At 38.7% G+C, this 122344-nt stretch overlaps 2 protein-coding genes across 4 annotated transcripts; one reads left to right on the top strand and one right to left on the bottom strand.

Annotated features, from left to right (window-relative positions):
* Nucleotides 1-1940: 1940 nt before the first annotated feature.
* Nucleotides 1941-65908, bottom strand: MOB1B (MOB kinase activator 1B). Its single transcript, XM_060113292.1, has 7 exons — nt 65851-65908; nt 65427-65605; nt 20925-21091; nt 15167-15260; nt 8761-8894; nt 6462-6625; nt 1941-3408 (listed from the first exon to the last, which is right to left on the bottom strand). The coding sequence occupies exons 2-7, from the start codon at nt 65438-65440 to the stop codon at nt 3331-3333; spliced, it is 651 nt and encodes a 216-aa protein (XP_059969275.1). The 5' UTR covers nt 65441-65605; nt 65851-65908; the 3' UTR covers nt 1941-3330.
* Nucleotides 65909-66022: 114 nt separating this feature from the next.
* GRSF1 (G-rich RNA sequence binding factor 1) lies at nt 66023-120535 on the top strand. 3 transcript variants are annotated; one of them, XM_060113266.1, is made up of 10 exons: nt 104606-105116; nt 107653-107809; nt 108840-108995; nt 109390-109533; nt 110318-110453; nt 114456-114640; nt 115596-115717; nt 117308-117443; nt 118103-118178; nt 119158-120535. In XM_060113266.1, the coding sequence occupies exons 1-9, from the start codon at nt 104763-104765 to the stop codon at nt 118150-118152; spliced, it is 1440 nt and encodes a 479-aa protein (XP_059969249.1). In that variant the 5' UTR covers nt 104606-104762; the 3' UTR covers nt 118153-118178; nt 119158-120535. The 3 variants fall into 3 exon arrangements, with proteins under 3 accessions (XP_059969259.1, XP_059969249.1, XP_059969263.1); XM_060113280.1 differs by lacking the exon at nt 104606-105116 and adding an exon at nt 105397-105414; XM_060113276.1 differs by lacking the exons at nt 117308-117443; nt 118103-118178; nt 119158-120535 and adding exons at nt 66023-66051; nt 70902-70958 and having other exon boundaries at nt 104388-105116; nt 115596-115768.
* The last annotated feature ends 1809 nt before the right edge of the window (nt 120536-122344 follow it).

Below are 122344 nucleotides of genomic sequence, written 5' to 3'. Positions count from 1 at the left end.
GGCATCGCTGAAAGTGTTCCAGAAACATTACACCTTTGCAGCATAGCTGGAATAAGTAGTACTCCCAAAGAAACCACTCTAAAGATCAACTCTCATTTGAGATGTTCAAGGTATAACTTATTTATCTTAAAAGGAAGTCCTACAACTTAATAATTTTATCTCACATATTTTACCATTTCAGTGGTTATCAAAAACTCTCTCAGAGAGGGTGTACACAAAGGTATAAAAGAAATCTGTCATTTTGCTATTTTCCCCTAAGCAAGGAAAATGCTAATACATAAAATGCAGTGTGGTGATTACATGTAAAATATAAATATCCACATTATCTGTAATTCCTGAATATAAGAGATTGTAGTGCTTTATCTTTCCTGATAAGCCAGGCAGTAACTCAGTCTGTGACATATTATACACTAAACATATCTTTTCCTACTTAATTTTATGCTGACCATTTAGCATTTAAAAATGACAAAGGTAGGAAGAGGTAGCAATCTAAAATCTTTCAATTTAAGGTAAACTGACCTCCAAAGCCTCTACCAGCTAACACATACTTAATGTTTTAGTGCAACCTAGTGCCATGGTTTTTATGGGAAACAGAATAATCAAGCCAGTAAATGAAAGCCAGTAGCACCACCTACAGCTAATGGAAAGATTTTCACTGTGTTATTAATTTCTCTCCATCTCCATTACACCGTCATTTAAAAGAATTACTAAAACTTGCTTCCTATCAACACTTAACCAAAGCTTTGTGACAATACTATGTTAACTTACTACTTTATATTTTATGCTTTCATCAGCAGATGAGAAAACCAACTTCTGCTTTATATCTCTGTATGAAGAGCAGGGGGGAAATCATTATCCTGGTTATTTACAAATTAAGAAATCTGGAAAGAATCCAATAGACATTTATAAGCAAACTATGTTGTAAAACCAAGATTTGATCCTTATTTTGTAAAAGGCATCTTACTATAATGCTCCTGGGAACCAAATGAATCAAAGCACCTTTTTATTAAGTCAGTTATTTCTCACATGCTCTCGTGTTTCCCTATTTGCAGCCATGTAACACCACGCACAATGCCAGGACTCTCCCTGGGAGAATGTCTCTACTTTGTTACCATATATATACACATACATATTTCCTTACTTCCCAATACCTCTGTTTAAAGGAATACTCAGAAGCAGGCACCTGAGATTCTGGCACAGTGATAAGAAACTCCTATCTACATAGAGTGGAAAAGTAAGTCCGACTACTAAACATTAATTTATAATAACATTTGTACAGTGTACTACTGTATAAGGCTTAAATGAGCAAAAACAATGTTTCACTTGTCTCTCCACACTTGGCTATTGCAACCCCTTTATTACTAGGTTGATATGAAGTCAAATGCAGTATTGGAAGACTATTTGAATAATCATATGTTTCATCTGCCTAAATAGATAGGACCCCAAATCACTAGATGCCAGATTTTGTTTCTGAATCAACCCACAGTGGCTGATATTATATATTTGTTTTAAGGAAATCAGCTAGTTCTCATTGCAGTTTATATGACCAATGAATGTCCAATATATTTGCCTCTGCCAGGCTCTCCTGTTACTTTCTACTGTTGGTACTTGGAGAATGATTGCTAGAAATGAGAAAAAGGCAGTTTCTACTGATCATAATTGTAATGGCATTAAATTGTATCACTATTCTACTTGTTAATGGCAAAAACAAACTGATTTCATTTTAGATTCTTTTCTACTGTTTTTAGTCTATACAATTTCAGACTAAGATTTCTATTCTACAAGGAAAAAGGTATATACTCCTAACAAAGGAAGAATATATATTTCTAACTGAAGGAAACAGATTTACCAGAAATGACAAAATTAAAACTAGAAGTCTAAAAAGGATATTTCGCAAGAGTAAAACTGCAGTGAAAAATGTTAACATTTATTTTAAAAACTAAGTTTCTGAACTTTTTACTTATGGGAATAGTTGACTAGAAAGTCATAGCAAAAAAAATGTAAAAGTTAATAACTACTACTTTAGCACTTTCATTATCTGATATCACTGCAAAGAAAGATTTCCTTTCACAGTGGAAAAATCAGAAGTCAGAATGCTTCAAGTTGGGCCTATAACAAGTAAAGAAGGTACTGTATCATTTTAAAATGACAAACACCAGCTCCATTCACTGAATGGAAATGCTGTAAAGTGATCAATTTCCCCAAACAGTCCTTAAATTCCATGTTTATGTCTATATCTAAAATTAGTCATTTATGTTTAACTTCTCATGGAAGTTGATTCCTAAAAGGAAGTCTCTAAGACTTTGCTTACAAGATATTGATTAAAATATTCATGCCATTCTATTCAAGAGTTTTGAGAAAGGACTTTCTTGAACTTGACTCCCTGTACTTAATCCCATCTATAACGCACCATTCAAACTAACCCCCTGCAAACAAACACACACTCCTATCACCTCCTCTTCAAAGTAGAAGGGGATTCTGCAGATTTATGGCTCATTTGGCAATTGCTAAGAAACCTCACAGTTCAGCATCATCTCTGAAGATGGCAAACCTATATATAACCTGAATTTTTACACCTACAGTGCAGTTAACATGTAGAAAGAAGCCAAAATGTAATCGGTATTACATTTCAACATCTTCAAGTTTCAATATCACAGATATCAAGAGATGGAAAAGACCTGCTTGTAGAACTTTAATCATCTGTTGAACAGAATTACTATCAATATCAAAAATAATTAAGAAATACTAATTTTTTATGCTCTACATGCACACCTTTACAAACTGTGTTTCTTTAATGTAGTAAAAGCTGGAGATCACCAATTTAGGTAAACTATGGCTTTTATCAATAGGTATTTTGAAACATGCATCAGTAAGTGCCCTGGGTAGTAATCCTAATATTGTTTCAAGCCCTGTTCAGTTCTATGTCTGTGCTTTGCACCTCAGAAATGAGCCTGCCAAGGCACTTGAAAACATAAGACTTTTGGGGACTTCAAAGATCAACCACAATTTACACAATGGAGAACCCCCATCCATCAGCAGTCCAATCAATAAGCATTTCTTTCAACATATATTATCAAAAATTCCCCAAGTAAAAAAAATACTGTATGCCACTAAGACAAAATTTACCCCTATCAACTGAATACAGAATGGTTTTTGCCTTCCTCTAGCCATAGTATATGGTTTCATTTATTCAGGATAAAGAAAAAGGAACCCAAACAAGCCCCCCAAACCTAACATAAAAACAACCAAGATAAAAATAAAATAAAACAAAATCCAAATTCACTCCACACAGCTTCATTTGAGGAATAATTTGCACACATCTGCATCCTTTTATCTGTCCTTTGAGGTGAGTTTTTCAATCAGTTCCTGGAGTGGTGCAAGTTCTCTTCTGTCAATAAGGTTGAATTCCTATGTATGACAAAGGCAGAAGAAATAGCAGAAACATTATTTACATCTCATTCCAAAACAGATTTCCATTAACATTTGTTGGATATTAGCTTTTAAAGTAAATAAAAGTCAAATATTTTTTTCAAGAAAATGTTTTCTATTCCCTACCTCTGTGTCTTAGGTAAATCACTTAACCACTTCTGATATTATATTTTACATCTGTAATAATATTAGGGTAAATTACCTCATAAGGCTATTATGGGGACTAAATGTGATACTGTATGTTAACCACTTCATGTAATCCCTGGCACAAAGTAAACGCTCAATAAATGGGAGTTGCTGCTTCCTGTTAAAAAGAATAACCAGGGCACCATTTAGATATAGTCAACCAAGCAGGGATCAAAAAAAATCTCAGGCAAATTTCAGCATTATATGAAGAGTAAAAAAGTTAGTTTATGTTATTAACTAACGTATCTGCAAGCTACCATATAATGTGGTATGAGAATAACATGAATAATGTGGACTCCACAAATGATAAATAAATCCTGTAAAGAACAAGTAAGAAAGCCTGGATTTAAATTGTGCTTCTTTAGAAGTTCTACCACTGTCATTCTGAACTTCAGTTATGAACAGATTTCCCCTGAACTATAAATTATAAAGCTAATAAAAAGTGGCTGTTCGCGGAGCGGCTAGGCCCGTGAGCCATGGCCACTGAGCCTGCGCGTCCGGAGCCTGTGATCCACAACGGGAGAGGCCACAACAGTGAGAGGCCCGCGTACCGCAAAAAAAAAAAAAAAAAAGTGGCTGTTGATACTTCTGATCTTTTGATATTCTGCCACAGTGGGGCAGTCTGAGCTCACAATTTCACTCATTTATTAGCATCCATCACATGCCAAGCACTGCAGTAAGTAATAGGAAGGCATTAAGGGGCACTCAGTAGCAAGTCTACCACTAAGACTTGTGGGGTCTGGACCAAGAGCACAAATGGATATATATCACATGACTAAATTACTGTATTTTACATTAAGTTAATATATCGTTATATATGTTCGATTCTCCTACCTTAACAAACACACCATAGTAGCCAGGAAAGCAGATTCAAATTTAGAATTCTTAAGACTCCTCAGTCTACACTGGAAAGTCGTGGCATGAGGAGAGCCAGTCCCTGGCCCTCAGCAAACCTCCCTGATCTACCAAACCGCAGCTCCATCCTGTACTTCCATGGGTCTCACATGCAGGAGTGTGGACACCCTGACAGGCTTATAAAGGAAATGTCCACACACACTCACCAACAGCTGCCATCTGGCTATCCCTTAGGTCTGGCTATCAGAGATATGGCCTTCCCTTAAAAGAACGGACCAAAGGAAAAGATCCATGCAAACCCTGGCAATACACTTGAGACCAAAGGAAAAGATCCATGCAAACCCTGGCAATACACTTGAGACCATGTGGGCAGGGAATTCTGAATCTCAGGTATCCAAACACATACCAGAAGGGAGCTATGTAGGTATGTTCTTGGCCCTATGGACTTCTCACTCCATGTGGGGAGGAGTATGGGGAAGGGCCAGAGCAGAACTTCTAAATCGTGAGGCCCAGGGCAGAGGCCACTCTCACTCAAAGAAGCGGTGATACTGTATAACTAATGGACCCACCTTTAAGAAGGTCACAGTGTCCTGAGATGTAACTAGGCTCAGATGTGGTAAATGCAACATATCAATCCCTTACTATTTTGCTAGGAGTTAGGAGATACAGTGTACTTTAAGATCATATAATAAGGTAAAACTAAACCTTCTGGCGGGAGAATATCCTCTCCCAAACCACTAAAACCTCAAGCAATCATGTTCTACCTAAACCAAAGTACAGATGCAAATTTTAGGATAACATTTTGTTTCTATTGGTGTCTACAGATGGGATACCATAGTAAAATAATTGCTCAGGGCAACAGTTTTGGCAAGTTACTATCTCCTAAAATTTGTTTATATAGGTGAAATTAAGATACAAAATGTGTGTCCTCATTATGAGGAGTGTGTATAGAGGGAAAATAAACACATTTTTCTTTGTGGAGATGGGGCATGGGAAAGGTATTTATAAGTTTACGCCCACAGATATACAAAAACAACACAGATTCAAGCTTTGGACCTCTCCTGCCTACCAACTCACTTCTCCAAACTCCACCGAAAAACAGCTGCTCAGCTTCTGCATTTCTACCTCTTTTTCACTCCTACCTTTTAGCTCTCTAATTATTATAGCAGGACAAGAATAGCCTCACTCCTTTTAGTCTACACCTCTAAGGCCCATTCTCTGAGAAATAAAGAGAGAAGGAGGAGGAGGTCAACTAAGGATTCAGATCAAAAATTAATGGACCTCTGGAACTTCAACACTCTTTGGGACATTTTTTCCCCCTTTGGAATAATGGGACAGTACCTAATTCAAAAATTACTCAGAATATGGTTTTAAACAGGAGGAAAAAAGGTATGATATTTAGAGTCCATTTCCATGCCGAAGTATGCTAAAAAAAGATCCAGAGCAGACAGGAATTGAGGGTTAACAGCAGTAGGAGTGCTCAAGACCAAGTTCATCTACATGTTTACCAAACTAGCCAGGTTCTTTATTCAGCAGCTCCATTATGGCCTGTTAACTGAAGCAAATCCAAGGTAAGACCTCTCAGATTCACTGTAGATTTGCAATGGAATTCAGAAACTGAAGGCCAATCTTTATCATCATGGCAAGTATTAAAGAGGATGAAGACTAGGGCTTCCCTGGTGGCGCAGTGGTTGAGGGTCCGCCTGCCGATGCAGGGGACATGGGTTCGTGCCCCGGTCCAGGAAGATCCCACATGCCACAGAGCAGCTGGGCCCGTGAGCCATGGCCGCTGAGCCTGTGTGTCTGGAGCCTGTGCTCCGCAGCGGGAGAGGCCACAATAGTGAGAGGCCCGCGTACCACAGAAAAAAAAGAGGATGAAGACTAGAGAGATATAGCAAATTTTATCCTGACAGTATGGATGTAGTATTCACCTCATAACTCTGTAGATAACTGCTTTTTCTAAGCAAAAAAGATCTCCTAATCCAACTTACCTGGACAAAAAAAATAAAGTGCTTGAAAGATGTATTGAGATGTGCTTCCTCCTGCAGCTGGATCACAGGGTCAAAATGCTGATGATAAATGTGGGCATAAACCCTAAAGAGGCGTTTGAGTATAGTTTTTGCCACAGACATGAAATTCTTCGGAAACGGGACACCTAGTAAATAGATAAACAACCCCCTCTATTAACAAGAAGAGAACAAGGCATTATAAGCAATTGGCAATATAAATGACCAAGACAAGGCTGAAAATAAGAACTATTTATGAATGACTACTTAAAATACCCATTGTACTTTTCAAAAGTTCTCAACATATAATGAATGAAAATAAACTTCAATGCTTCTATGGAATAAGAATTTGTCTTCAGTTTAGCCCTTTAGGCCTCTAATATACCACCACTTTACCAAAATGAAACAAATGAATGTCTAAGATGGTAATGGAGCCAAAATGCATATTCAGATCCTCAGATTTCTTATGCTGAACACAAATAATGTATTACTATGTTTAGTTTTGTTTAAAATGCCTGCAATACATTTTCATATTTTTTTCTATAGAAATTATTTCATTACTACACCAGGTCTACATTTACCCTGAAATTAGCTGCAGTCTCTGCTCAATTAGAGAGACTTGTTTTATGAATTAGAGCATTTTTACAGCATTAAACAAATACAAAACTAGAAAAATACAAAAGTCTACATCCTTTGTTAAAGTGGCTAAATGATCCAGATTGGCAAAACACAAGGTAAATACTGGTACTACTGGGTTCAATGTCATCACATTGCCTACTGCCCATTTAAAAATATTATAGATCACAAGAAAACATAAGACATTTTGGGGTACATAAGTGTCTCCCAAAATGAAGGGACACTATATAAAATAGTATGCTTACACTCTTCAAAAATGTCAGTGTCGTGAAAAGACCAAAAAAGCCTGAGAAATACACATATTCCACATTAAAGGGGGCTAAAGAGACATGACACTGAATGAAAATAAATATCAAACATTTTCTTTTGCTCTAAAGGATATTATTGGAAATTTTTGAAAAATCTGAGTAAGATTTGTAAATTAGACAGTAGTATTGTACTGGTGTTAATTTCCTGATTCTGACAGTTATACTGTGATTTTTCTATGGAAATACAATTGAAGCACATACAGATAAAGGTGCATCATAATTGCAACTTACTCTCAAACAGTTCAGGAAAAAGAAAAGAATGTGGAATGGGGAAGGAGGGAGAGAGAGAGAGAGGGAGAGGGAGAGAGAGGGAGAGAGAGAGAGAGAGAGAGAGAGAGAAAGCAAATGCGTTAAAATGTTGGCAACTAAAAAATCTGGAAGAAGGATGCATAGGGACAATTCTTATTACTGCACAATAATAAATCATATTGCACAATTCTTACAAATTTTCTAGAAGCCTGAAATTGGGTTAAAATTAAAAGTTAAAAATTATATTATGAAGATAAAAGATAAGATGAGGGCACTTATCCCAAACCATTACTATGTATACAAGTAATGCAGTCTTGAAAAATAGACCTTTTATTACAAAGGCTCCAAAGTAGTTAAAGCATTCAATGAATGTGTTTAAAACAAGCCATAACAACAACTATTTACACATTGCTGTCTCCTCCACTATATCCTTCTCCCCAAAACTAAAAAAGCATAAAATACAGTCAAAAAGTTGAAAAAGAGCAAATTCTTAATTTTTTCAGAAAACACAGTTGTAAGGAGTTTGACACAGTAAAGTCATATGAACTGTCTAAATGTAAATAATTTCCACTTGAAAGGTCAGCCCTTTAAAAGGTCAGCATATATAAAAGTCACTCAGTTGATGACAGGCCAACCTGTCAAATCTTCTTGTTTTCTTCTCACCTAGCCTGATTTCACAGCCTCCAAGGTTCACACCATGGGTCATGAATACAAATGCCCTCTTTGCCACAAATATAACGTAAAACTGTTTTGAAGTCATATAAACTCCCTTCCTAAACAAGAAATGGGTATGACTATAGCAGATGATATTGGCTGCTTACCCAATGACAGTTTCTTTTTTCCCTAGCACAGGCCAGGTTTGTTACTATCCAAGATATACCGATCTTCTTACTGTTTAAAATTATAGGGAGGTTTACCTAATGTTCATGATAAACTTGGTATGAAAAAGATAGACACTTTCAAGTACGTAAGATTAGCAATATTTTGATAGGTATGGTAATCTAACATGGGTCCTGGAATAGAGAGGCAATAAGCCCTAGAAACACATGAAATTAGATAAATCATGATGGATCCCAGTTAAACAATTATACCAATTTTTGATGGAAATAATGTCTCATCATCCAACTGGTCCTGAACCCAAGTCATCAGGTAATCAATGTACTTTGGTGCAGAGCACTTAATAGGCTTCTTTATGTTTGTTCCATCTGCCCAATGATATTCATATCTGTATTGGAAAGATAAAAAGTACACAGAATATCAGTGTATACCTATATATAATGTGTATATTTTTATATTACATATATATGTTTATTAGGAATGTATTCAGGATGTATTTTAATCTCTTCCTCCAAATAAAGATTTTTTGCATTTGGCACTTAAATTTAGCATTTTTAAATTGCTATTGGACTATTTTGCATTTATCAGGATACAAACTAAGCAGATCCCACCAAACCCATTTTTTGTGAGCTTTCCTTCATACATAGCAGTTATATTTTAGAATCACACATAGTATAAACTGCCATAGTAGAAACCCTAAGTTTACTTCCCACTTCTATGATGACCATCTTTAATCTTTATGATTATTGTTTTCTTCCTCAAAAAACATTTCTCCTTACGCAGTACAATTCTTTTTAACTTGGGGCTTTAAATCTTGGGTTAAGACTAGAGAATGACATGGAAGCGCCTAAGTAAGATTAATGAAAAAGAGAATGATTCAATATTTGAGTACATTTGGTTGAGGAGCTAAACATGCCTTTGAGGAAAATTGACAATCCAAATAAAGATGCCTATAGTATCTGGGTATTAACCAGACACTATCCTTTGGTATAATAAACATTTCTCACCTACCATGTGAGAACTACTGTGTCGAGGAATACTGTTCTTGAACAACGGACACTAAAATGAAAGACACTTACTCTGTTCTCAAGGAAAAAGACTAGTAGAGAAGACGGGCTTGTAAATGAGTATGTAAAAACAGTACAACAGAATGCTAGTGGAGTTAATTAAACAAACACACACACATACAACCACAACCTGATTTTTAAGACAAGGAATAAGCATGCAGCTGAAACTCCATGTACAAAACTATCTAAACTGAACTGGCATTTAGTTTTTTAGTTTCTGAAGGTTACCTCTGCCACTTAGCTTCTCTCTTTGAATCAACTGTGTTTTTATAATCTTGTCCCAGAGTTTGGACTGACGTAATGATAGGTGATTAAGCCTAGCAAAGGAGCTGGAAGAAAATATAATGGAAAAATACTACAGGGTATTTTAAACAATGAAAAGTATCTTGAGATAGGATAACAAGGATGCTTTCTATTTAATCGTAGTTACATACCTTGAACAGTAAATCTTAAACAGGATACACCTGAATAAATATTCTGACAGCACACTAACCCTGGGAAACAGGGATGAATGTCAAGTCTACTTCGAAGGTCTCCAAGAGGAGATTCCCCAACATTTCTTGGCATCCTGTTCCACTATTTAATCACTTTCACAGTCAAGAGATTCTTCCTAACATAAAACAAAAGTCTCAAGTGTGACTTAAGCCTCTTCTTGTTTGAGCCTCTTAGGAGACAGAGAACGTGAATGGTAGGACTTCTGGCCATCATTACTTAGTCTTCATTTAAAGACAGGAACTCATCCATGTTTTTTCCCTTATGTTATGAAGTCTCAACATTTTTGCATTTGTCTCACAATCATGTTCATTTTGTTAATGATTCTAAGGTGTTCCCTATTCATTTTTAAATGCAGAAGTCAAAAGCAGGCACAGTAAACCAAAAAATCATTTTCAATATCCTGAAGCTTTATGAACAATACTAATATTCAATGTCCTAAGGTTTTTTGAAAAATAAAACAACTGCATATTGCTTATACTTCTAGAGTTTATAACTATGATTCCCTGATTCTTTCCTTTTCTTTTGTCACGTTTATACTTAACAATGACTTCATCTTCTAAATCTATTTTGCACCCATTGCTTTTTTTATTCCACCTTTGACAGACCATTGTCTTTGAAATTTATTTCTGTCATCATGGTGTGAACTTATAAACTACAAATTCCAAAATGTTCATTTCTTGGTTAATAATGATAATAAATAATAACTGAGAAACCACTTCAAGAAAAAAAGTACAAAAAATACTAACAGGTGGGGTCTAAACAACATGCTACCCAATAACCAATGGGTCCCTGAAGAAATCAAAGAGGAAATCAAAAAATACCTGGAGACAAATGAAGACAAAAACATAACGACCCAAAATATATGGGATGCAGCAAAAGCAGTTCTAAGAGGGAATTGTATAGTAATACAAGCCTACCTCAGGAAATAAGAAAAATCCCAAATAAACAATCTAAGCTTATACCTAAAGTAACTAGAAAAATGGAACAAACAAAACCCAAAGTTAGAAGGGAAGAAATCATGAGGAATAGAGCATAATTAAATGAAATAGAAACTAATAATAATAATAATACAATAAATAGAAAAGACCAATGAAACTAAGAGCTGGTTCCTGGAAAAAATAAACAAAATTGATAAGCCCAAACAAATAAAATCAGAAGTGAAAGAAGAGAAGTTACAAACAATACCAGAGAAGTACAAATGATCATACGAGATTACTATGAACAATTATAGCCAGTCAAATGGACAACCTCGAGGAAATGGATAAATTCCTAGAAACATGCAATCTCCCAAAACTGAATCAGGAAAAAATTGAAAATATGAACAGATGGATTACCAATAATGAAACTGAATCAGTAATTTAAAAAAAAACCCAAAACTCATAACAAACAAAAGTCAAGGACCAAACAGCTTCACAGGTGAATTCTACCAAACATTTAAAGAGTTATATTACCTTCTACCAAACATTTAAAGAGTTATATTACCTATGTTTCTCAAACGATCCCAAAAAAATTGAAGAGGAAGGAAAACTTCTCAACTCATTCTATGAGGCCAGCATCACTTTGACCAAAATCAGACAAATCATCACATAAAAAGAAAATTTCAGGCCAATATCGCCAATGAACACAGGTGCAAAAAGCCTCAACAGAATATTAGCAAACCGAATCCAACAATACTTTAAAAGGATCATAAACTGTGATCAAGCAGGACTTATGCCAGGGATGCAAGGATGGTCAATATCTACAAGTCAATCAACGTGATACACCACATTAACAAACTGAAAAATAAAAATCATATTATCATCTCAACAGATACAGGAAAAAGCCTTTGACAAAATTCAACATCCATTTATGATTAACAAAAACTCTCAAAACAGTGGGCTTAGAGGGAACATACTCAACATAATAAGGCCATATATGACAAACCCACAGCCAACATTATACTCAATGGTGAAAAGCTGAAAGCATTTCCTCTAAGATCAGGAACAAGACAAAGATGCCCACTCTCACCATTTTTATTCAACATAGTTTTGGAAGTCCTAGCCAAAACAGACAAAAAAAGGAAATAAAATGAATCCAGATTGGAAAGGAAGAAGTAAAACTGTCACTGTCATTGCAGATAACATGATACTATACATAGAAAATCCTAAGGATGCTACCAGAAAACTACTAGAGATCATCAATGAATTCAATAAAGTTGCAGGATACAAAATTAATACACAAAAACCTGTTGCATTTCAACACACTAATAGTGAACTATCAGAAAGATAAATTTAAACAATCCCATTTACAACTGCATCAAAAAGAATAAAATACCTAGGAATAAATCTAACCAAAAAAGTACAAGACTTGTACTCTGAAAACTTTAAGATATTTATGAGAGAAATGGAAAAACAAGCAAATATATGGAAAGATATAACATGCTCACAGAATGGAAGAATTATTATTTTTAAAATGACCATCCTACCCATGGCCATCTACAGATTCAAGGCAATCTTTATCAAAAGAACAGTGGCATTTCTCACAGAACTAGAACAAGTTAATTCTGAAATTTGTACAGAAACATAAAAGACTCCAAATAGCCAAAGCAATCTTGAGAAAGAAGAACAAAGGTGAAGGTGTCACACTGCCTATTTCAAACATACATACATAGAGTATACTATAGCTATACTACAAAGCTATAATAATCAAAACAGTATGGTACAAGCACAAAAGGAGAAACACAGATTAATGGAATAGGATATAGAGAGTCCAGAAACAAACTTACACTTAAACGGTCAATTAATCTGCAAAGGAGGCAAAAATATACAACAGGGGAAAAGAGACAGCCCCTTCAATAAATGACGTTGGGAAAACTGGAGAGCTACATGCAAAAGAATAAAACTGGACTACTTTCTCACACCATGTACAAACATAAACTAAAATAAAAATGAGGGGGCTTCCCTGGTGGTGCAGTGGTTGAGAGTCTGCCTGCTGATGCAGGGGACACGGGTTCGTGACCCGGTCCGGGAAGATCCCACATGCCGCGGAGTGGCTGGGCCCGTGAGCCATGGCTGCTGAGCCTGTGCATCCAGAGCCTGTGCTCCACAATGGGAGAGGCCACAGCAGTGAGACGCCCGCATACCGAAAAAAAAGAGGGACTTCCCTGGTGGTCCAGTGGTTAAGACTCCACACTCCCAATGCAGGGGGCCCGGGTTCAAGCCCTGGTCAGGGAACTAGATCCTGCATGCCACAATGAAGAGCCCACATGCCACAAGTAAAAGATTCCACATGCCGCAACTAAAGATCCTGCATGCTGCAACAAAGATCCCGCATGCCAAAACTAAGACCTGGAGCAGCCAAATAAACAAATATTTTTTTAAATAAATAAATAAAATAAAATAAAAATAAATTAAAGATTTAAATGTAAGACCTGAAACCATAAAATTTCTAGGAGAAAACTCTTTGAAATCAGTCTTAGCAATATTTTTTGGATCTGTCTTCTCAGGCAAGGGAAATAAAAGCAAAAATAAATAAATGGTACCACATTAAACTAAAAAGGTTTTTGCACAGTAAAGAAACTATCAACAAAATGAAAAGGTAGCCTACTGAATGGGAGAAGATATTTGCAAGTGATATATCCAATAAGGGGTTAATATACAAAATATACAAAGAACTCATACAACTCAACATCAAAAATAAATAAATAAACAACCCAATTAAAAAACGGGCAGAGGACCTGAATAGACATTTTTCCCAAAGACATACACATGGCCAAGAGACAAATGAAAAGATGCTCAACCTCACCAATCATGAGGGAAATGCAAATTAAAACCACAATGAGATACTTCTCACACCTGTTAGAATGGCTATTATCAAAAAGACAACAAATAACAAGTATTGGCAAGGATGTGACAAAAAGGGAATCCTTATGCACTGTTGGTGGAATTGCAAATTGGTGCACCCAGTATGGAGAAAAGTACAGAGGTTCTTCAAAATATTTAAAATAGAACTGCCATAAGATCCAGCAATTTCTTTTCTGGGTATTTACCCAAAGGAAACAAAAACATTAATTTGAAAAGATATATGCAACCCGTTTTTCATTGCAGCATTATTTTCAGTACCTAAAATATTAAAGTAATTTAAGTGTCCATCAACAGATGAATGAAGAAGATGTGGGGTGTGTGTGTATACACACACACACACACACACACACACACACACAAAATGGAATATTACTTAGCCATAAAAAGGGGGGGGCTTCCCTGGTGGCGCAGTGGTTGAGAGTTCGCCTGCCAATGCAGGGGACGTGGGTTCGTGCCCCGGTCCGGGAAGATCTCACATGCCGCGGAGCAGCTAGGCCTGTGAGCCATGGCCGCTGAGCCTGTGCGTCCGGAGCCTGTGCTCCGCAACGGGAGAGGCCACAACAGTGAGAGGCCTGCGTACCACAAAAGAAAAAAAAAAAAAAAAAGGGAAAGAAATCTTGCCCTTTGGGACAACACGGATGGATCTAGAGGGTATTACACTAAGTAAAATAAGTCAGGCAGAATAAAACAAACACCATATGATCTCATTTACATGTGAAATCTAGAAAACAAACTCACAGATACAGCACACAGAAGGGTGGTTGCCAGAGGGGAGCGGGGTGGGAATAGAGCAAAATAGGTGAAAGGGATTTAAAGATACAAACCTCCAATTATAAAATAAATAAGTCATGGGAATATAATATTCAACATAAGGAGTATGGTCAATAACACTGTAATAACTTTGTATGGGAACAGATGGTTAGTAAACTTATCATGATGATCATTTCATAATGTACGGAAATGTCAAATCACTATGCAATACACCTGAAACATAATATTGTATATCAACTATATTTCGATTTTAAAAAATATTTGGATAGAGAGGTATAAGCAAACAGAAGAAAGGCAGGATGGAGGACAATACAACAGGGAGGCCTATAAAGCTCAGGCTAAGGAATCTGGACTCAAAGTATTAGTCATTGGTAAATCACTGAAGAAGATGCTAAATACAGAAATTATAAGGTCAGAAATTTTCTTCTTATCTAAGAACTGTATGATAAAGTAAAAATGAGAACTGATCATGAATCATGTCTTACTTTGGGCCAGCTGACATCACTGGACAACTTTCTTCTGTACAAAAATCTGTGATTGTTCCATAAAGCATGTTGATCTGATTGAAGAAATCTACAGCTGCAAAGCAAATATCAGTTATAAGTAAAAGGTTAAATGTTAATTTTACTCAAACAACCTTTTATTCCAGCAGAATCTCAGCTCTATCAGTGTTCCTTCCTCAACAACGAACAGGTGAAAAGAATACAAACAAACAATATTTGCCTCACTGAATTTAGGAGCTTCTGTTTATTAAGTGACTCCCTTAAGAGAATAAAAAGGCAAGCAAGAGTGGGAGAAATTATTTGCAACACATATAATCAATAAAAATCTTATATTCAGAATATACAAAGAACTTCTATAGATCACTAAGAAAAAGACAACATCGTAAAAAAATGTGAGATGGTTTCTGAGTCTATTGGTTATCTCTATGGAAAAGAATAAAACTTGACTCTTTACTCACACAATACCTGAAAAGCAATTCCAAGTAGATCATACATCTAAATGTGAAAGGCAAGACAATAAAGTTTAAAAGAGCATAGAAAAATATGTCCATGAACTTTGGCATGCAAATATTTCTTAAGAAGAGCACAGAAAGCACCAATCATAAAGGAATAGTTTTCCATGTTTCACTGGAAAACTCTTATTCCTTGTTTTTTTATAATTTTTATTCTACTCATAATTTTTTTATATAGACCTCAAAGCCAACAAGTTTATTAAATTTACCTATTCATAATAATAGTGATGGTGTAGTAATAAAATCATGGTCTTTTGGTTTGTCAACATTCATTCATGTTGGCTATGAACATAAATGTTGTTTCTTCCTTTCCAGTTATTATTATCTTTTATTCTTTTTCCTGCCTTATGGCATTGGCTAAAACTCCAGGAAAGTGGTGATGGTGGCTAACCTTAACTCATTCCTAATCTGAGAAAAAACTTCAACATTTCATTATCAAATATGATGTTTGCTGTATCTTTATTGTAGATATGCTTTATCAGAAAAAAGTTCTCAACTTTTATTTCATAAGTTTATTACAAATTGATTTTAAATTTTACCAAATGTTTTTTCTGCTTATACTGAGATAATCATATGATTTCTTCCTCTTCCTTTATTTTGGCTAATGCAGTGAATTACAACTGATTTGCAAGTGTTGGCCAACCTTGTATTCTAGGAATAAGAACAATTTGGTCATGATGTGTTATAATTTTTAAGTATTGCTAGATTCAATCTGCTAATATTTTTATTAGGATTTTTACATCTAAGTTCATAAGTTAGATAACCTGGTTTCCTTTCTTACATGTCCACATAGAACTCATAACACTAGTATTTTCTCCTTTCCACATAAAAGCTTTAGAAAGACTGGTGTTCTTTCTTTCTTTTCTTTTCTTTTTAAAATTGAAGTATAATTGATTTACAATATTTTATCAGTTTTGGGTGTACATAGTGATTCAATATTTTTATAGATTACACTCCATTTAAAGTTATTATAAAATATTGGCTATAGTCCCTGTCCTGTACAATATACCTTTGTAACTGATTTCTTTTATACATAGAGGTTTGTACCTCTTAATTCCTTACCCCTATCTTACCCCTCCCACCTACCCTCTCCCTACTGGTAACTACTAGTTTATTCTGTATCTGTGAGTCTCTTTCTGTTTTGTTATATTCATTCTTCTTTTTTTATTTTTTAGATTCCATATATAAGTGATAACATAAAATATTTGTCTTTCTCTGATTTATTTCCCTAAGCATAATACCCTCCAGGTCTATCCATGTTGTTGCAAATGGCAGATTTCATCCTTTTTTATGGCTCAGTAATATTCCATTGTGTGTGTGTGCATGTGTGTGTGTGTGTGTGTCTATACACCACATCTTCTTTATCCATTCATCTGCTGATATACAATTAGGTTGCTTCCATATCTTGGCTATTGGCTTCCATATGCTGCTATGAACACTGGGGTACATATATCTTTTCAAATTAATGTTTTCATTTTCTTAAAATATACATCCAGCAGTAGAATTGCTGGATCATATGGTATTTCTAGTTTTAATTTTAGAGAAAACTCCATATTGTTTTCCATAGTGGCTGCACCAATTTACATCCCCACCAAGAGTGCACTGTAGGGTTTCCTTTTCTCCACATCCTTACCAACATTTGTTATTTGTGATCTTTTTGATGAGAGCCATTCTGACAGGTGTAAGGTGATATCTCATTGTGGTTCTGATTTGTATTCCTCTGATGAATAGTGATGCTGAGCATCTTTTCATGTGCCTGTTGGCCATCTGTATGTCTTCTTTGGGAAAATGTCTATTTAGGTCTTCTGCCCATTTTTAATCGGGTTGTCCTCCACATGAACAGTGGGTAACCTACGGCTTTGAATCCCAACTCTATACTTAATAGTTGAGTTACTTAACTTCCCTGAATCTCAGTTTCCTACCTTTAAAATTCAGTTTACTGCAGAGTGCTAAAAAACAAAATACGTGTCTACCATAAAGTAGACATCTAGTAATTGTTAGTTTTCTTCCACAAATGAAGATATGGCCTCAAGATTCTGTGCCACAAAAATTAACAATAAGCCATCCACCCACTTTTTCCAAAACTCTGAACCTTGTATCTTCTTTAAGCGATCACTCTTTCTAGCAGCAGAACCAGCCTCTGGTTTCTGGCTATGAGACTAGTTGTTGAATTTGTAAAATTTCCCATCTTCTACCATTTATCTTCATCTGGCAAGTAAACTGAAGGAAAAAGGCCATTAAGATGCCAATCTTATCAACAAATCCCCTTCACTCTTTTATGTACCCGAAATGTTTACTTAATCACTGTCAGTGAATGGAAATTATCTATCTAGCCTCAAATCCTATTCACTTCATCAAGTGTCACTTGGAAAGATTACTATAAATAAGAAAAAAATTGTAATCCAATATTTCAGTCAACTGCTGTATTTTAAAGGCAGAATTCTATGTTCTACAGGGATGTTCAAACACTTCAGTTCAAAGCAATTTTTTTCTGGCTGTAACTTCAAAATGTCTGTGAAATTTTATAAGTTCCTGAAGTTCTAGACGTTTCAATAGTACAGACACTCAGTTCTGATAATTGAGACAAGAGAGAATACAGACAGAAAACAATGATCTGGTTTTATACTTAAAAGTCACAATCTCATGTAGTACAGAAGCTCTACACTGCTTTCCTTAGATTTCTAAAATTAGAAAATGAGCTCTCAAATAAGTGGTACAAAAAGGCACAAACAAGTACCCAAAAAAAGGATGTACACATATATTGGAAACTTATTCTGAATATTGTCCTTAAAGTGTCATAGAACTATCTTATAGGTTAGATGACTCTCATCAATAAAGCAAACAAGTCACTTTATCTCTTTAGTAACTAAACTCTCTGGGTCCAGGAGGATAACCATACTCTAATAATACTGCTCTTACAGAACTGCTGTCACAGTAAGGTTTTAAGACATCTCAGTAAAATACTTTAGGTTCCTAAAAGTTAGTGGGTGTCAGCTCAATTTATAAATCCCATGATATGTTTCAAATTACAATAAGATACCATCAAATATTACAGTAAGAATACTGCTCTGTTTTTCCTTAATCAAAGCCTAGGCATTTACTGTATATTTTCAATTAAATTTCATTTATTATAACTAGAGTCATATAAATTTCCTCCAGTTATAAAATTCTATTAATTTCTTCACCAATGCTGATAAACCTTGAATATTAAAAGTACCACTTATGGGCTTCCCTGGTGGCACAGTGGTTAAGAATCCGCCTGCCAATGCAGGGGACACAGGTTCAAGCCCTGGTCTAGGAAGATCCAACATGCCATGGAGCAACTAAGCCCGTGCACCACAACTGCTGAGCCTGTGCTCTAGAGCCCGTGAGCCACAACTACTGAAGCCCGCGCGCCTAGAGTCTGTGCTCCTCAGCAAGAGAAGCCACCGCAATGAGAAGGCCATGCACCACAATGAAGAGTAGCCCCCTCTCTCTGCAACTAGAGAAAGCCCGCACACAACAATGAAGACCCAACACAGCCAAAAATTAATTAATTAATTAATTTTAAAAAGGAGAGAGAGAAAAGAATCAAAATAAAATTAAAAAAAATTTTTTTTTAAAGTACCACTTTTATTCCCCAACTTACTCTGGCTTAATTCCCAAGAATATATTTATTTTTTACTTATATTTTTTTCTTTCTAGAGGTTAAGAATATATCATAAACATATTTTACTAATTTCATAAGATCACTATTGAATTGTCTTTTTTTCTTTTTAAAGCATAGTTTAGACAAATAACTAAGTATGCTACTGAAAGAGGCAATTTAACATAGGGGTTAAAGTGCAGTCTCTGAAATTTTAGAGCTCTATATTTGAGCCCAGGCCCTAGCATTCAATAGCTGTATAACCTAAGCACATTACTACAATCTTTCTGTCTCAGCTTTTTTTTTTTTTTTTTTTTTGCGGTATGCGGGCCTCTCACTGTTGTGGCCTCCCCCGTTGCGGAGCACAGGCTCCGGACGCGCAGGCTCCGGACGCGCAGGCTCAGCGGCCATGGCTCACGGGCCCAGCCGCTCCGCGGCATATGGGATCCTCCCAGACCGGGGCACGAACCCGTATCCCCTGCATCGGCAGGCGAACTCTCAACCACTTGCGCCACCAGGGAGGCCCTGTCTCAGCTTTCTTATCTATATACTGGGATAATAATAGTACCTACATCATGAGGTTGTAAAGATGAAATAAAATAATCCATGTAGAAGAAAATAAAAACAATAATTTGAAAAGATACATGTACCCCAATGTTCATAGCAGCATATGGAGGCTAAGAGCCAAGATATGGAAGCAACCTAAGTGTCCATAAACAGATAAATGGATAATGGTGTGTGTGTGTGTGTATGTATATATACATATATATAAACACCACATCTTCTTTATCTCTCTCTCTCTCTCTCTCACACACACACACACACATACACACACACACACACAATGGAATATTACTCAGCCATAAAAAAGAATGAAATTTTACCATTTGCAACTACATGGATGGACCTGGAAGGTATTATGCTTAGTGAAGTTAAGTCAAACACAGAAAGACAAATACTGTATGTTATCATTTACATGTGGGATCTAAAAAATAAAATGAATGAATATAACAAAACAGAAATAGACTCACAGATATAGAGAACAAACAAGTGGTTACCAGTGGGGAGAGAGAATGGAGGAGGAGCAAGACAGGGGTAGGGGATTAAGAGGTACGAACCAGCAAGTATCAAATAAATAAGCCACAAAGGTATATTGTACAGCACAGGGAAATATAGCCATTATATTGTAATAACTTTAAATGGAGTATAATCTAAAAATATTGAATCACTATGTTATACATCTGAAACTAATACCATAAATCAAATAAACTTCAATAAAATAAATAAATAAAAATAATTCATGTAGAAAGAATAGCAGAGTGCCACAGTGTTCCATAAACTTTAATTGCTGCTATTATTATCATTTTTTCCAATGAAGATGGTAAATCTGTGCTTTGTATTACATGATAACAGGAGATAAGAATTTCATGTAACTCCATATTCAGAAATAAAATACCATAAAGGTTAAAGTAAATTGAGGTACCACTATCTTGTGGTATTAGGTTGCTAACTAAATCCTAGAATAGAGAGCACTCCAACACTCACCTACAGTGAGGCTACTAACCTAACTTACAGTCTACTGAGAAACAGAAAGGCTACTTACTGTTCACTGCAACCCACTCATTTAGATCTTCCCCCTCAGGAAGCATGACAGCCATCCGGAGGTTTCCACTGCCCAGTGTGGCCTCTGCATGCTTTAAGAGCTCATACTGGTGAGAACCTTCTGGTATGTTCTTCTTTGGTTTAAACGTTTTAGAAGAGCGACTACCACTATGAATAGAAAAGAAGAAAAAGGCACATCAGTGTTTAAGGCATGACTTCAATAGAGTCTACTATAATATATTACTGCATAAAATAACAGTGGTGATCCTAAAACTCCACAAATAAACAGCCCTAAATTGTACCGGCTACATTAAATCCTGGCAACATCACTGTTGTAACTACTGTGTTTGATCACCCAAAACTCCTACAAACCTTTTCTACATTCCCTACTGTAACGCCAAAGGAGAAAAAGAATTTTTAGCTATAACTAATCCAACTAACTAATCTAACAATAAATTACTGATTCAGGATTATAAATTGTAATCTATAAAAACAAAAAAGTACTGGGGACTTCCCTGGTGGTCCAGTGGTTAAGACTCTGTGCTCCCAATGTGGGGGCCCGGGTTTGATCCCTGGTCATGGAACTAGATCCTGCGTGCTGCAACTAAGAGCCCGCATGCCACAACTAAAGATCCCAAGTGCCGCAATGAAGATCCCACACGTCACAAAGAAGATCCTGTGTGCCACAACTAAGACCCCGTGAAGCCAAATAAATAAATAAATAAATAAATATTTAAAACAAAAAACAAAAAAGTACTTTTGTGATAATCTTTAGTCTTTGTATTCCTTTTTACCCCTAATCTAAGTCTCTCAGCCTAATACAAATAATTTGTTTCCTTTGTGTAAAACACATATATAATTTTATATCAATAAAGCACAAAAATCCTAGAGCAAGAAAGAAAAGCTACATGTGCTTCTATCCAATTATAGGAAGCAACAGCAATCTTAATTCAGAATCCCAGGTATGCAGATAAGTAGCTAGACATTAATATGGTTGCTCAAATTTCTAAATGTGTGTATGTATACACAAATAAATGTATTTTTAAATGAATCAATGGAAACTCATCTTAGAAATGGTTTTAAGAGTTTTTAAGAGATGGCAAATTCTTCTTTTTTAAAGAGATGTTCAAACGGATAGCCCCTTTTTTATATATAAATTTATTTATTTATTTATTTATTTATTTATGGCTTCATTGGGTCTTCGTTGCTGTGTGCTTTCTCTAGATGCAGAAAGCAGGGTCTACTCTTCGTTGCGGTGTGTGGGCTTCTCATTGAAGTGGCTTCTCTTGCCGCGGAGCATGGGCTCTAGGCACACGGGCTTCAGTAGTTGTGGCACTCGGGCTCACTAGTTGTGCTCGCGGGCTTAGGTGCCCCACGGCATGTGGGATCTTCCTGGACCAGGGCTTGAACCCGTGTCCCCTGCATTGGCAGGCATATTCTTAACCACCACGCCACCAGGGAAGCCCCAATGCTGGCAAATTCTTATCAAATTGTATTATATTCTAGTCATCCATTCTCAATACTCCCCTGCTCTTCTTATGAAAAGGAACAGATAGGGAAAGAATGAATTAGAAGAAGCTGGATAAGTAGGAATTATCTAAAGTTTAATGTTACTAAATTCATACTACCGTTAACATTCAGACATTTGAACATACGAATTTGAAAATAAAATTCCAAAGAAAACAGATAAACAATAGTTATACTTTCCAAGCTCTCCAAAGCTTTTCACTTTTAACCCCCTTCTCCCAAGCTTACCCCCAAGATCTCTCCTTTTTTCCCAAGATAAAGCAGTAGTTTTTAACCCTGGCTGCATTTTAGAATCACCTGAGGAGTTTTCAAAAAATATTGAGAATCCTTAGAGAAACTAAGAATCTACTTACTAGTCAACCCAAATATCCAATTCAAATGACAGGTATTTTTCACTCTAAGATAATGGTATTCTCATTTATATGTAAGTCTCTCAGGTGTTTATTTAGAGTAAAGTGATGCTCCTCAACTCTAACCTTGGTCCCTCTCCCTGCCAGATATCTCTACTCAACAGCCCAGGATCTCTTTACAAACACTAATCAGATGATGTTACTCCTCTGCTTAAAGCCACTCAGTGGCTTTCCATTGCACTCAGAGTAAACCCCAAAGTCAATATTAGACACAGGGTCTGGACCCACACTAGAGTGTGGAAACTCTTCTTCAGTTTAATCAGACAATGTATTAAATGCCAAATTCTCTCCCAGCATCTCTAAAATATGAAAACGTAGAAAAGCTCATTATGCCTACCAAGCCGGAAGCTTATTTCATTTTCCTGCTCCTTCTCATCCTTTACCAAAATTTAGTGTGAGAAATAAACTTCACCAATATTTTTTACAAAAAGACATTTCACTAATTTATGTATGATTAACTACAAAAATAGCTCTCCTAACATCAATCTGGTGCATGTCTTCAGGCGTAGTGTTAAGTACATTCCCTTTAATTAGCCCACTGCTAAGACTGGTGCAGCAACTGAGGTGACAAGCTGCTCTGAAAAGGGCTGGCAGAGTACATGAGAACAACAAGCACATCAGCAGTGCTTGCACCCGGGAGGGTCAGAGCCTCCCCTGCTCCCCCGAACCACCTATTTATTCAACCATTGTCCCTTCAAGTTTTAGGTTTCCAAATGTTTTCTTGATTGATGACCCACCCAGAATTGGTCTTCCACAAAGCTAAACAAATATACCTCAAAGACCTAATACTTGGGTAGAAAGAAAAAAAAAAATCTGAGTTTGATTTTGTAAAGGCCAGTTTTGACACTTACCAGCTGTGTTATGTCAAGCAAATTACCCAACTTTCTCGAGCCTATTTTTTCTTTAATAGTGAAAGCCTAATAACAATAACAAAACATTACCACTACCTGTATCATAAAGAGCTGCAAAATGAGAAAATAATAAAGGTGAAAAAAGTTTCTAAAGCTGTAAAATGCTGTGCAAATGTTAGTATCCTTCCTTTTTCTGAACCAGAATGACTCATAGTAAAAAAAAGAAATGGGGGCTTCCCTGGTGGCACAGTGGTTGAGAGTCCGCCTGCCGATGCACGGGACACGAGTTCGTGCCCCGGTCCGGGAAGATGCCACGTGCCGCGGAGCGGCTGGGCCCGGGAGCCATGGCCGCTGAGCCTGCGCGTCCGGAGCCTGTGCTCCGCAACGGGAGAGGCCACAACAGTGAGAGGCCCGCGTACCGCAAAAAAAAAAAAAAAAAAAAAGAAGAAAGAAATGGTAGTGCAATGTACAAAGCTGTATTCAACCCCTATTCCCATCCTTGTCTCCTAAGACTGGGGAAAATATAACCTTACTTTGGAAACAAATGCTCTTACACATCAAGTTCCAAATAGAATTTTTTAAATGTTTTGGTTTGGTTTTTGGTGCTACTCCCATGTCACGGTTCAGGTGATCTCAGAATAATCATGGGGCTGGGCGGGAAATTAAGAAAACAAGGTGTTAGTCCTCATTTTGCTATTTTCTTCTTATATTACTTAAGAAACCACAAATTATCATCTGGGCTTCAATTTCTTTACTTTGTTTTTTGAAAGTATGGAAAATAACTTTCTACAAAAGGGTATAATTTAGAGATGAGATAATGTTTATAAAATGTTTTTAGTTCCCTGAGGACTCCCTCCTCGGTTCCACATTTCCATGTACATTCACACTTCCAAAATGCTTTCAAGTCCTCCATCAAATTCCCCCTCTTTCTGACCCTTCTGCTTTATTCAGGCAGAATAATTAAGCATTTCAGTATTCTGATTTTTTAAATGTTCTTTTTTAAAACTATATTCAGTTTTTCTTCAACTACCTGAAACTTCAACCAGGATGCACCCTACCCTGGAAGGGGTGGTGGTTCAATACTGCTCCTTATTCCCATGTCAAAAGATTAAGAGAGTCAGTCCTCAAGTTCAAAAGTACAAGTATCAAAGCATGTACACAAAAATCCTCATCAATGAGTGCAAGTTCTTAAGGTAACAATGTATGTGGCCAAATGCAAATATATCTCACATGACAGGTTAAGACATTTGATGCAAATATTCAAAAACATTTTCAATAACAGAAAGTATGTAGCCCTCCCACCCACCCCACCCCCTCAGAAGAAATTTCTGTATCAGAAGAAATATCTTGTGTATCCTTCCAGAGAGTCTATGTCTATACAAGCATAAGAATGACTGTGCCTGTTTTATACAGTTGTTGCATACTATAGTATACTAAATAATGTTTTTCACTTAATATATCCAGAATATTGTTGTGTATTAAGGTAGAAGTAGATCTACTTTATTCTTTTTAAAGACCGAATAATATTTCCTTATATAGGTATATAATATTTTCAATCAGTCACCTACTGATAAACGTTTAGGTTGTTTCCAGTTATTTGTTACTTCAAACAATGCCACAGGGACTTCCCTCGTGGTCCAGTGGGTAAAACTCTGCACTCCCAACGCAGGGGGCCCAGGTTCAATCCCTGGTGAGGGAACTAGATCCCACATGCGTGCCGCAACTAAGATCCCGTGTGCTGCAACTAAGACCCAGTGCAGCCATAAATAAATAAATAAATAAGTAAATAAGTTAAAAAAAAAAAACAAAACACTATGATTCCAAGAGCGTTTTAAACTATAAAAAACGAAACAAAACAAAAAAATGCTGTAGTAAGTATCCTCATATTATGAAAGATAAATTCGTAGAGATAAAATTGCTGTGCTAAAGAGCACATACATTTTAAATTTTTATATAAGGTCTATTTTTCCCCAAAAAATAAGTTGTACCCTTTTAAAACCCATTAACAATGTATGAGAGTAGCTATATACTTTTTTGGTCTTAGAGGACAGGGATTCAATTGCTAGTTTCTCTTGTACAGCTCCCAACAGGGCATCATAACTATATGAGAGTTTGGAGCTTTCTGATTAGAATGTAAATGTGACTGACAATTCACAGCATTACACTGAGGTCTTTTCTTTCCAAATCCAGGAGTCAGGTTTGTTTATTCTAGTCCTCTTACTCACATTTGAAGGACAATCAATTTCTAGAGCAAGACAGGATGGCTTGAAAGGTAAATAACTGAGTCTAAAGGGAAAACTCTGAACAGGTATCCCTTATAATTAGTCACCCAACTTGATCACCTTTTGTAAATTTCAAAAGCTTCATTTATTTCCTCTTTGAGACCCTAAATAGATTAGTCTCCACTGTGACACCTACATTTATTCTCATAAACCATTTCTTACTATCTCAACACAGTCACACCCTCATTACCCTCAATTTTAACCCTTTATTGTTCAATCCAACTATCAACAAAACTGATATTTTCTAAGTTGGACTGGAGAATCGTAAGGCTGAAGGAATTGGGGGGGCGGATTTACAGAGAACTCAGAACAGGGGCACTAGTAAGGGTTAGAAGAATACAGATGTGTATATTTTGACACTGAAGAACATGTCAGTATATTCAAAATTAGAAGTAAATTAACATCAACTTATTTGTGTCAATAACTCCATACCTTCAAAGTTAAGTGACTTACTCTGACCACCTAGCTAAATTAAATGGCAGAAGTGGGACTCAAAAACAGTCCATTATCTTCAAGTTACTTAACATTACCAAGCCTCAGCTTGGAATAATAACATCTACCTTACTATTGAACCCTGTGGTAAGAACTCCACTAATATTAGCTCACTTTGTTCCACCTCAAGGTAGCAACCTGATATTCACAACAGTAGCTCCTTCTATAGGTCTAAATCCAATACTAGAGATCAGATACTTGATAAATACTTGTTAATTGATAGTTCCAGTCAACTTCAGGCTGAGAACTCCTACACTAGGATAGTAATGATGATGATTAATATTAACTAATATTTACTGCAGGCCTTGTACTCTTAAGTATTTTACATGCAATATCCCATTTAATCTTCATAACTCTATGATGTACATGCTATACTTTATTTTATGGGTAACAAAACTGAGACTTAAAAGTACTTAAATAATTTGCTCAAGCTTATAATATTGGTAAAGTAGGAGCCAGAATTTAAATCTAGGATTTAAATATTTAAAGCCCATTCTTTTATCCACTACCCAACACTACAGGATGCTTACCTTTATTTTCTATCCAATTATTTCTAACTATTTTCTTCCTCTATCACCAAAGTTTAATCAAGTCACTTATGAAACAACACAAGGCTAATTTGTACTGAGAGTGTCATTAGTAGGTACATTTTTAAAAACAATCTTCAAAGTACCTAATTCCATTTCCTCTCTTCACACCTCTTCTAATTTATATGAATATTTAGTACTGCCATTAAGGAAAAATACAATTTCATGAGAGTAATTTCCCCTAAAACATTGCCAAACACATTTGTACTTTCAGAAACACACATATGCACCAGCAAAAAATGTTAGAAACTGTCAAAATCAAGTAGAATGTGTTCTAGACATAATAAAGTCAAAGGCTAAAGGCTAAAAGCTATGAGTACCAAAAATACAATCTTGATTCAGAAAGTTAGCAATCTGAACAGACATATCTATTTACATTTCTGACTAACATCCTTTTAAAATCACTAATCACTGGTGGTGCTGTTGCTGTTATTGTTAATGTTATGAGAGTAAAAAAAAAAAAAAAAGAAACCCTCAATATTTCTGGAAAGCAAGAAAGAATTTCAGCTAAGAGAAGATCAGAAATTGAGGAAATCTGGTAAGATTAAAAAGTTGATGAGATACAGTGACAGTGAAAGTCTGAAAAAAACCTAGCCTAGAACGTACCCAGTAGAAGACTCAGTGAACATGCCCAGTAGAAGACTTACCTTCTCAGTGAAGGTAAGAGTGGTTCCCACTGTGCTTCAAGCTCAGAATCTGGACTACAGGAGAGTGAAAGGACCATAAGAGACGCTTCAGGAATTATATAGCACTGTGATTCAGAGTCTCTGAGCAAGTGAATCCCAATACCCTCCTCTGCTGACCTTTTTCTGAGCAGTAGGCAAGTGGCAGCAGGTATTTAACATTAGGCTAAAGCTCAGTGCTTTCAGGAGCAGGTTCCTCTGTAGGCAATTTACTAAAATTAAAAACTCTGTTCTGTGAAAGACACTGTAAGGCACACAGACTAGGAGAAAATCTTTGCAAACCATATATCTGATAAAGCACTTGTATCCAAAACATACAAAAAGTTCTTAAAATTCAACAATAAGAAAACAACCCAAGGAAGAAATGGGCAAAAGATATGAACAAACCCTACCAAAAAAGATAAACAGATGGCAAATAAACATATGAAAAGACAGTCAACATCATTTGTCATCAGGGAATTGCAAACTTAAACAATAAGATACCATTACACACCTATTAAAGTGGCTACAAGCCAAAAAACTGACAATACCAAAAGCTGATGAGGATGCAGAGCAACATTCATTGCTGGTAGGAATGCAAAATGCAAAATGGCACAGCCACTTTTTTTTTTTTTTTTTTTTTTTTTTTTTTTTTTTGCGGTATGCGGGCCTCTCACTGTTGTGGCCTCCCCCGTTGCGGAGCACAGGCTCCGGACGCGCAGGCTCAGCGGCCATGGCTCACGGGCCCAGCCGCTCCGCGGCATATGGGATCCTCCCAGACCGGGGCACGAACCCGTATCCCCTGCATCGGCAGGCGGACTCTCAACCACTTGCGCCACCAGGGAGGCCCGGCACAGCCACTTTGGAAGACAGTTTGGCAGTTTGCTACAAAGCTAAACAGAATCTTTCCATACAACCTAGCAAACCCACTCAGGTATTTACCCAATTGAGCTGAAAACCTATGCCCACCCAAAAACCTGCCTGTGAATGTTTATAGCAACTTCGATCATAGTCGTAGAAGTGGGAAGCAACCAAGATGCCTTTCAATAGGTGAATCAATAAACTGTGCTACATCCATAAAATGGAATATTATGATCAGCGATTAAAAAGAGACAAGCTGGGCTTCCCTGGTGGCGCAGTGCTTGAGAGTCCGCCTGCCAATGCAGGGGACACGGGTTCGCGCCCTGGTCTGGGAAGATCCCACATGCCGCGGAGCAGCTGGGCCCGTGAGCCATGGCCGCTGAGCCTGCGCATCCGGAGCCTGTGCTCCGCAACGGGAGAGGCCACAACAGTGAGAGGCCCGCGTACTGCATAAAATAAAAATAAAAAATAAAATAAATAAATAAAAAGAGACAAGCTATGGAACCACAAAAAAATAAAAAACAAAACCATGAAGAAGCCTTAATTGAATATTGTTAAGTGAATAAAGTCAGACTGAAAAGGCTACATAGTGTATGATTCCAAATACAAGCCACTCTGGAAAAGCTTTAGAGACAGTAAAATAATCAGTGCTTGCCAGGGGGTCAGGGGAGGGGAGGAGAGATGATTAGGTATATTCCCAAGATAACTGAAATTTATGTCCACAAAAACTTGTATATTAATGTACACAGCACCATTATTCATAAGAGCCAAAAAGTGTGAGCAGCCGAGAAGTCCATCAACTGATGCATAGATAAATAAAATATGGTATATTCATACAATGGAATATTATTCATCCATAAAAAAAGAATGAAGTACTGATAACATGTTATAACATGGGTGAATCTTGACAATATTATCATGCTGAGAAAAAAATTCAGACACAAAATATGAAGTATCACATATTTTATGATTCCATTCATATGAAATGTCCAGAATAGACAAATCCATTGAGACAGAAAGGAGACTAGTGGTTGCCAGGGGCTGGAGAAGAAGAAATGGAGAATGACTACTAATGATACAAGGTTTCTGTTGGGTGTGATGAAAATATTCTGGAATTAGTTGTGATGGTTGCACAACTTTGTGAATATACTAAATCCACTGAATTGTATACTTTTTTTTTTGGCCGCAACACGCAGCATGTGGGATCTTAGCTCCCCAACCAGGGATTGAACCTGTGCCCCCTGCAGTGGAAGTGCAGAGTCTTAACCACTGGACCACCAGAGAAGTCCTGAACTGTATACTTTTTTTTTTTTTTTTGTGGTATGTGGGCCTCTCACTGCCGTGGCCTCTCCCATTGAAGAGCACAGGCTCCAGACGTGCAGGCTCAGCAGCCATGGCCCACGGGCCCAGCCGCTCCAAGGCATGTGGGATCCTCCTGGACCGGGTCACGAACCCATGTCCCCTGCATCGGCAGGCGAACTCTCAACCACTGTGCCACCAGGGAAGCCCTGAACTGTATACTTTTAAGGAAGAATTTTATAGTACGTGAATTACAGCTCAATATTTTAAAATGCTTAAAGAAAAACCTTTACTATTAAAAAAAAAAAAGTAGCCTCCCAATAACATTCCTCACCAGTTCAATAAGTCAGTCTCTTTCATCCATTTATTCACTCTTGCATTCCTTCATCCAACTAGCATATTCTGACCACTTACTATATTCTAAGCAGCACTGTTCTAAGCCCTGGGACACAGCACTGAACAAGAGAATCTCTACTTTCATGGTGGGGAGAAGAGGTAGAAGAAAAAGTAAAACCAACAAAACACTACTGGGTAGTGGTAAGTGCTATGATGAAAATAACAGAATGATGTGACCAATAATGTGATATGACAAGGCACTATATTAGGTTAGGTAGTTAGAGAAGGCCTCCCTAAGGCCAGAAAGACAAGAAGAAGGAATCAGCCATGGGATGATCTGGGGAAGAAGGAAGAGCATTCCAGGCTTATAGGATAAACTAGCACAAAAGTGACCTTTTCAAGGAAGAGGAGTTAAGAAGGTAATGGTGATGAAGGCAGCATGAATGATGGCAACAGTGGTATAAGAAATCAGAGTCTTGTAGAACCACACTAGCTAAGACTTTAGAGACCAAAGTTGGAATTTAGATTATCATTTTAAGTATAAATGTGAAGACTTTGCAGATTAAAAAAATGGAAGTATAACATGACTTAATTTAATGGTCTAAAAAGGATCATTCTAGTTGCCATGTAGAGAATGGACTGGGAGGAGGGCAAAAGTAGAAACAGAGAAGCCAGTTAAGAAACTACAAAGAAGAAAGAATGAAAGAATGATCACTTGGACAAACAGGGACAGAAAGATGAAGCCAGATTCCACTATTCGTAGGTAGAACCAATAGGACTCACTTTGGATTTCAGAATTTGTGGAGAGTGGTGAAGAAAAGACCATCAAGAAAGACTCCTAGGTTTTTAGTATCAAGCAGGTAGAAAATGAGCCATTTATTGAGATAGGTCTGGGGAAATGGATTTTGCACAAATTGAGATACCTATTAGACATCCAAATGGTTAAGTTAGGCAGGCAATTGTACCTACACGTCTCAGGCTCAGAGGAAAAGTAAGACTGAAGGTAACTAATACTCTTGGCATCCTCACTGGTTAGCACAGTGCCAAAGATGCACTAGTATGTTATTAAAACAAGTATTTTATAAGCTATGAGAAGTCCTATAGTAAAGAAAATTGCTTATGGTTTAGCTCAGGGTTTCCCAAACACCTTTAGTCATGGAAACTTTTCATCCACATGTTAACATCATGCTCCTTAACACACATTAGGGATCACTGCACAAGTATACTAAACTGCTAACTGCGTTACCTCTCAATTTTCAGCATATTCATAACACTTCAATTGTATAAAGTGTAACTCCATGACTTCATGCAAGAACAGGTAGGGGGTTGGTCAATTCACTATTTATTTAATACCCCATAAAATTTTATAATCTAATCCTAAGAAAATAAAAAGCACTTCACAAGCAAAGGCCAATTAGTTTCTACATCTGTCAAGTTATGTGAGGCATAATTTCAGCTATAGATGAAGACACTAAGGTTTAATCACTCATCTCCAATCACCCTCTGAGCTTCTGAGTTGTATACAGACTGCAATTTCCTTTGCCCAGAACTGAATTCATTATTCAGTAAATAGATACTAAAACCACAGGAGATTTTAGGACGTGCCCATAGTTGAATATCTAGGTGATTTCCATGCAACAGCAGTAACTGCATTTTCTGAATCCTCTACAATGAGCTGGATTGTTAGAAGAAACCAAAACTTGCATATGCAGAGCTCAGAATGAGCATCAACCTGCAACTGAGTTGGCAGTAATTCCAAATATACTGATATTCCAACCAAGAAACACCCAGGGAGCTTGAACATCACTTCTTTTATAAAAACTTTTCCTAACCTTCCATGAAAAACTCTCCATCCTCTCTTCTGTCTCCTTGTAGCTTAAAACACCTGTAACATATATATGTGTTTGTTCTCTTTCAGATGGCTCTTTTAAATAGGAGGCTGTGGCTTCTTCATTTTTGTAACTACACTGCTCAATATGGTATCTGGGATACAGAAGAGGAAAGGGCAAAGGATTTGGAGTAAAGACCCAGTTTCAGATCCTGTCTTCATAACTTACTAGCTGTGAAATCTTAGATAAATCATATAACTTCTCCAAGCTACAACTAAACACTGGACATGACATCACCAATTTTGCAGGACCATTATGACAATTAAATGAATGAATACATTTAAAGCAGCTTAATTTTTTAAAATAGGTTTTTACATTCTTTTTTTTAACATTTATTTATTTTATTATTTTTTTGGCTGTGTCAGGTCTTAGTTGCGGCATGCGAGGTCTTCGTTGAGGCACACAGGATCTTTCGTTGCAGCACACAGGCTCTTTGTTGCAGTGCCTGACTTCTGTCTAGTTGTGGCGTGTGGGTTTTCTCTCTCTAGTTGCGACGCGCAGGCTCCAGGGTGCATGGGCTCTGCAGTTGTGGAGCGCGGGCTCCAAAGCACATGGGCTCTACTTCGCGGCATGCGGGCTCTCTCTAGTTGTGGCGGGAGCTCAGTAGTTATGGGGCATGGGCTTAGTTGCCCCACGGCATGTGAGATCTTAGTTCCCCGACCAGGGATCGAACCCACGTCCCCTGCATTGGAAGGTGGATCCTTTACCACTGGACCACCAGGGAAGCCCCTATAGCAGCTTAGTTTTAAGGTAGCTGTCACACAGCAAATGCGCGGTATGGGAAATGACAGCTTAAAAATGCTCAATGAATGAAGGACTATATGTATATGCATTTATACATATACATATACACACACGTATAGATATCATCACTTTATCCCTGTCTTAGTCCATTCAGTCTGCTGTAACAAAATACCACAGACTGGGTGGCTTATAGACCACAAAAATTTATTTCTCACAGTTTTGGTGGCCACAAGTCCAGGATCAGGGTGTCAGCACTGTCAGGCCCTCTTCCGGGTTTCTGACTGGCCACTTCTCACTACCTCCTCATATGGTGGAAGGGATTAGGGAGCTCTACGGGATCTTTCTCCTAAGGGCACTAACCCCAGTAATGAGGGTGGAACCCTGAAGACCTAATCACCTCTCAGAGGCCTCACCTCCTAAGACCATCACATTGCACATTAAGATTTCAACTTATGAATCTGGGCGGACACATTCAGACCACAGCAATCTCCCTGCCATACTTCTACTAATCCATAAAGGGTCAGATTAAAACAGTACCTCCTCATGCTTATTCGTTTTCATTTTTCTTTCTCTCTCTCACTAGACTGTGAGTTACTCAAGAATATGGATCATGTCTTGGTCATCCTTAAATCCCGAGAATCTAACAAAGAACCTGGGATATAACAGGTTTACTGATAAATGTTGATGATCTTAAATAATGATACTGAAAGGAGAGAAAAATCTTGCTCTTATTGCAAGGAGCAATTGTTCCCAGTATTACAGAAAGGGATTGACCCATCATCTTTATTTGGTGCAACAAATCTAAAAGATTTTAAACTACAGCAAAAGAAGTAACAGATGGATTGGGGAGATTTCCTAACCCTGACACCAAAATTTCATTTTCAACCTTAGGCCCTTTAACTCCTAGAGGAAAACATAGGCAATACACTCTCTGACATAAATCGCAGCAATATCTTTTTCGATCCATCTCCCAGAATAATGGAAATAAAAACAAAAATAAACAAATGGGACCTAATTAAACTCAAAAGCTTTTGCACAGCAAAGGAAACCATAAACAAAATGAAAAGACAACCCACAGATTGGGAGAAAATATTTGCAAATGATGTGACCAACAAGGGATTAGTCTCCAAAATTTACAAACAGCTCATGAGGCTTAATACCATCAAAACAAACAACCCAATCAAATAATGGGCAGAAGACCTAAACAAACATTTCTCCAAAGAAGACATACAGATGGCCAAGAGGCACATGAAAAGATGTTAAACATCGCTAATTATCAGAGAAATGCAAATCAAAACTACAATGAGATATTACCTCACACCAGTCAAAATGGCTATCATCAAAAAATCCACACACAATAAATGCTGGAGAGGGTATGGAGAGAAGGGAACCCTTATACACTGTTGGTGGGAATGTAAATTGGTACAGCCACTATGGAGAACAGTATTAAAGTTCCTTAAAAAGCTAAAAATAGAGCTACCATATGACCCTGCAATCCCACTCCTGGGCATATATCCAGAGAAAAGCATGGCCCGAAAGGATACATGCACCCCAATGTTCATTGCAGCACTGTTTACAATAGCCAAGATATGGAAGCAACCTAAATTTCCATCAACAGAGGAATGGATAAAGATGTGGTATATATATACAATGGAATATTACTCAGCCATTAAAAAGAATGAAATAATGTCATTTGCAGCAACACGGATGGACCAAGCGATTGTCATACTGAGTGAAGTAAGTCAGACAGAGAAAGACAAATACTGTATGATGCGGAATCTAAAATGAAATGATACAAACGAACCTATTTACAAAACAGAAACAGACTCATAGACTTAGAGAATGAACTTATGGTTACCAGCGGGGAAAGATAAGGGGAAGTGATTAGTCAGGAAGTTTGGGATCGACATGTACACACTACCATATTTAAAATGGATAACCAACAAGGACCTACTGTACAGCACAGGGAACTCTGCTCAATGTTATATGGCAGCCTGGATGGGAGGGGAGTTTGGGAGAGAATGGATACATGCATATGTATGGCTGAGTCCCTTTGCTGTGCACCTGAAACTATCACAACATTGTTAATCGGCTATACTCCAATATAAAATAAAAAGTTAAATAAATAAATAAATAAATAGGTCAATCAAAGCAAGACATCTCAGTCAAAGCAAGCCTACTCCTCCCATTGGGGGAGGGGAGGGGGAGGGAGGTGGTAGCTCTTACTTTTCGTTTTATTTAGTTATTTGTAGTAACTAAGTAGGTTGCGGTTTCCTCCCATAGTTTAGAGCAATTTAACTATACTTTAAAAACTAATAAGCACTTCCTTGTAGTAATAGGATTTTTTTTTTCCACCAAAGTAAAAGTGGAGAATTTCCCTGGCATCTATTTCAAAACCACAGCTCATTATAAAGAGCTCAACAAAAGATCAAGTCTGCAGTCTTGGCAGTAACGGAACAATCTTTACATCAGATAACAGATCTCAAGTTAACACTAGAGCAAAGATTCACCTACAACTCCTACAGTCCATCATTTGCCTGTAAATATGAAGCAGTAACACAATAGGTATCAACTCAGTGACACAGCAGTTTTACTCATCCAAGTGCTTTGAAATTAAACTCTTATAATAAAGCCAGCCTGACTAGGAAAAAAGACAAGGTTAAAGTCAGAGGGAGCCTACTCATCCTTATCTCATACACTTTTAACTGAGCTTTCTTTTTTTTACCAGTCATCCCTAGAGAATTAATTCAAGGGTCATTTTTCCTCAGGAAGCTTCACTGATATCCTAAGCTATGTTAAGGATGCCTTCTCCATGTTCACACAGAACACTAAATGTGTCTCTATTTTACAATGCGCCGTGAGATTCTCAAAGGCAAGGACTGTTTTAAGCCATCACTGCATCTCCAGAATCTAGCAGAAGGCCTACATCAGAACACATCCTCAACAAAAGTTTGTTGAGCTAAACTGATAAAGGACTCCAGGTCAAAAACGGTGAAGTAAAAGCAAACATTTTGACAACATTTGCTAAATTTATATTCTGAGCTTATACAAATAGGCCCAGTCATAATAGATACAGAAGCATAGTACATACTATACATGTATAGTTGTAGCTAAGTACATAAGATGGAAATACCTCCTGTAATGTTCTTAAAAATGTATACAATTTTTTCTTTACTGACCTTTTTACCTCTAGTTCTTAATCTACTTTGAGCCTCTGATAATCTGAAAGACATTATGAACCTTCTCTCTAGACGCATAATATTTTGCATACAGGAATTCAGGGAAGTGCTAAAACCTGCTCATAAACCCAGAAAAAGAACTCCTGCCCTAGTCTGTCTCCCTTCTCTCAGGCTATCATGAGAACATTCGTTTTCTCCTGAAATCTTCTAAGAGCTCCACATTTATTTTCTAATCCTTTAGATATATTCTTTTGGATAAAAACACACAGATGTTAGGATGATAAGTATAGGTCTTTTATTCAATTAAAAAATCTACAGTTTGTATTCTATGGTTTATTCTTTTTCTATTAAATAGTAACTCTAATAGAAAGCTTTGTTCATATTTGTACAATAATTTATATTAAAGTTCAAAACCATGGCATTTATAAGAAAGTCAATGCATTAAATTAATAGTTTTAAGAAAAGAAGAAGCCCATGTTAATGCCTATAAAAACAGATAAAGTGTCCTGGAAAACAGGAAAAGCCATTTCTTTTATTACTGGAACTGGAGGAATATATTAGAAACATGAATACAAAAGTTATCAATAATTTTTCTCCTATAAATCTAATTTCAAATGCAGCTAATTGGTTTTTGTTTGTTTGTTTGTTTGTTTTAATAAAAGAGATAATTCCTGATTTGGAGATAAATTTTAACCAACGAATAATTCAGGTCAAAGGAATTAAAGTTTAAATGAGATTTGCTAAAGCACACTCTAGAAGCATAACCTGAATAATCTGGAATATCAGTGAGGACTGATAAAAACAATAAATAAAAGCTCCTTGCAGCTCAAATTTACATTAATCTGTACTTTTGTAAAAATTAGAGTTATTGAACTCTGTTTGGTGGAAAAGGACTCTTAGACTCACTACCTACTAATACATCGCAGTAACAAAGAACTCAAAAAACATTAAGTAGTTTAACACAGTGATATAATTTCCTTTCTCTTAGAGACACCATAAAACTGTGGATGCTAAACAGAACATGGCAATAAAATGGATCAGTACCTATAAGAAGACTATTTTGAAAAGTGATAGTTAAAGATGGTGGGCTGAAAACACACATTAGCTTCCACTCCCTACTCAAAGTGATAATAAAGTAAATTTTTAAAAAAAATCAATCCCATAAGGATAAAGAGAATAAAAGTGGAGAAAACAACAATTTTAGGAATTAGAAAGTAGATGAATAAATAATTGAATTAACATACCTAAGGAAGGACTTCCCTGGTGGCACAGTGGTTAAGAATCCACCTGCCAATGCAGGGGACACGGGTTCAAGCCCTGGACCAGGAAGATCCCACATGCCGTGGAGCAACTAAGCCTGTGTGCCACAACTACTGAAGCCCGCAAGCCTAGGGCCCATGTTCCGCGACAAGAAAAGCCACAGCAATGAGAAGCCTGCGCAGTGCAATGAAGAGTATCCCCCAATCTCTGCAACTAGAGAAAGCCCGCGCACAGCAACGAACACCCAACACAGCCAAAAATAAATAAATAAATTAATTAATTAATTTTTAAAAACCCACACATATCTAAGGAAACCTAACCCTAAACTTGGAAGCAACCCAATTTATACAACAGATCCCATAAAAGATTCAGGAATCAGTACAAGTAGGATACTCTGGAAGTAGGAGTGAAGATGGAACAAGACTTCCACAGCCTGTTTAAGAAGGAGTTACACACCCAGACGCCCTCTGCAATCTACACAGTAGGCTTCTGTACTACCTCCCATCCTAAGAAAAGACTAGAAGCTAAAGGTTTATTCTATGAAGAGGGCAAAACAGAGAGGGTGTCTGCCTTGGGAGATACAGTCACAGGCACAGTTGCAGGCAGATGTACCATATTTAACACTGGGTGATTAGATGAGTTTAAAAAATCAATGTTGAGACCCCTAGCCTTTTCCCCCAGCCGGATCCCCAGAACCTTGCAGTTGGGATAATAATCTCCAAGCGAAGACCAATTGTGCTTTTTTTTTTTTTTGGCAAATCTGACCACACCACATAAAGACCTAGAAAGTAATTTATCCTAGGGGTTCTTCAAGGTACAGCCTAGCCATATCACCCTTCAGCAAATCCCACAGTTGACATGCCCACCACACACATGCACAGAGTTCCAATTCACTTTTCGGTTGTCCTACTTATAAATAAAAGCAGAAAGCAAAAGGGTTACCAGGTCTTGAGGGAAGCCTCCAATGTGAAACAAGACATCAAAATAGACAGAAAAAAGCAAATAAAAGGATAAACAATGGCAAAGAATAAAAATGTCCCCCTAAAATTAATATCCTCAGTGATAGGAAATCCTCCCTCCCCCCTCCCCTCCCCCTCCCCTCCCCCCTCCCTCCCCTCCCTCCTCCTCCCCCCTCCCCCTCCCTCCCCCTCCCTCCTCCCTCCTCCCTCCCTCTCTCCCTCCTCCCTCCCTCCCCCTCTCCCTCCTCCCTCCCTCCCTCTCTCTCTCTCTCTTTCTTTCTTTCTTAGCTGCAACATGCATGTGGGATCTGCTTCCCTGACCTGGGATGGAACCCGGGCCCCCGGAATTGGGAGTGCAGAGTCTTAACCACTGCACCACCAGGGAAGTCCCCAAAATGCCTTTTTTAGACTGAAAGAGAGACCACCAACTCAGTGGATGAAAACAGACCCACAACCAAAGATGCAATTATGAAATCTCAGAACAAACAGAAGAACTTACAATAGTCCAGAGGGAAAAAACAAGTTTCATACAAAGTATCAGAAATCAGAAAGGCATCTGGACTTCTCAATAACAAGTAGAACACCTCATCCATATAAATTAAAATTAAAATTCTGTGGGAAAACTTACAGCCTAGAACTTGATACGTTGACATAACACCAATCAAGTATGAAGGTAGAATATATTTCTAGACACATGAGGTCTCAAAATATTAACATTCCACTTACTGTTTTTAGTTAGCTTTTAGACAGTCTGCCCCAAATAAGGGAGTAAACCAAGAGACAGGATGTGAGACCCAAGAAAAGAAGAAATCCAACCAAAAACCATGCAAAGGGAATCCCCAGAATGAAGGTGAAGGTAGATTCCAAAAATAACAGCTACACAACAAGACTTAGATAACATCAACCAACAAACTGGAGCAGGTCAGAAAGCCCCAACAGACACTATTCAAGAAGATAAAGTGAGAGAATCTGAATGTATTTGAAGGTTAACTGAGGGAATGTTTGGGGATTAAAAAAAGTATTGACTACACAGAAAATAAAACAAAAAATTTCCAGAAACAGCATAAAGTCCTTCAGGAAAGGAAAAATAAAATTACAGTACATACTTGGCTCAACTGTCAACAGTGTTTATATAGTATTAACCGCTATACTGAGAAGCAGGCAGGATGGGATGTGTGTGTGTGTATATATATATGGTATGGGAGGGGGTGATAGTCTCTTCTTCCATAATAAGAATTCAATAGTTAACGCCTAGAAATGAAAAAATCAATATGTAACAATATAAACTAGTTAGAGATAAGAAATTAAAAATCAAAACAATCAGGTAAAAGAGCTCAAATGGCTGTAACTAGAAGCAAGAAAAGAGGGATTGTTTTTATGACAAGCTTTATATAACTATTTGACTCTAAATTAAATCATGTACATGTATAATACTGACAAAAATTAAAACTAAAACTTAAAAAGTTTGAAAGCTTAATAAAAAAGTTTGAATGTTTACCAAAACATGGCAATAAAATTGGGTTATTTACAGAAATGTTAATGAACTGCTCTATCTTTAAAATCCAAACATACTGTGCAATATATTTCTGACCCCAGTATGATTTACAGTATACTATGGATAAGTAAGCCAAAATCACCTATATATATGCAGACTTCTCCTAATGGTTTATTAGCTGGTGGCTGCTATTGCTATCATCCTTAGCTCTATTATCAAAATTGTTTCAAAAACATACATTCACCTTAGAAACTTGCCAGATTCAATCAGTTTGATATACCAATGGTCCCTGAGGAAACCAAAAGCCATCAGTTAAATACACATCAAGTTGAAATTTGTAAAAGTAGCATGCAGCACAGGGTAGTGGGAAAACACTGATGCTGACTGGACCTAGGGCCCTGGAATAACAGAGTACCTTTACTACTTGAGAGACCTTGACTTGGTTACTTATTACTTAGCCTCTCTGGAGACTTATCTGCCTCATCTGAAAATGAAGAAAGCATTATGCTGCAGAGTTGTTTCAAGGATTAGAAACCAGTAAGTAAAATACTACTGCAATGCCTGGCACAAGGCTCAATAAAAGCCATCTACCGTTATTATTTAACTTGAGCATTATCTACTTCATAAGGAATAGGAGAAACCTTGATTTTACAGTTGGGTACTCTAGGCTGGAATCCCTAATTTGCCTTGTATTAGCTGGGTGACTTTGGGTAAGTTACTTAATCACTCTGATTGCAAAAGAGAGAAATCGTATCATCTACCATGTGGGATGGTTCTGAAAACCCAATGATATGTATAGAAATACAAAGAATAAGCTGGTGTACAATCAGTGCTCAAAAATTGATACCAGTTAAATATATCTGTACCATCTCTTTATCCTTCGTAGTGAAGATCCATCATAGACATAAGCTTTGTTATAGCTACACACTGTCCTTCTTTAATAAGCAATTGTAGAAAGTGTGAAGTCATGTAATGTCAAAAAATACAACTAAAATAGTAAGACACTTGGAATTCTTGGTATAATCAAGATTAGTCTCATTAGAATTTGTTTATATAACTAAGTGTAGCCTTGGAAAATCACAAGATCCCAGAGTCTCAACTGGTTCATCTAAAAATAAGAGGTTGGAACAAAACCTTCTCTATTCCTAAAAATCACTAAATGTAAATTATTTCTCCAGAGATTTAATCTCATTCTTACCAATCCCACAAGCCACCATAAATCTTTTCAAACATTATGAGGAAGAAACACTGAATGTTGTCAAATATAAAACTGTCTTTTTTAGAAATAAGAAAACGAGGCACAAAAGTACGATTTTGCCCAACTTACACACTCCAGATCACAATAACTGAATTCTTCTATAAAGGAACTGAGGGAAAATATTTCTTTTAACCAAGATTGTTTCATTCTCCCTTTCTGTTCAGAAGCAAGGATTTCCATCTTTCAGACCACCAAAGGTTTAAGCATGAGCTTATGGTGCCCAAGCATAGGACAAATCATGATGCTTCTAAAGGAAGGCTAAAAACAAGAATGGCTGGTGGATATCAGTGTGATGTCAGGAAAGTCCCTGTGAAAATAATACACAGATGCAGCCAAACCTGAGAATACACGGCAAAGAAAGGGCTGTATAAAACTCCAGGAAAGATACAAGTAAAAAAAAAAAAAAAAAAAGCCCCTTTAATCCTAATACAGTCAACTGTAAAAGTGACATCTCACATTATCTGAGATTCAGTAATGCTCCCCAGTACCTGGAAAAGGCTTCAACTGTGACTATTTAAAAGTAAGCGAGAATAACACAAATGAGTGAAAACCATAGAAGAGGAGAAAAAAGTAAAAAACGCATAAAACTAAATGAAAAAATCTTCCTCTCTTCTCTCCAGTTTCTTTTTGAACTAAGTGAAATGTAAATATCAGAACTGCCATAAAAAGAACAAATTCATTAAGGCTAGCAGGGTTCCTCAGACACACAATTATGCAAAGTATTTACTGATAAAGTAATAGTGTTCTGAGTTTTTATAACATATAACTTACTCATGCTTATTATAGTTTGACCTGTAAGCGCTCAAAAACAACAAGCATATCATAAAGGCATATTCTTCAGATTCACAAGCATTTAGACACTACTATTCACTCAAAGTTTGGGGAAAAGATTCTCCACTTTGAAATAATCCAGAAAGAAAACCCCTGGTGAAGGTCTCTATCAAACTCCATGAGAAAGACAATAAATGTGTTGAGAGTAACAAGTGAAAAGCAGTTTTACATCTACCTCCAGAATCTATAGGTCATTTTTACAGCTCCAAGTATGTCATCTGCCTCCCAAACATGTTCATCATTTGCATTAAATTATCAGTTTCCTATCTGCATTAAAATATCAGAAAGATAACTTAGAAACAAAAAATCCAGTTGGAGTTAAATACCTCATTTTGTAAAATCCACCTCTACCGATAATCTGTGCCTATCTTGGAGAAAAGTAATATTTTCCTAGCAAGTTATTAAAGAATTTTAAAATTATATTCTACCATTACTTTTCACGACTATTAATTTTTAAATTTCACTTATTAAAAAATTACATTCTCAATTTTAACATAAAAGATATAATTTTCCCCTTTTAAAATAAAAGAGAAAAAAGGATGATGACAATAAAAGCAAACACCCTAACTATGCAGTTAGAAACAAAGGGAACATACAACTCAAAAACAAAAAATCAAACAACCCAATCAAAAATGGGCAGAAGACTGAAATAGACATTTCTCCAAAGAAGATATACAGATGGCCAATACACACATGAAAAGATGCCCAACATCACTAATTATTAGAGAAATTCAAATCAAAACTACAATGAGATACCACCTCACACAGGTCAGAATGGCCCACATTAAAAAGTCTACAAATAGCAAATGGTGGAGAGGGTGTGGAGAAAAGAGAACCCTCCTACACAGTTGGTAGGAATGTAAATTGGTGCAGCTTCTATGGAAAAGAGTACAGAGGTTCCTCAAAAAACTAAAAATAGACTTGCCATATGATCCAGCAATCCCGCTCCTGGGCATATATTTGGAGAAAACTATAATTCGAAAAGATACATGTACCCTAATGTTCACTGCAGCGCTATTTACAATAGCCAAGACATGAAAACAACCTAAATCTCCATCAACAGATGAATGGACAAAGAAAATATGGGGGGGTGTATACACACACACACACACACACACACACACACACACACACACAATGGAATACTACTCAGCCATAAAAAAGAATGAAATAATGCCATTTGTAGCAACATGCCTGGACCCAGAGATTATCATACTAAGTGAAGTAAGTCGGAAAGAGAAAGACAAATACAATATGATATCACTTGTATGTGGAATCTAAAATATGACACAAATGAACTTACTTACAAAACATAAACAGACTCACAGACATAGAAAACAAACTTATGCTTACCAAAGGGGGAAGCGGGTGGAGGAGTGATAAATTAGGGGTTTGGTATTAGCAGACACAAACTACTATACATAAAATAGATAAACAACAAGGTCCTACTGTATAGCACAGGGAACTATATTCAATAACCTTTAATAAACCATAATGGAAAAGAATATGAAAAAGAATATATATATATATGTATAACTGAATCACTTTGCTGTATATCAGAAACTAATACAACACTGTAAATCAACTATACTTCAATAAAAAAAGAAAGGAAGAGGGACTTCCCTGGTGGTCCAGTGGTTAAGACTCCGTGCTTCCAATGCAGGGGATGTGGGTTTGATCCCTGGTTGGGGAACTAAGATCCCACATGCTGCGTGGCGTGGCCAAAAAATTTACAAAAAAAAAAAAAAAAAGAGAGAAGGAAGGAAAAGTGAGAAAGAGGACAGAAATTCTTTGGAAGAATCTTTACTATTAACCTGTTTACCTCATTATATGCACAGACATATTTACATATATATATATTTATATATATTGACATATATACATATATATTTATATATATATATATTTGAAGCCCAAGAAGCTCTCACAATTATTATTCCTAGCTGTGCGATGCTGGTGGAGATGCAGGGATATGAGCACTCACATTCACTGCTACTGAAACACAATTTACAGTGGCAGGTAGGGAATGTGCCTGGCATATATCGATTCTTGAAAAAAGGGTAAAACAACAAGGTCTCTACAAAATTGTAAAATAAAGATCCAATAAATAGGTGTTCCAAATCTTTCTGTGCACAACAGCCACCTATTTCCAGCTCCCCAAAAGTCTTTGGAAGGGAAAAATTAGAGCAGAATGAAGGGAATCACTCATATCTCCTCCACCTACCACCATGTAAATACGTGAAAATGTCACTGACTTGCTAAAAAAAAATTTGTTTACTTCTAATTTATCTCTCCCCGCACCTCCCCACCCCATCCCCTTTGGTAAGCATAAGTTTGTTTTCTAAGTCTGTGAGTCTGTTTCTGTTTTGTAAATAAGTTCATTTGTATCATTTTTTTAGATTCCACATGTGATACCATAAAAAAATTTTTATTACCAAGTATGTAATATATAACAGGCACTATGCTAGATGGTAGAGATTTAAAAATAATTTTTGAAACTGCTGCATCTTCAAAGAGGTCACATACTCTGATGAGGAAGAAAGGCCTGAAAACTGACAAGTACAATATCTTTTTGATACGAGCTATAATAAGGACTATGGAGGACACTGAAATGGTGCCGAACAAATTGGGAAGGGGACAGAGGTCACGGAAAAAGAGTTGGCTCCTGAACTAAAGAAATGGAGGTGGGATGGAGAAGGGCTCCAGCCAGAACAACAGGATCAGCACTTTAAAAAGCAGGCAGATGTGGGAAAAATGAATGTTGAAAGAAATGCAAATAAAATGGCTAAGCTCAGTGCAGGGAATACATGGAAGGAAGGAGCAGATGAGGCTGGAGTGTTAGCAAACACCATTACCATGGGGGCTCTCTATGCCTTGGGACTCTGCCAATCACTTCCAGCCCATTCTAATCCCTACCTGAGAAGCCCAAGTAAACTGCAGGACGAAAGTGGGCCAAAGGATTCCAGCCGCCTCCTTTCCCTAATAAAAAACGCGATGCTGGAGTGGAGCAATAGTGGCAACAGCGCAAAATTAAGCAGGGCAGGCCCCCAATTTCATCCAAATTCATATTTTAGGCCTCTGCCTAAAAATACAGAAGCACATATTTACAAAATTTCTGCTGTTTTGAATACATGAATATACCAGACACATAACTTTTATAAATACCGAATGCAACTATTTCACACCTACACCCAAAGAAGTTTGTATTCTCACTGGAATATCAATAATCTTTAACCTTCATCAGACAGTGGACTTAAAACTAATGAGTTTACAACAATTTTATTGAAGAGTACATCCCTGTAATATGCTGGTCTCCAATTTTAAGATTCTTGAGGACAGAGACCACATCTTATTTATTTCTGAATCCCTACCTTTCTCCTCCTACCACCAGCACCTAATAACACTTTGCTTATACACAGGAGACTCCAATAAATATTTATTATATTATGCAGCAATACCATGCACTTGTTAAGACAGCTAAACAACATTTGAATTCAGAAAGAGTTTACATACTGGGCTTGGGAATTTCATGAGCAAGGACACCTGTGCTTGCACAGGACCCTCTGGTTGCTGAAAACCTCCATATACATTCTCTCATTTAATTCTCGCAGTTACCCAACGGAATAGGCATTCCTTTCCTCCCAGTAAACAGAGGAAACAGAAGAAATTAAGTGACGTGCCCAAGGTCACATGGCTAGTAACAGACCAAAGACTCTGAAACGCAGGTGTCCTCACTCACAGGCCACTGTTCTTTCCATGACAACCTTTAGTCTATCAAAAATATTTACATATTGAGGACATATTTGCCAAGCAAGGTACTAACATGATGGGAAATAAAACAGTGAACAGAGACGGAGGAAGATGGCGGAAGAGTAAGACGCGGAGATCACCTTCCTCCCCACAGATACATCAGAAATTCATCTACACGTGGAACAACTCCTACAGAACACCTACTGAACGCTGACAGAAGACCTCAGACCCCCCAAAAGGCAAGAAACTCCCCACATACCTGGGTAGGGCAAAAGAAAAAGGAATAAACAGAGACAAAAGGATAGGGACGGGACCTGCACCAGTGGGAGGGAGCCGCAAAGGAGGAAAGGTTTCCACACACTAGAAGCCCCTTCGCGGGCGGAGACTGCGGGTGGCGGAGGGGGAAAGCTTCGGAGTAGCCGAGAAGAGCACAGCAACAGGGGTGTGGAGGGCAAAGCGGAGAGATTCCGGCACAGAGGATCGGTGCCCTCAGGCACACACCAGCCCGAGAGGCTTGTCTGCTAGGCCGCCGGGGAGGGCGGGACTGGGAGCTGAGGCTCGGGTATTGGGTTTCAGTCTGAGCGCAGGGAGAGGACTGGGGCTGGCGGCAGGAAGAGAGACTGAAGGGGTTAGTGCACCACGGCTAGCCCGGAGGGAGTCCGGGGGAAAAGTCTGGAGCTGCCGAAGAGGCAGGAGACTTTTTCTTCCCTATTGTTTCCTGGTGCGCGAGGAGAGGGCACTAAGAGCGCTGATTAAAGAAGCTCCAGAGAAGGGCGCGAGCCGCGGCTAAAGGCGCAGACCCCGGAGACGCGCGTGGGACGCTGGGGCTGCTGCTGCCGCCGCCACAAGGCCTGTGTGCGAGCGCAAGTCACTGTCCACCCCTGCTTCCGGGGAGCCTGTGCCACTGCCGGGGTCCTGGGACCCAGGGACAGCTTCCCCGGGAAAGCGCACGGAGCGCCTCGGGCTGGTGCAACGTTATGCCGGCCTCTGCCGCCGCAGGCCCGCCCCGCACTGCGTGCCCCTCCCTCCCCTCGGCCTGAGTGAGCCAGGGCCCCCGCGTGAGCGGCTCCTTTAAACCCGTCCTGTCTGAGCAAAGAACGGACGCCCTACAGCGACCTACGCGCAGAGGCGGGGCCAGGTCCAAGGCTGAGACCCGGGAGCTGTGAGAGCAGAGAAGAGACAGGGAAATCTCTCTGTGCAGCCTCGGAGGCAGCGGATTAAAGCTCCACGGTCCGCTTGATGTACCCTGCGTCTGTGGAGTGCATGAATGGACAGCGAATCACTCCAAATTGAGGAGGTGGACTTTGAGGACAAGATTTAAGATTTTTTCCCCTTTTCCTCTTTTTACAACGAATTATCCCAAATTAAGGAGGTGGACTTTGAGAGCAAGATTTCAGACTTTTTCCCCTTTTCCTCTTTTTACAACAAATTATCCCAAATTGAGGAGGTGGACTTTGAGAGCAAGATTTTCAATTTTTTCCCCCTGTTCTCTTTTTGTGAATGTGTATGTGTATGCTTCTGTGTGAGATTTTCTCTGTATAGCTTTGCTTCCACCATAGGTCCCAGAGTTCTATCCGTCCGTTTTTTTTTCAATAATTACTTTTTTATTTTTAATAACGCTACTATATTTTATACTTTATTCTATTTTACTTTATCTTCTCTTTCTTTTTTCCTAGCTTCCCTTCCTCCCTCCCTCCCTCCGCCCCTTTCTTTCTTTCTTTCCTTCCTCCCTCCCTCCCTCCTGTCTTTCTTTCTTTCTTTCCTCCCTCCCTCCCTCCTTCCTTTCTTTCTTTCCGTCCTTCCTCCCTCCCTCCTTCCTTCCTTTCTTTCTTTCTTTCTGTCCTTCCTCCCTCCTTCCCTCCTTTCTTTCTTTCTTTCTTCCTTCCTTTCTTTCCTTCTTCCTTTCTTTCTCTCTCTCTTTCTTTCTTCGACTAATTCTTTCTTTCTACTTTTTCTCCCTTTTATTCTGAGCCGGGTAGATGAAAGGCTCTTGGTGCTGCAGCCAGGAGTCAGTGCTGTGCCTCTGAAGTGGGAGAGCCAACTTCAGGACATGGGTCCACAAGATACCTCCCAGCTCCACATAATATCAAGTGGTGAAAATCTCCCAGAGATCTCCATCTCAACACAAGCACCCAGCTTCAGTCAACGACCAGCAAGCTACAGTGCTGGTCACCCTATGCCAAGCAACTAGCAAGACAGGAACACAACCCCACCCATTAGCAGAGAGGCTGCCTAAAAACATAATAAGGCCACAGGCACCCCAAAACACACCACCAGACGTGGACCTGTCCACCAGAAAGACAAGATCGAGCCTCAACCACCAGAACATAGGCACTAGTCCCCCCAACCAGGAAGCCTACACAACCTACTGAAACAACCTTAGCCACTGGGGACAGACACCAAAAACAACGGGAAATACGAATCTGCAGCCTGCAAAAAGGAGACCCCAAACACAGGATGATAAGCAAAATGAGAAAACAGAAAAACACACAGCAGGTGAAGGAGCAAGATAAAAACCTACCAGACCTAACAAATGAAGAGGCAATAGGCAGTCTACCTGAAAAAGAATTCAGAATAATGATAGTAAAGATGATCCAAGATTCTATTTCCAAGATCCAAAATCTTGGAAATAGAATAGACAAAATGCAAGAAACAGTTAACAAGGACCTAGAAGAACTAAAGATGAATCAAGCATCGATTAAAAACACAATAAATGAAACGAAAAATACTCTAGATGGGATCAATAGCAGAATAACTGAGGCAGAAGAACGGATAAGTGAGGTGGAAGATAAAATAGTGGAAATAACTGATGCAGAGCAAAATTTAAAAAAAGAATGAAAAGAACAGAGGACAGTCTCAGAGACCTCTGGGACAACATTAAATGCACCAACATTCGAATTATAGGGGTTCCAGAAGAAGAAGAGAAAAAGAAAGGGACTGAGAAAATATTTGAAGAGATTATACTTGAAAACTTCCCTAATATAGGAAAGGAAATAGTTAATCAAGTCCAGGAGGCACAGAGAGTCCCATACAGAATAAATCCAAGGAGAAATACGCCAAGACACATATTAATCAAACTGTCAAAAATTAAACACAAAGAAATCATATTAAAAGCAGCATGGAATATTACTCAGCCATAAAAAGAAACAAAACTGAGCTATTTGTAATGAGGTGGATAGACCTAGAGTCTGTCATACAGAGTGAAGTAAGTCAGAAAGAGAAAGACAAATACCGTATGCTAACACATATATATGGAATATAAGAAAAAAAAATGTCATGAAGAACCTAGGGGTAAAACGGGAATAAAGACACAGACCTACTTGAGAATGGACTTGAGGATATGGGGAGGGGGAAGGGTAAGCTGTCACAAAGCGAAAGAGAGGCATGGACATATATACACTACCAAACGTAGGCTAGATAGATAGTGGGAAGCAGCCGCAGAGCACAGGGAGATCAGCTCGGTGTTTTGTGACTGCCTGGAGGGGAGGGATGGGGAGGGTGGGAGGGAGGGAGATGCATGAGGGAGGGGATGTGGGAACAGATGTATATGTATGACTGATTCACTTTGTTATAAAGCAGAAACTAATAAAAAAAATGGAAAAAAAAAAAAAGCAGCAAGGGAAAAACAACAAATAACACACAAGGGAATCCCTATCAGGTTAACAGCTGATCTCTCAGCAGAAACTCTACAAGCCAAAAGGGAGTGGCAGGACATAATTAAAGTGATGAAGGAGAAAAACCTGCAACCAAGATTACTCTACCCAGCAAGGATCTCATTCAGATTTGATGGAGAAACTAAAACCTTTGCAGACAAGCAAAAGCTGAGAGAGTTCAGCACCACCAAACCAGCTTTACAACAAATGCTAAAGGAAATTCTCTAGGCAAGAAACACAACAGAAGGAAAAGACCTACAATAACGAACCCAAAACAATTAAGGAAATGGGAATAGGAACATACATATCAATAGTTACCTTAAATTTAAATGGACTAAATGCTCCCACCAAAAGACACAGATTGGCTGAATGGATACAAAAACAAGACCCATATATATGCTGTCTACAAGAGACCCACTTCAGACCTAGAGACACATACAGATTGAAAGTAAGGGGATGGAAAAAGATATTCCATGCAAATGGAAATCAAAAGAAAGCTGGAGTAGCAATTCTTATATCAGACAAAATAGACTTTAAAATAAAGACTATTAGAAGAGACAAAGAAGGACACTACATAATGATCAAGGGATCGATCCAAGCAGAAGATATAACAATTGTAAATATTTATGCACCCAACATAGGAGCACCTCAATACATAAGGCAAATACTAACAGCCATAAAAGGGGAAATCGACAGTAACACAATCATAGTAGGGGACTTTAACACCCCACTTTCACCAATGGACAGATCATCCAAAATGAAAATAAATAAGGAAACACAAGCTTTAAATGATACATTAAACAAGATGGACTTAATTGATATTTATAGGACATTCCATCCAAAAACAACAGAATACACACTTTTCTCAAGTGCTCATGGAACATTCTCCAGGATAGATCATATCTTGGGTCACAAATCAAGCCTTGGTAAATTTAAGAAAATTGAAATTGTATCAAGTATCTTTTCCGACCACAATGCTATGAGACTAGACATCAATTACAGGAAAAGATCTGTAAAAAATACAAACACATGGAGGCTAAAAAATACACTACTCAATAACGAAGTGATCACTGAAGAAATCAAAGAGGAAATTTAAAAATACCTAGAAACAAATGACAATGGAGACACGACGACCCAAAACCTATGGGACGCAGCAAAAGCAGTTCTAAGGGGGAAGTTTATAGCAATACAATCCCACCTTAAGAAACAGGAAACATCTCGAGTAAACAACCTGACCCTGCACCTAAAGCAATTAGAGAAAGAAGAACAAAAAAACCCCTAAGTTAGCAGAAGGAAAGAAATCATAAAGATCAGATCAGAAATAAATGAAAAAGAAATGAAGGAAACGATAGCAAAGATCAATCAAACTAAAAGCTGCTTCTTTGAGAAGATAAACAAAATTGATAAACCCTTAGCCAGACTCATCAAGAAAAAAAGGGAGAAGACTCAAATCAATAGAATTAGAAATGCAAAAGGAGAAGTAACAACTGACACTGCAGAAATACAAAAGATCATTAGAGATTACTACAAGAAACTCTATGCCAATAAAATGGACAACCTGGAAGAAATGGACAAATTCTTAGAAATGCACAACCTGCCAAGACTGATTCAGGAAGAAATAGAAAATATGAATAGACCAATCACAAGCACTGAAATTGAAACTGTGATTAGAAATCTTCCAACAAACAAAAGCCCAGGACCAGATGGCTTCACAGGCGAATTCTCTCAAACATTTAGAGAAGAGCTAACACCTATCCTTCTCAAACTCTTCCAAAATATAGCAGAGGGAAGAACACTCCCAAACTCATTCTACGAGGCCACCATCACCTTGATACCAAAACCAGGCAAGGACGTCACAAAGAAGAAAAACTACAGGCCAATATCACTGATGAACATAGATGCAAAAATCCTCAACAAAATACTAGCAAACAGAATCCAACAGCACATTAAAAGGATCATACACCATGATCAAGTGGGGTTTATTCCAGGAATGCAAGGATTCTTCAATATACACAAATCAATCAATGTGATACACCATATTAACAAATTGAAGAAGAAAAAACATATGATCACCTCAATAGATGCAGAGAAAGCTTTCGACAAAATTCAACACCCATTTATGATAAAAACCCTCCAGAAAGTAGGCATAGAGGGAACTTTCCTCAACATAATAAAGGCCATATATGACAAACCCACAGCCAACATCATCCTCAATGGTGAAAAACTGCAACCATTTCCACTAAGATCAGGAACAAGACAAGGCTGCCCACTCTCACCACTCTTATTCAACTTAGTTTTGGAAGTTTTAGCCATAGCTATCAGAGAAGAAAAGGAAATAAAAGGAATCCAAATTGGAAAAGAAGAAGTAAAGCTGTCACTGTTTGCAGAGGACATGATACTATACATAGAGAATCCTAAAGATGCTACCAGAAAACTACTAGAGCTAATCAATGAATTTGGTAAAGTAGCAGGATACAAAATTAATGCACAGAAATCTCTGGCATTCCTGTACACTAATGATGAAAAATCTGAAAGTGAAATCAAGAAGACACTCCCAGGGCCTCCCTGGTGGCGCAAGTGGTTGAGAGTCCGCCTGCCGATGCAGGGGATACGGGTTCGTGCCCTGGTCTGGGAGGATCCCATATGCCGCGGAGCGGCTGGGCCCGTGAGCCATGGCCGCTGAGCCTGCGCGTCCGGAGCCTGTGCTCCGCAACGGGGGAGACCACAACAGTGAGAGGCCCGCATACCACAAAAAAAAAAAAAAAAAAAAAAAAAAAAAAAAAAGAAGACACTCCCATTTACCATTGCAACAAAAAGAATAAAATATCTAGGAATAAACCTACCTAAGGAGACAAAAGACCTGTATGCAGAAAATTATAAGACACTGATGAAAGAAATTAAAGATGATACAAATAGATGGAGAGATATACCATGCTCCTGGATTGGAAGAATCAATATTGTGAAAATGACTCTACTACCCAAAGCAATCTACAGATTCAATGCAATCCCTATCAAACTACCACTGGCATTTTTCACAGAACTAGAACAAAAAATTTCACAATTTGTTTGGAAAAACAAGACCCCGAATAGCCAAAGCAATCTTGAGAACGAAAAACGGAGCTGGAGGAATCAGGCTCCCTGACTTCAGACTATACTACAAAGCTACAGTAATCAAGACAGTGTGGTACTGGCACAAAAACAGAAAGATAGATCAATGGAACAGGATAGAAAGCCCAGAGATAAACCCACGCACATATGGTCAACTTATCTTTGATAAAGGAGGCAGGAATGTACAGTGGAGAAAGGACAGCCTCTTCAATAAGTGGTGCTGGGAAAACTGGACAGGGACATGTAAAAGTATGAGATTAGATCATTCCCTAACACCATACACAAAAATAAGCTCAAAATGGATTAAAGACCTAAATGTAAGGCCAGAAACTATCAAACTCTTAGAGGAAAACATAGGCAGAACACTCTATGACATAAATCACAGCAAGATCCTTTTGGACCCACCTCCTAGAGAAATGGAAATAAAAACAAAGATAAACAAATGGGACCTAATGAAACTGAAAAGCTTTTGCACAGCAAAGGAAACCATAAACAAGACCAAAAGACAACCCTCAGAATGGGAGAAAATATTTGCAAATGAAGCAACTGACAAAGGATTAATCTCCAAAATTTATAAGCAGCTCATGCAGCTCAATAGCAAAAAAACAAACAACCCAATCCAAAAATGGGCAGAAGACTTAAATAGGCATTTCTCCAAAGAAGATATACAGACTGCCAACAAACACATGAAAGAATGCTCAACATCATTAATCATTAGAGAAATGCAAGTCAAAACTACAATGAGATATCATCTCACACCAGTCAGAATGGCCATCATCAAGAAATCTAGAAACAATAAATGCTGGAGAGGGTGTGGAGAAAAGGGAACACTCTTGCACTGCTGGTGGGAATGTGAATTAGTACAGCCACTATGGAGAACAGTATGGAGGTTCCTTAAAGAACTACAAATAGAACTACCATATGACCCAGCAATCCCACTACTAGGCATATAACCTGAGAAAACCATAATTCAAAAAGAGACATGTACCAAAATGTTCATTGCAGCTCTATTCACAATAGCCCAGAGATGGAAACAACCTAAGTGTCCATCATCTGATGAATGGATAAAGAAGATGTGGCACATATATACAATGGAATATTACTCAGCCATAAAAAGAAACGAAACTGAGCTATTTGTAATGAGGTGGATAGACCTAGAGTCTGTCATACAGAGTGAAGTAAGTCAGAAAGAGAAAGACAAATACCGTATGCTAACACATATATATGGAATTTAAGGAAAAAAAATGTCATGAAGAACCTAGGGGTAAAACAGGAATAAAGACACAGACCTACTTTAGAATGGACTTGAGGATGTGGGGAGCGGGAAGGGTAAACTGTGACAAAGCAAAAGAGAGGCATGGACATATATACAGTACCAAACGTAAGGTAGATAGATAGTGGGAAGCAGCCGCATAGCACAGGGAGATCAGCTCGGTGCTTTGTGACCGCCTGGAGGGGTGGGATAGGGAGGGTAGGAGGGAGGGAGATGCAAGAGGGAAGGGATGTGGGAACAGATGTATATGTATGACTGATTCACTTTGTTATAAAGCAGAAACAAATTTAAAAAAAAGATATATACAGCTAAAAAAAAAAAAAACAGTGAACAAACCTTATGAAACTTACAGTCCAGGAAGGGGGAAAAGACCTTTAATAATAATTATAAATAATTACAAGTGTGCAAAGACAACCAGAGAACCTAACCTTGACGGCTGTTAAAGAAAAAAAAAAATTCACTGACATTTGTTAAAGATGGTAAGGCAGATTTTATTCAGAAACAATGAGGTAGGTATAGGGACTACTGCAATGGGATTTTACAGTATGGGAGAGAGACGGAGTTCAACTCAAACACAGCATGGGCAAGAGGGAATGCATACCGAAGAAGCAGGATGCCGGGGTGAGTGGATAGAAAAATTACTAAGAGGAAATATCAGGGGGGAAAGGGGATGGGACCGGGGGTGTTGTGTTTCTGGTTAAACTGACCTAACAGGATTCTTTTTTTTTAATAAATTTATTTATTTTATTTATTTATTTTTGGCTGTGTTGGGTCGTCACTGCTGTGCGCGGGCTTTCTCTAGTTGCGGCGAGCGGGGGCTCTCTTCCTTGCAGTGCGCGGGCTTCTCATTGCGGTGGCTTCTCTTGTTGCCGAGCACGGGCTCTAGGCGCGCAGGCTTCAGTAGTTGTGGCACGTGGGTTCAGTAGTTGTGGCTCGCGGGCTCTAGAGTTCAGGCTCAGCAGTTGTGGTGCACAGGCTTAGTTGCTCCACGGCATGTGGGATCTTCCAGGACCAGGGCTCAAACCTGTGTCCCCTGCATTGGCAGGCAGATTCTTAACCACTGCGCCACCAGGGAAGCCCCTGACCTAACAGGATTCTTGCTGAAGACAGGCAGGGGTGATCCATACATCACCTGAGGGATGGTGGCAGAGGAGGAAGCTGATCAGATGTTGAGGGTGGTAGGGCATTGTGGTTAACCTGACTAGCAGGGTTCTTGCTAAAACTAGATTTTACAAGGAAGTGCACAGATGGACCTATTAGAAAGTTCAAGACCTGACCAACGTTTGGTCAGGCAAAGAATCTTTGTCAGGTCCTCACAGAGTCTCTCAAAGACAGAGGTAGTATTATACTGAATCCCAAGGATTTTTTTCTCTCCTTTACCTTACTTTGAGTTACTTAACTCAATACACAGGCATCCATCAACTTACTATTGTCTAAAGCTTCTAAAACTTGAAGGTGCTCTTTAAAGTAAGGGATCTTATTAAAATGCATTCTAATTCGAGGATTGGAGTCTGAAATCTTGCATTTCTAACATGCTCCTAAGTGATGCCAAAGCTCCTCACTTTAAGTGTCTAAAGTAGACTTCTCAAGGGTTATAGTTATGGGAGTTCCCTCATGACCTAGTGGTTAGGATTCCATGCTTTCACTGCCATGGTCAGGGTTCAATGCCTGGTCGGGGAACTGAGATGCCACAAGCCATGCAGTGTGGCCAAAAAGAGTCCAGAAATAAACATAATTTAAATTTTAAAAAAAGAGTTATAATTATGCATAGATATGATCTCCTCAGTCCTGGGGGTGGCCTTCTGTCACCAGAGGGTCAAGAGTAGCCTTTCATCCCAACAGTGCTAAATAAAATGACAGTGATACTTTCTTAATACTGAATGACAAAAAAAAAAGTAAAGATATCTCTAGAATCTACAGTTATCACGTGACAATACATTCCCAACACCTTATAAACATGCTACCATTTGAGCAAAAGCTAAAATTTTTTCCCCGTTTTTATTTATTTATTTATTTATAACATCTTAATTGGAATATAATTGCTTTACAATGTTGTGTTAGTATCTGCTGTATAACAAAGTGAATCAGCTATACGTATACATATATCCCCATATACCCTCCCTTTTGGATCTCCCTCCCACCCTCCCTATCCCACCCCTCTAGGTGGTCACAAAGCACCGAGCTGATCTCCCTGTGCCAGTAGGCTGCTTCCCAATAGCTATCTATTTTACATTTGGTAGTGTATGTATGTCCATGCCACCTTCTCACTTCATCCCAGCTTACCCTTCCCCCTCCCCATGTCCTCAAGTCCATTCTCTACATCTGCGTCTTTATTCCTGTCCTGCCCCCAGGTTCATCAGTACTATTTTTTTTTTTGGATCCCATACATATGTGTCAGCATGTGGTATTTGTTTTTCTCTTTCTGACTTACTACACTCTGCATGACAGACTCTAGGTCCATCCACCTCACTACAAATAACTCAATTTCGTTCCTTTTTACGGCTGAGTAATATTCCATTGTATATACGTGCCACATCTTCTTTATCCATTCATCTGTTGATGGACACTGGGGTTGCTTCCATGCCCTGGCTACTGTAAACAGTGCTGCAGTGAACATTGTGGTACATGACTCCGGAGCATGGGCTCCGGACGCGCAGGCTCAGCGGCCACGGCTCACAGGCCCAGCCACTCCGCGGCATGTGGGATCTTCCCAGACCGGGGCACGAGCCTGTGTCCCCTGCATCTGCAGGCGGACTCTCAACCACTGCGCCACCAGAGAAGCCCCTACATGACTCTTTTTGAATTATGGTTTTCTCAGGGTATATGCCCAGGAGTGGGACTGCTGGGTCATATGGTAGTTCTATTTTTAGTTTTTTAAAGAACCTCCATACTGTTTTCCATAGTGGCTGTATCAATTTACATTCCCACCAACAGTGCAAGAGGGTTCTCTTTTCTCCACACCCTCTCCAGCATTTATTGTTTCTAGATTTTTTGATGATGGCCATTCTGACTGGTGTGAGGTGATACCTCCTTGTAGTTTTGATTTGCATTTCTCTAATAATTAGTGATGTTGAACATCTTTCATGTGTTTGGTGGCAATCTGCATATCTTCTTTGGAGAATGTCTATTTAGGTCTTCTGCCCATTTTTGGATTGGGTTGTTTGTTTTTTTGATAGTGAGCTGCATGAGCTGCTTGTAAATTTTGGAGATGAATCCTTTGTCAGTTGCTTCATTTGCAAATATTTTCTCCCATTCTGAGGGTTGCCTTTTCATCTTGTTTATGGTTTCCTTTGCTGTGCAAAAGCTTTTAAGTTTCATAAGGTCCCATTTGTTTATTTTTGTTTTTATTTCCATTTCTCTAGGAGGTGGGTCAAAAAGGATCTTGCTGTGACTTGTGTCACAGAGTGTTCTACCTATGTTTTCCTCTAAGACTTTTATAGTGTCTGGCCTTACATTTAGGTCTTTAATCCCTTTTGAGTTTATTTTTGTGCCTGGTGTTAGGAAGGGTTCTAATTTAATTATTTTACATGCAGCTGTCCAGTGTTCCCAGAACCACTTACTGAAGAGGCTGTCTTTTCTCCATTGTATATTCTTACCTCCTTTATCAAAGATAAGGTGACCATATGTCCATGGGTTTATCTCTGGGCTTTCTACCCTGTTCCACTGATCTATATGTCTGTTTTTGTGCCAGTACCATACTGTATTGATTACTGTAGCTTTGTAGTATAGTCTGAAGTCAGGGAGCCTGATTCCTCCAGCTCCATTTTTCTTTCTCAAGATTGGCAAAAGCTAAAATTAATACAGCTCAATTGAGGAACATTTTGGTTCCCAAATGTCTAGCCACTTAGAATTGTACTTTTTGGTATAGTTTGGCTCTAACGATGATCTGAAAAAAAAATTTTTTATTTCAGATCTTGATAACTTGCCATTTCCCAAATTAGAAATTGACAAGGTTAACAAAGGACTGATTAAAAGGTTGAACGTTCTGACAAATAAGACCCCTTTGGGAGTCCTTAACAATAGAGAGGAAACACAAACATCAGTCCTGAAAACAATGCTGTGTTCCGGTTTTGACAAATTGGTGTTATTCACTGACTCAAAAGTACAATTTCTAAGAGTTGAAAATAAGAGAACCAGTTGAACATTTGGCAGGGTGTGGGGAAGGGTTAGGGAGAATGGAACCAGGCATACGTGAGTACAACCTATAACCAACATGGAGTTTTTAAACAAAGAGCTATTTCAGTAGTTAAATCTAATGCTACAGGGCACCAGCAAACAAACAGATTCTCTAAAGAGAAGGTCATGCTGCTGCCCAATGATCTGGGCATCGAGATACCAGAAAAGTTGCCATAAAAGACTTTTTTTTTTTTTTTTTTTTTTTTGCGGTACGTGGGCCTCTCACTGCTGTGGCCTCTCCCGCCGCGGAGCACAGGCTCCGGACGCGCAGGCCCAGCGGCCACGGCCCACGGGCCCAGCCACTCCGCAGCACGTGGGATCCTCCCGGACCGGGGCACAAACCCGTGTCCCCCGCATCAGCAGGCGGACTCCCAACCACTGCGCCACCAGGGAAGCCCCATAAAAGACTTTTACCCCTACTGTTTCCACTTTATTCTATGTTTATACTGAATACTAAGAAATTATTTAAGTTAAACCATCAACTATTTCTACAAAGAAACACACAAAAATTAACACCCAGTACTATAACTACTGAACTATCCTCATCAAATCTCAGTTTGAGAACAACAAGAGAACTTAGGGAAAAAAAATAAAACAATAGTAGCAATAAAATAAGATTCAGTCTTTCCATTACAAATATTAATAAGGCTGCTTGACTATGAGGTACTTAGACTATTACCCAAATAATGTTTGTTTACCTTCAAACTCCTGCTTTTAAGTTCTAACTTCAGAAAATCAAAGTAGCACTAATATATATGACAATAAACCTACAGAAATTGGCTATGATTTAGTAATCAGAAATGATGACTATGTTTATAAAAAATAATAACAGCTACAAGCAACCATCACACTGTTGAGATATTGACAATGAACTAGATATCACTGCTGCACATTGAGCTAGGCCTTTTACATTCAGGATATCTAATCCTCCCAACATCTCTGAGGTATTGGTCCTAAACACAGGATTCATGGGGAAAAAACTGGATTACTATCACACTCATACCACACATAGTGGAGTCTCAGACTACTTTCATCCTTAATATGGCCAAAGGAAGCGTCCACACATGCTCGGGAGAGGAGTAATGGTGGCTGGATGACAGCTGGAGGCCAAGCCACATGGAAGGTGGCCAGGCAGAGTTAGAAGAATAGCTATATTTATAGAGGTCTGAACAAATAAGTATATTGAGGATAATGGGAGCCAGGTTTCTCACTGACAAAGGAGAAAGTGAAAAATACATAAAGGGATAAGACCAGGATGAACCCTGTGCTCAGAATTGCAGGAATTAGTGGGAACTCATTGGGTATATATGGATAGATATAGAATAAAATATTTGGATGTAAATTTGTATGGGTATGTATTTTCTAGCATTGTCCAATGAGAGGGCCTGGGAGCAGCAAAACATATGTAGTAATAGGCACACCTATCACCTAAATTCTAGTTTCCAAATACTATTCATCACTGGCCAGAGCCAAGGCCCTTAGAGAAATGGCCAGTTCCAGGACTGAGGCAGAGAAAGTATAAGATAAACCTGGGGAACCTCCCTGGTGGCACAGTGGTTAAGAATCTGCCTGCCAGTGCAGGGAACACAGGTTCGAGCCCTGGTCTGGGAAGATCTCACATGCTGTGGAGCAACTAAGCCCCTGCGCCACAACTACTGAGCCTGTACTCTAGAGCCCGTGAGCCACAACTACTGAGCCCGTGATCCACAACCATTGAGCCCGTGTGCCACAACTACTGAAGCCCACGCGCCTAGAGACCGTGCTCCGCAACAAGAGAAGCTAACACGTGAGAAGCCTGTGCACCGCAACGAAGAGTAGCACACACACAGCGACGAAGACCCAATGCAGCCAAAAATAAATTAATTAAATTAATTAATTAAAAAAAAAAAGATAAACCTGGAATATCTGATTGTGCCGGAAAGTAATGGAGTACTCAGAGAAAGACAGGAACAAATCAAAGGGACACAGAAGCCAGCCTGAACAGGACTCCAACTAGCTAAAACTGAGACAAGTTAAGCACCAAAATAAATAATGATTACAGATTATAACTCATTAAATAAAATAGGAACCCATGAGTTCACACTGATACTAAAAAAATAAGTAAATGGGAAGAATAAGTGATCCCTTACAGTAAAAATGTCAAATAATAAATGTGAAAGCAATGACAGAATTAGAATATTGGCAAGCATCATAGTAGTAATATACAGAAGAAATATCAATGAACACTCAAACTAGTAGGTGAAAAATGGAAGGAGATAGTTACATAATCTCAAAATAGCTCCCGACAAAATATTAATCACAAAAAGAAAAAATATATAATAACTTTATACTGGAGAATCTTTGTAGACACTTTAATCAAAGGAATCACCTCCAACAATGGACAAACATACATTATGTGCACCTGATAAGATGCTGTAAGAAAAACATGTATCACACCTGTGATACTTGTGCCTCAAATGCACAACCAGGTCTCACCACAAGGAAACACCAGACAAACTCAAACTGAGAGATATTCTACAAAATGACTGGCCTGTAGTCCTCAAAGATATAAAAATCCTGGAAGTCAAGGAAAAACTAAGGTAATGTTTCAGTTTGAAGAAGGCAGCACACAGAAAACTGGGTGTGATACATGATTCCTGACTGGATCCTTTTGCTGAGGATGACATTATTGGAGCAACTAATGAAACTAAATGGGTTCTCTGGATAAGGAATATATGGGAGTTCTTTGTGCTATTCTTTGCAGCTTTTCTAAAAATTTGAAAATGTTTCAAAATAAAACTTAAAAATCACTTCTGCAAATGAACAGGTTTCACAGCTACACTTTAATTAAGCATGCTATAAAAGATGGCCTTAAGTTAGTTAACTGATACAAAACAAAAATGGAAGTTATATCCCTGAAACTAATGTTATACATCAATCATATCTCAATCTTTTAAAAAATGGAATGTTGGAAGAAAGGAGAGTTTAAAACTTCTCTATAGGACTTAACATTCCTAATAGGTACCATTTTTCTTGTATTTCTCAAGAAGTAACACAAGTATTCTGCTTCAATACCTCCTAATCAAATAAATACACATTTGAAGACAAGTACTACATGTGCTTTCATATATCAGAAACTCCAAAGATACAAAAACTCTTCAAGTACATCAAGGAAAAAAAGTCATTAATGGTAAAAGTAATCACATAGTAATTATTTTGCACTCAGTAATGTAAAGCAAAAGCAATCCTGTATCAGATGGTAAGAGTAAACTAAGGACAGCCAAGTATTGATATTTGCAATTCCCAAAACTATAATTCTGAAAAGATGACCATACTTACTTCAACTCCCTCCCCCCCACCCCCGAAAAAGCACAACGTATTAAATTGGTTGGTCAGATAACAAAACTGCAAAGATAATACTTGGTCAACAGCCACTCAAAGTGATGCTGTAGAAGTATACTGACATAAAAAATTCACAAGTGAAAAACCTGGTCTATGGACAGTAGGGATCCATTTGTGTATTTTTACATATGTACAAATAAAAACATGACAGAAAAGATTAGGAAGTGATATCACAAAATACAATAGTTATCTCTGAAGGTGTGATTATGAGAGATTTTTATTTTCTTCCTTTCCTTAAAAGTATTTTGTGATTACTCCAACATGTATATTATTATTTCTTTATTTTTAAAACATATTTATTGGAGTACAATTGCTTTACATTGTTGTTAGTTGCCATTGTATAACAAAGTGAATCAACTAGTATTATTCTTACACTAAAAATAAAAGTCAAAAATAATCTTAAAGTATTATTTAAAGGTTTCTATTTTCTCTTCCACCATTATATTCCTGATGACGCTTAGAAAGCTGTCCTCACAGTATGAGATATTAATACCTGGTCATGAAAGACTTCTCTTAAAAACAAGGCCTATCTGAATACCACCTTTTTATATAATTTTATCAATTAGAGATAAGGTAATATGAGGTAGGTTCTCTGGATCTAGACTGCCAGGATTCAAATCCCAGCGACCCCACTGACTAGCTACATAATTTGAACAAATTATTTAACATCTCTTTGCCAGTTTCTTCATCTGTAAAAATGGGGTTCCTGCTAGTTATTAAATTGAGTTACTTATGTAAAGCATTTGGTGTCTGGCACACGGTAAGCACTTAGCAGGCTATTTTTATTATTAATTTCTTTTACAGGTGAGGATATTGAAGCACTAAAATCAGTTGAATCATCTGCCTGAAAACAAAGATGCTGGTATGGGGGGCGTGGCGGGGGGAGGTGTTTGGAGGAAAGAAGGAGGTAAGAGAGAAGAGAGAAGTAGAAGAGGGAGACAGAGAGAGACACATATAAACACAGCTAAAACCCTGGGTCCCCTTTCCCAAACTGCTATTCTTTTGAAAACACAAATGGCAGCTGTCTAGCATAATGTTCAATAAATATTTCCTTCCTTTCCCAACCTCTTTGTTTCTTCCTATACAGAAACAGACCTGGTTTATATTCATTCTCATTCCTAAACCACCTTCCTACAAACTTCTGTTTTAAAGTTAACTATATTTGTTCTAACTCTGTTCCAACCAAGCAGTCTTACATTAGGAAATTACACCTTGGTTTTTTCCTAGTCAAATGTTTCTGTGGAATTCCATGTCAGAAGAGACTTGCAATCTAAAAATGCTAGAAACATAGAGAACACTCTATATATTTTTTGAATGACTGTTAAGAACTCACTCTGATCCTAAATCTCCCTCAATTTTATATGCATAAAATGTCAGGAGAGGAAAAACCCTAAGTCAAGAGACCTGTGTTCCAATTCTACCCAGGCCAGTAATTAGGCCAGTAACGTGAGGTTGGTGATTTTGCCACTTTAGCAAAAAAGAGAGGAGTAAGCTGTGTTACTGATAGACCCCATCTAGCTCCCAAATTCTACAGCCTCTTGAACAAACCTGAAAATGGAGAATTCACAGGCAATTTCATGCCCCCATGATGTTTCCTCTAACTGAAATCTCCCATTTCCCCTCACCCTTTTAGAGAACTCTCGTTATACCTTCCATTAACTATCCATCACTTCTTCCATGAAATCTTCCCCCTGCTCAAATAGAACACAATGCTCTGTATTCTTTGGGCCCCTATGCTTGTATTGCATCTATTACAAATGACTGTTTATACACTGTCTACCATTTCTAGAGTCTCACATCTTGCACAATGCCTAGTACACAGAAGGTACTATGGATGTGTTTAAAGATTTGAGTCTACAAAGTTAAATTCGGTTCTTGTGAAGTTTTTGTATGCACTATCTGGGAGTTTAGCTTAATTTGAAGACACACACAGGCCAATATGCAGCACCAAAACCAAAGGTTTGTCCCAGTTAGAATCAAAGCAGTGCAAATTTATTCTGAACCAGTGCCTACACCAGTGCTTGCACAATGAATGATGTTTTTTAAATCAATAATTCTTTTCTTCTATCTTAAAGCCCTCAAGAGTATGAGTCATCACCTTCATAACCCTATCTCACACTGCCCTTATTTTTGCAGCTTCATCCACTTATAGCTGCTTTACAAATAAGCTTCCAAGAACTGGAGAGAAATATTTGTGTTTAAGTCCTAAACTGCAACTCTTATTTTCTCTGCTTATCTGTTGGTACAGAAATAATATTCAGGAAATTATACCAAATAACAAATAGATAATAACCAAAACTTTGTTCTTTCACTTCTGATAATAATTATTTCTACTTACGAGGTGTTCACTTCAGATTTTAAACTATCGGTGGACAAAAATCAAAACCAAAAATATTAGATTAACTTTTTTGGACTGTCAAGCAGCACACGGGCAAAATATCTTGAGAATTTATTAACTGCTACGTGTGATCTGACTGAAAAATTGTGTTCCAAATACTACAAACCCTCTAATGTGCTATCTACATTAGTTATGGCAAGATTCTTCTTATGAAGTAATATGCTTCAGATAGTGAACTTATCCATTACATTTCTGTAATTATTACTGAGCCATGGAAAAGCAGAATACTATTGTATTTATATTCAGAAAATACCACCCAAACCTTCTCTATCCCCTAGTTTCAGCCAAATATGGTTCTTCCCTGCTTCAAACAATTTTAGCTATGAGTTCCAAGAGACACAGGCCCATCAGAAGCCGTCAAGGACATACCTACATTGCTATTTCAAAGACAGCTTTTAAATTCTTGAAGAAATCAAAAAACAGCAATGCAAAAAATACTCAAGATGAGAAGTTTCAAGTGGAGATGCTTGGCTATCTTGATTCAAACTAAAATAGGAAGCAAAGACGTTTATGAAATCACTCAGTCCTCTCATCTAGTACTACCTATCTGACAAACTCAGAATCAACTTCTAGGATGAGCCTAAGAAAGAGGTTTCATAAGCTCAAATGTGTTAGGCAGGTTGACACAAGCCAAGCACCCCCTGTGCATATTAGAAATATTAGCAAGTCCACCTGCCGGTTAGCCTCTGTGATGGCTCAGTTTTGCTTAAACACCCTAAAAAGGATTAACATTCTAGATATAAGCTTGTGAAAATAAGGGTTAATTAAATTCTCAGGATTCAGGTGCCAATGTGATGACGAAAAATTATGGGAGGTGGGGAAAGAAGAAAATCTTTAAATGCTAATTTTCTCCACAACGGTAAAGGAGCATATGGGGTGGGTTTCAATCTCCGAGTTTTTATTAGCTTTCTAACCACAGATTAAACAGAGGTGAATCACAGCGAAGCCTTCAAAAGAGTAATTCCCCAGGGTGTAAGGTCCTGTTTTCGGAGGACCTGAGGCTTGTCTGCTGCCACCATACTCCCATCCGGCCACCCCATCTTTCTGCCCATCCCCCTCAACTCGTCTGCAATAAACGATAAGGGAAATAATGACGAGTACTAAATGTGACGTTGAGTTGGCATTTACAAATGATTTGCAAAACAACTCCCTAATCAACCCTGGGCACACTACCCAGACCCTATATGGTGGTTGTCTAAAAAGATAGAGCCCATACTCTTCAGGGGAGCACGCTGGGAGGAGGGGCACCTCGGGAAAGCAAGGCGCTCCAGTCCCCAAGACCCCAGGTTGTCACCAGAGGATCCTGACGCGCAAGCAGCCGCGTTGTGTTAAATCAACAAGACTTGTCACCCCAACCTCCCACTCCTAAAACCTAAGTGGGGAATGAAAAGGGTCCTGGGGTGACGGAAGAAAGTAGAAGCTCTATCTTCTGTGCTTGGGACCCAGAAATAAAAGCAATGAACAGGAGAGACGGAGACAGGCGACCGGGCACGCGTCGGATACGGGTCTTGCGGAAGAGTGGGAGGTATCTATATAGAGCGTGCAAACAAACGCAAGAGAAGAGCGAGAGGAAAGGTTGGGGTGATAGAGAAATGCGGACGCAGGCATTGGGGTCCGGGGAGAAAGAGCCTCCTTGGGGACCGGAGGATTCCCCGCCTGCTCGAAGCGGGCCGGGGAGGCGGCGGCGGTCAGGCAACGCGAGCATTCGGGGCAGGTTCCCCGAGACCTGGTGGGTGGGAACGCCCGGGTCAAGCAGCTAGGGGCAAAGCTGGGAGAGGGGTGGGGGACCCGCGGCCCAGGTCTCCTGAACAAAGCCGGTGCACGCTGGGCCTGGCTACTCACAACAAGAAGCTCATGTCGGCCGTGGCGTGGGCTGCGGGCTCGGCGGTCGCGAGGCCTCGGGGTGGCGGCGACGTCGGCGGCCAGGCAAGGATTAGAAGGAGGAGGAGGAGAGGAGGAGGAGGCGGGGAGCGCCGGCTGCTCGGCGGCTGCAACTTGTTCGGCTTTGCTAGTTCCAATGGCTGGCAGAGGGGGCGGAAGTGGGAAGCGCAAGGTTCGAATCACTCAGTGGGAGGAGAGGGAAAAAGGGGCGGGGAAAGGGCCACTTGCCTCCAGCACAGAGAACAACCACCCGGACCGCGGCGCCGCTCCCCCGGCCCTTCGTCTCCAGCCCCTCGCTGCCCCTACCCCGTGAGCTCTCGCGAGAGCGGCACGCGCCCACCCTCCCCCTCCCGTTGCGGCCCCGGGTCCCCTACTTTCTGGACACCTTTGCAGCCCCGGGCCACGCCCCGCAAGTGTGCTGGAGCCACCGTGTTTGGTCGAGGCCAGTCTACCCGGTTGGGGGTCGTGGCAGAGCGCTCCGAGCTGCTTAGCCGGGTTTCAGCGGTCAGGAAGGAAATTGGCTGCAACTCTGGGATGTCAGAGTCCTGCAGTGAGGGATGGAATTGCCACCAGAGTTCTGCCCACTGTGAGTGCCCAGATGAAATGTTGTGGAGTCTCTCTGCTACGTATGTAAAAACAGGAGTGAGTTTCATCTGATTGGAATGGTTTGGGTGTGGTTCCGCCAGAAGAGAGGAAAGGATCTAAATGGGCTTTCAAGGTCCCTGTCGTCTTATGGGCATGTTTTAAAACCCTAAACAAGTAGATGGTTAGGGTTCATCACTGTCTGAACAGGCAAGTGAGCCTGTCATCAGCAGCTGGGAAAACGGCTGTGGTGACATATCCAAGTTATATGGAGCAAATAGATTATAAAGCCTTGTCCTGGGCCCCTACTATGTGAAATGCAAGTCCTTCTATAAGGGAGTACTGAATTCTTTCTAGCTTCTAAAATGTTTTGTGCATCAGAGTGCTCAATGGCTATAATGGACTTGAGCCCCATAAATACTTAATCAGCGTTGCCACCAGCCCACCACAGCATTATCAATTTGGGTACCGATTTATTTTACGAAGAGATGTCCATCTTCTTTACTCACAACACCCGTCAAATCTACAAGTAACTTTTCAAAGAATCTTAACAAAATTTAAATTACGTGTGGCTAGTAACCCACCTTGGGCTAATAGACGTGAAGGAGGTGCCAATATGAAATGTGTTCTGTTGAGTTTATGTACTATTAGTTTGGCATGTTAGTAAATCAAACCATTTTTTAAAACAAGAAAATATTGAAGTGTTGATACTATCTCAGGAACAGCAGAGGTCACTGGAATAATTTGAAAAGACTTAAGGCTCCAAAGGTGCTGGAAAGGAGGGAGAAGGAGGCGTTATCTTACTATACTGAAAATCATGGATTTATGACATAAAAGCCCTGTGTTCCAGATTTTGATATGATACAGATTTAATATACAATTCTGTAAAGGTCTTCTGACAATGACTTGAATGACCAGATTAGGATATTATCTTTTATTTTGGGAAGAGTAAGTCTGTAAACCTGTTAGAACAACAGTTTCACCCCCTTTAAAATGAGCGCTTTGGATTATTACATGATCTCTAAGATATCTTCCAGTTCTAAAATTCTGTCATGCCAGGGACATCCTTTAGATTACTGGCAGACAATTTCCATCTGCTCCCTGGTTTGGGAGGCTGGCTTATGTAGCCTTGCTCTTGGTCTAACTAAATATAAATGAATCCTATGACTCTTGAGTCAGGGCAGTGATTGGGAGAGGACAGAATCTGCAAAAATACTGAGTTCTTTATCATACCACTAGGAGAATTGCCTGAAATTAACAGCTGATAACACATAAATGTATTGGTTGTAAAAATGAGAGAGGTGTCATGTTAATAATACAAAATATAATTTCAGAGGTTAGACATTTAAATCAAACAATGACTGTCACTTAAAATTATTCAGCACTTACAAATATTGGGCAGTTTAGAATCAAAGAGAGACTACATTCAAATAGAGATTTCTAATTCCATGTTCTTCTTCACCAATCCAAATTTCATATCACTCTCTTCCTAAAATTTCAATTTCAAGAAGTTACTCTCCTAATCAAAATCTTATTTTGTTTATGAAGCAAGATTATTAAAATTTATATTCTATCCACCAGTTTCTCAAAGAAGTGGAATTATAACATGAATTAGAATAGAATAGAATGTGAGTGGGTATATGCCTTCACATATCTTTAAATATTCATTCAAATTAATTTCTTTTAATAAACAAGTAAGTATATTTACATAAACAAACAAGATAATTATAAATTGTGGTAAGGTATAAAATAAACTGAATAATATGACAGAGAGTAGTGGTGAAGGAAGATCTAATTTAGATTGAGTGGTTAAGAAAGGCCTCTCTAAGGAGGTGAAGTTTTGCTGAGACCTGTAGGAAGAAGAAGGAGCCAGCCTTGCAAAGAGCTAGGCAATGATCATTTTCTGGTAGAGGGGATAAAAAGTACAAATGCTCCAAGATAAGAAAGAGCTTAAAGGGTTCTCAGAACTGAGAACCCTGGGCAGCCTGAGCAAGAAGAGTGGCATCAGATAAAGCTGGACATGTAGACTGAGGGCTGGCTGGGGCTCACAGCCATCTGGTTTTATTTTAAGAACATAGAGGAGTCAGCCGAGAAGTAAAATAGTAAGAAGTTAAGATAAATAATCTGAATAACATTTTATTTTTTTAATTTGGAAAATTTCAAACACATAAAGCGGGGAAGAAATTAGTATAATGAATCCATCACACAGCTCCAACGATTATCAGCTCATGATCCTTGATTAACATTTTAGAAAGATCACTCTCCCTTCTTGTGGAGAATGTTCCAGAGGAGGCCAAACATGTCAGCAGGGATGCCAGAAGACTTATTGTAATAGCACAATTGTTTCTCAACAGCTGTGACTTGGTTTAGGGTGGTGTCATTAATAATAGAAAGAAGAAGTTAATAATCTCAAAATGAACAGCACTTGGTGATTCATTGATTGATTATAGGGATTGGAGAAAAGAAGGAGTCAAAGACTACTCCTGTTATTTTGGCTTTAGTAACTGGTGGATGGTGCTGCCATTTAGTAAAATAGGGAAGATCTGAGTCACAATTTTGAGGTGAAACTAAAAGTTCCATGTTAGATATGTTAACTCTGAAATGTCTTTTAGACATCAAAGTTGCCATGTCAGGTAGAGTTTTGACAGCTGTGCAAAGTCTGGGGAGAGATCTGAACAGGAAATAAGAATGCAGGACACCTCAGTAAGTAAATATTGATAGTATTCAAAGCCTTAAGGTGGGCTTCCAAATAGGAATTTATATGCCAGATAAGAACAGACTTAGCAAAGTGTTACCTTTAAGCGTCTGTGTTTCTTTCTTCTCTTCCCAGATATCTCAGGTTTTTGTTCACCATTTACTTCCTCTCCTTCAGTTGTAGTTATATTCTCCTTTTCCTTCAAGGTGAGGGTTTCTACAATTATAAAGAAAATGATTCATCGCATCTTTTTATAGGATAAGTTAGTCACTGCCAATGTGTTAATTACTATGTTACCCTTCTCCAAGAAAATAACACCAGGTAAAGCCAAATTTCCAAGTAATAGGTCAGGGGAAATTTCTCCTTATAGAAGTATTTCAGTTTAAAAAAAAAATGAAATAGAGGGACTTCCCCAGTGGCGCAGTGGTTAAGAATCCACCTGCCAATGCAGGGGACACGCGTTCGATCCCTGGTCTGGGAAGATCCCACATGCCGTGGAGCAACTAAGCCCCTGCGCCACAGCTACTGAGCCTGCACTCTAGAGCCCGTGAACTGCAACTACTGGGCTTGCGTGCTGCAACTACTGAAGCCCGCAAGCCTAGATCCCATGCTCCACAGCAAGAGAAGCCACTGCAATGAGAAGCCCACGCACTGCAACAAAGAGTAGTCCCCGCTCACGTAGCCCCCGCTCACAGCAACTAGAGAAAGCCTGCACACAGCAACGAAGACCCAACACAGCCCAAAAAAATAAAAATGAAAGAAATAGGAATGATTAAATTATTATTAGAATATCACTATTTTTGCAACCCCTAATGGATTAATGGATCTAGACATTGATCACCAACGGCCACTAGTATCACAAGAGAGACAACCACACTTTATGTGTGTCCTGATGGAAGACTATATCATCACCTGTGAAGAAGTCTTGCCAACAAAATAGAACCTGAATCTGATCAAGCCTCTATATCAGATTGATCAAATTATAGGAAATATAAGGCACAGAAGAATATGGTAAAGAACATGTTAAATGACACAACAGGGATGCAAGCAACAAATCCAAACAGTGGGGAAAATATGCAGGACCTAATTTCTTCAACAAATGAATTGCAAGAAAAAAATAGAGCTGAAGGAGAGACATAGAGATTGAAAGATAAGACACATATCATCCAGCTGTAACATGTACAGTCATTTGCATCTCGATTCAAATAAGCAATCTGAAAAAGAACAATAGCAAATGTTTATGTCATTTATAGACAACCAAAAAATTTAAACGTTGGATATTGGATGTTACTAAGGACTAATTATTATTTGTAGTGATGATGTTGTGGCTGTGTTTTTTGAGTCCTTATTTTTTAGAAATATGTACTGAAATAATTGCAGATGAAATAATATGCCTGGGATTTGCTTCAGAATAGTGTGGGAGGGGGAAAGGAAGTAGGACTATAGATGAAGTGAGTTAGTAATTGTCAAAACCAGGTGATGAGTACATGAGGATCATTATACTGTGCTGTCTACTTCTGTTTAGTTTTGAAATTTTCCATAATAAAAAGAAAACGAACAAATAGCAGGTCTTATTTTGAAAAGGCCTAGAAAAAGTGTTACTGTTAATGGGGTTTTAAATGTTTAACATAGAAGATGAGTTTTCGGACTAAGGAGTTCTTTCCTTGCCTTCACATTAGCTAGCTTTTTCTACCAATATATATATAAATGTTCTTTTACCTGTAAAACTAAAAGCAAATATTCCTAATGCCAGAGAGAAGAAATGCAGAATTCAAACCCTGTAGCTAAATCTGAGCCTCAGTATTTCTTGAGTAGCTGTTCTCTTCTGATTCGGTAATGTGATCTGACTCTGAAAGAATAGATACCTGAACAACAAACATGAGATAAAGTATACCCCGGCAACAAATCTTTAGTAACCTGATAAAATGCATTCCATTGTGCAGGAGTGTTTTGGTTACATAATATCTAGATTGATGTGGTAATTATTCCATCTAATTAGTTTATTACATATTATTTTTGCTTTTATAACTACCATTTTTTGATTATTCCTGATGGGCCAATCACTATGCTAAGCTTTTTGTATATTTTATCTCTGTTTTATTTATTTCTTACACTTCCCCATGAGGTTGATATTAGGTGTTATTTTCCCTCTTTTATAGATAAGGAAACTAATGCTGAGAGGTTTTGTATGTAACTTGCTCAAGATCACATAGCTCGTAAGTACAATCAATTCAGTGAAGTCCATTTCTTTCCCCCGCTTCCCAGGATGACCTAAATTAGAATGAATATATTCTAAAGGAATTTTGGCATGCTACACGATCCCATTTAACATAGCTAACAATTCAACCTCATCCTTATCAATGGTCTTTAGATTTTAATCCTATATCTTCATTAAAGACACACCAATTAATGGTTATAAATGCTTCTCAAGGACATATTATTTTTTTTAACATCGGTATTGGAGTATAATTGCTTTACAATGTTGTGTTAGTTTCTGCTGTATAACAAAGTGAATCAGCTATATGTATACATATATACATATATACATATACATATATATACATATACATATATATATACATATCCCCATATGCCCTCCCTCTTGCGTCTCCCTCCCTCCCACCCTCCCTATCCCACCCCTCTAGGTGGTCACAAAGCACCGAGCTGATCTCCCCATGCTATGCAGCTGCTTCCCACTAACTATCTATTTCACGTTTGGTAGTGTATATATGTCAATGCTACTCTCTCACTTTGTCCCATCTTACCCTTCCCCCTCCCCTTGTCCTCAAGTCCATTCTCTACGTCTGCATCTTTATTTCGAGGACATATTATTTTAATGTAATAGAAACGAATGGAAGTATTAAAGGTTGTTTGTAAAGGTTGGCGTCTCTCAATGCATTCATTTATCACCAAAAACCACAGAGCATCAAAACACATTATAATGTGTTACAATGGAAGAAGGATCTTCCATTGATCCCAAACCAAAAACAGTACGCTCCCTTTCAAGATGTTCATTCCTTTGAAGGTGAATTTTGTGCTATAGGATGCTGGATTTAAGGGAATGATGAAGTGCAAATCATTTATCAACTCAACAAGTATTTATTGTCTATTATGGGCCTCTGTGAGCAAAAAAACAAGGATATAGTCACTGCCATTATGAATCCTATGGATCATTGAGAAATACAGGCAGTCAAACAAAGAAAAGCAAAATTAGAAATTGTGTGTCAGGAAGGAAAGGTCCATGTTGTATGTGAGTGTATTACAGGAACCTCACCTACTTTTTTTTTTTTTGCGGTACGCGGGCCTCTCACTGTTGTGGCCTCTCCCGTTGCGGAGCACAGGCTCCGGACGCACAGGCTCAGCGGCCATGGCTCACAGGCTTAGTTGCTCCGCAGCATGTGGGATCTTCCTGGACCAGGGCACGAACCCGTGTCCCCTGCATCGGCAGGCGGACTCTCAACCACTGCGCCACCAGGGAAGCCCCTGGAACCTCACCTATTTTGGTGGTCAGAGAATTGGATCCTATGCGTTCAGAAGTAAATAGTATGTATTTACTCCTTGCACTTAAATTCTTGATATATATATATATATATATATATATATATATATATATATATATATATATATATATATATATATAAACAGCATAATTTAATAAAACTTCTATCTCCCCACTCATCATTGCCAAACCATGTTGGTGTCTTAAAGCACCATGATATGGACTCCCCTGGTGGTGCAGTGGTTAAGAATCTGCCTGCCAGTGCAGGGGACAAGGGTTCGAGTCCTGGTCCACGAAGATCCCACATGTCTCGGAGCAACTAAGCCTGTGTGCCACAACTACTGAGTCTGAGCTCTAGAGCCCGTGAATCACAACTACTAAGCCCACATGCCACAACTACTGAAGCCCGCGTGCCCAGAGCCCATGCTCCGCAACAGGAGAAGCCACCGCAATGAGAAGCCCTTGCACTGCAACAAAGACTGGAGAAAGCCCACATGCAGCAACAAAGACCCAAAGCAGCCAAAAATAAAAAACAAATAAAAGCACTGTGATATAGAAATTTATTTTTGTTTGTGAGAAGCCAGTCTTTTAGAACTTTTCTGAAAGTGCTACTTTGAGTATAATGTTGAGGATCTTGGTCATAGGACAAACATCCTAAAAGATTTCTTACATGGGCCTTCGACTTGCTCAATAAATGTTGAATTTCTTGATCTGTCAAATTTACCCTGGTTTATAATTAATTAATTGTTTTTCCCATTAAACTTAAACCATGTAACCACTTTTCCAGTCAGCTGTATGGGGAGGAGGAAGACTCCTTTTGAACCTATTCAGAGCTGCTTTTCCCCAGTTGATGGTACATTGCCAAGGTCAGAAAGCCTAAAATTAACTCCACCAGCTGTGTTTTGGTTTGCTTCATATAGCACATGGACTCAGGGGGCTCAGTCTGCTGGGCTGGCTTGCTGCTTCAATCTACCGTGCTCTTAAAAGTTTGTTTGCCTGGAGTGCATGTTGTGCACAAGATGTGGTAACTAAGCAGCTTGAAAGTATATGGGGACTAAACAAATAAGTCTCTCCTTTAATCTCAAAAAAACCTAGCAACAATGTTGGGGGGAGGGGGGTGGGGGATGGAGGAGTCCCTACTGAGTACGTCAGTTGAGAGGCTTAACTTTTAACCTTGCTGAAGTTTTCCAGAGAGCAGGCTGCTGACGTGCTGTCAAAGACCAAGAGATGATGATGCAGTTTCAGGGACTCCAAGTGTTTAGCCCACCCATCTCCATGAGGTCCTTTAGCATGAAGGACCATATATAGACATAGAGAGTATCCCAACTGGCTGCAACTTAAAAATATCCTAAGGATCAGCAGCTGTTACTTTCACCCACACAAATTCACAGTTGGCTTAATTAAATTGCGCCTGTTCTCAAGCGCTGCAACCCTTTGGGTTGTGCCCTAGGTGCTTATGCTGCCTCCCCCATCTCCATTCCCGTCCTCAGAGTTAACTTAAAGCAGAATGGATGAATGAAAGGGATCACCTTATGAGCGGTCCAAGGTGTGCATCAATATAAATAATGAAATGTGGAAGTCAGATCTGGAATCCCTGCCTAGACAACCACTGGACTCCAGGGACCCTAAGTGGCCCCTAGCCTTGGCCATTTGTTCTCTCTTGCCCGTGGCTGCTCCCACACCCTCTTCTTGGCATCTGTCTCATGTTTTCCATAGTTGTCATAGTCACAACCACAGCAACCTGAGCAGACCACAATCCTCTTATAGCTGGAGACATGAGCTACTGCTTTACACAATATAATTCCCCTGTCCTGCACCAATAGGACTCTGGTCCCAGATAGTCAAACCATTTGTTTTCCCTCAGGAAAAATATTCCAACCCTCTCAGAATATCACTGTCCTTAAGGTCTATATGGCATCAGGGCAGCCAGGAAGCATCTACAGAGAAGATGACCAAGATAATCAGTCCCACCTTGAAATTTGACCAAGTATATCCAGATCCCTTATTTATATAGGCTGTACTCTGTGTTACCACACCAATCATTCCATTTGAGTATAGGACAAAAAGATTTAGTAAAATAAAACCATAGTAGGCAGGAAGATTTCCCATCCAAAATAGAGCTTTTAAAGGAAGTAATCTTGTAATGTACTCCTTAAGGGATAAGGAGTGAGATCTTCCTGGAGCCCTGCAGGATAAAGGACCACTTATAAGAATCAGTGAGTCAGTAACATTTTTTGAAGATCTACCATAAACCAGTTACCCATGCTAAGGGTGAGGATACAAAAGCAAGGTGCAACGTTACCACACTCAGGGAGCTCGTTTCTAGTGGCAGAGACTGACTTATAAACAAATAATTGCAGCACGAAACCACCCCTCTTACAACAGGATTATATGCAAAGGACTACAGGAGCCCAGCTAATGAAAGAGTGTTAATTTGAGGAGGAAGATAGGGTCCAAGAGAGTTTTACCCAAAAAGCAAGTCTTAAAGGGTTAGTAGACTTTCTCCAGGTAAGGAAGGGGTGATGGAGGAGAAAGAGGCAGACAATGGCATTGCAGAAAGATGATGCAGCACGTGTAAATCCCAGAGTCATGAAAAAAATACATGTATAGGCAAAGGAATTGTTGACTGCTACGACCATTTACACCTTAGTATGAACTCTTATTCATTCGACAAACATTTATTAAGCACTAACTATATGCCAGTTACTTATGTAAGCATTGGAGGTATAGTAGGGTACAAAACTAAGTCCCTACCCCCAGGATGTTTACATTCTAGTGAGGAGGAGATATTCTGAATTTGTCAGTGTATTACCTCTCTAGTTGTATTTGCATTTTAATTGTCCCTGATTATGGCATGAAATCTCAAGCCTTATTAAAGGAAAATTTTAGAAGAATAGAGGTATCAGGAATCAAGTAGGGAAGAAATTTTAGAGTCAAAATTCTGAAGACAAAAGCAGACAATAGTTCCAATGCTCATTTGAACTCCGCTTCAGCTGATATCACAGAATCACAAATCCAGTCCAGTAGGAGGTGCTGTGAATATTTAAAATACAGCCTTTAGCCATAAACTCAATGGCTGTGTGGCCAAATGGCAGGCCTAAAATTGGAGCAGGTGTGTGTGTGTTTAGAAATTAGGCTGGATCCACTACTGTGTTCCCGGGAACAAAGCCTCCTTTTTCTCTCCTTGTTCTTTCCTCCTTCTGGTAACCTCCAGGGACCTGTGTCATCTATCAGAGTTCACTGTCTCAGGGCTGTCATGCTTGCAAATTCCATAAATCTTCCCCAGATCATCAACAACCTTCACAGGAGCTGGGGGCAGGGGGGAAGGTGTTGGCTACACAGCGTGGCTCAAAAGGCCAGTTCCTCCCAGGAGGCCTCAGTGGTTACTCTGGATAAAGCAGCTCTTTGTTCCCTGTGGTACTCTGGAGCCAACTGTGGCTGCCTGTCCTGCCATGGCTCTTAGAGAGCTTGTATAATCATGGAAGCATATGAGAATCTAAGCCAGTGCTGGAAAGGGACCACAGAATCTTCGGGAAATGAGAGGAACTAATATTTATTTTCTGTTGCATAATTTTCTGCCAGTATCTTGCAAAGCTCTTTATATCTTACTTAATTCTCACTACAACCTTATGAGGCAGATGTTATTGTCCCAGTTCTCTGGATGAGGATATTAAATCATATCTAATATATGTAATACCAGTAATAAGTAGTAGATCCAGAATTTGAACCGAGGTCTATCTATTTCATGGGGTATCAAAACATCCTAGAGCTTTGTATATTTAAGGAGTTGGGATTTTAGGTAGTACACAAACACAGCATTATATAATATTGAATTACATAATAGGGAAGTTCTCACCTTTAAATTCATTTTCATTTCTTCTGATTATATCAAAAAGAAAGTCTTGGTTTGATGCTAGTATGTCTTTAACACCTCTCTAACACTTAGTCTCCCTTTTTATAAAAGAGCCCCAGGCTTTAGACCCAGAGACTTCAGCAGGCAGCAATATCTAGCTAGAGCCTAATAGTATTTTGCTCTAATTGAATTTATTTACATGTTCTTCTGCTACATGAGACACATAATACCGGTTTTCGGGCTTCCCTGGTGTCTCAGTGGTTAAGAATCCACCTGCTAATGCAGGGGACACGGGTTCGAGCCCTGGTCCTGGAAGATCCCACATGCCGCAGAGCAATTAAGCCCGTGCGCCACAGCTACTGACCCCGTGTGCCACAACTACTGAAGCCCGCCCGCCTACAGCCCATGCTCTGCGACAAGAGAAGCCACCACAATGAGAAGCCCACACACCACAACGAAGAGTTGCCCCCATTCACCGCAACTAGAGAAATCCCGCATGCAGCAACGAAGACCCAACGCAGCCTAAAATAAATAAATTTTAAAAAATACTGGCTTTCATTTATACTAGTGATATAAAATTGAGCCTATTAGTTAAGCTCAGGACCTCTAGCATCCAACCATCCAGATTCAGCTACTTTCTAGCTGTTTGACCTTGGACAAGTTAGTTAACCCTCAGTTTCCTCACTTGTAAAATAAGTTTTATGGTGTTATCTACTATATAAGGTTGATGTGTAGATTCAATGAAATATTGTACATCAGGCACTTAGAACAATATTTAAAATATCCTACTGTATAGCACAGGGAACTATACTCAATATTTTGTAATAACCTATAAGGGAAAAGAATCTGAAAAAATAGATATATTTATGAATAACTGAATCAGTTTGCTATACACCTGAAACTAATGCAACATTGTAAATCAACTATACTTCAGAAAAATATATATATACTATTGCTTAATAAATGTTAGTTATGATGAAGTTTAAAAGAAAATGAGCTGATTTACATCAGGATTTCTCATCTTTGGTACTGCTGACATTGTGGGCCAGGTAATTCTTTGCTGTGGGAGGCTGCCCTATGTATTGTAGGATGTTTGGCAATACCCCTGCCCCCTATCCACTAGGTGGATATCCACCCAGTTATAACAAACAAAAATGTCTCCAGACATTGCCAACTGTTCTCCTGGGTGCAAAATCATCCCTGGTTGAGAACGACTGATTTAGGGGAAAATATTAGGTAAAAACCATATTTAGATATGACAAACATCTAAACACATAATGGGAAAAATTGAAGTTTGGGAAACACTGCTCTAAGACAGTACTATTTGAAGTTTAATTCTAAAAATCAGAAATTACTATTTTTATTTGCAGGTTTATGACAATGTTCTAAGTTTCCTATCAAAGCTAAAAGTATTCAAACAACTTAGAAGGGGCTAGACTAGTCAGTACATGAAATTCATCTTTATTCTTCTTTGACCTTCTCTTCTCCTGCCTTCTAGTGTGCCACCCAACACCTCCCTCTGCACACATTCTCCTGAACTGACTAGGCAACATCCTTCATCCAGACTTCTTATACACCCCCTCCCCAATCGAGTACTCTTCTCTTCCCCCAGTGCTCTATTCCCTGCTTTTTGAATTCATGTAAAAATGTAATTGATGCCATATCAGTGTGTTTTCAGTTACAGACAGCAGAAAACTATACTCTTAAATGGTTGAAACAATGAGGAAATTTATTGGTTCACAGAAATGAAGTTCAGAGATTGGGAGGTTTCAGAGTAATGTTAATTCAGTGGCTCCAGCTCCAATTTTCTATGGTTCCCTGTAGTCTGCCCTTCTCTGTGTGCTAGCTTCATCCTCCGCTTGGTGATGAATTGACTACAGCAGTTTGGGACCTCATATTCACAGGCAACCATGTTCACAGGACGTTAAAAGAAATTTGCCTCTGGAAGTTATCCAGTGCCTTTAATGAAAGTTCAGCCTCAGGTTATTCGGCCTTATAAGTTAATTTGCCTTTAATGATTAGATGCCTGAAAAACTCTCTCTCTGAAGTTCATTAGTTTCCTGGGTTGTTGATAGATTAAATGAGATAATATAAGTGAAAGCACTGTAAACTGATTTGTAAACTGATATGTAATTGTAAGATATCTTCTCTTGGAAGGGTCTTTTTTTTAAAGAATAATCGATCTACTGAACTAGATGATTCATAGTGGAGTTTATTGTACAAACACTCATAGAAAAACAATGGTGCATGAATGCCAAAGAAACCTCAAAACTGGTGCCTTAATAAAGCCAAACAGATCTCAAGGAGACCTGGTGATTGATTCTAGACTGAAGACAGCTCTGGACTACTCAGCAGCAGAATTTGTGGACCTTATTATGCTCTGCATTGATATGGCTCAGCTATAATAAATGTTTCTACTTTCTTCTGTCCTGCTCCCAACTGGCAAATTATTTCTGCACTTGTAATTCAAATTGCCAGGATGGGGATGACGATTGACTTAGCCAATACCTCATCTATTTTTGGATTAAACCCTTTACCCAGGCCACATCAAAGGCCACTGGCCAGCTTGTGGGGAGGATGTGCTTGGTCTCCATGCTTAATAATGTCTTTCAAAACCTAAATGAATCTCATTTCACACTACACAATATGTTCTTGCACAAATCAAGAAATTGATTTAAGTAAATAGAATGTGTAAAAACATCAGTACTCTGAAATTAGACTATAAATGTAATACAGTTCTCTACCCAACAGATATACCCATAGGATGGGGACTTCAAAAAAAAAGAATTTTCAGGGCCTCCCTGGTGGCGCAGTGGTTGAGAGTCCGCCTGCCGATGCAGGGGATACGGGTTCGTGCCCCGGTCTGGGAGGATCCCATATGCCGCGGGGCGGCTGGGCCCGTGAGCCGTGGCCGCTGGGCCTGCGCACCCGGAGCCTGTGCTCCGCAACGGGAGAGGCCACAACAGTGAGAGGCCCGCATACCGCAAAAAGAAAAAAAAAAAAAAAAGAATTTTCAGAAAAACTGAAATGGGCAAGTTTAGCCAGGAAAATTTTAAAAAAATAAGGGTAGTGAGGGGGTGATCAGGCTACCAAATATTAAAACATTATAAAATTACAATGTTTAAAAGCTTGAAAAGAAATCTAGATCAATGAAAGGGAATAGGAAGAAAACAAGAAAAATAGATTATTCAGTAAATGATGATGAGACAACTGGAGAACCATCTGAAAAATCTTGGATCCCTACTTTAATTTCTTACCAAATTAAATTGTGAATGGATCAAAGATTTAAACATAAAAATTGAGTCCATAAGAATACTAGAAAAAACATTGAAAATTTTTTTTATAATTTCATCAGGGAGAAAGCCTTTCCAAGCTTGACATAACTCCAGAATCCAAATCCACACAGATATTCATAGCAGATATTGATAAATCTGATAAATGAAAAAAATTGCCAATAATGAAAAATATTAATAACAAAATTTAAAAATGGATAATTTGGGAGAAATATTTACAACATATTACAGAGGTAGTGCTTATTTCTTCACTTTATAAATAGCTCTTATAATTCAATAAGAAAAAGATCACAACACAATTTTTTAAAATAGAGGGAAAAATACATAAACAATATTTTACAGCTGGTAAGTAAATGAGGCAGATCTATATAAACTGATCTTAAATTATCTTTCAGTTATATTAGTAAGAGAAAAAAGGATATGGTAGAGGATAAGGAATCAGTCATAGAGGATGATTAGTTCTCAAGAGTGGGGATTCTGGCTAAACTGATTTAGCAGGATTCTTCCTAAAACTGGGCAATGCAGGCAAACATGTCGGCCCAAAGGTCAAAACCTACTTGAAAAGATGGCTCAGAAGAGCCTGACTAAAGTTTGATCAAGGAGAGAGTCTTTGTTGATAGTCATAGATTCCAGGGATTAGGAAAAGGGGGTTATTATTCTGCCTACCACCAGGCAAATTGATCAGCCAAAGAGAATCAACTGAAAAACTATTATAAGCAATAAAATAATTCATTAGATTGGCTGAGTATAAAATTAATGTATAAATTAATATAAAAAAGGCAACATCCCATCCATCTAGCAACTAAAATTATAAAATACATAGAAATATCTATGTTCTTGATTATGCAAGAAAACAGTAAAAGTGTTGTTGAGAAGGGAAAATATCAACCTGGGATCAGAATTAGAAAGGAGAATTATTTTTCAATGTACCCTCTTTTGCATCATTTAAGTCACTTCATAGCCATATGCTGTTAAACATATGAGTCTGATCTTGTCACTGCCTATTTAAAATTCGGTATTGGTTTTTTGGTTGTTATTGCTGCTTGCCAGAATTGTTTTTGTGGGTTTGTTTTTGTTTTTGTTTTTGCTGTCTATTATCCAACTCCCTTTTCCTATTTTGGGAGAATCTGCTATTGTGTATGGTTTCAGTAGGACTCAGTGCCCCATCATTTTCATGGAAACTGAAGGGGGAAGAAATGGGATCCTCCTGCCCTGGGCATAGACTCTGGAGGTGGTTACACTGAAGCCAGGGACACTTAGATCTGTCATGGGAATCTGCAGAAGCATCCCACATGGGTGGAAGTGTTCCATTATAATTAAAAACAGCCATTGTACTTTGTGGTTTTTTGCTTGTTTGTTTTTGTTTTTATTTATTTGACTGCGTCGGGTTGTAGTTGCGGCAAGTGGGATCTTCATTGAGGCATGCCGGCTCTCTGGTTGAGGACCATGAGCTCAGTAGTTGTGAGGTGTGGGCTTAGTTGCCCCGCGGCATGTGGGATCTTAGTTCCCTGACCAGGGATCGAACCCGCGTCCCCTGCCTTGGAAGGTGGATTCTTAACCACTGGGCCACCAGGGAAGTCCCTGTACTTTGTGTTTTTGACCCAAAGGAGCATCTTGATTTTTTTCTGTTTTCCAGATCTTATCTTCAGCCTCTTGCTGATGTTGTGAATCCGAAAAACTAAGTAATAACATGTGATTTTTTCCCTATTTCTTGCGATCAAAAACCCTAATTCCAGATATCAGTCAAACCGCTTAGCAAGTCATACAAGGACCCTCCTTTATTTTTAGGCTTATCTCTAGTCTACCTCATTCCCAGTACATACCTGGATTTTCTATAATTTCCCAAATATGCCATGCCTTTTTACCCCTCTATACCCATATAGAATATTTTCTTTTCCCAACAGAGAAGTAAATGCCTTCTGAGCTTTTAATACTCACTTAATTCAACCATACTTTCTCTGAATCATCCCCTCAGTACTTTCTCTCTTAATTCTATGGTCTATTACAGTATTTATCATATTATGTCTAAAGTATTTGAACTATTCTGTATCAGACTGAGAATTCTGAGGTTTGATCAGACCACCAGGGCCTGGTCCAGCACATGGCATGTTGAGTCACCTTAATAAATGTTAATTGACTACATGAATGAAATTAGTTAAATGCATTTTTTATGACTCAAGATTATTTTGACCACCATCACCCTTTTTTTTTTTGTCCATTTCACTATAGCTCTTTGGGGTTATTAAAGGGTAGAGTATGATTTGTTCCTTTAAAAGTCTATTTAATATTTGGCAGCTTACAAATAGCTTCCACATATATTTTCTTAGTTGATTTTTGTTACAATCATGTGTGGCAAACTAGGGTAATGAGTTTCAGAGAGATTAACTTTCCTAAGATTATATGACATATATATATGGTAATAATAATATAAAATTAATAAAGGAAAAACATGTAACATTTACTTAACACTTACTATGTCCAAACACTTTTTTTTTTTTTTTTTTTTTTACTTGCTGTATCTAATGTGATCCTTTCTACCGCATGGTAAGTATTATTATTATCCAGTTGTGTGGTTGGGGAAGCTGAGATCACCAACTAGTAAATGGTGAAACTGAACTTGAACTGTTGAAATGGAATCAGTGTCCCAAATCATTATGCTACTCTGGTAATTTTACTGTAACCTCCTGCTGTTATTAATGGCCATACTTATGGCTTCCTATAGCTTCTTTTTCTGCTATTTTCTTGCAATGCCATCTTGCTGCTGCTAATTCACTATTTCTTATCTGTGCTGGAAAACAGATAAGTAAACTTATTGTGTCTAAAATTAAGAGGAGGAAATGAATGAATATCTATGGTTTCTGTAACATCTTTTACGGGAAAAACTTTATTTTGTTGTTGTTCACTTTTTGATTCTCCATCACATTCTATTTAGTGAAAGTCCCAGAAAAGTGCCCCTTCTCAAATAACTTTATTTGAGTTAACTCATGCAATTGACCTGAACACAAGTTTCTCTAAGTAGTCAATAATGAGGCATTGGAGTGACAGTAATCTGGAAGCCATAATCTGTTTTCAGCCCTTGAGCTCATCCACCTGAAGGAGAGAGACAGTCGCTGGCTCAGTGAACCCACCACGGAGTGTCTATACTATAAACTGCTCAGCAGTATTAAATGACTGAAATGTTAAGTGGATAATACTTTGCCAAAGGAGCAGAGCTCACAGATTCAGAAGAGCTACTGAGCTCTAGAATACTTGTTAGAAATTGCCTTTTTGTTAGTTTATTCTTTCATTAGTGTATATTTTTCTTTACTACAGCTTCTTTTCTTTTTATCATTTACATATATGCATTTATATATCATTTGCATATGTATGTATCACAAAAAAAGACCAGAGAGCTCGAATTTGCTTCCATCACTGGCAGTAGAAAAAAGCCCACTTTTGTATGTGTACTACTTAAACAGCACAATAATGGGTAGTTACCCATGAATGGGTATTCATGTAGTTTCTTTCAGAAAAATGTTTGAGTCTGATTTCACTCATTCAGTTCATTTCATGCACATTTACCATGTGCCCAGCACTCTATAGGTACAACAGTAGTGAACAAAATCAATATGGTTCCTAGCTTCATTGAGATTATGTCTCTTGGTGTATGGCCTCATTGTATAATCAACTTTTATTTTTAATTTATAACCCAAGGTCATCATAAAATTCTACCTGTAAAATTTTTATAACAATATGAAACTTCTCAAATATAATCCCTCAGAAAATATGGGGCCAAATATACTCATTGAATTTTAGTGCTGAGATACATTTTTAAATAGGCATATATTATGCTTTTCTGCTGTCTTAAATTTCATTAGGTACTATATTAATTTCCTATTGCTACTGTAACAAATTGCCACAAGCTTAGCAGCTTAAAAGAACACAAATTTATTATTTTACAATCTGGAGGTCAGAAATCCAAAATGGTATCTTACTGGGCTAAAATCAACTTGTCATCAGGGCTTTGTTCCTTCTGGAGACTCTAGGGGAAAATCCACTTCCCTGTGTTTCCTAGCTTCTAGAGGCTTCCTGCATTCCTTGACTTGTGGCTTTGTTCCTCCATTTTCAAAGTGAAACACCACTTTGTTAACTGTGGTGAGATTATGGAAATTATTTTAATTTTTTTCTTTTCAGCATTTTCTGATAGATCATGTTTTCTTTTTATAATACAAAAAAAAAGAACATTATGACAAGATTCTGTTCAGAAAACACTTTAAATTCCTGTGCAACTAGAGCATGAGTGCATAGAACAGATCAGTAGGAATTGAGGCTGTTCAGATCCAGTTGGAACCAGACCAAGACCAATATTGTAGCCTGGGTAATGATCTTAGCTTGACCTGATGAGCAGTGGAGAATTGTGGGAGATTTTTAAGCAGATGATTACCAATCATATTTGTAATTTAAAAACAAGCTGTAATTATAGATTTTACTAATATAAGATAAACTTTACTACTATTTTATAAACCCACCTTTTAGATTCACAAACTATAATTTAGTTGTCTCTGTTGTTAATCTAGGCCATTTCTTCATACCATCAGGCTGATACCAATTTTTAATTCACTTTACTATGAAAATGAAGCATTTACTTTATGCTCCTATGGATAAATGGCTGGATTCTTCACCTTTTGTCTATGGATATCTGGTTCATACTCAAACACTACTGTTTCAAGTGAATCAGAATTTCTCCATTGTCAATGGAAGTGGAGTGGGAAAAATTTCAGCAAATTTTTATTATTCATTAGCCCAAGTATCTTCTTGACCTTTGGCCAGGGGGTAAAGCAGTAGTGTTGATTAGTAGGTTTGGTTCTGATAGGTGGGATTTAGGACACAGATTTTCAGAAACATGCTTGTAGGGATCAGCAGAAGCTGCTGGGGGAGGAACTAATTGGGTGAGAACCATGCCTCCATCCCCAGCCCCAGACACAGGGACGGGACCACAAGGTAAATGCCTTATTTATCTACTTCATAGTATTTATTATGTTTTGTATGAGATTAATTTGAAAGAAAAGACATAGGTTTGAAAATCTTGGAAAACACTATTCTAGCCCATTTTTAGAGTGACATTAGGAGCTATGGCTCTATACTCAGCTTATAATGAAATAATGGGTAAGCTCCTTGTCTAGCTGTGGCTTTACACACTCCTTAGATGTCTACACACATACCACCCACTGCGTCTCATAATGCATCCAGCCTGCTAGGAGGATAAGAATTTAAATTTCATTTCAAGGGCACAACAGCTATTTCAAATATTTAGTCATTAAAGGAAATTAATCAAAGATTCCTTCATAATTATTGCCCTAATTATCTGAATAAATATTGTCTCCTAGAATTGGCTTACTTCCACTGAAAGCAGCTTACTGTCATGATCTAGCTCAGCAAACATGAATTATTATAGTTGCTTTGAACAAAATATGTAGTTTATAGTTACTAGATTTAAAAATTACCCAATATACTTTCTTTTTTTTTAGTTGAAGTATAATTGACTGACATTATTATATCAGTTTCAGGTGTACAACATAGTGATACGATATTTTTGTACATTGCAAAATGATCACCCCAATCAGTCCAGTTACATCTGTCACCATACAAAGTTATTACAATATTATTGACTATATTCCCTATGCTATGACCTATTTATTTTTTAACTAGAAGTTTGTACCTCTAAATCTCCCTCACCTATTTCACTCATTCCCCCACCCTCTAATATACTTTCTTGAATGTATAAATAACAAAGTACAAGCAAAACAAAACTGGATTTCTTTCGTTTTTGGGTTTTTTTTTTTTTTTTTGCGGTACGCGGGCCTCTCATTGCTGTGGCCTTTCCCGTTGCGGAGCACAGGCTCCGGACGCGCAGGCCCGGCGGTCATGGCTCACGGGCCCAGCCGCTCCGCGGCATGTGGGATTTTCCCGGACCGGGGCATGAACCCGTGTCCCCTGCATCGGCAGGCGGACTCTCAACCACTGTGCCACCAGGGAAGCCCTGGATTTACTTCTTAATTCTGACAAAAGTAGTCATCTTCTTATGACTGAAAGGAGAGAAGCAGAGCAATTACTTTTCAATATATTAATAGAATTCTATTCACTTGCTGAAGAGTGTATTTTGTAATACAATTTATTCAGTATGTTAGTTTTACTTTTTAAAAATTTGACCAGTGACTATCAAGCAATAATTAACTGAGATCTGTCTACTTAGGATTAATACTACTGAAAACTGGTCTCAATTTTACTTTTCTACAACAGCCTTAGTAAGTCAATGAAAAATCAGGCCCACAGCTACTGTTAAAATGAAACTGTCTTTAAGTTTCTATTTAGCTGCATAAAAGAAACACCACTTTAATTTTTTTAATGAAATGGCTTTGTTATTAGTTAATATCAGGTTACTTTCACAAAATCACATATTGTATTGATGGATTACATCATTACAACTCAAGCTCTACCTTTTATTCAGTTTGGGCAAATGAAACCAAATTTCAAATAGGAGATTTCATATTTCTAAAAATATTAACTCGTAGTAGTCAGATGACAAAGAAGGATGGGACAAGTCAATAAATACTAATTACTGACATCCACATAGGAACTGCAGATTTTCAAACCTTTTTCATAGGTATTATGCTCATAAGAATTGATTGTTTCACAACAATTATTATCATTTTTCTCCTCAAGTACCTTGAAGAACAGAAGATATGGAGGAGGTAAACACAAAAATATTTATGAAATTCAAAATACGTGTTAAAACAAACTTAAAAGTGCTTGAAGAAAAAAGTGCTTGAAGACAGTTTAACTATTGGGCTGGCCAAAAAGTACATTCTGTTTTTAAGTAAAAATAAAAGACACATTTTTCATTTTCACCAAGAACTTTATTGAACAACGTATTCACCCTTTTGTTCCACTACCTTCTGCCATTTTTCAGGCAACTTCATCTTCTAATTCCATCTTCCCAAAACGTTTTATCTTTTTGAGCAAAGAACTATTCCAGGTGCCTTTTACTGTTCCTTTGCTTCCAGGGAATTGACATTTTTTTCCATTAAGAGAATTTTGTAAAGACCTAAATAAATGGAGATCCGAAGGTGCAGTGTCTGGTGAATATGGCAGATGAATCAGAACTTTCTACCCAAGCTGTAACAGTTTTTGCCTGGTCATCAAAGAAACATGCAGTCTTGCATTATCCTGATGGAAGATTACATGTTTTCTGTTGACTAATTCTGGATGCTTTTCGTCGAGTGCTGCTTTCAACTGGTCTAACTGGTAGCAGTGCTTGTTGGAATTAATCGTTTAGTTTTCCGGAAGGAGTTCATAATACAGGACTCCCTTCCAATCCCACCATATACACAACATTACCTTCTTTGGATAATGACCAGCCTTTGGTGTAGTTGGTGGCAGTTCATTTCGCTTGCCCCACAGTTTCTTCCGTTCCACATTATTGTACAGTATCCACTTTTCATCACCTGTCACAATTTGTTTTAAAAACAGAACGTTTTCACTACATTTAAGTAGAGAATTGCATGGGGGAATATGGTCAAGAAGGTTTTTTTTCCAGCTTAACTTATGTGGAACCCAAACATCAAAGCGATTAACATAACCAAGCTGGTCCAAATGATTTTCAACGCTTGATTTGAATATTTTGGATATGTCGGCTCACTCCCGCGTGGTGTAACATTTATTGTTCTCGATTAATGTCTCGATTTGATTGCTATCAACTTCAACTGGTCTACCCGACCGTGGAGCATCGTCCAGTGAGAAAGCGCAAAACTTCGCAAACCACTTTTGAAACGTTCCATCAGTCACAGCACCTTCTCCATACACTGCACAAATCTTTTTGTGCGTTTCAGTTGCGTTTTTACCTTTCTTGAAATAATAAAGCATAATATGCCGAAAATGTTGCTTTTTTCTTCCATCTTCAATATTAAAATGGCTACACAAAAATTCACCTTTTTTTTTTTTTTTTTTTTTTTTTTGCTGTACGCGGGCCTCTCACTGCCGTGGCCCCTCCCGTCGCGGAACACAGGCTCCGGACACACAGGCTCCGCGGCCATGGCTCGCGGGCCCAGCCGCTCCGCGGCATGTGGGATCTTCCGGGATCGGGGCACGAACCCGTGTCCTCTGCATCGGCAGGCGGACTCTCAACCACTGCGCCACCAGGGAAGCCCAAATTCACCAATTTTGATGTCTTTTTTTAAATGCATGCTGATATGACAGTTGTCACAATCAATCTAACAAAATTGCTTTGAATGAAGTTAAAGACAACTAAGTACTACTAGAGCCATCTTACAGAAAAACACCAAACGAATCTTTTGGCCAGCCCAATATTTTCATTACCCTCCTGCTTATATCCTTTTTTAAAATATTTATTTATTTATTGGCTGCATTGGGTCTTTGTTGCTGCACACGGGCTTTCTCTAGTTGCGGCAGTCCAGGGCTACTCTTCCTTGCGGTGTGCAGGCTTCTCATTGTGGTGGCTTCTCTTGTTGCGGAGCACGGGCTCTAGGCGCGCAGGCTTCAGTAGTTGTGGCATGTGGGCTCAGTAGTTGTGGCTCGCGGGACCCAGAGTGCAGGCTCAGTAGTTGTGGCACACAGGCTTAGTTGCTCTGAGACATGTGGGATCTTCCCAGACCAGGGCTCGAACCTGCATTGGCAGGCAGATTCTTAACCACTGCGCCACCAGGGAAGTCCCATCCCTTTTAAGAATAAAATTATATCATGCAATACCAGAGCAATTTATATTCTGGGAAAAGAATAAAGAACATAATCTCATTTGTTAGAATGTAGTATAGTGTAAAGAGAACTAGCTTTGAGGTGAGAAATCTGGCTTAAGATCTTGCTCTACACTATTAGCTATGGGACTGGATCATGTCACTTAATTTCACTATATCTCAGTTTTCCAGTTTAACAAATGGGATTAATATTTAGCTTGTAGGTTATTGTGAGGATGAATACACAGTAGTAATGGAAACTGTCATTATAAATATATAGATAGAAGTGCTTGCTTTTTCCTTTATCGCTGAGGTTCCCAATGTAGTGCTTTAAAGAAAAATGCTCTCCATTTTTTCTATTTTTCCTTCTACTCTTGATTATATTCTGAAAGTGTTCACATCTAAAAATGTTGCCTTATACCAACATGAAGAAGAAAAAAATCCATCTGTAAAGCATTATCTGTTGGGCAGTAAAGTAAGGGTTAGGGAAAGCATAGAAGACAGATGAATTTTGGAGCATGACAGTGGATTATTATGAACTTAGATAATTATTCCTACTGTAGCTGCTGTTCAGATGTGATTTTGTTGCTGGAGCAAATAAAAACTGAGCCATTTATACAGAACCATTCCCTGAAGGAGATCTATGGGCTATTTGGGGGCAGGTTTATTTTGTTGGACCACTTCCATCATGGGAGGAGCAGCATTTTGTTCTCAATGGGATAGACACTCTATATATAGATTTTCCTTCTCTGCACATAAAGTTTATGCCAAAACCACCATCCATGGACTCATGGAGTGGCTTATCCTCTGTCACGGTATTCCATACACCATCACTTCTGATGAAGGAAGTTTTTGTATAGAAATAAAGAGTGGCAATGGGACTATGCTCATAGAATTCACCAGTCTTACCCTACCCTCCTCCCTTCCTAAATCCACTGGCTTGACAGAATGGTGGAATGGCTTTTTGAAAAATTATTTATGGTACCAGCTAAGTGGACTATGGCATAGCTTGTGCAGCTGAGGCAATGTCCTCCAGGGTGCAGTATTTGCTCTAAATTAGATAATAATATAGATGGTGTTCTTTCTCCTATAGCCAGGATTCATAGGTTCTGGGAAGTAAGGAGGTGAAAATGGGAGTGACTTTTTTCATTATTATCCCTAGTGATCCACTAGTAAACTTTTGCTTTCTATCCCTGTGACTTTAGGTTCTGTTAGTGTAGAGGTCTTAGTTCCAAAGGGAGGAATGCTTCCACTAGAGGTCACAATAATGGTTCCATTAAACTGGAAATTGAGACTGCCACCTGGCCACTTTGGGCTCCTCATACCAATGAATCAACAGGCAAAACAGGTGATTACTGTACTTACTGTGGTGATTGATCCTAACTACCAAGGGGAAATTGTGTTACTACTGAATAATGGTGATAAGGAAGAATAAGTCTGAATTTTGGGAGATCTCCCAAAGTGCTCTTGTTACTCCCATGTCCTGAGATTTAAGTCAAGGAAAAAACTACAGCAACCCAATGTGGGTAGCAGAAGTGAAGGTTTGGGTCACCCTACCAGTCAAGGAACCAGGGCAATGGGACTATGGAATTAATAGTAGTTATAAAAATCAGCTACAACCATGTGAGCAGGAGTAAAAGTGAGGTCTGTAATAGTTATAAGTATTAAACTGAGAAAATTGCTTTAGCCACATCAGTGATTACAGAAACCTCTGAAATTTTTTATTTACCTTCTATTTGTGTCTATTCTGGAATTTCCATTTCAGAAGGAAAATAATTTTTTAAAAGTCTACTTTTCAAAATTAACTTTTAGCACATTACATAATGTCAAATAAGCCAACTAAATGTTTTCCACTAAGGTTTGAATAGTTTACATATTCAAAATTAGCACATGAAAGCATAGCTGAGGCAGTGACGGCTCCCTATTAGTTGCTAAAGTGCTTTGTGGATATTCCTAAGCAGTAGTCATACTTTATATTCTAGTTATTCATTCACTGTTACAGTTTCCACGCTAACCTACAAACTCTATATAGGCTATTTTTTTCTCCTTTTTATATCCAGTACCCAGCTAATGTCCAGGTCCTAGAAATACTCTCTCTGCGACAAAAATGTTTACAGTATATGTGGGATACAAATGAATGAATTAACACTGCATGTGTATAAATGAGTAATTCTAAAGTGACTAAAAATTGATGACTGTAAGTAAACATCCTTATAATCATTTAAGAAAGGTGTAATGAAAAGAAGTTCGGAATCTGAAAGATGGGAGTTTGCCAGCTTTGCAACTTGTTAGCTATTAAGCATTGGGCACCTCACTTAACCTCTCTGAGTCTCAGTTTCCTCTTTTGCAAAATGAGATAACATCTTAACATCTTGCAGCATTGTTATAATTAGATATAATTTACACACCTGACACAGTGCTTAGCTCAGAGTAGGTTCTCAATAAAAGGTAGTTCTATTATTATTTACTGCGTATGTCCAGGAGTAATTAAACAAGTCTTTGTATAAATCATTAAAATTTCTGAATTAACATATTGAGTTTACTAGAATTATTTAGAAAACGGAAAACAATGTATGATATTCTGCCTATAGCAGAATTTTTTTTAAAAAAACCTTAGAATACTCTTCTAGACCTTGAGAAAATCCTTCAAACTTTGAGTCTTTTTAAAAAATTTTATTTATTTTTTTAAATTAAAATTTTTTTTTTAATTTTTATTTTTGGCTGCATTGGGTTTTCATTGCTATGCGTGGGCTTTCGCTAGTTGCGGTGAGCGGGGGCTACTCTTCCTCATGTGCCCGGGCTTCTCATTGCGGTAGATTCACTTGTTGTGGAGCACGGGCTCTAGGCGAGCAGGCTTCAGTACTTGCAGCACGCTGGCTCAGTAGTTGTGGTACGTGGGCCCTAGGGCCCAGGCTCAGTAGTTGTGGCGCACAGGCTTTGTTGCTCTGAGGCATGTGGGCTCTTCTCGGACCAGGGCTCGAACCCGTGTCCCCTGTATTTGCAGGCAGATTCTTAACCACTGCGCCAGCAGGGAAGTCCAAACTTTGAGTCTTGAGAAATGTCACCTATAAAATCTTCATCTGGGCTTCCCTAGAGCCAGTGCTCCACAATAAGAGAAGCCACCAAAAAAAAAAAAGAGAAGCCAGCACAATGAGAAGCCCCCGCACCGCAACAAAGAGTAGCCCCTGCTCGCCACAACTAGAGAAAGCCCACGCACAGCAACCAAGACCCAGCACAGCCAAAATTAAATAAATAAAATAAATACATTTTTTAAAAAAATAAATAAATACATAAATAAAATAAAATCTTCATCTATAAAATCTTCATCTTCAATACCTATCCCACCTATGTTACAGAATTCTTGGAAGAATCGAATCTACAAATGAATTTTGTAAACTATGAATGCTAAACAAATGCTAATTATTGTTTTTACATCTTCCATCTGAGTGCTTCAGCTATCATTGTGACTTTTTTTGTCACTGCACTATTACAACAATGCATTTTTACCTCCTTGTCCATTTTCTTAAGAAAAATCAGAGCTAAGGGCTTCCCTGGTGGCGCAGTGGTTGAGAGTCCGCCTGCCGATGCAGGGGACACGGGTTCGTGCCCCGGTCCGGGAAGATCCCACATGCCGCGGAGCGGCTGGGCCTGTGAGCCACGGCCGCTGAGCCTGCGCATCTGGAGCCTGTGCTCTGCAACGGGAGAGGCCACAACAGTGAGAGGCCCGCGTACCGCCAAAAAAAAAAAGAAAAATCAGAACTAAAATTTGCCACTTTCTTCAAAAGCTATCATGAGCCCAATGATCTAATGTTTGTTACAAATTCATAAAATTCTCAGCCCAAGAGACATAGATATTGAAATAGCCAAAAGAAAATTTAAAAGCAAAGTGTTATGTATCATTCTGTACTCATCATCATAGTTCTGCTCATTGAAAGCCTACGGTCGTTGAAGTCGACTTAGAAACTTGAAAAGTCAGTGGCACATTTCATCAGGCACCAAATGTGCCATTGACTCTCCTCTTAACCTTTACTTTAGAAACTTTAGGACAAGAGCTTTGTATGAACAAACCAAGATGGCCTTCAGCATTATAGGAACATTGACTTTGTGTGTTTATGAGGTGAGGGTCATGTCGTTTGGGTTTTTTTTATGTGGCTTCACAGCTGATAGTTCCTAAATTTAGCTGCCTATCAGAATCACCCAGAAATTTGCCCCAGATCTATAGTGACAAAATAATAAGAGGAGTCCTAGAAAGAGTATTTTGAACAAATTCCATGTCTTTCTTATTGGGAACCTCTGGCTCATCTTGTGGTACTGTTTTTCTTTTCTCCATTTTTAGTGCTTTTTCCCTTGCTAGTGGTTCTGTACTTCTCAGGATTCCCAATGTCAGAATGAAATCTATCTGATATGTCATTAACATCCTAGTGTGACTTAATTTAATATGCCATTTCTTTAGAAATGCTAATGGTGGAATTTGGGACTCTGATAGCATGGAGTGGGGGTGGAGGAGGAAGGAGAAGCTTTGCTTCCTGGCCCCGCAAATGGCATTACTTAGGGAAAGCTTCCTTTTATTACCTTCCCATAAAGTCAGCTCTACATATAAATTATGCACCACTAAAAAGAGATGAATTTCAGGAAGAGAAAATGCAAGCAAAGTCAATGGAAAATCTGGATAGCACCTGGAATTTTGACTAGCAAGTCCCTACAAAGCTCCCTGCTTTTTCTTTTTTCTTTTAAAAATGAGAGCAAATGTATGCAAACTTTCTTATGGAATAGTGGCTTGTTCTCACTGGAGTTACTTAACATGGGCTGGGTCCCCACATAGTAGGGATGTTGTAAGGGGATTCAGACATTGGGTTAGAATCTCTCAATAACTTTAACATTTTTTTTTCATCCCAAAGACTTTACAATCCTTTGACATAGCAAAAATTACTCTTTTGGTTTAATATTTCCCCAGTTTGTGACAAGTAGGATTAAAGCCTTTACTTTTTTTTTAACATCTTTATTTAAGTATAATTGCTTTACAATGTTGTGTTAGTTTCTGCTGTACAACAGAGTGAATCAGCTATATGTATACATATATCCCCATATCCCCTCCCTCCTACCCTCCCTATCCCAACCCTCTAGGTCCTCACAAAGCATCAAGCCGATCTCCCTGTGCTATGTGGCTGCTTCCCACTAGCTATCTATTTTACATTTGGTAGTGTATGTATGTCAGTGCCACTCGCTCACTTCGTCCCAGCTTACCCCCTCTGTGTCCTGAAGTCCATTCTCTACATCTGCATCTTATTCATGCCCTGCCACTAGGTTCATCAGTACCGTTTTTTTTTATTCCATATATATGCGTTAGCATACGGTATTTGTTTTTCTGGTTCTGACTTACTTCACTCTGTGTGAGAGAATCTAGGTGCATCCACCTCACTACAAATAACTCAATTTCATTCCTTTTTATGGCTAACATTCCATTGTATACATATGCCACATCTTCTTTATCCATTCATCTGTCGATGGACATTTAGGTTGCTTCCATGTCCTGAAAGCCTTTACTTTTTTTTTTAATAGTTCTTTTTTTTAAATTTATCTATTTAATTTATTTATTTTTGGCTGCATTGGGTCTTCATTGCTGTGCGCGGGCATTCTCTAGTTGCAGAGAGTGGGAGGCTACTCTTCTTTGTGGTGCACGGGCTTCTCATCACGGTGGCTTCTCTTGTTGCGGAGCACGGGCTCCAGAACGTAGGCTCAGTAGTTGTGGCACATGGGCTCAGTAGTTGTGGCTTGCGGGTTCCAGAGCGCAGGCTCAGTAGTTGTTGCGCATGGGCTTAGTTGCTCCGTGGCATGTGGGATCTTCCCGGACCAGGGCTTGAACCCGTGTCCCCTGCATTGGCAGGTGGATTCTTAACCACTGCACCACCAGGGAAGCCACAAGCCTTTACTTTCGATATATGTCTGTTAGCTCCTTCAGTTTGACCTTTCCCTGGAAGCCTCTGCCCAGGGCTGCCATAAGGCTTATAGAGGACAATTTCAGGACAGAAAGACAGTCCGAACAGCTCTTGAAGTTGCTCTCATGGTCTAGGCACTCCTTATTTCTCCTGTGAATTATTGCATTAGCCCCCTAATTACTTCTGGTCTCTTGTCCTCATATTCATCTTCCGAATTCATCTTCTGAACTATTGCCAGGGCCCAATTTCTAAATGTAAATCTGCTTATATCAATTTCAATGGGCACCCCATTACCTTCCAGATAAAGTTCACATTCCTTACGATGCATGTATGAGGCCTTTTAATGATCTGCCTTTTCATCATTCCCACTATGTTAGTATTCTTGCCACAAAGCATTTGCAATTCCTTAAGTTCTCTAGATCTTCTTATGTTTCTGAGATTGTGTAAAAACTGCTCCCTCTGCCTAAGACAGCATTCCCTTTATTTTGCTAATCTTTATCGGTTCCCTCAATATCCAACTTTGTTATCATTCTGTTGACATGGTCTTTGACCTATAAGAGTGTGAAAGTGTCCCTCTATTGAAGTCCAATGGTATCCTGATATATCTCATTATCACAGTAAATACAGTGTGTTGGAATTGATTTTCTTATCCATCTTCCTTATTAGACTGTGAGAGCATTGAAAGTAGGGACTAGTTTCATTATATATTTCTCAGTGTCTAGTACAAAAAATGCAATAATAAATATTTCTGAAATTAATGACTCTCAGAATAGATCACTCCTAAGTCTATGATCTATGAGGTCAGATTCATGGTTAGCCCTCAAGATAACCGTCACCTATAGAAATTGTATTGAGTGGAAAAAACTGTGAGGTTGGCTATTGAAATACAGTCCAGCATACAAATTCTGAATGGAGAGTAGACCTAGAAGTTCAAAAAGGTGTCCATGAAGTTGTAAGAATGGAATAGGAATGGAATTGGTAGAAGTGCAATTACTTTCTTGAGTTTTTCCAGGGACAGTCCTTGTGATAGCTTAGATTTCAACTATCCTGTGTTCTTATTTGAAGAAAAATACCTAGAAGTCAGGCCCTATGCATTAGTTAACTCTTTTTTCTCCTTGAAATCTTGAGGATTAATTTGTGATTATAATAGTAGATAGAATAAGTAATTTTGTGTAAATGAAGTATAACAAGTGATCACAGTAAAATTATATATTAGGTGAATCACTTCACATGCAACCCTACAAATGATAACAGTATTGTATTTGCTCAAGTGACTTCAGTATAAATTAGGTACTATATGTGTACTTATAGCAGCCTCTAGTAAGTGTTTGTTATAAAAGGAGCCTACAAATAGTCAAATTAAAAATACATATTAAGATTATTTTAAAATACAGGTTTATATTTTTACTAGAAAAATGTCCTCTCCAATGTCCAATTTACCATTAGCTTTTTCATTTTTGTTACCTCTTGATCAAGTAGAAATGTAACCTATAAAACCAGCATTATATCCCTTAACCCAGCAGTCCCCAACCTTTCTGGAACCAGGGACTGGTTTTGCGGAAGACAATTTTTCCACGGACTTGGGGCGGGGGAGGGGAGGGTTCAGGCGGTAATGCCAGCGATGGGGAGCGGCAGATGAAGCTTAGTTTGCTCACCCACTGCTCACTTCCTGCTGTGCAGCCCAGTTCCTAGCAGGCCACAGACCGGTACTGGTCCTCAGCCCAGGGGTTGGGGACCCCTGCCTTAACCCATACACATATACACACACTCATATATATGTACGGTACAGATAGGTAGGTATGTATGTAGAGAGCTAGATATAAGGATTTTATGATACAGACCCTTGTTTTATAAATAAATGTAGTTGGGAAAACAGACTAAATATAATATATAAGGAATAGGTACTTCCGGGAGTGGGATGAACCGGGAGATTGGGATTGACATATATACACTACTATGTTTAAAATAGATAACTTATGAGAACCTACTGTTTAGCACAGGGAACTCTACTCAGTGCTTTGTGGTGACCTAAATGGGAAGGAAATCCAAAAAAGAGTGGATAACTGTATACATATGGCTGATTCACTTTGCTGTACAGCAGAAACTGACCCAGCAGTGTAAAGCAACTATACTCCAACAGAAAAAAAAAAAAAAGAAAGAAAGAAAAAGAAATAGGTACTTCCAAGATCTTTTTACAGTGCTGAGTCTCAATCCTCTGATGTCCTTCACACCATTAGACCATTAGGGTATATATATCTGCCCTAGACCCTAGGACATGTTTAAACAGGTCTCTTCAGAGTTTAGCATTAAACTTGGTGTCTTCTAATTCAATAGAATTTACTTCGAAGAAAATTTTATTTTCCTAGGGAGGAAGCTATCTTAAATCCTTGGATACATTGTTAACAGATAAATATTGAGGTGGCTATATGCCAATTACATTTCAATTTAAAAAATAAATAAGTACTGAGGTGGGATCAGAGGGAAGAAACAGAATTAAAATACAACAATAACCATTTCCTTTAAACAATGCCTAAGAAAATAATAATAGTCACCACTTATTAATTTTTTCCTATGTGCCAGGTAACTCACAACTTTATGTGGTAGTTACTATTATCTCTATTTTTTAATTTAGGAAAACAAAGCTCAGAGAGATTAAGTAATGACCAAAGTCATGTAGCTCGACAGTGACATAGCCAGGATTTTATCAGACACTGACTCTAAAGTCTTGTTTTTCCTAATTAAGCTATTGTTAAATAGGGAAAAAATTATTCTTCCAAATATCACCTTTCTTTCATGCCTCTTTTCTCCAGTGTCCTTTGTTCCTTGTGACACAGAAGCCCATTTGTCTATTGTGTTTCCTTTTCCTTTTGCTCTCAATTTAGAAACAAACTGTCTTCAGAACATCCTTTCACAGCAGGTGGAAAACTTGTCAAAATCCCAAGTACAGCAGAATTACCAAATTTAAAAGTGATGAAACACTGCACAGACCATCATGGGAAGGGTACACAAAAAAACTGGTAACATATTTGAGAAGAACTGGATGACTGGAGGCCAGTGGTTAGAGGCAAACCTTACTCTGTGTGTGTGTATGGGGGGGTGTATGCACATGCTTGTACACATGTGTATATATAATCTTGCATGGCTTGACTTTTTCTTAAACACTAAGTTTCTGCATTACCTATTTTAAAGAGGTAATTATTCAGAATGAGACCTATTAACAAAGGCTTCTCGGTTATTTTGTGTCTCGTGTGTGTAGGTTGATGCACAGAGCCTTGGCTCTTGTTGCACCCTAGCTTTTGCCCTCCTAGGAGAAGCTAGTCAGCTCAGTTGCTGACTAGTCAAAAGCACTACCACCTGATCTCTGTAAATATGGCCAGAGGATGCCATAGCCCATCATCCACTTTCCGTACATCCACAATGTGAGCTTTACACAGTAGTACCAACTCAGCATCCATAGAGGATTCAGTTTTGTGACCGCCTCATATATCTTGGAGTAAATCAGTTCCTTGTGATAATCGTGTTGACATTGTATTCTGAGAATTCCCTCAGGAATCCAGTTCAGATTTCCAGTCTTGTTCATTTAAAAATTGTCATGGGAAAAAATTGACTACTAATATAAGATGATCCTTTTATTTTTTAAATTACTATTTCTTTTTTTTTTTTTTTTTTTTTTTGTGGTACGCAGGCCTCTCACTGTTGTGGCCTCTCTCGTTGCGGAGCAGGCTCCGGACGCGCAGGCTCAGCATCCATGGCTCACGGGCCCAGGCACTCCGCGGCATGTGGGATCTTCCCGGACCGGGGCACGAGCCCGTGTACCCTGCATTGGCAGGTGGACTCTCAACCACTGCGCCACCAGGGAAGCCCCTAATTACTATTTCTTGATGGTATTTTTCATTTAAACAATGAATCAGCTACTCTCTTTCCCGGACGCCTACTTTAATTTTAACAAGCTCATTTTATTTATTTATTTTTCTTCTGTATTTTATTTTATCTTGTTTTTCTGTTTTTTTTAAAGTTTCCTTTTTTTTCACAACTCACACACACACACTGTATTTTATTTTTACAAGAGATAAATAAATTGACACCAAGCATTGTAAATGGATGACCACAACAAAAGCAACAATGATTGCAATTACCAAACACGAAACACACTCATACTATGTCATAATATTGACATTCAGTCCAGTAATCTTCCACTGTAACAGCTCCTTTACTTTGCAGTGAAAATTGATTTGTATATTGTATTTTATTTTTTAAATTATTTTTTACTGGAGTATAGTTGCTTTACAATGTTGTGTTAGTTTCTTGCTGTACAGCAAAAGGAATCAGTCATACGTATACATATATCCACTCTTTTTTAGATTTCCTTCCCATTTAGGTCACCACAGAGCACTGAGTAGAGTTCCCTGTGCTATACATTAGGTTCTCATGAGTTATCTATTTCACACATAGTAGTGCATATATGTCAGTCCCAGTCTCCCAATTCATCCCACCCCCTCCTCCCCCCTTGGTGTCCATATATTTGTTCTCTATGTCTGTGTCTCTATTTCTGCCTTGCAAACAGGTTCATCTGTACCATTTTTCTAGATTCCACAAATATGCGTTAATATACGATATTTGTTTTTCTCTTTCTGACTTACTTCACCCTGTATGACAGTCTCTGTGTCCGTCCACATCTCTACAAATCAACCAATTTCGTTCCTTTTTATGGCTGAGTAATATTCCATTGTATGTATGTACTACATCTTCTTTATCCATTCCTCTGTCGATGGACATTTAGGTTGCTTCCATGTCCTGGCTATTGTAAATAGTGCTGCAGTGAACATTGGGGTGCATGCATCCTTTCGAATTATGGTTTTCTCCAGATATATGCCCAGGAGTGGGATTGCTGGGTCATATGGTAGCTCTATTTTTAGTTTTTTTTTTTTTTTTTTTTTTTTTTTTTTCGGTATGCGGGCCTCTCACTGTTGTGGCCTCCCCCGTTGCGGAGCACAGGCTCCGGACGCGCAGGCTCCGGACGCACAGGCTCAGCAGCCATGGCTCACGGGCCCAGCCGCTCCGCGGCATATGGGATCCTCCCAGACCGGGGCACGAACCCGTATCCCCTGCATCGGCAGGCGGACTCTCAACCACTTGCACCACCAGGGAGGCCCTATTTTTAGTTTTTTAAGGAAACTCCATACTGTTCTCCATAGTGGCTGTACCAATTTACATTCCCACCAACAGTGCAGGAGGGTTCCCTTTTCTCCACACCCTCTCCAGCATTTATTTTTTGTAGATTTTTTTTATTAGTTTCTGCTTTATAACAAAGCGAATCAGTCATACATATACATCTGTTCCCACATCCCTTCCCTCATGCATCTCCCTCCCTCCCACCCTCCCCATCCCACCCCTCCAGGCGGTCACAAAGCACCGAGCTGATCTCCCTGTGCCCTGCGGCTGCTTCCCACTATCTATCTACTTTACATTTGGTAGTGTATATATGCCCATGCCACTCTTTCGCTTTGTCACAGCTTACCCTTCCCCCTCCCCATATCCTCAAGTCCATTAGATTTTTTTGATGATGGCCATTCTGACCGGTGTGAGGTGATATCTCAGTATAGTTTTGATTTGCATTTCTCTAATAATTAGCGATGTTGAGCATCTTTTCATGTGTTTGTTGGCCATCTGTATGTCTTCTTTGAAGAAATGTCTATTTAGATTTTCCCCCCATTTTTTGATTGGGTTTTTTTTTTGATATTGAGCTGCATAAGCTGTTTGTATATTTTGAAGATTAATCCCTTGTCAGTTGCTTTGTTTGCAAATATTTTCTCCCATTCTGAGGGTTGTCTTTTTGTTTTGTTTATGGTTTCCTTTGTTGTGCAAAAGCTTTTAATTAACAAGTTAATAAGTGAAGAAGCTGCAGTATTTAGAGGTTTATTGGTTTGTTATGTGTCAATCATAAATATTATGATTATTATTTTTATTCCATCACAGAAGAATTATCCAAATGCAATCTATGGGAGAGATAAAAATTGGTTAGCATGGGACTTGTTGATAGTGAATAGAGACCAAATGACAAAGTTAACCTAAGAAACACATCACTGCAGCAGAAACAAATCTTTGAGCTTGTGGATCCAGTGGATCAATTTTTCTTTTCAGATAAAAGAATGAAGCAGTGATAGTGGTGATAAAATGCACCTCTTTGTCTTTCCTTGGAAGTAACTGGCAGCTTCAATTCCTGAAGTTCTCTGTATCTACTCAATGTAATAAACTTCTTCCTTTAATCTTGGATGATGAATAGCACCTTAATCACAGGTTACACAAATGGGCACCATTTCTTTATGGTACTTGACTTCAATCCCTTTTCCTTTTGCCACCCTAGGCTTATTGACATCCATGGTTCATGATTTTTTGTTTCTTTCAAATGCAAAGTTGGCTGTGGGGTGGGATCCTTTGAGATTAACTCAACCTCATTGCATATCAGAAGAAAAAGTGTGTTCACCTTTAAGGATTGAGGGGCATGGAAAATAAAATGAGTTCCTTCATTTATTTATTAGTAATTAGAACAGTTGTCCCCTTCCAGCTCCTTTCCCAGCTCCTAATAATGTGCTCTTTAGAGCCAAGAGGGCTTCTTTAGAACATTCTTTCCTAGTGATGGGAGGCAGTCGTTCTTCTCCTTCCTTCTCCTTACTCTCCCCCAAATCCAGTGTTTCTTTACACCAATTTAGACTAAGTAGTTCTACTTCAGGAATTCTCCTCAGAGAAGCAGGCTGACACCCTCTCAGTGCTACTCTGTATTTAGTACTGTAATAAGTGCTAAATGACCACACTAGAAGAACAAATGCTTTATGATTAATTTATCATAGAAAAGGTGGAGGAGCTTTCTCCTATTTAAAGCTCATCTCTGCCTCTGAGCTTTGATGCCTCTCCTCTTTCACCTTTCTAGGAACCCACACACCAATTATGCTTATTTTCTTCTGGTTACTCAAATTTTTTTCGCACGCCTCTCACTGTTGTGGCCTCTCCCATTGCGGAGCACAGGCTCCGGATGTGCAGGCTCAGTGGCCATGGCTCATGGGCCCAGCTGCTCCGCAGCATGTGGGATCTTCCCGGACCGGGGCACGAACCCGTGTCCCCTGCATCGGCAGGCAGACTCTCAACCACTGCGCCACCAGGGAAGCCCTGGTTACTCAAATTTTTATCACCTGAATCCTTTCCCACCATCATTTCAGCATGCTTTACTCTCATTCAGTTTAATCCAAAGCAAAAGAAAAGCCACTTTTGACCTATACTTCCTTTACTGCCTTATCGTTTTTTCACCTACAAAATAACTTATTTTGCACTTCTATCTCCATTTCCTCACCTGTGCTTTTTTCTGGCCTCTGCTCTCACTCTCCCAAACAACTGTGGATAAGGTTATTGAAGCCTTCCCATATCACTAAATCCAAGACATTTTCCTGTTCTCACCTCACTTGATGAGTACATCCTGATCTTAATAAGGACTTGACACTGTTGAATACTATCTATTTCCTTCCAGAAACACTCTGTTGGCTTTCCTTAATTTACTCTTAACTCTCTTGCTGTTCCTTTCTCTCCTTTTGTTAGTTTATTTTCCTCTACAGGGCATTCAGTGTTGTAGTACCTCAAGCCTTGTTTCTAGGCCTTCTTCTCTTCTCATTCTAAACTTAGTCCTAGCAATCTCATTCAACCAGCAGCTTCATTTATACCAACAACTCCTGAATAAATATTTCTAGGACAGACTTCTCTGCCTTAACCCAAAATGGGGTTGATTTGCTTCCTATATATCTATATTGAATTCTAAACTTTCCCAGGGATGAAAGTCATTGCCATCCATCCCTCCAAATACTAAATAATAACAAAATAACAGAAAACACTATCCCCCCTTTCTAATCTAGCCTCAATTTCTATTGATTCTACCTCCTAAAAAAATCTCTCACATCTTCCCTCTTCTCTTCATCTCCATTGTCATAACCCTATTCAAGAAGTCTCTCAATGTAGTTTTTTTTTTTTTTTTGCTCAAGAGTCTTTTTATTTCCATAATAAAATCTAGCACTAAAGAGGACTAGTTATAGTTATTTGGGCTTAAAATAATATTTATTAACACAACTTTTAAAATCTGGTGTTCCATAAGACATTAGTGTCAATTTTCAAAATTTGCTATTCTCTCTTTATATAATCTAGACATATGTAAGTCTAAACATCATTTTGATATTTAGTCTGTAAACTTATTATTGTATCCCTGAATGCATAGAGCATAGCACAGTGCCTGGAACACAAAAAGCACTTAATAAGTGTTAGATGAATGAATAAGTGTTCAAAGTTAGTTTCTTTTCTCTTTTATTTTCTCCCAACTTCCTCTAAATAAAAACTAAAGCTTTCCATTTTGGTAGTTAGGTGTTACTCCTGATTATAATCTGTAAGATTTCACTCTATGTATTTAGGTTTCTAATCCACTCAGAATTACATAATATGGATGATGGTTTTGGCTATTAAGAAGATGAAGGCAAGATTCTGTAAATATGGACAGAATCCCTAACATGTCCCCAAATTGTGATTTGTAGTAGTGAAAATGTTATGAAGAGCTAACCCATTTTCCTTCTTGAATGGGAAATCTAAGGAAAAAACAATCTCTAGGATTCCTAAATCTTGCAGAAGTTCCCTTCTCTTTGATACTCCAGGTCCATAGAGCCAAGCCAATCAGATTTTTTCCTGTTCTTCACTTTTTTTGGTGAGGAAAGGGTTTTCTAGGAAATACTGAACTTTCCTTTCCCTAAAAGTAGGCCAGAGTAAACAATCAAACTTTAAATGCAATAATCTTTAATACTTTAAACCAGCTGTTAAAAACAAAACAGGTCCAAAATGGAGTCACTTATGCTAAGCCCCACAACACCAAACCTAATTACACTTTTGGGCGTCTGCAGAAATGGAATCTTAAACTAGTCAATCAGGAATTACCTGATCAGCACTTGTGAAGTAGTCTTCCTGATAGACCCCCACTATGCCCTAAAGGAAAGCAACCTTCACACAACCAATTCACTTTTTGCTAGTATGATTTCCTTGTCCCGCCCTCTTCTGCCTATAAAAGTCTTTCATTTTATACAGCTCCTTTTTACCTGATAGATGACATGCTGCCCAATTCCTGAATTGTTGGATAAAGCCAGTATCTTTAAATTTTACTGTTGAATTTTTTTTAACGCAACTAATCTGAATGTCATTTTTCCCCTTTAAGTCATTATCAGTTTAAGATGAATGCTGAAAGGATGATTGACATCATCTTTGGGGTTTGCTTTAAAATATTCCAGATATTTTAAACAAGAGAGAGATGAAACAAGAATGAAAAATGTTGATACAATTTCTGAAATTCTAGATGTTTATTATACTTTTCTTTGAGATTTTCCACAATAAAAAGTTATAAAATTTTTGGGCCTCCCTGGTGGCGCAAGTGGTTGAGAGTCCGCCTGCCGATGCAGGGGATGCCGGTTCGTGCCCCGGTCTGGGAGGATCCCATATGCCGCGGGGCGGCTGGGCCCGTGAGCCATGGCCGCTGAGCCTGCGCGTCCGGAGCCTGTGCTCCGCAACGGGGGAGGCCACAACAGTGAGAGGCCCGCATACCGCAAAAAAAAAAAAAAAAAAAAAAGTTATAAAATTTTAGCTTTTTCTATTTTTCACTCTCTCAACTTCCTTGAGAGGGGTCCTGGCCACAGGAGGAGGAAAACTGCACAACCATTCCTTCGCAAACCTCTGCCTGTCTATTCCTGAATCCTCAGGAGAGGCTTTAATCTTTGTTATACAGGTTTCACCTGCTGTCCGAAAGCAGAGCGTTCCTATGAAACCTTTTGGAAGCCAAAAAGGCATAAAGTGAGGAAGCAATTACCCTAGAAGACATCTTGCTAAGGAAATAAAGCACAGATGTTCAAATACACAGTTCAAAGCTATGGCAGGGAGATGCTGAGTACAGTTTCCCAAGACAGAGCTTGGCGATGCCACTGCAGCCTCTACCACGGCTGCTGCAAAACAAACGCTGACTACTATCTTAAATTTTCGCCTTTTCCCATAAAAGTGAAAATCACATTTCTTTCCACTAGCAAAAATAGGCACTAATATGGGTCTTCGGTAAAAGCGAAGCGGCCTGTTGGTGAACTTTCTAACAGCAGAGGAATACCTGTATTCGTTATTAACATATAACAAGTATCTATAGATTTCATTTTAAAACAAAGAAAGCTGGCTTTCCGCACATAACCCAAGCTGGGGGGCGGGGAGGGGGCGTTATTAAATCTCCTCCAGTATTATCCCAACCTCTTTTTATAACCAGAGTATCACAATTCCTTCCAGGAACGGCCCTTTTGCCCCTCACGTCACAAGACTGGGGAGAAAGTGCAGAGCGTCGGTAGATCTCCGTTCCAAGGCTCAGCCCTCCAGAGAAGGAAGCCTCGTCCTCTTCAGGCCTCAGTTTCCACCGAGTGAAAGAATAACCGGGCGATCATACCGGCCCCCGGCCCCTCCCGGCCGGCGGGCAGCCCCGCCCCGCCCCGAGGGCGGAGACCGGGCGGAGCAGCGCGCTCTCCTCCGCCTCCTCCCGACTCGCCGCTGCCCCTGGTGCCGGCGGCGCATGTGCCCGGCAACCCCTCCCCGGCCCTGGATTCCACTTCCCCTCCGCTCACGCTGCAGCCGCAGCCGCCTTCAGGCCCCGCGCCGCCTCCGGAGTCCATGGCCGGGACGCGCTGGGTGCTCGGGGCGCTGCTCCGGGGCTGCGGCTGCAACTGCAGCAGCTGCCGGCGCACCGGCGCCGCCTGCCTGCCCTTCTATTCGGCAGCCGGCTCATTCCCCTCGGGAGTCTCGGGCCGTCGCCGCCTGCTGTTGCTGCTCGGGGCCGCCGCGGCCGCCGCCTCTCACACGCGGGGCCTCCAGACTGGGCCTGTGCCGGCCGGGAGGCTGGCGGGGCCTCTCCCAGCGGCCGCCTCAGCCGCGGCCGCGGCCGCCGCCTCCTACCCGGCCCTGCGCGCCCCTCTGCTGCCGCAGTCGCTGGCGGCGGCGGCGGGCCCGGCGCGCGGTTACAGCCAGGTACGTGGGCGCCTAGAGGGGCCGCGCGCGGGACCCTTCCCCGGCAGTGCGCACGCGCCCCCGCGCCCCTCCGCGTGCGCCTCGCGTGCGCGCCCGGGCATCCGCGGCACGCGCCACAGCCCCCCGCCCGCTCCCACCCCCGCCCGCCCAGTCCTCCTATTGGGCCCCAGAACAAGGGACGCTCTCCCAGCGCTCGGGTTTTCTCCTTGTTTTGTTCTCCTCTCGAGTCTCTGGTCGGTTGGGCAGTGTAAGTGTGGCTGGGGGTGAATGTTGAGGCCTTGTTTCCCGCCCGCCCATGGTAGGTTTTGTGAGGCTGTTGACGCCCCCACCGCGCATCTCTGTCGCTCTCCGCCCGCTGGTGGTAAAGTTGGGAGGCCGGACTCCCGGAGGGCTGGGACTCTCCGTGCCGCCCGAGCACTAGGCCTGAGCGGCCCTTGGTGCGCCTCGAGGCCGGCTGCTACGAAGGTTCACGCACACACTTGCGTGGGCTGGGTTCGTGGGGAAGGAGGCTGGTCCCCAGCGCTCTCCTCGCTCTCGTGTCCCTTGGGAAAGGCGGGCTGCCCCAGTTACTGAAGGTCACCTCTGCACCTTCACTTCCTCTGACAGAAGGTCCTTTAGGACCATGGGTCACCGCTGATGGGAAGGACAGTTTGGAGACTATGACATTGGGGGAGGGGGACCGAGGAGAGGAGGCGTCTGGGGCTGAGGCGATGGTTTGGGGACCCAGGAGTGTGAGTCTACAGTATTTTTTTTTTTTTTTTTGAGTCGGTGTGTGCTTTAAGTACTCGCATTGCAAATATTTTGTGCCTCGTAGGACGCTTTCTTTTCTGCTTGTTACGTGGCATCTGGGAAATGTCCGCACACTTTTTGACTACCATGTTCCTGATGCCTTGGGTCATATTTTTGTTGATTCAATTTGTGCTTCTCCTTGAACTTAGGGAAACTGGGAAGCTAATCAGCATGGCTGCTGTCTGCCAGTGGCTGAGCTAATTGATTTGAATCCTGGCCCAATAATTTCTGCTGCCCTTTTCAGTGAAAGCTTGTGATGCTTATGGAATTCTGGGAAAATGGGGAATGTTGCTCTTATTAAAAAAAAAAAAACAGCAACAAAAAAACTGTCTCTAATAAGCCTTTGTGACCTGGTTACTCTCTTTACTTGATTATTTTTTTTCTGTGAATTTGACTAACATAATGATATCTGTTGAGCCTTTGCTAGTAAGTAAGCCTCTGTGCTTACTTTTATTGTCGAGTGCATAAAATTATGTGTAAATCTCCATGAAAATGATGGGGATATACAAAGGAGTGAAGTATCTTTCTCCTTAGCCCAATAGAGTGCAAGTCACTTGACTTAAAGCCTGAGTTGTCTTCCCATGTTGATAATTGAAGTGCTTGTTGCATTCTTATTAAATAATGTATGAGGCCTCTGCTAGAGGTTTACATTTATCATTGACTCCTTAAAATTAGACATAAGTCTTCGTGTAAATGGTAGGATGGTACAGAGAAATCTATTTCCTTAGCCTAGTAGAGTGCAAGTCTTAAAACCTGAGTTTTGTTCCCTGGTTATGGTTGTGGTGCTTGTTGGAATCTTATAACATTTCGGTTTTTGTTTAGTGTTGTAAAATAGAGTTCTTTGGGTATGTCTCAGGCTCCTGTTACCTCACACTACTGCCGTTGCCTTTTATGATCTTTCCCTTATTCAGTTGGTCTGACATACTAGTTAACAAATTAATCTTTCCAAGCATCCTGCTGTCTTGTTGATTTACACACTTCTAAATGTCTTTTATTAGCTCCCCTTTGCCTACCAGGTTAACGACACACACTGAGCTCAACCCTCAATCCCTCTACTATGTTGTACCCAGTTTTTTTTGCCAGCTCATCTTCTTTGGCTCCTAGTTGTACCCTACAGTTTAGCCAAATGGAATTATTGCTGTTTTGCAAATGGGCTTCTGTTCATACTGTTTCTTCCCCTCACTTCTCAAACTGGAATGCCTATCCTTTATATATTGCTCTCAGAATTCTAGCTTTCCTTCAAGGCTCATCTCATGTCTTGATTCTTCTGTTGGTGCTCTGTTTTGAATTTCTATAATATCTTGTATCTTAATTATAGCCCTTAAAGCCTCTGTCTTGTGTGCTTGTCTTAGTCTGGATGGTAAGCTTTTTGAGATGAGGGCCTAATTATGGTGTGCTGTGATTAGGAGATACATATTTGTTAAATTGAAGGGACCCCTGTTGTCCTGTCTTAACTAAAACACTATTATGAGGTGTACTTTGGGACTGATGAATTTAAAAACAAGCCTGGAATAAAATTTATGTCCTGCCAAACCATTAGGCTATACATGCTTGTTGCTTTAGGATGTACAGTTTAAGCCAAAATAGGATGAGTTAGATTTGTGAATTTTACTTCTTGCCTCTGAAATACTAATGGTCCCCAAAGAATAATATCTGGGGTGTTAATTTGTAGAAACAAACTTTGAAAATAATTTTCTAAGTAGGTTGTTCAAGAAATATTTCTACATTTCTTCATTTCTCTTGGAAGGAGTCCAAAACTACCTACCTGGAAGACCTTCCACCTCTCCCTGAATATGAATTGCCTCAGTCCAAGTTAGGAGAGGAAGTGGATGACGTTTATCTCATTCGAGCTCAAGGATTACCGTGGTCATGCACTGTAGAAGATGTGCTTAGCTTTTTCTCAGGTATATTTTATGTGTGTTTTGAATATGTAATTTCATCTGACTGAAAGGTAGTCCCATAAAATTCAAGTTAGGCTGTGCTGTAGACATCTTATTTGATGCATGGGAATTGTCTCATTCTGGCTGGTTACTTATGCATAGTGACATCATGTGTATCATTTGTCATATATACCAGGTTGAAAAAATTGTAATGTTAAAACTACATGATGCAAAACCAGTTTTCTCTGAAGTTTTAATATGTACATATCAAAAGGTGAAACCTGTTAGTGGGAATATGTTAGTGAGAATATAGGTTGAGTAGCTTTTTATGTAGTAACATATACTTAGAATACAAGATCACTTAGCAAGTGATATGATTCCCTTAATAACATGTTTGAAGGTTTATGCATCTGTAGTTAAAGTTTCTGTATCTGACTGATTTTTAATTTTCCTCCCTCTTAAGAAGCCTTTAGAAGATGTTGCCTTAAATGTTATAAAACAGTGTAACACTGTATTAAGTACCTGATGTACATTTGTGTGGATCAAGCAGTTTATAAAGTCACTTACATCTTCAGCTTGCTCCCAGTATAAGTAGTGTGCAGTATGGGGATGTCTTTCTTTGGTAATGAAAAGGGGGAAAAGTTAAATTATTCTTATAGGAGATATATTAGAGTTCTTATGGATATGATCATAATGAAAGAAGACACTTACGCATAAACCATATTTTAATTTCTTAAGTGATTTGAAACTGATTGTAGAAGCATTTGGAAGTCCATATTACATTTTGTATTGAGCCTAGCCTGATTTTCCATTTAATGATCAGGGGGTCATAAGCTTTTGTGCTAAGTTTCGCTTATTTCTCCACATGGAACATTTTAGAGACTACCAGCTCATCAGCATTTGGACGGCTTCAGTGATGGGGGTTTGTGTAAGGAAAATGACAGGCATTTTGGATCTTGCTTTGTTTTGGTTTTGGAAGATTGCAATTCTAGTGACTTGTATGATCTAAAACTTTGATTTCTGGTTTTAATTGATTTTACTCACATACTTTCAGACTGCAGAATTCGCAATGGTGAGAATGGAATCCACTTCCTCTTAAATAGAGATGGGAAACGAAGGGGTGATGCCTTAATTGAAATGGAGTCAGAGCAGGATGTGCAAAAAGCCTTAGAAAAACACCGCATGTACATGGGGCAGCGGTATGTGGAAGGTATGTGAAGTCGTGTTGTAGCTTTTCGGGTTCATTACATTGACTGTACTTTTCAAGGCAGCTTCATTTGATCCTGTGTTAGATATTATGAATAGTGAAGTAGTTAGATACTATGAAAAACCCTTTTCCAGGGTGTGAAAATGAAGCACACAAATGATCTCAGTTTCTTATCTATAAAATGAGGGTGTTGACCCAGTTTACTTCAGAAGTTGTGATGTTACAGCTGGCGCATAATAAATACTTGATAAATGTCATTTATTATTTTCTCCAGAGAAGTAATTAAGGTTAAAAATACTAGTTTTTAGATTCCTGGATAACACACCCAGTGTGATTATTTTTTTAATGGCTTCTTTGTTATGTAAATATTGCATACCTTTTGTGCTCTTTTTCTTAGTATATGAGATAAACAATGAAGATGTGGATGCCTTAATGAAGAGCCTGCATGTCAAATCTACACCTGTGGTAAATGATGGCGTGGTTCGTTTGAGAGGACTTCCTTATAGTTGCAATGAGAAAGACATTATAGACTTCTTCGCAGGTGCTTTTCAGTTCTATTGTGTTTGGGGCCTCATATCTTTTCCCCCCATTGTTTCCTTCTTTATCTTAGGTGAACCTTTTCCTGGTAACTGCATGCAGTTATATTAGGTTGTTTAGGGGAGAACTTTTCACTTTGATTGCCAATATTTATAGATTATGTAAGTGTTTTGACCTAAAACGCTGATCTTTGGGGGTGTTATATTTCAAAATAATTTAATGTGGAGTTTTTTTGTTTTTTTTTTTTACTATTGAGGAAAATATCCTCTCATGAGAGTGGCTATATTTGTCTTAGACAATAGTGATTTATATTATCTAAAAGCATTAACATCTAGGGAATTCCCTGGCAGTCCAGTGGTTAGGACTCTGCGCTTTCACTGTTGAGGGTGCGGGTTCAGTCCCTGGTCAGGGAACTAGGATCCTGCAAGCTGCACAGCACAGCCATTTAAAAAAAAAAAAAAAAAGCATTATCATCTAATTCTTAGAGGTAAAATATGCACCAGTAGTGATGTTAGTCTAAATCTCTGTATATAACTAATGGCAAAAAACCGAATTGTGTGTTTTTGATGAACTGCTTGGACCCTAAATGTTCTGGGAATGTGTGGGTGTTATTAGCTTTTGGCTGTTTTCTTCCCATTAGGCATGTATTCAGCTTTGGGACTGGCAAAATAGCCCCACAATTTTACTAATAAAATTAAATTCTTCGTATGTGAATGAATGTGTTAAGTCTAAGAATAAAAAAGCTCCTGTTAGCAGCACTAATTTGTAATAATTTTTTGACATCCTAGGACTGAACATAGTAGACATTACTTTTGTCATGGATTATAGAGGGAGAAGAAAAACAGGAGAAGCCTATGTGCAGTTTGAAGAACCAGAAATGGCCAACCAGGCCCTTTTGAAACACAGGGAAGAAATTGGCAACCGGTGAGTGAAGCAGATACTAATGATTCAGAAGGATCATATTGGCCAATACACTGGGTCGTTTTGATGAATGCAGTATAATATGACTGTACAATTATCTAAACACAGAAAAAATAGAGAGAGTAGTATGATGAGCTGTCAAATGCCCATCACTTAGATTAACAAATTCTTAACATTTGTTGTATTTCCTGCATCTGTTTTTTTTAGTATGCATCTTTAAGAAAACATTTTTACATGATCCCAATATTATCACATTTAACAAAATTAGCGATAATTTATTATCTAGTGCCAGTCTGTAATCACATTTTCCCGTTTACGCCCAAAATGTCTTTCTCCAGTTGCTTTTTTTTTTTTCCCTCACCAGAATCTAGACATGGTCCATACGTTGTATTTGATTGTTATGCTTCCATTTCTCTTCAATTAGAGCAAATCCCCATTTCCTTTATTTTTATGTTCCCTCCCCCTTTTTATTATTATTTTTTCTTTTGGCTGCATGGAGCGGCTTGCGAGATCTTAGTCCCCTGACCAGAGATTGAACCCAGGCCCACGGCAGAGAAAGCATGGAGTCGTAACCACTGGACCACCAGGGGATTCCCCTCCCCCTTTTCAAGATGCAATTGGCTTTTGAAGAAATTGAGTCGTTTGTCCTGTACAATATCTCACGTTCTGTGTTTATCCTTTTGCTTCCTCACAGTGTCACTTAACTTGTTCCTTTGTATCCTCTATTATTTCCTGAAAACTGGAAGTTAGATCTAAAGTCTTAGATTGATTCAGGTTAACAATTTTGATATAGATACTCTATAGGCGATACTGTATACTGCATATCACATCACAGTAGGATACACATAGTGATGGGTTGAGTTCATTTGTGTTGTTTAGTTTTCTTTATTTCTTTTTCTCTTTTATTTTACTCTTTTTTTGTGTGCTCATTGGTGTGTTAAGTTTGGGGGAGTACTCAAAAGTGTCAAATTTTAATTCATTGTCTTGCTTGTTTTCTGACCTTTTTTCTTGACTTCTTTGAATTTTAAAAATATCATTCCAAAGTCATTCTATTTCAGGATCTACATATAGAATTGGTTCAAAGGTCTTTATTAAAAAATTTTTAATGAAGAAAATACATGCAAAACACACACACACACCCCTAATTTTCTTTCAGTACTCTTCATATTTTCTTATAACTGGAAACACATCAATAATATGTTTTTATGTGGGAACATCAAGGCAGTGTATAGATCTCTTCAGTAAATTAAATGTTGCAAATCTAGGTCTGTAAATGCAAAGGATTTGTACAATTCAAGCTTAATAACCTAATTTGGAAAAGCATTGTTGAGAAAAAGAAAACTGGTTCCAGAAGCTTGGATTTAACAGTTCCACAGCCAAACATATAGCAAGTTAGAATTGACATTTAGTTCATTAATTCTCATTAGCCTCTTAGTGAAGTCCTGGGAGAAGTTAGTTCCTCATATACTGTGACTTTTAATATCTTAAACACATCTGATTAATTTTCACAGAATTGAATTGTAAGACCTCAAGAGATTGATTGTTAATCAACTGTAAAAAAACAAAATGAAACCTTTTTTACTAGATTCTTTTCATACACACAGTTAACCTTTGCATTTTTGTCCGCATGAAGCAAACAGGGTAGAAAACATTGTTAAAAGTATATGAAGAAAACTTATCTTGGGGGGATTAAATCAGTGACCTGCTCTGTTGAGAGTACTTTTTCATGGGTGAATATCTTTGTCCATTCTTACTTTATGCCCCACCTGTTGTCTTTGGACACCTGTGTTCGTTAGCTATCAGAAATAATATGTATGCATGTTTTATTTTAATTTATTTTATTTAAAAAACAATTTTTGGCTGTGTTGGGTCTTCATTGCTGTGCACCCGCCTTCTCCAGCTGTGGCAAGCGGGAGCCGCTCTTCGTTGCGGTGCGCGGGCTTCTCATTGTGGTGGCTTCTTGTTGCAGAGCACAGGCTCTAGGCACACGGTCTCCAGTAGTTGTGGCTTGAGGGCTCTAGAGCGCAGGCTCAGTAGTTGTGGTGCGTGGGCTAAGTTGCTCCAAGGCATGTGGGATCTTCTGGGACACGGCAAGATCGGCGGATTCCTTTTTTTTTTTTTTTTTTAACATCTTTATTGGAGTATAATTGCTTTACAAAGGTGTGTTAGTTTCTGCTTTATAACAAAGTGAATCAGTTATACATATACATATGTTCCCATATCTCTTCCCTCTTGCGTCTCCCTCCCTCCCACCCTCCCTATCCCACCCCTCTAGGTGGTCACAAAGCACCGAGCTGATCTCCCTGTGCCATGCAGCTGCTTCCCACTAGCTATCTGTTTTACGTTTGGTAGTGTATATATGTCCATGCCACTCTCTCACTTTGTCACAGCTTACCCTTCCCCCTCCCCATATCCTCAAGTCCATTCTCCAGTAGGTCTGTGTCTTTATTCCTGTCTTACCCCTAGGTTCTTCATGACATTTTTTTTTCCTTAGATTGCATATATATGTGTTAGCATATGGTATTTGTCTTTCTCTTTCTGACTTACTTCACTCTGTATGACAGACTCTGGGTCCATCCACCTCACTACAAATAACTCAATTTCGTTTCTTTTTATGGCTGAATAATATTCCATTGTATATATGTGCCACGTCTTCTTTATCCATTCATCCAATGATGGACACTTAGGTTGCTTCCATCTCCTGGCTATTGTGAATAGAGCTGCAATGAACATTTTGGTACATGACTCTTTGTGAATTATGGTTTTCTCAGGGTATATGCCCAGTAGTGGGATTGCTGGGTCGTATGGTAGTTCTATTTGTAGTTTTTTAAGGAACCTCCATACTGTTTTCCATAGCGGCTGTATCAATTTACATTCCCACCAGCAGTGCAAGAGTGTTCCCTTTTCTCCACACCCTCTCCAGCATTTATTGTTTCTAGATTTTTTGATGATGGCCATTGTGACCGGTGTGAGATGATATCTCATTGTAGTTTTGTTTTGCATTTCTCTAATGATTAATGATGTTGAGCATTCTTTCATGTGTTTGTTGGCAATCTGTATATCTGCTTTGGAGAAATGTCTATTTAGGTCTTCTGCCCATTTTTGGTTTGGGTTGTTTGTTTTTTTGATAGTGAGCTGCATGAGCTGCTTGTAAATTTTGGAGATTAATCCTTTGTCAATTGCTTCATTTGCAAATATTTTCTTCCATTCTGAGGGTTGTCTTTTGGTCTTGTTTATGGTTTCCTTTGCTGTGCAAAAACTTTTATTTAAGTTTCATTAGGTCCCACTTGTTTATTTTTGTTTTTATTTCCATTTCTCTAGGAGGTGGGTCAAAAAGGATCTTGCTGTGATTTATGTCATAGAGTGTTCTGCCTATGTTTTCCTCTTAAGAGTTTGATGGTTTCTGGCCTTACATTTAGGTCTTTAATCCATTTTGAGCTTATTTTTGTGTATGGTGTTAGGGCGTGTTCTAATCTCATACTTTTACATGTAGCTGTCCAGTTTTCCCAGCACCACTTATTGAAGAGGCTGTCTTTTTTCCACTGTATATTCTTGCCTCCTTTATCAAAGATAAGGTGACCATATGTGTGTGGGTTTATCTCTGGGCTTTCTATCCTGTTCCATTGATGTATATTTCTGTTTTTGTGCCAGGACCATACTGTCTTGATTACTGTAGCTTTGTAGTATCGTCTGAAGTCAGGGAGCCTGATTCCTTCAGCTCCATTTTTCGTTCTTAAGATCGCTTTGGCTATTCAGGGTCTTTTGTGTTTCCATACAAATTGTGAAATTTTTTGTTCTAGTTCTGTGGAAAATGCCAGTGGCAATCCCTATCAAACTATCAATGGCATTTTTCACAGAACTAGAACAAAAAATTTCACAATTTGTATGGCAGGCGGATTCTTAACCACTGCGCCACCAGGGAATCCCTGCATGTTTTACTTTAAAAGAGTTCAATGTAAAGTTACTTTGTACCATTTATGCCTGTTCACTTTTGCTTTGACATAGATATATAGAGATATTTCCAAGCAGAAGGAATGAAGTTCGAACACATGTTGGTTCTCATAAGGGAAAGAAAATGGCATCTTCTCCCACTGCTAAGTATGTAACTGAGCCAGAAGTGGTCTTTGAAGAACATGAAGTAAGTGAGGATATCCGACCCGTGATGGCTTTTGAAAGTGAGAAGGAAATAGGTAAGGATTTGCTTCTTATTGAAACTCATTGGGTCTGCCTTGTACGTTTTGAGATTTGTTAAAAAAAAAATTTTTTTTTATGACCATGTTGTATCAAATTGTAGATTATAGGACAAAGGAAATTGAGTTAAATATTTAATATGTCTTTGAGTGTAGTATGTGCTATGAATACAGTCATCCCTCAGTATCCCCAGGGGATTGGTTCTGGGACCCACCACGGATACCAAAATCCATGAATGCTCAAGTCCCATAGGCAGCCCTCCATATCCACAGGTTCCACATTCACAGATATGGAGGGTTGACTATACATGCAGAAGGTCTTAATTATTTCATAGTTTTTTTTTAATTTAATCATTTTTGCTGTTTCTGTGTCAAAACCTGGGTTGCACATATACAACAAAAAGAAGTAAGATGTCAACATTTAAACTTAAGATGGGAAAAGATGTGTGTAGAGAGCAGGATTGTTGACTAAAGTAAGGTGTTTTGTTTGCCTCTGTGTTTAATTATTCCTTTGATTCTTAATCCCAAAGCAACATTTGGAATCTTTAAAAGTTTGATAAATAACTTTTTAAGTTTGTGCTCTAGGATTATCCTGTTACCATATTTATTCCTTTTTCTTTTTTTTTTTTAAAGTGACTGTAACCCAGGGAATTTCTCTTGTCTTTCTTTTTACGTTCATAATCATTTTCCCATCTCTCAGTTGTTAGAGAAAGGTACGTTCTTTTGTAATCTGGTAATGGTTTGAGACACTAAATCCTTATGAGTGTTCAGGTGATACTTGTTTGGCAGCAGAAATTTCAGATCATCTTGGCTTTTAAAATTGAAACCCTCTTCGTTACTAGGGTATTTCAAAAGTAGTTGAGGATTTTGTCATAAAGGTCATTCCTAATTATAATCTGCTAATAACTTTTGAAGTGTTTATGTTCTTGACAGTTCTTTTTGTCCCACTTCTTAGAATTGCCTAAGGAGATGTCAGAAAAGCTTCCAGAGGCTGTTGATTTTGGAACTACGTCTTCACTACATTTTGTCCACATGAGAGGATTGCCTTTCCAAGCCAATGCCCAAGACATTATAAATGTGTGTGGCAGTAAGATATCCAATCTCAATAGCTTTGAACAAAAGTTCTAAAGTTTTGAACTTCTGTTTAGGGAAGGTAGAGAAGAAAAATATAGTATTTCTGCAGTATCTTTGGACAGCAAGGTGGCGTCTCCACAGTTGTGGGGGCTTGTTTTATTTTCTTTGGCTGAGAGGTGTGGGTTTTATTACATTTTAAGGTCATGTGTATAATGGATAATAGCATTTCATAGGTGCAAAATAATATGGTGTAGGTTAAGTATTCAACGTAAAAAAGCTTCTTTCTCTAAATTAGTTCAACCCATTCATTTTTAAAAATTAATTAATTAATTAATTAATTTGGTTGCACCGGGTCTTAGTTGCGGCATGTGGGCTTCTTAGTTGCTGCTTGCCAGCTCCTTAGTTGTGGCAGTGGGCTCCTTAGTTGTGGCATGCGCAAACTTTTAGTTGTGGCATTGAGCCAGGGCCCCCTGCATTGGGAACACAGAGTTTTATCCGCTGCGCCACCAGGGAAGTCCCTCAACCCATTCATCTTTGAGTTTAAGAAAAAGAGACTCCAAGAGCGTTTGTTACAGGGCAGTTATATACTAGACACGAATCTATTACTCCTAAATGCCTGGAGTTATCATTACACCATATAGCCTTCTTGCATCCAGCTTCCCTGATTTTTGAGAAAAGGAATTTTTTAAATATATTCATTTTATGATAGATAGTCTATGAAATGAAAAGATGAAATAACAAAGTCCTTATTGACTTCCTGAACTCCAGGATGTGTGCTTAAGGTAGATGCAAATCTAGGATCCAGTTAGTAGTGGGGCCTCAGAATTAGTTAGTAGTGGGGCCTCAGAATTGTCTTTATTATTTCACAAAACCTATTAGGAATCATATTTTTACCCAAATGAAGGTTGCACAGTCTCATTAAAGAATTGGTTTGGTTTGGAATATTAACCACTCAGTGTGGTAGCTCTGTTTAGGTAGTGCTGATAAGAAACTTATTATCAGCTCCATGTTTGATTAAAACATGGTGAAAATGAATTATTAAGAAATGAAGTGTAAGGACTTCACTGGTGGTCCAGTGGCTAAGACTCCGCACTCCCAATGCAGGGGACCCAGGTTCGATCCCTGGTTAGGGAACTAGATCCTACGTGCCACAACTAAAGGTCCCACATGCCACAAGTAAGATCCAGTGCAGCCAAATAAATAAATAAATAAATATTTAAAAAATATAGAAATGAAGTATATTTGACGGACAGTTTTTAGAAACGGGAAAGGAGGTGTGTGGGAGGAATAATAAAAGTGGTCCTTGCTGGTATAAAGAAAAGTTTGATAACTATTATATATTATTGTATTGTGTATATAGTTTAAGTTCTCTGTGAACAGATATTTGAAATGTAGCCGTGAGTTCTCAGAAGATCAGAAGAGCCAGCAGAGGTGGTAGATGTGTAACTACATTGTTGCTTAAAGAGATTTCCTAAAAATAAGTTTATCAGGTGTATGAATCAAAGTCTGAAAGAAAAATGCAGAGCCACCAGACTTCTAGAAATTGACCTAGTAACATTATGTTCCTTTTGGCTTCCTTTGTTTGTTGTTTAGTTTTTTGCTCCACTGAAGCCTGTTAGAATCACCATGGAATACAGTTCCAGTGGGAAGGCCACTGGAGAAGCTGATGTGCACTTCGATACCCATGAGGACGCTGTTGCAGCTATGCTCAAGGATCGGTCCCACGTTCGTAAGTGCTGCCCATGGTTTTTGTTGTTATTTTTGATGTCTGTCTTTGTTTACAAATGCCTTTCTCTGTTTTTTGTGGGGTTTTTTTGTTTTTTTGTTTTGAGAAAAGCCAGCATAAATCACTTTTATTGCAATAATAAATCTTGAAACTCATATGTAGTGCACGGGGGTAGAGATAGGGGTGGGGGAGTAAGCAGCGGTTTCTCTCACCAGATCACTACACAGGATAGCAAAGGGATGAGAGGTGGGGAAGGAGAAGCCAGGAAACTCTGAGATCAGCAGGGGGAGCTGAGCATCAAAAAACAGGAGATGCTGAAGCTGTGATGACCAGCATCATTTTCTGAAGACAACACTCAGGGATTTGTCATGATGGCTGGGCTTTCATGGGTGTTAAGTGTCTACAAACAGTACCTTCAATTTAACTTTCGATTAAAGTTCTTAAAATTTAGGAAGTGGAGCTTGGATAGCTATGAGATTACAAAAGTCCTAAATATCCATTAGAAAAACCACGGGATGGGAAAAAAAGCCAGGTCATGAAGAAGGCTTCAGAGGTCCCTGCTGGCCTGGGGACAGACACCTGTAGTGTCCAAAACCTCAGTGAAAACGATCTGCTTTCGAAAGGCAGAGTGTTAAGAACGGATCCTTTTTTGTCATTCTCAGACCATAGATATATTGAATTGTTCCTGAATTCATGTCCGAAAGGCAAATAAGACTTCCAGGGATTCCAGAAAATAAGGTAAATTTAAGAGGTGCAATTGTGTAAATTATTTTCGGTTGATAAGTTAATCATTAACTCACAAATTTATAATATGGTTGAAAACCGTTCTCTTTTTAATAAAAATCAAACTAATCATGATAATTGAAGCCTGACTATAGGGAATGAAATTCTCCTGGGAAATAGAATTCATTATGATCGTATAGCAGCTTTGAGTATTTTCCCCATTAGAATCTTTTTGCGTCATTCCCAACATTCATCATGCTATGTGCTTAAATAGAACTTTTCATCTTTAGTAGCTGTATATTATAATACACTGAAAATGTGCCTTGTGTTAGCTTGTCGTCCTATAAAATTTACACACATTTCCTCAGTTCTAAGGTATTTTTTAGATATTTGAAACCAGGGTGTGTCATGGATTTGTACACTTAATGTAGCACTGCTTCTTTTCCTGAAATGGTGTTATGAAAATTGTTGTCCTAGGAAGTACATAGATTTCAGAGTTCTATCTGTGACAAATCAGCTAAATACGTTTTGATGTCCCTTCCCTGACTCAGTGCTATGTGTTCTCTTTTTCCCCATAAAATCTTTTAATATATTGTATTGTGATCATTTTTCTACATGTAGTGGGGCATTCCTTTAAGACACTTAACCTGTAGTGACTTCTTGAAAACACATGGGGCATTTCTTTACTATAGTTGTCATAGGCTATTTTTGGATATAAAGTCACACAATCTTGTGGGACTTAAATATTTACATTAGTTAAAATCTATGCAAAATATATTCTGCGCCCAACTCTGAAAATCTACTATCTTCATAGCAGGCTGCAAACACTAATGCCTAACTAATTTTCTTCACCTTAGCTTAATTGGTTTGTCAGATAACTTAGTAAATCAGAAAGAAAAAAAACTATTGAATTTGTAGTTTTAAATGGTACGGGAACTTGCGCAACACTTTTTCATTTTGAGTAAGCATGCAACATTTTTTGTTTTATTTTCAGGATGAAGCAAGAAGCATTTCATTTGCACATCTTTCTTGGACATGGGATCTAAAGTTCCAGTTTTTCAGCAGCAACTGCTAGAGAAACCATTTGGGGGTTTTGGGTTAATTGCTTATAAGAAAAATTCCATAGTGGACTGTTTAGAAAGAAAAAGGAAAGATTCAGTTTGGGATTGTGAAATAATAAGTAAACCACCGATTTACTTTTTTGTTTAAAATGTCCAGGATCTGATTTAAAAATCTGGTCTTTATTTTATATGATTAAACAGTTTTCATAGACGATTTGTGACCCAGTGTAAAGACTACATATTTTTATTCAGCACTGTCCTTTAAAATCTTTCTCCCATTTTCAAAATGATCTGTTTGAGGTTTTGTTTTTTGCCTGTGAATTAAGAGCTCTGATATGAAACTTTTCATGGAATGAAGCACTGATTATTTTAACCAAATACTCACCAAAGCAAGGAAAGGTTTCAGACCTTTGAACCATTATGGTTTGGCAGAGTTATTTTAATTTTAGGTGTATTTGGTTACTTAGATAGGTGTAGGAATTTTAAAAAAAACAATCAAAACAAAGAATAAATACCACAGTTTAGTGAGTGTAAATGACAACAGTTTGGCAGTTTTATGTCTTTAGAAATGTTTTGCCTTTCTAAGCCTTGTGCTAAAGGCATTTAACATTGGTGCCTGTATAATTAAGGAGGCAGTTATAGTTTTAATGTAAAAGGTGTCTGACCCCTGCCCCCCTACCTGTTTTTGATTTTGGGGTAGACCTTAAGGTGTGTGTTAGTCTCAATACTGTGAAGTGACATGTCATAACAGTCCTGACTGGTAAGGACATTAATGGCTTCACTTGAATTTAAACCAGCTCTAGATAGGAAAAAATCTGAGTCTCCTCATTTGCTTTTTCAGTGGGGTAGCACATCCCATATTTTAGAACAAGTAGGGGTGCCTTGCTTAACTAAAAATAGCATTTAACGTATAATCGTGTGAAAGGATTATGGATAAAGCTGTATTTCTGTCACATTGTGGCAGTACTTTCTGCTTTAATATTAAACAGCTTGTTATTTAAATATTGGATCAAAATGGCTGGCTTCAAAATGTAGTCATTAATAAACTAACTTTATGTGTACCTGTGTAGGAGAATCAAAGTCCTGTATGTTTTCTTTGCCTTGTTCCTGTTCTCAGGGTGACGACTGTCACGTGGTTACCGGGAGATGCAGTTCTAGTTCTTAAAGTTTAATTAGCCCAGATTTCTGAGAGGTGGTATCTGGAAGAGAGATTATGTCTTCTCTCACTTAATACATAACCATCTTTGATTACCAGCTAAGATACGGAATCACTGTACTGTAAGTAGTCAATAAATGAAGGCTTGTTTCAGGCTGAAGATTACCTAAGAGTATTTATTTTGGAGTGTGTGAATCAACCTAGTACATTTTTATTACATCAAGTCCTGGTATATTATTATAAGAAGAAATGGTTAATTTGTAGTTGTGTTTGCTTTTATCATCCTATAAGAGCATGATTCAGTCAACCAGCTTTACATCTTCCATATTACGACCTAAATAGAAAAGTATTTTCATATGTGGTTGAATGTATTGAGCTATAAGAACTGGTGTCTATAGCCGTATGAGCTACTAGAATGCGATCTTTTCTTTCTCCCTCTAGCAGTAGGTCTGTGGAAAAAAATCTGTAGTGTTGATTAGGATTGGGGTTGGTGAGGAATTAATTCATTTGCAATTACTTTATTTTAAACCTAGTGAGGGACTTCCCTGGTGGTCTAGTGGCTAAGACTTCGTGCTCCCAATGCAGAGGGCCAGAGTTCAATCCCTGGTCGGAACTAGGTCCCACATGCCACAACTATAGACCCGGTGCAGACAAATAAATAAATACGTAAAAATAAAATAAAAAATAAAAAAGATAATGAGTTTCCCTTGCACATCTCTCTGAAAAGAATGAGAGCAAAGCATTAAGATATTATGTGGTGGATAAGCTTGAAGTGTGTATCTTCTTGTCACATTAGCGGCCAAGTTCTCAGAAAAAAGGTGGGCATTCTTGGGAAGTCATCTTATGAATTCATATACTTTCCTGTACTTCCTTTAGTAGGTTATTGCTCATAATTTACGTTAGTAAATGAATAATTGCTGACAAGGCAAATTACTAGAAAGTTACTAGAAAGGGAAGAAAAACGGATAATAGAATAAAAGTAATCTTTTATTTTTATCCAATCTAAAGACATACTTCTCCCTCTTGAAATTTGACATGACTGGATTATGCATCATCATTTGCTATTGAAAGAAATAATGACAGTGAATTTTGCTCTTCTCTTTGGGTCCTCTTTGTCTTTATAATTTCCTTTGTGGTAAAGCTCTCAGAAATAGTGGGATTGAATATGTCTAGGTTACCCATATCCTGCTTTGGCTAGCTCAAAAGAATTGCAAGGGAAGACACATAAGGAGCATGTAGATACCAAGGAGAAGATTGTTGAAGATTGTGATCTGATCTGATATACTCACTTTTGCCAGAGAATTAAGCAGAACCATTTTGTGCTTGTCTTTCTATGTCTGGGTGAGACGCTTCTGCCAGGTGGCAACGGAGACTGATTCTGCTGTGGAGCAGTAGGCTCTAAATCCTTCTCACTTCTGTGGTGTGGAGAGAAAGAAGCAGGAGAAAGCCACTTCCATCTATGTGACATTTTGAGGCAGTGACCCTGCTTATTATTAGTTAACATGCCCTATTGGCATCCTCTGCCCTAAACAGTCCCTTAGCAGATTCTCACTTGGAGATTTTTCTCTGGATTACATCTTGATCATTTTATAATTTAAAACATTCTATTATTTTGAGAGTTTTCCCTAAATTATATGAAAGGGTTCACATTGAATTGGTAGGACCTGTATTAGAGTAGAATGGTATATCTCAGCAGTAAAGTGCCTAAGTTCCAGGGCTTTGAAAAAAAAAAAAAAAGTTGCTCTAAGTAGTAGGAATACATTTTTCCTGCCTGAATTCAGCAGATCAGAAAATAAATCTCTGAAGTTTGTACGAAGGGGATAAAGCTGCTATAAACATTTGTGTGTAGGTTTTTGTGTATACATAAGATTTCAACTCATTTGGGTAAATACCAAGGAGTGTGATTGCTGGATCATATGGTAAGACTATGTTTAGTTTTGTAAGAACCTGCCAAACTGTCTTCC

This window comes from Mesoplodon densirostris, chromosome 1 (assembly GCF_025265405.1).
Source record: "Mesoplodon densirostris isolate mMesDen1 chromosome 1, mMesDen1 primary haplotype, whole genome shotgun sequence".
Classification (NCBI taxonomy): Eukaryota; Metazoa; Chordata; class Mammalia; order Artiodactyla; family Ziphiidae; genus Mesoplodon; species Mesoplodon densirostris.
This window is presented reverse-complemented; position numbering and strand designations above follow the sequence as displayed.

Coding starts and splice junctions, on each gene's coding strand:
- MOB1B (XM_060113292.1), bottom strand. Junction 8,895..15,166: donor GTGATGTCAGCTGGCCCAAA/GTAAGACATGAT, acceptor TTTCCAATACAG/ATATGAATATCATTGGGCAG. Junction 6,626..8,760: donor ATTATTTCCATCAAAAATTG/GTATAATTGTTT, acceptor TCTATTTACTAG/GTGTCCCGTTTCCGAAGAAT.
- GRSF1 (XM_060113266.1), top strand. CDS start 104,763: ATGGCCGGGACGCGCTGGGTGCTCGGGGCGCTGCTCCGGGGCTGCGGC. Junction 107,810..108,839: donor TGTGCTTAGCTTTTTCTCAG/GTATATTTTATG, acceptor ACATACTTTCAG/ACTGCAGAATTCGCAATGGT. Junction 117,444..118,102: donor CAAGGATCGGTCCCACGTTC/GTAAGTGCTGCC, acceptor TGTCATTCTCAG/ACCATAGATATATTGAATTG.